The 143,698-nt window shown below is 50.8% G+C and overlaps 2 protein-coding genes and 1 pseudogene across 3 annotated transcripts; all 3 read right to left on the bottom strand.

Moving 5' to 3' along the window:
* Window positions 1-25,931: 25,931 nt before the first annotated feature.
* Window positions 25,932-26,324, bottom strand: LOC146782932 (large ribosomal subunit protein eL32 pseudogene; annotated as a pseudogene).
* A 2,279-nt stretch (window positions 26,325-28,603) lies between these two features.
* On the bottom strand, window positions 28,604-138,845 carry EPHB4 (EPH receptor B4). Of its 2 annotated transcripts, XM_085638733.1 has the most exons (16): window positions 138,123-138,845; window positions 80,926-80,993; window positions 79,387-80,068; window positions 69,707-69,862; window positions 67,703-68,032; window positions 64,786-64,910; window positions 59,973-60,135; window positions 53,720-53,819; window positions 51,100-51,164; window positions 49,863-49,976; window positions 49,025-49,272; window positions 47,310-47,525; window positions 46,471-46,620; window positions 46,177-46,370; window positions 34,194-34,349; window positions 28,604-32,109 (listed from the first exon to the last, which is right to left on the bottom strand). In XM_085638733.1, the coding sequence occupies exons 1-16, from the start codon at window positions 138,178-138,180 to the stop codon at window positions 32,004-32,006; spliced, it is 2,931 nt and encodes a 976-aa protein (XP_085494859.1). In that variant the 5' UTR covers window positions 138,181-138,845; the 3' UTR covers window positions 28,604-32,003. The 2 variants fall into 2 exon arrangements, with proteins under 2 accessions (XP_085494859.1, XP_085494860.1); XM_085638734.1 differs by lacking the exon at window positions 34,194-34,349 and having other exon boundaries at window positions 28,933-32,109.
* LOC146782931 (uncharacterized) lies at window positions 82,251-84,814 on the bottom strand. The gene is made up of 2 exons (XM_085638340.1): window positions 82,462-84,814; window positions 82,251-82,371 (listed from the first exon to the last, which is right to left on the bottom strand). Exon 1 carries the CDS (start codon window positions 84,714-84,716, stop codon window positions 82,575-82,577), a length of 2,142 nt encoding a protein of 713 aa, XP_085494466.1. The 5' UTR covers window positions 84,717-84,814; the 3' UTR covers window positions 82,251-82,371; window positions 82,462-82,574.
* Window positions 138,846-143,698: the final 4,853 nt, after the last annotated feature.

The following is a 143,698-nucleotide window of genomic DNA, read 5'->3' as shown; positions in this document are numbered from 1 at the left end:
ACCATTGCGAGTTGTTCTGTCGTGTCTGGTGGGTGGGCATGTTGTTGTGCATGTTGGTTATGTTTTTGTGACGTGTGCATTGCCAGAGTTGTGATTTGCATGGTTGTGGAGTTGAGGTGAGTGGGGTGTTCATTTGAAACTTGCCAAGTGTAGGAGAGTAGGATCTGCACTTATGTTACCCCCACTTTTTTTCTGATGTATACACTGGTTTCTGGCTATAGTCTGGCTGGTACCCTGCTAATCAGGGCCCCAGTCTCACTGATCTCTCTAAAACAACTTGGTGTGCGTATTAGATGCACTAGTGATTGGATACTGTGGTATCTTATGAGCCCCTAGTATATGGTACCTTAGGTACCTAGGGCATTGGTACTTCACAGGCCTACCAGGGGCTGCAGCATGTATTATGCCACCCCTGGAAAGCATTCACAATCTGACACCACAGGCCTGCTACTGCAGCCTGTGTGAGGTAGTGTTAGCACTCCTCACTGAGGTATAGGTTCCTATATCTCACCATACACACACATATAAACCTATCAGTCACCCCTCTTGCAGGCCCTAACAATCCTGAGGCCAGGGTGCTTGGTTTACTATGTGAGGGGGTGCTTCTGCATGAGCAGGACCCCTCTGCAGCTGGCAGAGTCTATTCTCTGCTGCTGTTTGTGGATGCGGTTAAACCATATACTCTTAAGTACATTATAACCTCGTGGTAAATGCTAACTTGCATCAAAACATGTCGTGTTTGGTGTCAAACAACTTGGAATCATACCCCCACACCAGTAACTGGTGTGGGAGTATGATCCCACCCTTCTAGAGGGGACGACATGTACCCACTGTACTAAACGGTAGAAATCTCATAGAGCCCTGGCATCACAAAATGGATGCCACCAGCACAGACACTGGGCTGCCCTCCTGCTGCTGACCGAAACTCACAGTGGAGGAAGCCCAACAAAAGGCATCCTGTCACAGGGAGGTGTTACCACCTCCCAGACAGGATTTAGTGTATTGGACCTGGGTGGGTGCACTCTTAGAGTGCTTTGAAGTCCTGCACTGGGGGAGCAGTAGGCTCCTCTGTGCATATGCCAGCTCAAACCGGTTCAGGGGCTACCTGCCCCTGCTCTGGCGCGAAACTGGACAAAGGGAAGTGGGTGTAACCACCCACTACCCTGACCCTCCTAGAGGAGTGGTCATAGAGCTAGTCCCTCCCCTATCTTCACTATAAGATACCAAGCATTGCCAATGCAATTCAGATTACCCTGGACGATGCTCTACAAAGAAGAATCCTGGCCCTTCGACGTTCCACTATCTCTGGAAGACTGAAGAATCTCCCTTGGAGTCAAGGAGTGACTCCCCTGCTTGGCAGGCACCAGTAACTTTACTCAACGGTTGCAAACTTCACCGCTCCCGCCGGAGTCCGAAGTCCCTGCGTCCCCTGAAGTGGATTTCCTGACCTCTCGGCGGCCATTTTGAGTCCCCAGCGAAGCTGTGGCATCTGGACCCCACGAGTGGCGAGGAACAGCAATACCAGGGAACCGTGCACTGATTTCGAGAGCAAACCCTAAACAACGTTCTACGAACTTGTGCTTTGGACCATCTGTAGTCCAAGTCCCTAGCAGGTCTGGTACCGAAAATCAGCGGCCTACCCCACCCCGAGCGACCGTGGGCTCCTGTGGAACTTTTCCTGCAAAGGCGTCTTTGCGGTTACTTGCCCGTTGGCTAGTGACTCACCCAAAGACTTTCTCATCGACTTCAAGGGCTCTCCTGGTTGCTCCGGGCCTGCCCTCACTTACCCTCGCTGGGTAAGTCCATCAGACCTTGCTGGTCTGCATCATCGTCTACACAAGACTTGCATTTGCCAAGGCTTGTTGGTGCCAATCCGGTTGCCGACACCTCCATCAGCTGCAGACGTCGTGGGACCCTCCAAATCCAGCTGCTGGTCCTCGTCGATCACTCCTGGACCTCATGAGCGAAGAGACAAAACTCCACCAACAGCCTGAATCGACGCAACATCGGTGGTCATCCATCTTGCTGGCCACCGGTCACTGGGAAGTGACCTTGAACACTGAATTTTCAGGTCTTCTTCAACTTCAATCCACCTTCGGATTCCAGCGGGTGCCTCTCCAGTCGTCACAAGCAGCAAGTCTTCAGTGATCTCCATTGAAAACAGCATGTCGACCCGACACCAAAAGACACCTATGCACCCGGCTTCCCTGGGTGAGGTAACTCGTGCACTCCGGTGTCCAAGTGTGTGTTGGCCCTCGAAATACTTACCCTGTAAGTGGCTTGCTTGTTGACTTCTCCGAAGTGCCCTAAAACTTTAAAATACAAACCGCGACTTGCCCCATTGAAACCAATAGGAAACCCGTGGCTGTGTTTAGACACTGCACGCATCTCCCGTAGGCCGATTACTTACCTGCTAACACTGCAGAAGTGAAGCCCCAGCGATTCCCAAGGCCCTAGGCCTTTTCATTTTGCAAGTCGAGTTTGTTAAACCATTTTCTTAGTATATGGTCTGGTACGCCCCTATGGCTCCAGCCATATTTGTGCTTAATTTATTGAGAAGTGTTGACATTTGAATGTGTATCTGGGTTCTAATCTCATAAAGAGATTAGTAGAGTGTATCTAGAAATAAATACATATATATTTGATATATATACCTGTGTGGTATCTTTTTCATTTGGTAATTCAAGAGATTATAAGGTAAAACAAGCTGCTTTACATTCCTCAGAGACTTAGCCTGAAGGCTGCTCTCCACAGCTACCACTAGGATAGCTTTCTTTAAAAGGTTGTCTTAAACCTATCTACCACAAGAGTCGAATTGGACTGGTGCAAGGTGGCCACTATAACTAGTGACCAGCATATGCCAGGCCAACTTCTCACACTAAGGGGCTGTGCAATTCCCTTGTTGCCATCCTGGGTACGCTGGTTGATGGTGGACGGTCGGAGGATGAAGGAATCATGCACACTGGCTGTGTATTTGAAGGCAACATTGTTGGAGGTTCCACGGTGTTCTGTTGTTGCCTTCACATTGGGGTGGGACGTGTGCTTTCGGTTGCGGTGATTGTGTGCTGTGTCACCAGGGGGCACAGGTGGGACATGTGTGCTGTGGATTGCCCCCAACTTGTGTGTGCATCCTGCTATGGCGTATGGTCCTTGCTTGGTCTCCAGCGTGACCTGCGCATTGTGTTGGACGTATGGGGACTGGGGTACCAGCGTGATGGTGATGTTCCGGACAGGTGTGATGGACTTGGATGTGGCTGGCTGTGAGACTCCTCCAACTCTGGTGGGTGTTGGTGGGGGGGTGCCAGGGGCCAAAAGGTGCAGCCAAGCCAGCAGCTTGGTGTGGGATGTTGGTTGTCCGCTGTGTTGGTGCCGTAGGCCTGTTGGGCGATGATGGTCGGGATGCGTGGGATGGTTGTCACTTTCAGCCTGTGGTGGACGGTGACATCGTCAGAGGTTGGGTCTGTGCGGCTGGTATGCTTCCTGGGGGTCCGCTGTCTTTGTCTGCTCTGCGTCTGTGGTGGTCTGGGGTGGGGGAGGGTGTTCCGGGTGTGGGCTGTGGTCCTGGGGTGGTGTCGGTGGGTGTTGTGGCCCTCTTGGGTGTCCCGGCCGCATGATGGGTGGCTCCATGGCATCTGTTGCCCTGGGCTGTGCTCCCTTTTGTTGTGCAGGCTGCCGTCCAACTTTACACCAGGTCAGAGCAGGTGTAGATTTTCCTGGTGCTAACGCACCTTATTGCCTGTTTTGTGTTTATATCGCAGTTCTGTCTGGTCGTTGAGAATGTTGAGATGTGGTGTTGTCGCGGCTTTTGGCACGGGAACGCCCACTCTGCATCTCATTAGCCATAGTTGTGGGGGGCCTCTCTGGCGATGTTTTTTGCGGCTGCTATCGCAGGTGAATGGGGAGATAGATTTATCGCAACTTTGGCTGCGATAAAATGCAGTTGACTCGGTGATAGTTCCTTGTGAATATGCCCCTTAGTATGGTACCATCAACAAATGATTTATATTGTAACTAAAATCTGTTATCACCCTTTATATGTTCTCCTTTTTTTTTACCCCAAAACCTGCCATTCACTACAATGCATTTCAATGCGGTGCTATCGTGTATATTGGTCCCATGTTGGCAGCCAGCACTTCCTGGTTGAAGTGTTGGCAGCCAATCAAATTTCAGTAGGATTTCAGTCGGATTTTGGGCTCCCAGATATCTATATTTTTAAACCTAATATCTCTGAAACGGCTGAAAGGATTTACGCCAAATTACAAAAAGCATGCGTTCTGCACCAAAATCTAGCTTTCTGCCAAATTTGGTGCAATTACATCCAGTGGTTCGGGTTGTAGTCATTTAAAAAATAAAATAAAAATCCACATATATACGTAACATGGGGACACTCGTTTTGGGACCCCCCTTTTGTCTCGGCCCCCGCTTGACAAATCGCGTTGAAACTTTGAAAACAGCAGCTGAACGAAACAATCATCTGCAATGCATTAGGTCCCGCATTTACACAGGTTTGAGCTATTGGCATTGTAAATGACCATGCCTTTTATTTATGATTTGGGTTTTAAAACATAAATAATAGGCATTGTCATTTACAATGCCGATAGCTTAAACTCTCACAAATGCGAGAACTATTGCATTGCAAATGCTTGAAGGCATCGCTGAGTTGCCCTCTTCTGACTCCCATGGCCCCTGAAGAGCTCCCTGTTTGCTACAAGTTAAATAAACAAGCCAGTGGTCACAACTGCGCACCAGAGACCCTCATGCCTTCCTGCAGTAAGAGAAACTCATTAAAGAAAATAGTGCTTACAGACTAAAGAAGACAAACCGTGTAACAACCGAAGTAAAAGGGCCAGTCCTCATGGGAGGTTACAAATGAAGACAAGGCGGTTCTAAGGAGGGCCAACAGGCCTAATGACGAATCGGAGGCCAGCATTTACAAAGGACGATGACGCAAGCCAATGACAAATATGAGTGGAGAGTGGGCAGGGCTTCAAGTACGTACTCCAATACAGCATGGCTCGCAGCGCATGCGCGCTGACTCTAGGCTCAACCTAAAAAGGAATGTTTTGTGAACATTTCGTGAAGATTCATCAAGAGGCGCTAATCTTATTGACAAAACAAAATACGCTTTTTCTATGGAAACTTTGGTCCTAACTATTTTTACCTACTTGCTATATATATACTAGCTTCATGTACTTGAAAGTCTGAGTTTGGACAATACTTATAGGAAATGTACATATATTATTCTATGCTTAACATGTTTATAAGTCACTGCATATATTTCATATACGTTATTTGATTAGATGCCGATGGGTCCCTGTTTTTATTCATCTATCTTAGTATATAAATATTCTCATAACTATTTTAAGGACAAGTGCTTCACTATTGAAATATTGAGAAAAGGCTAAAATTAAAAAATAAATGCAGTAATTAGCAGCTGCACTTGAAAGTCTGACTTTGTACAATACAACTTTAAATCTCAATTTATTACCTTCTTTATGCATGTATACCCTTTCTATGCAGTTATGTATCTATAAATGCATTACTTTACTCCTACTTCAGGAGAAGAAAAACAAGATAATTTTCTTTTTTAGAAAACCCTTGACTCTCTCGAATGCACTCCTCTGTCTCTCCCTATACCGCTCTCCGTATCCTCTACGTCCACTCTCCGACTCATCCCAAACCTCTTTCTACTACTATGATCTCCAAAATAACCCTTTCTAAACTCTTCCCCCATCCCTCCTTTGCTCCCCCAAAACCTTATTTTACTACTATGATCTCCCAAGCAACCCTTTCTAAATTCACCCCCATGTATCCCAAACCTTATTTTACTACTATGAGCGCCCTAATCCCTTTCTAGAGACGTTTCCCTCTTCCATCTCTCCTTTTATTCATCCCAAGCCACATCTAACTACTATTATCTCTCAAATAATAATTTCTAGACTCTTTCCTCTTCCTTCTCTCCATTATTTTATTAAAGGCAACTAACAGAGTCACATATCCACCACTCACATTAGCTCATATTTCCCTATACTAACCCACCACTAATCCTCTTTGGGTTCTGGAGCAGCGTGCTATTTGCCAAAAAGTGCTTTGATGCCTTACCAGGGGTCTTACTACTATAATCTCCCAAATAACATCTTCTAGACTCTTTCCTCTTTCCTCCTTCCATTATCCTTTTCAATCCAACCAACAGACTCACGTGTCCACCGTTGAAATTAACAAATGTCCCTATACTAACCCACCTCTAATCCTTTTTGGGTTCCGGGGTAGCGTGCTACTTCACGAAAAGCGCTTCGACACCTTCTCAGGCGTAGGAAGAGCTATTTAAATTCAATTAAAATAACAATATGGATGTGTTGCCCTGTCCTGCAGGGCCATTGTTTAATGCGGAGAAGCTGGCCACAGGGTGAAACCACAAGTAAAGGCCAAACATCAACAATACAGTGAGGCACCATAGTCACTAAGCACACCTTCTATGATATGTTGTATATATTGTATAGCTTTGCACAGTTCTACATCAATGGCATTCCTGTACTTCCAGGCAAAACTAAATTATGGAGTGATTGCGAATAACATTGTGAGTAGGATCTGATGAATGTGTATATTTCTCTTCCAAATGAAATAGATGTCATTTTTATAGCACTTGTCTCTTTTGTATAAATGTGTTTCATAATAGCTAGCTAATGTCAATGAATGTGTTGCATAATTTCCCTATAACTGCATAGTGTGCTACATAATTTCCTGTTTTTCATGATTTGGCTTTCCTTGCTGCATAATTTAGTCAACTTTGCTGCATAGTTTAGTCCTCGTTTCCTCATAATTCCACTGCCCTGGTGGTAGAAACCATCTTCGTTATAACTCAGGAACTGAGGTTTTGTGATCACCATTGGTTACATCCCAACAGCTTTGGTTTTGTAAGAGCATGTTACTGTGTCTGATGTTGTGCGCTTTCACGAGGTCTGTCTTCACTTCTTACCCAAATAATGGCAGGTTTGTGGCCTCCCTCGTGGCTCTGGGGAGCAGGTTTGGGGCGGGCCTTATTGGCTCTGGGGAGCAGGTTTGGGGGTCCGTCCTCGTGGCTCCGTGGAGCTGGTTTGGAGTCAGCCCTTGTGGCTCCGGGGAGCAGGTTTGGGGGCAGTCCTCGTGGCTCTGAGGAGCAGGTTTGAGGTCAGTCCTCGTGGCTCTAGGGAGAAGGTTTGGGGCAATCCACGCGGCTCTGGAAAGCAGGTTTGTGGGTCAGTCCTCGTGGCTCCGTGGAGCTGGATTGGGGTCTGTCCTTTTGGCTCTGGGAAGCAGGTTTGGGGTCAGTCCTCGTGGCTCCTTGGAGCTGGTTTGGAGTCAGTCCTCGTGGCTCTGGGGAGCAGGTTTGGGGCCGTCCTCGTGGCTCCGGGAAGCAGGTTTGGGGTCAGTCCTCGTGGCTCCGGGAAGCAGGTTTGGAGTCAGTCCTCGTGGCTCCTTGGAGCTGGTTTGGAGTCAGCCCTTGTGGCTCCGGGGAGCAGGTTTGGGGTCAGTACTCGTGGCTCCGGGAAGCAGGTGTGGGGTCAGTCCTCGTGGCTCCGGGAAGCAGGTTTGGGGTCAGTCCGCGTGGTTCTGTGGAGCTCGTTTGCTGCAATCCTCGTGGCTCCAGGAGCAGGTTTGGGACCGTGCTCGTGGCCCTGCGGAGCAGGTTTGGGGCTGTCCCCATGGCTCTGGGGAGCAGGTTTGGGGTCAGTCTTTGTTGATTCGGGGTGCAGGTTTGGGTCAGTCCTCGTGGCTCTGTGGAGCTGGTTTGTTTCAATCCTCGTGGCTCCCAGGAGCAGGATTGGGGCGGTCCTTGTGGCTCTGTGGAGCTGGATTTATGCAGCCCTCGTGGCTCTGGGGAGCAGGTTTGGGGCTGTCCTCGAGACTCCTGGAGCAGGTTTGGGGCCGTCCTCGTGGCTACGGGGAGCAGGTTTGGAGCCGTCCCCGTGGCGCCAGGGGGCAGGTTTGGAGCTGCCCTCATGGCTCAGGGGAGCAGGATTGGGGCCGTCCAAGTGGCTCCTGGGAGCAGGTTTGGGCAGTCGTGGCCGGCATGACTCATGGGTGGGGAGGTGGGGGGGCGGGAGGTCTCGCGGGGCGGATTAATTTTAAATATATTTTATTTAAAATGTAACTTACTTTCGCGCCCTGCTCTGGTACGGTCCCTTGTCCTCTCCTCCACACAGGAAGCAGCCAAGCTGGCAGCCTCCCTCCCCTCCCCTAAGCCAATCACAATGCTGCAATGGCAGCGTTGTGATTGGCTGGGACGCCAACCGCACAGGCGTCTATGGGGAGGCTGTTTTCTCCATGCAGGCTGCATGCAGCCTACATGGAGAAAACGGGGAGTATGCATGACTGGTTTGGTCGGCCCTGGGGCCGACCAAACTGTCATCGCCCACAAGAGTGGGCAAGCCACTCTTTCCCTGCCTGGAGCAGGACCACCCACTCCAAGCAAAACCCTTCTGGTTTCTTGCAGTGCGAGAAGCAGAAACATAAAATGGTATTCATAATACCTTTTTATGTTTCTGCTTCTTGCACTGCGAGAAAGCAGTGGGATGACACTCCTCCGCTCACATGGACGCGCCGCCCCTGGGTTTGGGGCTGTCCTCATGGCTCTTTGGAGCAGGCTTGGGGCAGTCCTCGTGAATCCAGGGAGCAGGTTTGGGGTTGTCCTTGTGGCTCCAAAGAGCAGGTTTGGGGCTCCATCCTCGTGGCTCTGGGAAGCAGGTCTGTGGCCGTCCCTGTGGCTCCGGGAGCACGTTTGGAGCCTCCCTTGTGGCTCAGGGGAGCAGGATTGGGGCTGTCCTCGTGATCCGTGGAGCAGGGTTGGGGCCGTCCTCCTGGCTCTGGGGAGCAGGTTTGGGGCAGTCCTCACGGGTCTGGGGAGCAGGTTTGGGGTCAGTCCTCGTGGCTCCAGGAGCAGCTTTGGGGCAGTCCTCATGGCTCCAGGAGCAGCTTTGGGGGTCAGTCCTCGTGGCTCCAGGAGCAGCTTTGGGGCAGTCCTCGTGGCTTCAGGAGCAGCTTTGGGGCAGTCCTCGTGGCTCCAGGAGCAGCTTTGGGGGTCAGTACTCGTGGCTCTAGGGAGCAGGTTTGGTGCAGTCCTCGTGGCTCCAGGAGCAGGTTTGATGCAGTCCTCGTGGCTCTGGGGAGCAGGTTTGGGGCAGTCCTCGAGACTCCTGGAGCAGGTTTGGGGCCGTCCTCGTGGCTCCGGGGAGCAGGTTTGGAGCCGTCCTCGTGGCTCCAGGGAGCAGGTTTGGGGACGTCCTTGTGAATCTGGGAAGCAGGTTTGGGGCCGTCCTCGAGACTCCTGGAGCAGGTTTGGGGCTGTCCTCATGGCTCTGGGGAGCAGGTTTGGGGCCATCCAAGTGGCTCCTGGGAGCAGGTTTCGGCAGTCGTGGCCGGCATGAATTGTGGGTGGGGAGGTGGGGGAGGGCGGGAGGTCTCGCGGGGCGGGTTAATTTTAAATATACATTTTTTTTAATGTAACTTACTTTTGCAGCCTTCTCTGGTATGGTCCTGTGTCCTCTCCTCCACACAGGAAGCAGCCAAGCAGGCAGCCTCCCTCCCCTCCCCTAAGCCAATCACAATGCTGCAATGGCAGCGTTGTGATTGGCTGGGACGCCGACTGCACAGGCGTCTATGGGTAGGCTGTTTTCTCCATGCAGGCTGCATGCAGCCTACATGGAGAAAACGGGGAGTGTGCATGACTGGTTTGGGGCCGACCAAACAGTCCTCGCCCACAAAAGTGGGCAAGCCACTCTTTCCCTGCCTGGTGCTGGACCGCTTACCCCAAACCAAACCCTTCTGCTTTCTTGCAGTGCGAGAAGCAGAAACATACAATGGTATTCATAACCATTTTATGTTTCTGCTTCTCGCACTGCGAGAAAGCAGTGGGATGACACTCCTCCGCTCACCTGGAGGTGCCGCCCCTGGGTTTGGGGCTGTCCTTATGGCTTTTTGGAGCAGGTTTGGGGCAGTCCTCGTGACTCCGGGGAGCAGGTTTGGGGTTGTCCTTGTGGCTCCAAAGAGCAGGTTTGGGGCTCCATCCTCGTGGCTCTGGGAAGCAGGTCTGTGGCCGTCCTTGTGGCTCCGGGAGCACGTTTGGAGCCTCCCTTGTGGCTCTGGGGAGCAGGTTTAGGGCTTTTCCTCGTGGCTCTGTTGAGCAGGTTTGGGGCTGTCCTCGTGGTCCGTGGAGCAGGTTTGGAGCCGTCCTCGTGGCTCCAGGAGCAGCTTTGGGGGTCAGTCCTCGTGGCTCAAGAGAGCAGGTTTGGTGCAGTCCTCGTGGCTCCAGGAGCAGGTTTGGGGGTCAGTCCTTGTGGCTCCGGGGAGCAGGTTTGGGCTCTGTCCTTGTGGCTCCGGGGAACAGGTCTGGGGTCAGTCCTTGTAGCTCCGGGGAGCAGGTTTGGGGCGGTCCTCTGGGCTCCAGGAGCAGGATTGGGGCGGTCCTCGTGGCTCCAGGAGCATGTTTGGGGCAGGCCTCGTGGTTTCGGGGAGCAGGTTTGGGGCCGTTCTCGTGGCTCTGGGGAGCAGGTTTGGAGTCAGTCCTCGTGGCTCTGTGGAGCTGGTTTGGGGTCAGTCCTCTTGGCTCCGGGGAGCAGGTTTGGTGCTGTCCTTGTGGCTCCAGGAGCAGCTTTGGGCCGGTCCTTGTGGCTCCAGGGAGCAGGTTTGGGGCAGTCCTCGTGGCTCAGCAGCTTTGGGGCAGTCCTCGTGGCTCCAGGAGCAGCTTTGGGGGTCCGTCCTCGTGGCTCTAGGGAGCAGGTTTGGTGCAGTCCTCGTGGCTCCAGGCGCAGGTTTGGGGGTCAGTCCTTGTGGCTCTGGGGAGCAGGTTTGGGGCTCCCTCCTTGTGGCTCTGGGGAACAGGCTTGGGGTCAGTCCTTGTAGCTCCGGGGAGCAGGTTTGGGGTGGTCCTCGTGGCTCCAGGAGCAGGTTTGGGGCAGTCCTCGTGGCTTTGGGGAGCAGGTTTGGGGTCTGTCCTTGTGGCTCTGGGGAGCAGGTTTAGGGCGGTCCTCTGGGCTCCAGGAGCAGGTTTGGGGCAGTCCTCGTGGCTTCGGGGAGCAGGTTTGGCCCGTCCTCGTGGCTCTGGGGAGCAGGTTCGGAGTCAGTCCTCGTGGCTCTGTGGAGCTGGTTTGGGGTCAGTCCTCTTGGCTCCGGGGAGCAGGTTTGGTGCTGTCATTGTGGCTCCGGGGAGCAGGTTTGTGGTCAGTCCTTGTGGTTCTGGGGAGCAGGTTTGGGGTCAGTCCTCGTGGCTCCATGAGCAGGTTTGGGACAGTCCTCGTGGCTCTGGGAAACAGGTTTGTGGCCAGTCCTCGTGGCTCAGGGGAGCAGGTTTGGGGCGGTCCTCGTGGCTCTGGGGAGAAGGTTTGGGGTCAGTCTTCGTGGCTCTGTGGAGCTGGTTTGGAACCGTCCTCATGGCTCTGGAGAGTAGGTTTGTGGCCGTAATCGTGGCTCTGGGGAGCAGGTTTGGGGCCGTCCTCATGGCTCTGGGGAGCAGGTTTGGGGCGGTCCTCGTGGCTCTGGGGAGTAGGTTTGGGGCAGTCCTCGAGACTCCTGGAGCAGGTTTGGGGCCGTCCTCGTGGCTCCGGGGAGCAGGTTTGGAGCCGTCCTCGTGGCTCCAGGGAGCAGATTTGGGGACGTCCTCGTGAATCTGGGAAGCAGGTTTGGGGCCGTCCTCGAGACTCCTGGAGCAGGTTTGGGGCTGTCCTCATGGCTCTGGGGAGCAGGTTTGGGGCCATCCAAGTGGCTCCTGGGAGCAGGTTTGGACAGTCGTGGCCGGCATGACTCGTGGGTGGGGAGGTGGGGGTGGGCGGGAGGTCTTGCGGGGCGGGTTAATTTTAAATATATTTTTTTTTTAATGTAACTTACTTTTGCAGCCTTCTCTGGTATGGTCCCATGTCCTCTCCTCCACACAGGAAGCAGCCAAGCAGGTAGCCTCCCTACCCTCCCCTAAGCCAATCACAACGCTGCAATGGCAGCGTTGTGATTGGCTGGGACGCTGACCGCACAGGCGTCTATGGGGAGGCTGTTTTCTCCATGCAGGCTGCATGCAGCCTACATGGAGAAAACGGGGAGTGTGCATGACTGGTTTAGTCGGTCCTGGGGCCGACCAAACCGTCCTCGCCCACATAAGTGGGCAAGCCACTCTTTCCCTGCCTGGAGCAGGACCACCCACCCCAAGCAAAACCCTTCTGCTTTCTTGCAGTGCGAGAAGCAGAAACATACAATGGTATTCATAACCATTTTATGTTTCTGCTTCTCGCACTGCGAGAAAGCAGTGGGATGACACTCCTCCGCTCACGTGGAGGCGCAGCCCCTGGGTTTGGGGCTGTCTTCGTGACTCTGAGGAGCAGGTTTGGGGCAGTCCTTGTGACTCCGAGGAGCAGGTTTGTTGTTGTCCTTGTGGCTCCAGAGAGCAGGTTTGGAGCTTCATCCTCGTGGCTCTGGGAAGCAGGTCTGTGGCCGTCCTTGTGGCTCGAGGAGCAAGTTTGGAGCTGTCCTCTTGGTCCGTGGAGCAGGTTTGGGGCTGTCCTCCTGGCTCTGGGGAGCAGCTTTAGGGTCAGTCCTTGTAGCTCCAGGGAGCAGGTTTGGGGTGGTCCTCGCGGCTCTGGGGAGCAGGTTTGCGGTCAGTCCTCGCAGCTCCAGGAGCAGCTTGGGGGCCGTCCTCGTGGCTCCAGGAGCAGGTTTGGGGCAGGGCTCGTGGCTTTAGGGAGCAGGTTTGGGGGTGTCCTCCTGGCTCTGGGGAGCGGGTTTGGGGCACCCCTCGTGGCTTATTGGGAGCCGCTTTGGGGAGCAGGTTTGGGGCCCTCCTCCTGTTCTGGGGATCAGGTTTGGGGCCGTCCTCGTGGCTCTGGGGGTGTCATTCCTTGACTGTCTGGTCCTCTGAGGCTCAGACCTGCCCCATTCCCTGATTCTCTCTCTGCCCCCTTCTCCTTTCTTGCTGCCCCATGGCTAGCTCCCTCCCGGGAGTGGGCAGGTTTGCCCGGCTCTGGTCCTTCTCCTGCTCTCTCCTTTCCTCCTCCTTCTCACTTTAAGGTTGCCCCTAAAGCTGGCTGCCCCCCGTGGTCTCTGAGAGGCTTGCCTGTCTCAGCACTGCTTTCATCTCCTCACACCCCCACCTTGGGGGAAGAGGGACCCTCACACACCGGCCTTCCCGGATTTAACCCTAATCCCCTCGCAGAGCCTTCGCCGTCCCCCCTTTTGTAGTACGCGCCGCTCTTTCAACATGAAACACCTCCTTGGGCGCCCCCAAAGGTATCCCTACAGGTACGAGAGAAGCTTCCCTTCTTCACAAGACTAAGGGATCAGCCTCCCCTCCCCCTCCCTTTGATGCTCCCAGCACGAGTGCTATAGTTACTTATGTTACACGTATTTATAGCACATTCTGCTCTTACTACGGCTTCTCGGCACCACGTTCAGCATAGCTGGGAAAGGAACTCGTATGAGCTCCTGCTCCCTAGTTGGCACAGAGTGGGAGCACGTGCTGTCTTCCACACAACAATCTGTGCTGTACACACCGTCCATCAGGAACACTGAGCTGAAGCGGAAACCCACTGACCTGCCAAGTGACTCCGTGTCATGTTTGATACCTCCAGCCGGCCCTGGCATTTTACCCAACAGAGCTGTGCATGCTGGGATTTTTACTCCTCTACCCAAGAGGTCGAAAGCAAAACTACATGTCCAGGAATGCAGAGGGCAGTGGCTGATGGACTACACTCGCTTGATGGGGTTTTTTAGGCATCAGTGGCGTAAACCTCCTCAAGACAGGTGTGCCTTGAGCAGGCACCTGCGGGTGTTCAGACTGGCACAGGCAGCAGCTGAACCTGACTGTGTCTTCCAGGTGAGCACTGCTTGAACAGGTGTGGATTGAGCAGGCACCTGCGGGTGTTCAGACTGGCATAGGCAGCAGCTGAACCTGACTGTGTCTTCCAGGTGAGCACCGCTTGAACAGGTGTGCCTTGAGCAGGCACCTGCGGGTGTTCAGACTGGCACAGGCAGAAGCAGACCCTGACTGTGTCCTCCAGGTGAGCACCGCTTGAACAGGTGTGCCTTGAGCAGGCACTTGCGGGTGTTCAGACTGGCACAGGCAGCAGCTGTTCCTGACTGTGTCCTCCAGGTGAGCACCGCTTGAACAGGTGTGCCTTGAGCAGGCACCTGCGGGTGTTCAGACTGGCACAGGCAGAAGCAGAACCTGACTGTGTCCTCCAGGTGAGCACCACTTGAACAGGTGTGCCTTGAGCAGGCACCTGCGGGTGTTCAGACTGGCACAGGCAGAAGCAGAACCTGACTGTGTCCTCCAGGTGAGCACCGCTTGAACAGGTGTGCCTTGAGCAGGCACCTGCGGGTGTTCAGACTGGCACAGGCAGAAGCAGAACCTGACTGTGTCCTCCAGGTGAGCACCGCTTGAACAGGTGTGCCTTGAGCAGGCACCTGCGGGTGTTCAGACTGGCACAGGCAGAAGCAGAACCTGACTGTGTCCTCCAGGTGAGCACCGCTTGAACAGGTGTGCATTGAGCAGGCACCTGCGGGTGTTCAGACTGGCACAGGCAGAAGCAGAACCTGACTGTGTCCTCCAGGTGAGCACCGCTTGAACAGGTGTGCCTTGAGCAGGCACCTGCGGGTGTTCAGAGTGGCACAGGCAGAAGCAGAACCTGACTGTGTCCTCCAGGTGAGCACCGCTTGAACAGGTGTGCCTTGAGCAGGCACCTGCGGGTGTTCAGACTGGCACAGGCAGCAGCTGTTCCTGACTGTGTCCTCCAGGTGAGCACCGCTTGAACAGGTGTGCCTTGAGCAGGCACCTGCGGGTGTTCAGACTGGCACAGGCAGAAGCAGACCCTGACTGTGTCCTCCAGGTGAGCACCGCTTGAACAGGTGTGCCTTGAGCCGGCACCTGTGGGTGTTCAGACTGGCACAGGCAGAAGCAGAACCTGACTGTGTCCTCCAGGTGAGCACCGCTTGAACAGGTGTGCCTTGAGCAGGCACCTGCGGGTGTTCAGACTGGCACAGGCAGAAGCAGAACCTGACTGTGTCCTCCAGGTGAGCACCGCTTGAACAGGTGTGCCTTGAGCAGGCACCTGCGGGTGTTCAGACTGGCACAGGCAGACGCAGAACCTGACTGTGTCCTCCAGGTGAGCACCGCTTGAACAGGTGTGCCTTGAGCAGGCACCTGCGGGTGTTCAGACTGGCACAGGCAGAAGCAGACCCTGACTGTGTCCTCCAGGTGAGCACCGCTTGAACAGGTGTGCCTTGAGCAGGCACCTGCGGGTGTTCAGACTGGCACAGGCAGAAGCAGAACCTGACTGTGTCCTCCAGGTGAGCACCGCTTGAACAGGTGTGCCTTGAGCAGGTACCTGCGGGTGTTCAGACTGGCACAGGCAGCAGCTGTTCCTGACTGTGTCCTCCAGGTGAGCACCGCTTGAACAGGTGTGCCTTGAGCAGGCACTTGCGGGTGTTCAGACTGGCACAGGCAGAAGCAGAACCTGACTGTGTCCTCCAGGTGAGCACCGCTTGAACAGGTGTGCCTTGAGCAGGCACCTGCGGCTGTTCAGACTGGCACAGGCAGAAGCAGACCCTGACTGTGTCCTCCAGGTGAGCACCGCTTGAACAGGTGTGCCTTGAGCAGGCACCTGCGGGTGTTCAGACTGGCACAGGCAGCAGCTGTTCCTGACTGTGTCCTCCAGGTGAGCACCGCTTGAACAGGTGTGCCTTGAGCAGGCACCTGCGGGTGTTCAGACTGGCACAGGCAGAAGCAGAACCTGACTGTGTCCTCCAGGTGAGCACCGCTTGAACAGGTGTGCCTTGAGCAGGCACCTGCGGGTGTTCAGACTGGCACAGGCAGAAGCAGAACCTGACTGTGTCCTCCAGGTGAGCACCGCTTGAACAGGTGTGCCTTGAGCAGGCACCTGCGGGTGTTCAGACTGGCACAGGCAGAAGCAGAACCTGACTGTGTCCTCCAGGTGAGCACCGCTTGAACAGGTGTGCCTTGAGCAGGCACCTGCGGGTGTTCAGACTGGCACAGGCAGAAGCAGAACCTGACTGTGTCCTCCAGGTGAGCACCGCTTGAACAGGTGTGCATTGAGCAGGCACCTGCGGGTGTTCAGACTGGCACAGGCAGAAGCAGACCCTGACTGTGTCCTCCAGGTGAGCACCGCTTGAACAGGTGTGCCTTGAGCAGGCACCTGCGGGTGTTCAGACTGGCACAGGCAGAAGCAGAACCTGACTGTGTCCTCCAGGTGAGCACCGCTTGAACAGGTGTGCCTTGAGCAGGCACCTGGGGGTGTTCAGACTGGCACAGGCAGAAGCAGACCCTGACTGTGTCCTCCAGGTGAGCACCGCTTGAACAGGTGTGCCTTGAGCAGGCACTTGTGGGTGTTCAGACTGGCACAGGCAGAAGCAGAACCTGACTGTGTCCTCCAGGTGAGCACCGCTTGAACAGGTGTGCCTTGAGCAGGCACCTGCGAGTGTTCAGACTGGCACAGGCAGCAGCAGTTCCTGACTGTGTCCTCCAGGTGAGCACCGCTTGAACAGGTGTGCCTTGAGCAGGCACCTGCGGGTGTTCAGACTGGCACAGGCAGAAGCAGAACCTGACTGTGTCCTCCAGGTGAGCACCGCTTGAACAGGTGTGCCTTGAGCAGGCACCTGTGGGTGTTCAGACTGGCACAGGCAGAAGCAGAACCTGATTGTGTCCTCCAGGTGAGCACCGCTTGAACAGGTGTGCCTTGAGCAGGCACCTGCGGGTGTTCAGACTGGCACAGGCAGAAGCAGAACCTGACTGTGTCCTCCAGGTGAGCACCGCTTGAACAGGTGTGCCTTGAGCAGGCCCCTACGGGTGTTCAGACTGGCACAGGCAGCAGCTGTTCCGGACTGTGTCCTCCAGGTGAGCACCGCTTGAACAGGTGTGCCTTGAGCAGGCACCTGCGGGTGTTCAGACTGGCACAGGCAGAAGCAGACCCTGACTGTGTCCTCCAGGTGAGCACCGCTTGAACAGGTGTGCCTTGAGCCGGCACCTGTGGGTGTTCAGACTGGCACAGGCAGAAGCAGAACCTGACTGTGTCCTCCAGGTGAGCACCGCTTGAACAGGTGTGCCTTGAGCAGGCACCTGCGGGTGTTCAGACTGGCACAGGCAGAAGCAGAACCTGACTGTGTCCTCCAGGTGAGCACCGCTTGAACAGGTGTGCCTTGAGCAGGCACCTGCGGGTGTTCAGACTGGCACAGGCAGAAGCAGAACCTGACTGTGTCCTCCAGGTGAGCACCGCTTGAACAGGTGTGCCTTGAGCAGGCACCTGCGGGTGTTCAGACTGGCACAGGCAGAAGCAGACCCTGACTGTGTCCTCCAGGTGAGCACCGCTTGAACAGGTGTGCCTTGAGCAGGCACCTGCGGGTGTTCAGACTGGCACAGGCAGAAGCAGAACCTGACTGTGTCCTCCAGGTGAGCACCGCTTGAACAGGTGTGCCTTGAGCAGGCACCTGCGGGTGTTCAGACTGGCACAGGCAGCAGCTGTTCCTGACTGTGTCCTCCAGGTGAGCACCGCTTGAACAGGTGTGCCTTGAGCAGGCACCTGCGGGTGTTCAGACTGGCACAGGCAGAAGCAAAACCTGACTGTGTCCTCCAGGTGAGCACCGCTTGAACAGGTGTGCCTTGAGCAGGCACCTGCGGGTGTTCAGACTGGCACAGGCAGAAGCAGAACCTGACTGTGTCCTCCAGGTGAGCACCGCTTGAACAGGTGTGCATTGAGCAGGCACCTGCGGGTGTTCAGACTGGCACAGGCAGAAGCAGACCCTGACTGTGTCCTCCAGGTGAGCACCGCTTGAACAGGTGTGCCTTGAGCAGGCACCTGCGGGTGTTCAGACTGGCACAGGCAGAAGCAGAACCTGACTGTGTCCTCCAGGTGAGCACCGCTTGAACAGGTGTGCCTTGAGCAGGCACCTGGGGGTGTTCAGACTGGCACAGGCAGAAGCAGACCCTGACTGAGTCCTCCAGGTGAGCACCGCTTGAACAGGTGTGCCTTGAGCAGGCACTTGTGGGTGTTCAGACTGGCACAGGCAGAAGCAGAACCTGACTGTGTCCTCCAGGTGAGCACCGCTTGAACAGGTGTGCCTTGAGCAGGCACCTGCGAGTGTTCAGACTGGCACAGGCAGCAGCAGTTCCTGACTGTGTCCTCCAGGTGAGCACCGCTTGAACAGGTGTGCCTTGAGCAGGCACCTGCGGGTGTTCAGACTGGCACAGGCAGAAGCAGAACCTGACTGTGTCCTCCAGGTGAGCACCGCTTGAACAGGTGTGCCTTGAGCAGGCACCTGTGGGTGTTCAGACTGGCACAGGCAGAAGCAGAACCTGACTGTGTCCTCCAGGTGAGCACCGCTTGAACAGGTGTGCCTTGAGCAGGCACCTGCGGGTGTTCAGAGTGGCACAGGCAGAAGCAGAACCTGACTGTGTCCTCCGGGTGAGCACCGCTTGAACAGGTGTGCCTTGAGCAGGCACCTGCGGGTGTTCAGACTGGCACAGGCAGCAGCTGTTCCTGACTGTGTCCTCCAGGTGAGCACCGCTTGAACAGGTGTGCCTTGAGCAGGCACCTGCGGGTGTTCAGACTGGCACAGGCAGAAGCAGACCCTGACTGTGTCCTCCAGGTGAGCACCGCTTGAACAGGTGTGCCTTGAGCCGGCACCTGTGGGTGTTCAGACTGGCACAGGCAGAAGCAGAACCTGACTGTGTCCTCCAGGTGAGCACCGCTTGAACAGGTGTGCCTTGAGCAGGCACCTGCGATGTTCAGACTGGCACAGGCAGAAGCACGACCTGACTGTGTCCTCCAGGTGAGCACCGCTTGAACAGGTGTGCCTTGAGCAGGCACCTGCGGGTGTTCAGACTGGCACAGGCAGACGCAGAACCTGACTGTGTCCTCCAGGTGAGCACCGCTTAAACAGGTGTGCCTTGAGCAGGCACCTGCGGGTGTTCAGACTGGCACAGGCAGAAGCAGACCCTGACTGTGTCCTCCAGGTGAGCACCGCTTGAACAGGTGTGCCTTGAGCAGGCACCTGCGGGTGTTCAGACTGGCACAGGCAGAAGCAGAACCTGACTGTGTCCTCCAGGTGAGCACCGCTTGAACAGGTGTGCCTTGAGCAGGTACCTGCGATTGTTCAGACTGGCACAGGCAGCAGCTGTTCCTGACTGTGTCCTCCAGGTGAGCACCGCTTGAACAGGTGTGCCTTGAGCAGGCACTTGCGGGTGTTCAGTCTGGCACAGGCAGAAGCAGAACCTGACTGTGTCCTCCAGGTGAGCACCGCTTGAACAGGTGTGCCTTGAGCAGGCACCTGCGGGTGTTCAGACTGGCACAGGCAGAAGCAGACCCTGACTGTGTCCTCCAGGTGAGCACCGCTTGAACAGGTGTGCCTTGAGCAGGCACCTGCGGGTGTTCAGACTGGCACAGGCAGCAGCTGTTCCTGACTGTGTCCTCCAGGTGAGCACCGCTTGAACAGGTGTGCCTTGAGCAGGCACCTGCGGGTGTTCAGACTGGCACAGGCAGAAGCAGAACCTGACTGTGTCCTCCAGGTGAGCACCGCTTGAACAGGTGTGCCTTGAGCAGGCACCTGCGGGTGTTCAGACTGGCACAGGCAGAAGCAGAACCTGACTGTGTCCTCCAGGTGAGCACCGCTTGAACAGGTGTGCCTTGAGCAGGCACCTGCGGGTGTTCAGACTGGCACAGGCAGAAGCAGAACCTGACTGTGTCCTCCAGGTGAGCACCGCTTGAACAGGTGTGCCTTGAGCAGGCACCTGCGGGTGTTCAGACTGGCACAGGCAGAAGCAGACCCTGACTGTGTCCTCCAGGTGAGCACCGCTTGAACAGGTGTGCATTGAGCAGGCACCTGCGGGTGTTCAGACTGGCACAGGCAGAAGCAGACCCTGACTGTGTCCTCCAGGTGAGCACCGCTTGAACAGGTGTGCCTTGAGCAGGCACCTGCGGGTGTTCAGACTGGCACAGGCAGAAGCAGAACCTGACTGTGTCCTCCAGGTGAGCACCGCTTGAACAGGTGTGCCTTGAGCAGGCACCTGCGGGTGTTCAGACTGGCACAGGCAGAAGCAGAACCTGACTGTGTCCTCCAGGTGAGCACCGCTTGAACAGGTGTGCCTTGAGCAGGTACCTGCGGGTGTTCAGACTGGCACAGGCAGCAGCTGTTCCTGACTGTGTCCTCCAGGTGAGCACCGCTTGAACAGGTGTGCCTTGAGCAGGCACTTGTGGGTGTTCAGACTGGCACAGGCAGAAGCAGAACCTGACTGTGTCCTCCAGGTGAGCACCGCTTGAACAGGTGTGCCTTGAGCAGGCACCTGCGGGTTTTCAGACTGGCACAGGCAGAAGCAGAACCTGACTGTGTCCTCCAGGTGAGCACCGCTTGAACAGGTGTGCCTTGAGCAGGCACCTGCGGGTGTTCAGACTGGCACAGGCAGAAGCAGACCCTGACTGTGTCCTCCAGGTGAGCACCGCTTGAACAGGTGTGCCTTGAGCAGGCACTTGCGGGTGTTCAGACTGGCACAGGCAGAAGCAGAACCTGACTGTGTCCTCCAGGTGAGCACCGCTTGAACAGGTGTGCCTTGAGCAGGCACCTGCGGGTGTTCAGACTGGCACAGGCAGAAGCAGAACCTGACTGTGTCCTCCAGGTGAGCACCGCTTGAACAGGTGTGCCTTGAGCAGGCACCTGCGGGTGTTCAGACTGGCACAGGCAGAAGCAGACCCTGACTGTGTCCTCCAGGTGAGCACCGCTTGAACAGGTGTGCCTTGAGCAGGCACTTGCGGGTGTTCAGACTGGCACAGACAGAAGCAGAACCTGACTGTGTCCTCCAGGTGAACACCGCTTGAACAGGTGTGCCTTAAGCAGTCACCTGCGGGTGTTCAGTCTGGCACAGACAGAAGCAGAACCTGACTGTGTTCTCCCGGTGAACACCGCTTGAACAGGTGTGCATTGAGCAGGCACCTGCGGGTGTTCAGACTGGCACAGGCAGAAGCAGACCCTGACTGTGTCCTCCAGGTGAGCACCGCTTGAACAGGTGTGCCTTGAGCAGGCACTTGTGGGTGTTCAGACTGGCACAGGCAGAAGCAGAACCTGACTGTGTCCTCCAGGTGAGCACCGCTTGAACAGGTGTGCCTTGAGCAGGCACCTGCGAGTGTTCAGACTGGCACAGGCAGCAGCAGTTCCTGACTGTGTCCTCCAGGTGAGCACCGCTTGAACAGGTGTGCCTTGAGCAGGCACCTGCGGGTGTTCAGACTGGCACAGGCAGAAGCAGAACCTGACTGTGTCCTCCAGGTGAGCACCGCTTGAACAGGTATGCCTTGAGCAGGCACCTGTGGGTGTTCAGACTGGCACAGGCAGAAGCAGAACCTGACTGTGTCCTCCAGGTGAGCACCGCTTGAACAGGTGTGCCTTGAGCAGGCACCTGCGGGTGTTCAGACTGGCACAGGCAGAAGCAGAACCTGACTGTGTCCTCCAGGTGAGCACCGCTTGAACAGGTGTGCCTTGAGCAGGCACCTGCGGGTGTTCAGACTGGCACAGGCAGCAGCTGTTCCTGACTGTGTCCTCCAGGTGAGCACCGCTTGAACAGGTGTGCCTTGAGCAGGCACCTGCGGGTGTTCAGACTGGCACAGGCAGAAGCAGACCCTGACTGTGTCCTCCAGGTGAGCACCGCTTGAACAGGTGTGCCTTGAGCCGGCACCTGTGGGTGTTCAGACTGGCACAGGCAGAAGCAGAACCGGACTGTGTCCTCCAGGTGAGCACCGCTTGAACAGGTGTGCCTTGAGCAGGCACCTGCGGGTGTTCAGACTGGCACAGGCAGAAGCAGAACCTGACTGTGTCCTCCAGGTGAGCACCGCTTGAACAGGTGTGCCTTGAGCAGGCACCTGCGGGTGTTCAGACTGGCACAGGCAGAAGCAGAACCTGACTGTGTCCTCCAGGTGAGCACCGCTTGAACAGGTGTGCCTTGAGCAGGCACCTGCGGGTGTTCAGACTGGCACAGGCAGAAGCAGACCCTGACTGTGTCCTCCAGGTGAGCACCGCTTGAACAGGTGTGCCTTGAGCAGGCACCTGCGGGTGTTCAGACTGGCACAGGCAGAAGCAGAACCTGACTGTGTCCTCCAGGTGAGCACCGCTTGAACAGGTGTGCCTTGAGCAGGTACCTGCGGGTGTTCAGACTGGCACAGGCAGCAGCTGTTCCTGACTGTGTCCTCCAGGTGAGCACCGCTTGAACAGGTGTGCCTTGAGCAGGCACTTGTGGGTGTTCAGACTGGCACAGGCAGAAGCAGAACCTGACTGTGTCCTCCAGTTGAGCACCGCTTGAACAGGTGTGCCTTGAGCAGGCACCTGCGGGTGTTCAGACTGGCACAGGCAGAAGCAGAACCTGACTGTGTCCTCCAGGTGAGCACCGCTTGAACAGGTGTGCCTTGAGCAGGCACCTGCGGGTGTTCAGACTGGCACAGGCAGAAGCAGAACCTGACTGTGTCCTCCAGGTGAGCACCGCTTGAACAGGTGTGCCTTGAGCAGGCACCTGCGGGTGTTCAGACTGGCACAGGCAGAAGCAGACCCTGACTGTGTCCTCCAGGTGAGCACCGCTTGAACAGGTGTGCCTTGAGCAGGCACCTGCGGGTGTTCAGACTGGCACAGGCAGAAGCAGAACCTGACTGTGTCCTCCAGGTGAGCACCGCTTGAACAGGTGTGCCTTGAGCAGGTACCTGCGGGTGTTCAGACTGGCACAGGCAGCAGCTGTTCCTGACTGTGTCCTCCAGGTGAGCACCGCTTGAACAGGTGTGCCTTGAGCAGGCACTTGTGGGTGTTCAGACTGGCACAGGCAGAAGCAGAACCTGACTGTGTCCTCCAGGTGAGCACCGCTTGAACAGGTGTGCCTTGAGCAGGCACCTGCGGGTGTTCAGACTGGCACAGGCAGAAGCAGAACCTGACTGTGTCCTCCAGGTGAGCACCGCTTGAACAGGTGTGCCTTGAGCAGGCACCTGCGGGTGTTCAGACTGGCACAGGCAGAAGCAGACCCTGACTGTGTCCTCCAGGTGAGCACCGCTTGAACAGGTGTGCCTTGAGCAGGCACTTGCGGGTGTTCAGACTGGCACAGGCAGAAGCAGAACCTGACTGTGTCCTCCAGGTGAGCACCGCTTGAACAGGTGTGCCTTGAGCAGGCACCTGCGGGTGTTCAGACTGGCACAGGCAGAAGCAGAACCTGACTGTGTCCTCCAGGTGAGCACCGCTTGAACAGGTGTGCCTTGAGCAGGCACCTGCGGGTGTTCAGACTGGCACAGGCAGAAGCAGACCCTGACTGTGTCCTCCAGGTGAGCACCGCTTGAACAGGTGTGCCTTGAGCAGGCACTTGCGGGTGTTCAGACTGGCACAGACCGAAGCAGAACCTGACTGTGTCCTCCAGGTGAACACCGCTTGAACAGGTGTGCCTTAAGCAGTCACCTGCGGGTGTTCAGTCTGGCACAGACAGAAGCAGAATCTGACTGTGTTCTCCCGGTGAACACCGCTTGAACAGGTGTGCCTTGAGCAGGCACCAGCAGGTGTCCAGACTGGCACAGGCAGCAGCAGAACCTGACTGTGTAATCCAGGTGAGCACCGCTTGAACAGTCAATGAGTGACCTCTGGTTGCAGGTCCAGACCCTGGGGTAGAGATGTACCCCAGGAGCTTTCAAGGACTGAGATCCAATCCTAGCGGAGAAGGTGGCCACACCTGCTTAGTGTCATTTGTTCTTTTGGCCAATGATCGCACTTATCAGCACGCTGTACACAAGAGGCAGCAACGTCGGGAGGACAGGGATGCACTGTAGGTGATCCGGTAAGGGGGATCCTTGACGAAGGTGTGACGACAGGACTCCCTCCCCCCCACCCCCCACGAGGCACACAAACTCAATATGTAGGAGAATTTCCTCCTAGCACGGAAGGACCCGGATTGGACCAAGTGGCAACCTGGCATTGTATGCGTGTATTCATTACACATGCAATATAGCAATATATAAAGACTGAGAAGCACTGTAGTGGCAAACAGGGTTCAACTCGGTCCCGAAGAAAGCCCAGGACCCCAAGGGGGCACTTGGGGCTGAAACATGTCAACCTAAATGATTAAAACTGGACAATCAGCACCATAACAGGGATGTACTGTCCTAGTTGTTCTGCTTTTAACCGTCCCTCCCCCACCAAGGAATAAAGTTTAGGAAGTTTTGAACTGGCAGGTGGTAGGGATTTTTATTGGACCCCTTTTCCCTTTTCTTGTTTTTCCCTTAGTTTCCTGCTAATGCTTGCACTACAGCCCTAATACGGGCTCGTTTGCTATTAGAGGATTCTTTGGATGGCTGTTGATGAAGCCTGACACCTGGGGGGGTGTGAGGTCATCCCGTTCATTTTTCCGCACAACTGCGTTGGTCCATAGCACTGGATGAACAGAGCGACTAGAGTTATTGCACATTCCTCGGTGAAGGAATAGCTGCACTGTGAGGTGCAAAAGCCTAAAGACTGGGCTTATGACATAGGGGCCCGTTTGTCTGTTTTTGCGATCCCACTCACCAGCGCCGCTCCTTATATCACCATTGCCATTCAATCAATCAATCAAGGATTTATAAAGCGCGACAAATCGCCCTTTAGGGTCTCAAGGCGCTGGGGTTGCCGCCAGCTTCGCTGTACTCTGTTCATTCGGGTCTTGAGTCCTTTCCTGAATTCCCAGAGCGACGAGGTGGTCATGAAGTGCAGGGGAAGTTTGTGGGGGCATGTCCAGGGAGGGCTCATCCTCCCTCCACCATCCCTGTCTTCTCGCTTCACTGCAGACCACACACCAACATTTTATAACATCCAATGGCATAAAGACACTTGAGGGCCTCCTGCAGGATGTCAGAGTGAATCTAGTGATCCTCCCACTTGCACCAACCTGCAGATCAGAGGACTCACTTTAAAGCAACTCCTGCACCCATGCCACCTCGCATCTTCTCTTGTCGTGGGTCTCTCACCTCTCTTGCACGGGGTAGCAAGCTTCGAGCACTTGAGGTTTGGGATTTTGACTGGCAATTGGTGTGAGTGTTTCAAGCTCAAACCTTTAAACAACAGCTCAAATATATATGTCAGCCTTGTGGTCAACTCGTAACAGCCACTGTAGGTATTTCAGGCTGGTGGTCTTTCAGTGACGGCCAGTGTAAGCGTTTCAGGCTTGTTGTCTTTGACTGGCAGCCAGTGTATGTCAGGCTCATGGTCTTCGACTGACAGCCATGAAAAGTATTTTAGGCCTGTGTATGTGCGTATGTATAAGGCATTTCTATAGTGCAAACCTAGCCGAAAGGCAGTGGAGGGCGGCACATGGTCAAAGACAAGCATAAAGTCAACAAGTAAGGGGGAGCTGCTATGTGGATGGTTAATGGGTTGTAATGTAGTGGTCTTTTAAGAGGTGTGTCTTCAACTCTCCCCTAAATGAGAGCAGTATTGGGGCCCTCCTGATGTACACAGGGATGTTGTTCCCAGAAAATGATTGCTGTCTCTCTTTTTTTTTTTGCTTTTACATTTTAGTCTGGAGTCTGATGGTGTCTCGGCTGCAGGTGGGCTGTGATCCACCAGAGATGGTGGGTGAGGTTTTCTGCAAGGTACGCAGGGGGGTTGGTCGTGATGGCTTTGTAAGTGATGCAGCTGGTTTTAAAGATGGCTCAAGCCAGCATGGAGTTCCATTAGGATGGGGGGGATGTGATCATATTTCTTTGAGCCCTGGATAAGACATGCTGCAGCCTGCCCTGTGGAGTACGGGGGGACATGGAGTGGGGCATTACCACCAACCAGATTGGAGAGTATGAGGAATTAAACAGCTGTTCTGAAGTATGTGGTCATTGACCTGCATCATGTGCAAGAATTCAGGCTCACAGATAACTATTATGAGAGTTTCAGATCTTTTTTGGTTATTTTACAATTTTTGACAGATACCAGCATCAGAGGAAGAGGAAACCAAACTCAGTCTGCTTGCGCCACAATCTGGTGTTTGGATTTGCGAGATTGATGGCCAGCTTGGCGGCCCTCGCTACAAAGGTCTTGTCTGTTTTCGACAAACCCTTTGGGCATCTACTTCACAAAATAACTTGTTACTCGTCAAGAGCACCTCTAGTTCCTTCTACTGTGTGCCAGAAACAGTGACCATATGCTTGAGGTCTGCACTGCTGCCATAACCAACATCAGACAGAAGGATCTGACCTCTAAACCTCCTTCATGCCCGCGTATCAAAACCTTGGTTTGTCGCTGTTACGCTTACTCCTCACGCAGTGATCAGACTGGTGACGAACTATCTTCTTGGTTCTTTTCTTTAAAATCTTCGGTTTGACAATGTGATTTTAGGGCAGCCATGATTACATCTTGAACTTGTCTGCTCCCTCTGTAGGGATACCAGAGGAAGAGCAGGGACTAGTTCCCTCTGAGAACAGTTCTGGATCTCCTTGACTCAGAATTTGTATGTAGGAATTTCAGGCTTTTAATGCTTCAGTTTCTGGGGGTTTGCCAGCAGCCAGTGAAGGGTTTTCAGGCGCTCAACCCCTGACTCTCCGCCATATATGCACTTCAGGCCCTGGGTCTTTGGCGTGCAGGTTATGTGTGAGGATCTCAAACGTTAAGCCTTCAAATGCATGTGGTGTAAGGATTGTCGATGCCGGTCAGTGTAGTGAGTGCAGGCTCATAGTTCTGACCAGAGGCCAGTGATGGGACCTTAGCATCTTGGTCTGTTATTGACCAACCAGAGGAAAGGACAGCAATATCCTGGGAACTAATACCAAGAAGGGAGTCATCGGCCTAAGACTCCGAGGCTTCAGCCGCCTGTCTTTACTCGTATTCTTCTCTCTTTGGTGTAGAGTTTGAGTGACAAACTCTGTACTTCTTAAGTTTACACAGCTACCTGTATGCAAGTCTCCCCCAATGTGGTCCAAAATGGTGGATGGATGGTTCAGCTAGTTTGAAGGCTACACTTGAAAACCCCAGGTGGATTTGGAGATGATAACCAATGAGGGGAGAGTGACACATGCATGGCTCCCTCCAACAAATCAGAAATCAACTTGTATGAAGGAGCAGCTGAAAGGTAATCTGTGGCAAAATAGGGGCAAGGAAGTTAAAGTATCGGCCAGGATTTGAAGCACTCCAGTCCCAGACGCGCCCCCTCTCTGCACATCTTCAGGAAGACCGTCAAGACCTGGCTCTTCGACTGACCGGAGCTGCTTACCCTCAGCCTCTCTCCCCCACCCCCCCAGTTCCTTGAGACCCTCATGGGTGAGTAGTGCGCTTAACAATTCCCTGCTTGATTGATTGATCTGTTGGGATAGGTGGCAGATGGGGATATGATGGACAAAACAATAAAGCTATACTGCACAAGACAGAAGAGACTGAAAGGTTGGCCATCTTCAGCACGTTCACTGGAGAATACGCTACAGGGAGTGAAACAAAATAAGACAATTCCAGGCCCAACCACTAGATGGCAGAATAATGTACAGCATGTGAATCCCAAAAAGATTCACGGCCCGCCAATTAGCAAGTCACAAATTGCGTCGCATTTGCGACACGCTAATTGGAATGCACAACAGTGTCTCAGACGCTGTTTGCGATTCCTAATAGGGTTGCAAATTGCATGCCTCATTACTATTAATGAAGCAGGCGCAATCTGCAACCCCTTTAGGAGTGGCTGGCCCTCCCAGGGATGGTGGCCTGCTGGGGTCAGCAGACCACCGTGTCTGTGACTGCTTTTTTAATAAAGCAGTTTTTTTTTTAATGTAGCCCGTATTCCTTAAAGGAAAAAGGGATGTATTTAAATAAGAAAAATGGTGGTCTCTGGAACCAACGCCTGCTCTTAAAAAATATTTTCCCACATACTCACAAAGAAACTGCGAGTGTTTTGAGGCTGTTGAAGGGACGCCCCTTCCTAATAGCGAGAGTCGCAAATGCACTTTTGCGAGTCAGTGACTCAAATAGCATTAGTACATGCTATTACCCTTTTTTGCGGCCGCAAACGGGAGGATCTCCCGTTTGCGGCCGCAAGAAAGGGTCGTACATCTGGCCCTTAGTGTCTAACTCTGCTCAGGGTGAAGCACTTTGAGTAAGACATTTTTTTGTTGTGTAACCCAACAGCAGAAAAAAGAATCTGAGGATCTACGTAGAAGTATTTTCGGGGCGTTCCTTTGACATCACACACGGAGGGACACAGCACCAAAAGGTCAAAAAATCGACGACACCCAAACCTCGCCCCTCCTCCCCCCCAAAAAAGCGTGAAGAGAGATTACAAAGATCAACTACTAGATAGTGGAATAGTGCATAGCATGTGGATCCAGAAAAGATTCACGCTGCAAAGCCTACTTCTTGAATTGTAAAATACTGAACATTTAACATGTCGCCGTAATAGCGAGTGTTACTACTGCACATGCCGATGGAACTCGTACCTTGGGAATTCAAGCAATCGCCAGCGGATCACACGCAGAGCCATACAGCAGGTTCACCACGCAATAAGAAACCGATACCCTCCAAAGGGAAAAGTCTCCTATAAATGGCACGCCTAATTCCAAGAAGCACTGGTTTTATTCAAGATCAACTCAACCATTATTAGTGTCTGACCATGAAATGAGTGAACGAAAAATCCAAAGACACAATCTTTATTTTATTAACAAATAATTTAATTAAAAAAGACATTTAAAAATATTACTAACGTTATGAACAATGTATATACAGAACCTTTTACAGGTTAGCTATTCTGGTAGCAGCCGCAGCATTTCATTGGCCGCAGGAAGTTTGTCAATGTAGAAGCTTTGGCGCTAAAGGGTGCATAAGTCCTTTGTAAGGCACGGCCGCCATGTGCAAAGGGAGTGGATTGGCCGATTGGGGCTTCCGGTGAGACATAATGGGTTTCTATTAAAATCAACATGAGATTCCTTCCTATGCCTATGTTGGTTTTTTTTTTTTGGGGGGGGGGGGGGGGGTCAGGGTGAGGATCCTTGCTCCGCCCCCTATACACAGTGGTAAAATTCTGCCAGTGCAGGACGCGTGGGCCCGACTGCCGAAACACGTACCTAGGCACGTGCCAGGAAATGAAGGTGTCTGATTGGCCATTGTCTAAAAGGGGCCTGATTGGTCGTTGTCTACAGATTGGAGGGTAAGGTGACAGGAAGGACGCCCTACGCGACTGTACTGCCACTCCACCCTTGACCTTTCACCTCAGCACATTTCTGGATGTCCCCCAAAATTACTTTCCTCGTCTTCCAAATGGATTGTGTCCTGACAATTAGGCGTTGTTTGTTCAGTGCAGTTACTAGGGCCTGGACTTCCGGTCCCTTTCCTGTTATTTCCTGCCAACCTCCTCCTCCCCGCCCCTTTAAACTGACCCACCTGGGCGTGGGGGAGAGTGGGAAGGAAGGGAGGGGGCCCTCCTGAGAGCAAGAAATGTCTCAAACAGGACAAAGCGCACATTCAACGGCTGTTTCTGTGTATGTGTGAATGGACAGGAGATGTGTGTGTTTGAGAAGGAGCATTTGTGTGAGTGTGTCCGTGTGCGAATGTGGGTTCAGTGTATGTATGGGCGACAGGCTATGACAGAGTGAGTATCTAACAGAAATTGTATGAGTTAAATTATACATGTGTTGTTAAAGTATACATGTGTAAATGACAGCACACGTATGAGCGGGAGTTTGTGTGTGCTTGAGATCGCCACATACATGTATGCAGGAAATGATGCATGGCCGGGTACGTGTATGTGCGGATAAAGTTTGCATGTTTAATATGTGTGTGTGTTTGTGTCCGAGTGGGTGGAGGGAGGGAAGATTTCCTAATTTTTGTAGGTGAAAAAGATCTTTTCTAAAAGATATCCTTCCTCGCTCAGTAAATGCGTTATAAGCCAATCAATATGTCCGCTAAAAGTGTCTGTACCACGAAAGGAATACACATAGCAATGGCGAGGAATTCACAGCTCAAATGAGGTGCAGCCAGACACAAGGAAACAACCAATCGCAAAGGATGCTACATTTCTGTAAGTGCCAATAAAATTACAAGGTGCAGTTGGAATTTACCAATGAAGTTCCAATGGCAACAAGTAAGTAAACAGAAATGACCAATCAAATGGCTGGACATAGGCACGTAGGCATGGAACTGGCAAATCAAATTGTTCTTACATCATACATAACCGGTAACATGCACATAAGTGTGATAATCACCAACAGGGAGGTTAGCAATGAAAACGTTTTGGTTGGTAAAAGGCAGGAGAGTTTGGAGTTGCCGATGATGGGCAACAAAGCACGAAATTCACTAGTCAGACAAGTAGAGGACAAGAACCCAGTTGGCCAAACAGGTTATTTTGAGGTAGTATAACTTTACCAGCCAATTAAAATATGCAGGTGTTAAGTTCACATCCACCAATCACTAGCAAGCAGGAAAATGTCTCACGTTTGCTGTACTGTTTTTATACCCACCCCCCACGCCCCTGTAGATGCCCAACCTCAGTTGAAGAACGATACTAAACATCCAAGAGGATTTTTTAGGTTTCTCTTCAATTGAAGATTGCCTTCTGAATTGTTCACGTTCCTGCAAGGCTGCGTGCAATTAATAAACATTAAAGGGTGGGCAATGATAAAATGGCAACCACTGGCAAAATGGCAGCCATTCGTTAAATGGAAGTAACTTGTAACTTAAAATGACAGTCGCTCACAAAATAGCACCAGAGACTTTGGAAGCACATCCTCAAAGGGGAAAAAAGACAATAAGGTGGTATCTAGGCGTTAATGGATTCCATGTGTGTGAGGGCATGCAGGCGGAGGTAAAGTTTTGCGTCTTAGAGATTTTTGATATCAGTGTGCATCATGGGGCTGAATGTGTACTGGATACAAGTCTGGCCAGCATTTTCACAATTTTGTCCCGGTAAAATGCACATTTTTTTTGGTGATAGACAGCAGCCTCAGCATAGGTCTAGGTGCCAAGATGGCCTTCATTCTACCATGAACGCTGGCCACTACCAGATGCAGACAGGAAACGCGTTGCCAAGAGCTTCAAAATACATTGTCCGTCTTATGTGGAGAAATCATGGGAACTAAGTCCTCACTCTACTTGCTGCTTCCGCCGTCAGTTCCGAATGTTGAAACAACAGCGGCATTGTCAGTGGGGTCGAGGCAAAAAAGATCTGCATGACCATCTCAGGCCCTCCCCTCTAAAAAGACTTAAGGTTTGCACATAATTTGGTTCATGGAGGGCAGAGATCCTTCAATATGAAGGTGCTCCTCCCACTGTTATGACGTAACCTTGGCGGCACTGTTGTGACATCACAGATGCTTCCTTAGACCGCGATGGCACAAGAAGCCAACTTTCTTTGTTTCTTTGGCATGCGGGATGAAGGCGAGGTCGCAGGAGTTCCCTCCTCGCCAGAGGCAGAACCTTCCGATGAGACTGCCCCATCGTAGGGTCACGAGGCTTTCCTAAGTGGCGCACTCAAACAGGAGGTGCTTTTTTCCTGTTTGCCTGCAGGAGGTGCAGTGCCATCCCTTCAAATCCAGTTGTGCACTCTTTCTTGGATTTCACTGGAGTACCGGGCTTCGCCAGGCATGGCTGCAGGTTGAGGTGAGCGTAAGCTTCAAGTTCAGCATGGGACATTTAGAACAAACTAGATACTCCAAGCAGGATGTCCTGGTGGTGGTGTGCCCAGGAACTCCCCAGAGGTTAACAAGTGCCTGAGGTGGGCGTTCCATTCCTTGGCGACGTTACTGCTGCCAATGTTGGTTCTGAGGAAGAGGTGGGGCCATAAAGTTATGCTAATTCCTTCCATTGTAAAGGAAGTTCCAAAGGCCCTTACTTTCCCTACATGCCACGTAGCTGCTTGCATGGCGTTGCCCAGTCTGGTGAGGTGCCCCGGTATCCATCCTCTATCCTGTTCAGCCCTCGAAACCCACTTCGCCCCCAGCAGCCGGGACTGTGGATGTTCTGCTTTTCAGAGCAGGGTCTGGTCCAAGGCACAGTCATGTGACTTCAAAACAGGTTTCTGCTTGCCCAGGGTCGGCGAGTCAGTATCGCACAGAGGTGGGTTTGGTTTGTGCCCTCATGTTCTGCACACTTGAAATAATCTTCTTCTGGTGGCCGGCCAACGTCACCCCAACTCGGAGCAAGTCCCTGCACAGGAGAGAGAGATAATGAGTTAGCTAATGCTTGGGCTACTTGGCCTTCAGCAACACACACTACAGTTCTCAGAATAGCCTGCCTGGGTTCAACCTGCCGCAAAACCTTTCCTTGTACACACCAGCCGGTATCTGCTTGTCTGCAGAGGTCCAGAGCCACCCTGTGTCACAGCACCATTTTCTCCACCTGCGACCATAAAACTTAAGATGGCACAACAGTGAACTCTCTGGTAGGGAAGCAGACTGCAGGGCTACTCTGTACCTCTGCTGCTTGCATACTTTAAGTGGCCACTAGGTGTCACTGCTGACCCATATATCCCGCACAAGAGCCTGAGCAAATGCCATAATGCACCTGGACACTGGGTCTCCATGGTGCATCTGTGTCCATACCCTCCCTACACAACCCCATTCACTAGCACCCACAAGCTGAGACTGTTTATATGGAGCAACGTAACACAACATTAGACCTAGGGTCTAATCTCTCCCCCTGCTCTGACCCTGACCCTCTGTGTGACCTACAATGTGTCGAAGTGCCCCCAGAACCTGACAGTACCCTCATCTGTGCCCATGACTCTCTCTCTGACCTCAGTAACAGAGACCCTGTGCCTCGGTTTAATCCCAGCTCTGCTACGCCCTCTATGTGACCTTCAGCAAGCCCCACTAGCATCCGGCGCTGAGTTGTGACAGCTGCACATGGTTTGAAGAGAGGATTCAGAAAGGACAACGGGAATGAAATCAGAAGAAAAAGAGAGAGGAGAGAGAAGCTGGCAAAAGGGAGAGGCGGAGAGTGTTTGACGCACAGACAGAAGGGCGAAGGGCTCCATAGAGTGCAAGGACACCACATGAGTGAGCGCAGCAACTGCACTGACCTGGGCAGGAGGTATAAGGGCGCACAATGGATGGTGGGGTGGGATGTGGTGAGGGCAGAACTGCTGAGGAGAGAGTGAAGGCAGAATATGAAAGAGGGGTCGAGCGACGAACAAGGACATGAAAAGACTGGGAAGAAGGGAACAGGGAAGCTAGTAGGGTAAGGGGGGAGTTAATGAGGTAGCAGGTCAAGAGACTAAAGAACAGAGGACAGACTGGAGGAGAGGAGAAGAAGAGAAGGAAGGGGAGAAGAGAAGAGGAAAGGACGAGGAAGAAGGAGAGAGGGGAGGGAGGGGTAGAGGAGAGGGGAGGGGAGGAGAGGAGAAGAAAGTAGAGGAGAGGAAAGGAAAGGAGAGGAGACTGACTGTAAACAAAGAGAAACGGAGAACGCGAGGGAAAGAACAAATAAGAGGTTAGATAGAGTATCAGATGGTGAGTAAGAAAGACAACAGATAGAGAAACAAAGGACTGAAATGGCCGCCCTCCACACTCTGAGCTGTGAATGCTAGAACATTTCAATTCTAGTTTGCCCTCCAATCAATGAAAATGCAACTAGGTGTTCACAGTCCCCGCTTCACACTTTTTTGTTGGTTTCATCAAGCATTTAAATGTTCTACAATTCAACTACTAGTGCACCGTTTAAAAAACACAAAGATTGTTTCCCCCAGCAGCTTTAGAGAAAAAAACACAGGCCAAGTGTGAGAAACATTGGAGAGTGAGGGATAGAGGCACGACAAGCAAGAAAAAACAACAGCGCTAAAGAGGGAGTAGGAACAATTAGAGAAGGATTACAGGGTAAGGACAGGAGGAATAGAAGAGAAGACAGAGAAAGGTGAAGTCTAAAGGACCAGTGAGAGGAAGACGGAGATTGAAAGATACAACCAAGTTGGAGGAACCAGAAAAGAGGAACAACTGAAATATACAAAAAGAGGATAGACAGAAGGAAACTCGGGCTACGAGAAGAAGGGCAGGAGAGAGACTAGAAACAATTCAAGGAAAGAGCAAGAACAGATACAACAGGTAGACGAGATTTTCAAAGTTCTCCGGACTCTACCGGCAGTTCTACGAGGGGCGGTGCCAGCTTGTGTCGGATACCTCCCTGCATCGCTAGTGTTTGTGACTGGGGAAGGCTTAGAGTTATGGATTGGGTTGTGGCAGCAAATCAGAGATGGAATGAGGTGCAGGGGCAATACGGCTGCCATAGTTACTCACTCAGTGGATATTTGGCTGACCAACTCGAAGGAGCTGAAGCCCGCGTTGGCAAAGTTTTCCTCGTACCGCCCCATCTTGATGGCCCGCAACCACTCGCCTACTGAGCCGAAGGTGGAATAGTGAGGGAGGCGCTGGTCCAGGAGGGGGTGGGAAGGTCTGCAGGGAAGGAGAGAGGGAGCCAAGAGTTACACACACAGACAGAGAAGGTGGAAGCTACACAATGGTGTCAGAAGTGGGATCAGTGGGGAAAACTTTAGAACAGCAAAAGTAGAAGACACCAAGAGAGATCTGAGGAAAAGAGAGAAGAATCAAAAATAGATTTAACTTGGGTGACGTCACACAGCCTTTCGGTGGCATAACAAAATAATAGCACAATTAATAACCGCTCGGATCACCCTTGGTTCCACCATGATACGCCAATGGTCCAAGTTGGGTCTTGTTTCTAATGCAACCAGTTTCACATTATTCCACGTGAAAATGTGATCAAATATGCCTTTCCGTGGTGTTTCACAAACTTTGAGGCCACTTTTGGTTGGAGACCTGAAGCACAAGGACATTAAAGGGTGTGCCCAAGGTTCCATTCAAACTCACTATGGGGCATATCATCAAGGGCCTTATCTCCGCTTTTTTGGCTTTAAAAGCCAAAAAAGCGGAGATAATGTTTTCGCCCTATTACCCGATTACCCGATGCCTCCCTTTGCATCTCTAATGAGATGCAAAGTGGGCGTCACTGGGCAGAACAACCTTGTGAATATCGCTGATGTGCACATCGCGATATTTACAAGGAGGCCCAGGCCTTTTTGCAGACGTTAGTTTTTGGCAAAAACCGCGGTTTGCAAAAATGCTGACTTACCTTTACTTTATATTGGAGGTGGATTATGCTGATACGACCACAGGGTCGTATCAGCAAGGTTATCGCCGTTTTCCATGGAACATCACTTGTTTTCCAGCGATGTTCCATGGAAAACAACACTATCGCAGGAATAATTATCGCCATTGCGCTATGCGTTGTTAATACAGCGCTAGCATGGCGATAATTATCTGCGATAGCCGGCGATAACAATTCTCGCGCACAGAACGGCCAGCGATTGATAATATGCCCCTATGTACAGCATACAAGGGCTGGGTGCTAGCCCCCGCTCTATGAGAAGGTTCTGGAGCCTTCAAGAGGGTTCCCCCGCTTTATTAGAAGGTTCTGGAGCCTTCGAGAGGGATCTATAACTACACCCTAGCTGTAGATTTGAAAAATAACAAAAGTGTACACTTTGTTGAAATTTGAGAAACAGCAGAAGGAGCACAGACTTTTTTAAAACAGGCACACGGTTCATAGCTGGCAGTATGAACCCTGTCTTGCCGCATCCCGCAGTCTGATGGTGGCACTTGGAAGAGAATCCCAACATGCTTCCACTGCATTCTTCCCACCGCACATGCACTATTACAGAAAAACAGCCATGAAAAACACACACACACATAAATCAGTAGCTCACAAAAAACATTTTTGAGTGACGAAGAAGAAGATCCTGACCCTTCAACCTGATGCAATAAACACTGACCGAAAGTTGGTGGCAACCACTATGGGCGGGTTACACGGGAGAAGGTAGCTCCGAGGGTCTTCAAACACGACGCAAAGAGAAATCGGAGCACTTGAAAGTTATAGCAGTAGGAAAATAAAATATTATAAAAATTGTGGTTTTGAATCTTTTTATAAAATGGCAGGTAAAGGAAAAAAAAAGACGGTGATAAAGGGCAGTGTGTATGGGGAGACCCTCGGATCGAGAGACAGTGATAGAAGGGTAGTGTGTATGAGGAGACCCTCGGAGCGAGAGACACAGTGATAGAAGGGTAGGGTGAAAGGGGAGATCCTTGGAGCGAGAGACAGTGATAGAAGGGTAGGGTGTAAGGCGAGACCCTTGGAGTGGGAGAGACGGTGATAAAGGGTAGTGCGTAAGGGGAGACCCTCGCAGCGGGAGGGATGGTGACAGAAGGCGAACAGAGTTTTTAATAAGCCCATGATGCAGGCTGAGCTCAGACAGCTGCATCCTATCAAAGGCTGCTCACAAACAGCCATGGCGAGGAATGTGTGAATCCCATGGGAGGGCAGGCGGTGGTAAGGGGCAGTGAGGGCAGACATGACACAGTGGCCTGGACCTCAGGTCTGCAACTAATCTCTTCTTTGCAGGCTCTGCTCCCTTCTGTGCCTGTGCCGTGCGGTAAGGGCAGCCAGAGGCACTGGGAAGGCCTGGCTGTCCTAACCTGCTCTTGGATACAAGGTTTAGATAAACCTATGGGCTCTGCTCCATCGTGCCACACACTGACATGCTCCCTACTCGCACGACCCAAAGGTCTGATGCCAGTACCCAACTTAGAACCTGGCTACAGAACCAAGCATGGGGTCTAACTCTAGCCTCAAGCATTAAGGTCTGACTCCAGCCTTGAGAACGAGACTCGGCTCCAGCCTCGAGTACAAGGATCGACTCCAGCCTTGAGTACAAGGATCGACTCCCGCCGAGAGTACAAAGATTGACTTCAGCCTCGAGTACAAGAATCGAATCCAGCCTCGAGTACAAAGATCGACTCCAGCCTCGAGTACAAGGATCGACTCCAGCCTGGAGTACAAAGATTGACTCCAGCCTCGAGTACAAGAATCGAATCCAGCCTCGAGTACAAGGATCGACTCCAGCCTCGAGTACAAGAATCGACTCCAGCCTCGAGTACAAGGATCGACTCCAGCCTCAAGTATGGGGATTGATTCCAGCCTCAAGTACGTGTATTTACTCTGCCTTGAGTACGAGGCTCGACACTAGCCTAGAGAACGAAACTCGACTCCAGCCTTGAGTACAAGAATTGACTCAGCCTTGAGTAGGAGGCTAAACTCCATCCTCAAGCATGAGGCTTGACTCCAGCGATGAGATCGAGGCTAAACTCCAGCCCCAAGCATGAGGCTCGACACCAGCCCTGAGCACAAGACTTAACACCAGCCTTGAGTACAAGGATCGACTCCAGCCTCGAGTACAAGGATCGACTCCAGCCTCGAGTACAAGGATCGACTCCAGCCTCGAGTACAAGGATCGACTCCAGTCTCGAGTACAAGGATTGACTCCAGCCTCGAGAACAAGGATTGACTCCGGCCTCGAGAACAAGGATCGACTCCAGCCTCGAGAACAAGGATCGACTCCAGCCTCGAGTACAAGGATCGACTCCAGCCTCGAGTACAAAGATCGACTCCAGCCTCGAGTACAAGGATCGACTCCAGCCTCGAGAACAAGGATCGACTCCAGCCTCGAGTACAAGGATCGACTCCAGCCTCGAGTACAAAGATGGACTCCAGCCTCGAGTACAAGAATCAAATCCAGCCTCGAGTACAAGGATCGACTCCAGCCTCAAGTACAAGGATCGACTCCAGCCTCGAGTACAAGGATCGACTCCAGCCTCGAGTACAAGGATCGACTCCAGCCTCGAGTACAAGGATCGACTTCAGCCTCGAGTACAAGGATCGACTCCAGCCACGAGTACGGGGATTGATTCCAGCCTCAAGTACGTGTATTTACTCTGCCTTGAGTACGAGGCTCTACACTAGCCTAGAGAACGAGACTCGACTCCAGCCTTGAGTACAAGAATTGACTCAGCCTTGAGTAGGAGGCTAAATTCCATCCTCAAGCATGAGGCTTGACTCCAGCTATGAGATCGAGGCTAAACTCCAGCCCCAAGCAAGAGGCTCGACACCAGCCCTGAGCACAAGACTTAATACCAGCCTTGAGTACAAGGATCGACTCCAGCCACGAGTACAAGGATCGACTCCAGCCTCGAGTACAAGGATCGACTCCAGCCTCGAGTACAAGGATCGACTCCAGCCTCGAGTACAAGGATCGACTCCAGCCTCGAGTACAAGGATCGACTCCAGCTTTGAGTACGGGGATTGATTCCAGCCTCAAGTACATGTATTTACTCTGCCTTGAGTACGAGGCTCGACACTAGCCTAGAGAACGAGACTCGACTCCAGCCTTGAGGAGAAGAATTGACTCAGCCTTGAGTAGGAGGCTAAACTCCATCCTCAAGCATGAGGCTTGACTCCAGCTATGAGATCGAGGCTAAACTCCAGCCCCAAGCATGAGGCTCGACACCAGCCCTGAGCACAAGACTTAACACCAGCCTTGAGTACAAGGATCGACTCCAGCCTCGAGAACAAGGATCGACTCCAGCCTCGAGTACAAAGATTGACTCCAGCCTCGAGTACAAAGATTGACTCCAGCCTCGAGAACAAGGATCAACTCCAGCCTCGAGTACAAGGATTGACTCCAGCCTCGAGTACAAAGATTGACTCCAGCCTCGAGTACAAAGATTGACTCCAGCCTCGAGAACAAGGATCGACTCCAGCCTCGAGTACAAGGATCGACTCCAGCCTGGAGTACAAAGATCGACTCCAGCCTAGAGTACAAGAATCAAATCCAGCCTCGAGTACAAGGATCGACTCCAGCCTCGAGTACAAGGATCGACTCCAGCCTCGAGTACAAGGATCGACTCCAGCCTCGAGTACAAGGATCGACTCCAGCCTCGAGTACAAGGATCGACTCCAGCCTCGAGTACAAGGATCGACTCCAGCCTCAAGTACAAGGATCGACTCCAGCCTCGAGTACGGGGATTGATTCCAGCCTCAAGTATGTGTATTTACTCTGCCTTGAGTACGAGGCTCGACACTAGCCTAGAGAAGGAGACTCAACTCCAGCCTTGAGTACAAGAATTGACTCAGCCTTGAGTAGGAGGCTAAACTCCATCCTCAAGCATGAGGCTTGACTCCAGCTATGAGCTCGAGGCTAAACTCCAGCCCCAAGCATGAGGCTCGACACCAGCCCTGAGCACAAGACTTAACACCAGCCTTGAGTACAAGGATCGACTCCAGCCTCAAGTACAAGGATCGACTCCAGCCTCGAGTACAAGGATCGACTCCAGCCTCGAGTACAAGGATCGACTCCAGCCTCGAGTACAAAGATTGACTCCAGCCTCGAGAACAAGGATCGACTCCAGCCTCGAGTACAAAGATTGACTCCAGCCTCGAGTACAAGGATCGACTCCAGCCTCGAGTACAAGGATCGACTCCAGCCTCGAGTACAAAGATTGACTCCAGCCTCGAGTACGTGGATTGACTCTGCCTTGAGTACGAGGCTCAACACTAACCTAGAGAACGAGCCTCGACTCCAGCCTTGAGTACAAGAATTGACTCAGCCTTGAGTAGGAGGCTAAACTCCATCCTCAAGTATGAGGTTTGACTCCAGCCATGAGGTCGAGGCCCAACTCCAGCCCCAAGCATGAGGCTCGACACCAGCCCTGAGCACAAGACTTAACACCAGCCTTGAGTACAAGGATCGACTCCAGCCATGAGTATGAGGATCAACTCCATCCTCGAGTACAAGGATCAACTCCAGCCCTGAGCTCGAAGCCCAACTCCAGCCCTGAGCTCGAAGCCCAACTCCAGTCCTGAACATGAGGCTCCACTCCAGCCTTGAGCATGAGGCTGGTTTCCAGACCCTAGAATGAAGCTCGACACCAGCCCTGAGCACGAGACTCAACACCAGCCTCAAGTACAAAGATCGACTCCAGCCTTGAGCATGAGGCTGGATTGCAGCCTCTAGCATGATGACCGACTGCAGCCTCTAGCATGATGACCGACTCCAGCTTCGAGCATGAGACTTGACTCCGGGGTGGAGCACAAGGCTCGACACCAGCCACAAGCACGATGCTCGACTCCAACCCCAAGCACAAGGCCTAACTCCAAACCACACACGAGGCCCACCTCCAGCTCCGACGACGAGGCCTCACTTCACTCCTGAACATTTAGAACAATTCCTGCCCACCCCTAAGGCCCAACTTCAGCTCTTTGCAAAAATCGCAACTCCATTCTGGAGCACGTTCTACTCCAGCCGGAGATAAGTTTCACAAGCGCCGCACAAAAACACAGAGACAACCCCTGCAGGAGGTAGCTTCCGCCTTCCTGATGTCTATATATATGTACAAGGATCGACTCCAGCCTCGAGGACAAGGATGGACTCCAGCCTCGAGTACAAAGATTGACTCCAGCCTCGAGTACAAAGATTGACTCCAGCCTCGAGAACAAGGATCGACTCCAGCCTCGAGAACAAGGATCGACTCCAGCCTCGAGTACAAAGATTGACTCCAGCCTCGAGTACAAAGATTGACTTCAGCCTCGAGAACAAGGATAGACTCCAGCCTCGAGTACAAGGATCGACTCCAGCCAGGAGTACAAAGATTGACTCCAGCCTAGAGTACAAGAATCGAATCCAGCCTCGAGTACAAGGATCGACTCCAGCCTGGAGTACAAAGATTGACTCCAGCCTCGAGTACAAGAATCAAATCCAGCCTCGAGTACAAGGATCGACTCCAGCCTCGAGTACAAGGATCGACTCCAGCCTCGAGTACAAGGATCGACTCCAGCCTCGAGTACAAGGATCGACTCCAGCCTCGAGTACAAGGATCGACTCCAGCCTCGAGTACGGGGATTGATTCCAGCCTCAAGTATGTGTATTTACTCTGCCTTGAGTACGAGGCTCGACACTAGCCTAGAGAACGAGACTCAACTCCAGCCTTGAGTACAAGAATTGACTCAGCCTTGAGTAGGAGCCTAAACTCCATCCTCAAGCATGAGGCTTGACTCCAGCTATGAGATCGAGGCTAAACTCCAGCCCCAAGCATGAGGCTCGACACCAGCCCTGAGCACAAGACTTAACACCAGCCTTGAGTACAAGGATCGACTCCAGCCTTGAGTACAAGGATCGACTCCAGCCTCGAGTACAAGGATCGACTCCAGCCTCGAGTACAAGGATCGACTCCAGCCTCGAGTACAAGGATCGACTCCAGCCTCGAGTACAAGGATCGACTCCAGCCTCGAGTACAAGGATCGACTCCAGCCTCGAGTACAAGGATCGACTCCAGCCTCGAGTACAAGGATCGACTCCAGCCTCGAGTACAAAGATTGACTTCAGCCTCGAGAACAAGGATCGACTCCAGCCTCGAGTACAAAGATTGACTCCAGCCTCGAGTACAAAGATTGACTCCAGCCTCGAGTACAAAGATTGACTCCAGCCTCGAGAACAAGGATCGACTCCAGCCGCGAGTACAAAGATTGACTCCAGCTTCGAGTACAAAGATTGACTCCAGCCTCGAGTACAAAGATTGACTCCAGCCTCGAGTACGTGGATTGACTCTGCCTTGAGTACGAGGCTCAACACTAACCTAGAGAACGAGCCGCGACTCCAGTCTTGAGTACAAGAATTGACTCAGCCTTGAGTAGGAGGCTAAACTCCTTCCTCAAGTATGAGGTTTGACTCCAGCCATGAGGTCGAGGCCCAACTCCAGCCCCAAGCAAGAGGCTCGACACCAGCCCTGAGCACAAGACTTAACACCAGCCTTGAGTACAAGGATCGACTCCAGCCATGAGTATGAGGATCAACTCCATCCTCGAGTACAAGGATCAACTCCAGCCCTGAGCTCGAAGCCCAACTCCAGCCCTGAGCTCGAAGCCCAACTCCAGTCCTGAACATGAGGCTCCACTCCAGCCTTGAGCATGAGGCTGGTTTCCAGACCCTAGAATGAGGCTCGACACCAGCCCTGAGCACGAGACTCAACACCAGCCTCAAGTACAAAGATCGACTCCAGCCTTGAGCATGAGGCTGGATTGCAGCCTCTAGCATGATGACCGACTCCAGCTTCGAGCATGAGACTTGACTCCGGGGTGGAGCACAAGGCTCGACACCAGCCACAAGCACGATGCTCGACTCCAACCCCAAGCACAAGGCCCAACTCCAAACCACACACGAGGCCCACCTCAAGCTCCGACGACGAGGCCTCACTTCACTCCTGAACATTTAGAACAATTCCTCCCTGCCCCTAAGGCCCAACTTCAGCTCTTTGCAAAAATCGCAACTCCATTCTGGAGCACGTTCTACTCCAGCACAAGCGCCGCACAAAAACACAGATGCAACCCCTGCAGGAGGTAGCTTCCGCCTTCCTGATGTCTATATAGAATGATTATCAGGCATAAGTCCGACGTGATGCCGGCACCAAATACAGGACCTGAAGAACGAGTAAGAGCGCCTCGAATGAACACAAGTAGCGTGCGGCGCTGTGTGCAGTGCAGTTGAGTGGTGATAATGCAACCATTGCCAGAGCATCCCAGGACAATGATCGGGGTTACTAGCCACAACTGATGAGGGCTCTGTGCCCACCGTGGCACGGGCTGCTCAGCTTTGGCAATGCCTTGGCATCACGGCGCGTGTTTCCCCACTGGGTGAGAAAAGCATGGTTGGACACCGATAGATTGCGAGGATTTCAGGCTCTGACCAGAAGCTCAAGGAGGGGTTAGACTGGCAAAGAGTCTTGTGAGCCAACATGCACGGGGTCTAACCTCAACGGAGCCGTGTGTGTGAGAGCGGGGCCCATCGCCACCTCCTGGGGACACAGTTCCCTCGCCTGCCTGAAAGGAAAGCTCTCATAAAGGGATAAAAGTGAGATATGTACATTCCCGCGTATTTCCTGCCACACTAAAGGGATTCGACACGCCATCACCGTCCCTTGGACACGGATATGCCTGACCGTGCTCATATGCCACCCTTCTCCCTCTCTGCTGGCACTGTGCCAGTGCCGCTCTCACGTCCACTGATCCGGCTCCAGACACCCAAGGACGTGGCTCTGACAGGCGCTTCCCCTCCGCCGCTGCAGCCTCCCTTCCTGTCCGCCATCTTCTTGAACTGCGACCTCCAGTCAAGGAGTCCGCCAGACTGGAGCCCCGTCCTGGGGGGCCGCTGGCCTGGAACAGGGAGCCCGCAAGAGGCTGTGAGCAGTGTGCCGACACCTGTGGGACCCCCAGACTGAAAGAGACGGGGAGCAGTGTGCCGAGACCTGTGGGGCCCTCAGACTGAAATATATGGGGAGCAGTGTGCTGAGACCTATGGGACCCCCAGACTGAAAGAGATGGGGAGCAGTGTGCCGAGACCTGTGGGACCCCCAGACTGAAAGAGATGGGGAGCAGTGTGCCGAGACCTATGGGACCCCCAGACTGAAAGAAATGGTGAGCAGTGTGCCGAGCCCTGTGGCACCCCGAGACTGAACGAGATGGGGAGCAGTGTGCCGAGCCCAGTGGGACCCCTAGACTGAAAGAGATGGAGAGCAGTGTGCTGAGCCCTGTAGCACCCCTAGACTGAAAGAGTTGGGGAGCAGTGTGCCGAGCCCTGTGGGACCCATAGACTAAAAGAGATGGGGAGCAATGTGCCGAGCCCTGTGGGACCCCCAGACTGAAAGAGATGGTGAGCAGTGTGCCGAGCCCTGTGGCACCCCGAGACTGAACGAGATGGGGAGCAGTGTGCCGAGCCCAGTGGGACCCCTAGACTGAAAGAGATGGAGAGCAGTGTGCTGAGCCCTGTAGCACCCCTAGACTGAAAGAGTTGGGGAGCAGTGTGCCGAGCCCTGTGGGACCCGTAGACTAAAAGAGATGGGGAGCAATGTGCCGAGCCCTGTGGGACCCCTGGACTGAAAAAGATGGGGAGCAGTGTCCGAGCCCCGTGGCACCCCTAGACTGAAAGAGATGGGGAGCAGTGAGCTGAGCCCCATGGGACCCCTAGACTGAAAGAGATGGGGAGCAGTGTGCCGAGCCCCATGGGACCCCTAGGCTGAAAGAGATGGGGATCAGTGTGCCGAGCCCCATGGGACCCCTAGACTGAAAGAGATGGGGATAAGTGTGCCGAGCCCTGTGGGACCCCTAGGCTGAAAGAGATGGTGAGCAGTGTGGCGAGCCCTGTGGCACCCCTAGATGGAAAGAGTTGGGGAGCAGTGTGCCGAGCCCTGTGGGACCCCTAGACGGAAAGAGTTGGGGAGCAGTGTGCCCAGCTCCATGGGACCCTTAGACGGAAAGAGTTGAGGAGCAGTGTGCCGAGCCCCATGGGACCCCTAGACTGAAAGAGAATGGGAGCAGTGTGCCGAACCCTGTGGGACACCTAGACTGAAAGAGATGGGGAGCAGTGTGGTGATTTTTTCCAGACAGTGCTGGCCTTGAAGAGGGGCCACCAGAGGCTTTGTGAGAAGTATGTTGCTTGTCAGTAGAGGGTTCACGGTGCCTCAGCCAAGGGCCTCTATGGGTGTGCCTGAATGAAAGGAAGCCCCCTTCTCGCCCAGGGCAGGGTCTGTGAGTACAGGAGTGTCCAGTGAGGCACCGTTCCTCAGCTAGGGTGGACAGTGTCCGACATAGACCAAGACACCTTCCAGCTCAGCCAGGTTGCTCTCAGAGCTGGCCGGGCCCAGTGCTGGATATGCATAAGACACTCCCTCTCCACAATCAGGGAGTGATTATTGCCCCCCTGAGGTACAACATTCATTCATTCTCCAAGGCACAAGACGCCCTGTTCTCAGTCTCAGCAATGTGTGTAAGGGCACATGAGTGCAGCACAACAGTGGGCCTGGAAGTACCGTCTCCGAGTGACTAGAGGCGTCCATTTTGAGTCTCATGTCTACGAGCAGGAGGACACTGTGGTAAGGCGAAATATGTTACTGAGAGATGATTATTTCAAACCCCAGAATACACTGGGGTTGTCATTGTAAGCACGACTTGGGAAAGGATGGGAGGGGCTACTGTTTTTAAGTGGGTGGTAGCCACTTCCAATGCGTCTTAAGTCTCTTTCAAAAGACATTTTTAATCCATTTTTCAAAATCTTACATTTTCATGTCAGTACCAATTTTTTTTTACAAAAAAAATATAAAATCAGTAATTAGGTAGAGCTGATCTTATTGCCCAATATTAAAACTCCTAGTTGGTATGGAGTTCACACACCTCGCATCTTCTACACATATTAGAATCTTGGGTCTGGGCAACAAACAGCCTTAATTCGCTAGCCCAAATCATTCACTCATTTAACATCGGGTGAGTGAGTGCATTATACCATATCCCTTTTACATGTTACTGGGAAAATTTGGCCGGTGGCCCTTTATTGAGCTGGGTCCTTCCAGTTCAACCTAGATCCAGCTAGCGTCTTTTAACATGTTTTATGTCATACATATGAATCTGTTGTACAAGAGGGCGCGTGACTGTCCACCAGGCCACGGTAATGGAGAACCAACTCATAAGACCTTTTCAAAAATATAAAACCACCATTACCAAGTTATTAAAAACTTAACCCAATGCTCATATGGGGCTGGGTTCCCAAAATTCAGGAGTAAGTCGCTCTTCAGTCAGGAGTAAGATGTAACTGATTACGAACAAACCTCTGTGAATTGTGGCCACAGGACTCCGTTTAACTCTCGCACGGACAACAGGGATTCAATCTGTTAGCCTAAATTTCCTCTTTAATCCAGAGAAACACAGGCACGTGTTCCCCAGAAGATGCCCCTTATTTTAGCAATGCTCTTCTATTTTATCCCTAAATTTAATCGAATGACTCCCACGCTACAGGTTCAATAAAGCTGCCAGGTCCTCTGTAGATGTCTTTATTCCTCTTGGTCTCAGGTTGTGGGGCAACCAGGGCATGTATTTGGTACACACAGTCTGCCCTATAAAAGCAGACCTCTAGGGTCCACCATTCTTACGATAAGATTGACCAGCAATCCAGCTGTTCTGCTATGTCGTGACACAGATGTGGACCACACTGCCTACATCACAGCAGTGGTCTCCAAATCGCATTAAACGTAAAGCAGCATACCACGCCCCTCCAATTTTCAATATACGTCACTATGCAACACTTCTTTCTACACAACAGCACTAAACCACAACCTGCTTACAATATACTTAACAACCGAAACATGTCTACATTTTCATGTGTACACAACCAGGGAGGCACCTACAGGTACTGGTGCTCAGAGATTGGTACTGACACATGCAGCTAGGAAGGTACCAGTACACACACAGTCTCGAACACAGAGGCAGAGAGGTGTACTGGCCGTGTAATGCGGAAAGTACCAGCTTTGTGGCAGTGTGCAAGCAGCTTACCCGGCATTGTCGCGGCCCACCACTTTCAGGCTGGCTGGGTTGCGGATTAGCTTGTCCAGAGCATTGACAATCTGGGCGAAGCGCGGCCGGGCATTGCGGTCCTTCTGCCAGCAGTCCAGCATGAGCTGGTGCAGCGAGGTGGGGCAGTCGGTGGGCGGGGGCAGTCGGTAATCCTGTTCAATGGCATTAATCACCTGCACCATGGGATAAGACCAAAAAAGATTTATCAACAAACAAGACCTGGTGGATGGAAACTATACTTAAGAGTATGAAGACAGCACATTGGACACCTACGTCTTGGTTTGACATGTCCCAGTAAGGCCTCTCGCCGAACGACATCACCTCCCACATGACGATGCCGTAGCTCCAGACATCACTAGCCGACGTGAACTTCCGGAATGCAATGGCTTCGGGCGCCGTCCACCGGATGGGAATTTTTCCACCCTGCACAAAGAAACAAAACGACAATTTGAAGGCACTGGAGGGTTTCCATGGCTGCACAATTTACTCAAACCTACCCATGTGCCACCAGCTCCTCACATTCTCCATCCCAGGCTCCTCAGTGTCCATGTTCCAAGCCTGCCTTGGTGTCCTAGATTCCTGACACTGCCCAATGCCCCCACACTGTCTATGTGTAAAGATCTTCACAATGCCTGCCAAATACCCCAAGCTTCTAAGGCTATCAGCTCCCATGAACCAAGCCACTTACATCATTGGTTTATGTCCCCAAGGGTCACAGACTCCTGAAGTTGTCAGTCCGAGCACCCTAAGCTATTGACACCGCAGGTCCATGTGCGCCAACATGACCCACGGTGTGTACTTGTGAATGTACATGACTTTGTAAACCATACGCTCCTCAAACATTTGTTCCACATTAGATCACGCTCGTCACTCTTGGGTCCGGTTGTACTAAGTACATCACATCAAGCTTCTCACACAGTCAATGCCCCCAAAGATACTTGCAGATGGATACAAGGTTCACAAGCATTTCCTTTCCATCCCAAAAAATCATTTATTCTTAAGGGAAGAGGCTAATAGAGCCTATATTGGCAGCCATTTCAGAAATCTTCCTTCCTAAGAGTGCCATTCCATTGTACCCCCACTCTATCGCATTCCTTGGGGCTCCAGCTTACCAAAGAGCTAGTGTATGTGGGATCGGAGGAGTTTTCTTCCAAGAATCGCGAAAGGCCGAAGTCGGACACCTTGCACACCAAGTTGCTGTTGACCAGGATGTTCCGGGCAGCCAGGTCACGGTGGACGTAACTCATGTCCGAGAGGTACTTCATGCCTGATGCAATGCCCCGAAGCATGCCCACCAGCTGGATGGGAGTGAACTGACCATCGTTCAACTGAATAAGAGTGAAACAGAACAATGGGCGTGATAAGAAATGAAAGCAACATTTATGGACCAGACATGGAGCACCACATACACCAATGAGTATTCCCGTAGTACTCTTTTACATACTCTTCCATGCCTTTGTCATTTGCCCCAAAGTATCTAAAATGTGAATTAAGTGGGGCTATTCACAGCCTATTCATTTACAATTAGTACAGACAGAAAGGATGGTGCCCATTTTGCACTTTCACTAAAAGGGAGTTGTAAGTTTCAATTCAGAAAAGCACATACGAGTAAGTAAAAGAGATCTCCTGCATTACTAATTCTTGTATTCATACATGCTTTCATTAATCGCCCCCATGTTCAGGGAGGTCCTTTATCAGCAGCTCCATGAATGGACCAGTCCCCTTGTCCTCTGAACCCAACCATGAGAAGCCTAGAGACTCCCCTGCCTAAAGATGCTAGTGACATGTTTACTCTTAACACAACATGTCCCTAGTAAGCAAGGAGTCACAGCTCAGGTCGCTCTGCACGATAGCCAGAACCTGTCTGCTGGATGAACAGACCAAGATAATGTAATGGGGCTAACTAGTTTTAGGGAAGGGGCAAGAAACTCCCTTAAGGTAACAGTGATAGTTTGGTACCTTGTGGAAAACTAAAAGTTGTGGAAAGTTTAAACCAATGTGAAGCCCAGTAGAAGAAAGACCCGGAAAGCACACCCTGACGAGACACTAGCGAGGAAAATAAAACTTCTGGCATGCTATTTCTCTCTCTCTCTCTACCCTAATTCCTATCCTTGCCCCTTCCATTCTCTCTCTTTCCCATACGAGGACAGTGGATGGGGGGCAGTCAAGCTACCGAAAATGTACTACAGCTAACGTTGTAGCACAATTTGATTCTTTGATGCTGTATAATTCTGGCGACCAAGCTAAAGACAGAAAGTGTGAGTTCCAATCTCAGCTTCCCCGTAGGAACATTGTGTGATTTTAGGAAAATCTCTTTATGTCCCCATACTTAAAAAAATGCCAGGAATAACTGCTAGGTATTTCCCATACGAGGACAGTGGATGGGGGGCAGTCAAGCTACCGAAAATGTACTACAGCTAACCCAGCCCGTTTGGGCTCCCCTGTAACAACAAAGCGTTGATGAGTACATGTTATATGTTATATGTCATATGTTGTAAAAAAACAATAAAAAGTATATTGAAATAAAAAAAAAAAAAGAAATTGTGCACCAGAGTCTGAATGTGGTCATTTCTTGCAGGGAATTTTTGGCGGCCTGTGCTCTGCTTTAAACGGGGGCAGAACTGCGCCATGTAGTAAAGAAAAGTACAACAGACCAGACGCAAGGCAACCACTCCCAAAACTCACCTGCCCCACTTTCTAGGCCTCGTGTCATCCAATGACTCGATGAACAGAATGGAGATTTAATGATATTCTCTTATCGTACCGGACTCCCACCCGACTGTCCCAGAGTCACAAAGCAGAACGATTGACATCTGTGGGTGCTTACCCTGAGGAACGAGTCGAGGGCCCCGTTCTCCATGAACTCCGTGATGATCATGACGGGACAGCTGTTGGTGATCACCCCCTCCAGGCGGATGATGTTCGGGTGGTCAAACTGCCCCATGATGCTGGCTTCGCTTAGGAACTCCCGTCGCTGCTTCTCTGTGTAGCCCCCCTTCAGGGTCTTGATGGCGACATAGTTCTCCTTCTTGCCTGGCACCTTCAGGCGCCCCCGACATACCTCACCAAACTCACCTAGATAAAGGGGCAAAGAGAAAAACACTGATGTTAAGGGCACTTTTTAACCTGACCCATTCCAAAATGGCTACCCCTATAATTATAATCCCTAGTCTGCAAAGTGCGCAATGCACACCACATGATATGGCGTTCATATCCGCTTTAAAAACATCCCTCACCTTGTCTGATAATCATCAATAGATAATCAATATTCAGACCACAATCCACAAATCAACAGCAACACTTCTTATAAAGTGGTTTATTGCTCACTGCCCCCCTTTGAAAAACATGAGCACAGGTATTCCACATGTGTGTCCTTAATCTGGCACAGAACTATATAGCGGGGGGATGACTGATGGAAGGAGAGGGTGAGAGAGGAAGCGTGGATGTATGGGGAGGGAGGCACAGGGGGTAATGGGGTGGATGACTTGCAGCACACTGTATGCGTGGTGTGGGATGAGAAGGTTGGCTCTGCACAAAGTAGTGGAGGAATAGGTGGCTAAAAGGTCGATAAAGCAGATTTGTGGCTTGACAGCAATAAGGAGCCCTCACACTGACCCTCATTGGGTTCCAAACTCCCTCCCCCCTCTTCCATGCCAGGTGCTCACCTGCACCAATCACCTCTTCGATCTTCACGTACGAGACGTCGATCTCCTTGGCGAACTCACGGACTGCCTCATTTGGGTCCTCATACGTGAAGGGATCAATGTAGACCTTGGTGCCTGAGGAGTGGGCAAAGGGCAAGAGCACATTTAGCTCAAAGGCTCAAATAATTTTGGGTCACTGTGTCTGGGCCACAAAGACAGTCTCTTCCAAGCTCAAGGCTACAACTGTGGGATAGAACGCCTTCTCATTAACTTTATGTCATATTAGTCCCAGCCCAGAGGCTTGTGTTTCATGGTCTAGTGGCTGCCCAGTTCTCAAGGGTGATCATGTTTCCATACGTCCTGCCTAACTAACTGGTTCCTGGCAGACAGCACGGATTCGAGGATAAAGCAGTCCGAGGGTCCCTATATCCCCTACCACGTACAGGAATCTAGTGCTCGAGGGAGAAGTTAACCATGCTTGTTGCCCAGTACACTGCTGAGTGAAGCTAGGAGTCCAGCCCTCTTTCCAGTAGAACACTATAGCACTTGCTGCTTCTCAGTCCCCTTTCCTACTCCTCATGGGCCATGGGGGTCTTTAGAGTGTCCCCGGGCCTGGTAGTCTCAGAGCAGGGGAAAAAATACAGAAAAGTATCAGCAGCGGGGTAAGAGTTCTTAAAGAGAGACTGAATACCTCACAGCTGTAGCAGAAGTACGGTGAGAGTCTGCACTCGAGTTCTCAGAGAGAAATGGAGGCCCTTTGACGCCCACCAGCAACAAAAGTCAAAAATAGCAGAAGGGCAAATGTTTTTTACAAGAATGCCACACCCAACCAGTACATGGCAGAATAATGCACAGTGTGTGAATCCAGAAAAGATTCACGCGTCAAAACTGAAAACACCACAGCAGATGCCAGCAGTAGAGTCAGAGTCCAAACTGTAGTTGGCAGAGAGAGACTGTTAACCCCACAACAGAGGGGAGTGGTATGTGAGAGTTGGGTCTCTAGGTCTTAGAAAGAGGCTGATAACACCATGGATATTGGCAGTGGTAGGGTGAGAGTTCTCAGAGACAAGCTGATAACACCACAATTGGTGTCACCGGTGGGACGCGTTATCCCCATATTTAGAATTCTCAAAGGGCAGAAAACCTCACACAGTCCATTCTCATTAGAGAATCCCACCACTCCAGGGGAGTGTATCTGACCTAGAGGTAGCTGTGGCAGGACCCCACTTGAGAGGAAGGCACCCCCCACTGCACTCACCGTGTCCGATGAGGTACTGGCTGTGCTTATCGCAGGTCTCGGGTTCTTTGGCATTTCCCTGTTTCCTGTAGAGAACAATAGGAGAGAAACATTTCAGAGGAGATGTCCCGAGAGAGGCCTGAGGTACCGGATGTCGCCCAACACATTCATCCTGAGCACTGTTTAAAAATAATCTCGCTGTCTCTCTCACACAGACACTTTTTAACAATGCTTTATGCACAAGTAAGCATTTTCAAAATAACTATTACTTCATGGCTTTCCCCCTTTTTTTCCCCATTTCTTTTTAATGGGTGCATTTAAAAATGTATTTATTTTCTATTCTCCATAGACCCATGTCATGAGTGCTGTGGCTTTTCTGGCTCATAAACCTACACAGTGAGTACACAAGTTTACGTGACCCAAAAAGTGGGAAGGATGCATTGCATCTTCAGCTTTTAGACTTTGGAAGTGTCTTGCTTTACATTCTCCATAGATTTACAAAGGGTGGGCCCTGACCCCCTCTCCCCATACACTTCCATACGGCACACACCAGTTTGTGTTCATCGTAGAGCACACATACTACCGAACAATCCACAAAGGTTTACATGGCACGCACACTAAATAGTCCCCATATACTTAGATGGAGCCCACACCAGATGGCATGCCAATATATTTACAGTTTATACTCAATTTATATTCAACAAAGACTTGCCTCGCGGTGCACACTAAACTATGTTCTCCAGAGACTAACAAGGAAAACACATTAATGTATATTCCCCATAGGCTTTCACTAAACACATACTAGTTTGAAGCTAAAACAGAGCAAAAGTTATTAACACGATGCATATAGAATTTAACCTAGCCTCTGACTCTTGTCATAAGTTAACTGAGTACTTTTTAGCCATTCATTCTTGTCTGCAAACATTAAATTCGGCCCAGACAGTGTTATTATTCCATACAGATGGACTTGGGGGACAGGCTTTTGTTTGCAGCAGGAAACAAACCCCACACATGTTTGACAGCAATTCAAATGGGGCAGAAAGAGGGATTCCTTCTGCCTTCTTCAAGTGCCTTCTAGTGAGACAAGTCCATCACAAGCAGTGATGTGTAATACTGTTCCGCGGGGCTGCTTCTTAATGGAAAGGGTTAAACAAAGTAAACCAGAAACTAAAAAAGTTTTCAAACCTAACTGCGATCAGTAAGAGAATATTTTTTCTTAAAGAAGAGTGTAATTGTAACCTTGTTTTGTATATGTGTAACACACATGATTTTATTCTAGGAGCTAGAAAGGCCAGTGCGAGACATGTTGTTCGTGTGCTTCAGCCCAAGGCAGATCAATCATTTTTGAGAATTCCGCAAAATGTGTTGCATAAACTTCATTTAAAAGTATAATCGGAATCTCCTTAGCACAAAAATTCTCTTTTTTTGTCACACCATGTAATGAACGTTGTAGCACAATTTGATTCTTTGAAGCTGTATTCTGGCGACCAAGCTAAAGACAGGAAATGTGAGTTCCAATCTCAGCTTCCCCGTAGGAACATTGTGTGATTTTAGGAAAATCTCTTTATGTCCCCATACTTAAAAACTACTTAAATTCCAGGAATAACTGCTAGGTATTACACAAAATATAAAATCCACCATACTCCCATTTGATTTTTAACTAGAAAAACTCGAAGCAGAAACAAACACGTCCGGGGTGTTCTGTGCCCTGGCTTGCTGAGCATTCTGTGGAAATATCCTAAAAATAGATGCTGCACTGTGCGGTTCTGGAAGGTCTTCCATAAAATATCCTCAGGGTGGGACGAGAAGGAAGAAAGGGGCACGTCTCGAGTTCAAGATGTGCCCAAAGTTGCTCTTACTGAGGTTTGCATCCTGTTCCTTCTAAACATGGTTTGAAACGACTCTGCAAGTGCTTTTTTACAGCTGAGGGTTTGGTTCAGGAAAGGCACTGTGAGTCCCAAAAATGGCACATCTGTGGCACCTGAAGCAAGGAGGTGAGTTAAATGGTTGTGAGAGACAAGGGTCTGTGGTAAATGCAAGAGTTGGGTGAAGATAGGTTGGATGGTAGGGGCAGCACTGGGGGGCACGTTACCCACACCCTTGATACGGGGAGTAGAAAGTATGGTTAGCGGCTGACATAACGTGTGGCACACTAGGCGTGGTCACACGAGGTGTGGTCACACGAGGCATAGCACACAACTTATCACACAAGGCATAGCACACGACGGGTCACACAAAGCTTGGTGCACCACGGGTCACACAAAGCGTGGTGCACCACGGGTCACACAAGGCGTGGTGCACCACGCGTCACACAAGGCGTGGTGCACCACGTGTCACACAAGGCGTGGTGCACCACGTGTCACACAAGGCGTGGTGCTCCACAGGTCACACAAGGCATGGTGCACCACAGGTCACACAAGGCGTGGTCCACCACGGGTCACACAAGGCATGGTCCACCACAAGTCACACAAGGCGTGGTGCACCACGGGTCACACAAGACAGGGTGCACCACGGGTCACAAAGGCGTGGCACACAACAGGTCGCACAAAGTGAGGCACACAACAGATCACACGCTGTGGCACACAATGGGTCACACAAGGCATGTGGCACAACGGATCACACGAGCCAGGTGCGTACTCACCTGATGCAGACCACAGCGATGATGATGACAGCGATGACCAGGACGACGCCCACTGCCGCCGAGCCAGCGATCAGTGCCAGCTGCTCTCCACGCACTTGTTCTATGAGGGATAACAAAGAGGGACGGTGAGAGGGAGCGGGAGAGGATATGGACGCACCCCTCAGACCACCCACTCACGTGACACCACCCAACAAAGAGGCTCACGCCAAGAATTATCAAGACCTGAATGATTTTAAGCATCAGGGGCCTCAATGGCAACTTCACACACCCCCTATTTTTTATTTTTTTGCAGATTTATATGGCGCGCACTCGACCCGAAAGTATCAGAGCACTTTACATGAGCACCAGTTGTGTTACAGACAGACGCATCCATTTGTAGGCACAGGGAGATTAAGTGATTTTCCCAGAATCACAGGTTGTTTGAGTCTCCTGCCAGACTTAAACCTGATTCCCCAGCTTCAAAGTCGCCCGCTCTAGCCGTTTAGCCACATTCCCCCCCTATGGCTGTGATGGTCTGTGGAGTGAATGTTGTGACCATAATCCCACTAAAGAATAAGATGTACTGGGACATGGCTTAGTGCAGGCCTGCCAGGAGCTAGAAGGCCTGTGGAGAGGAGATGACAGTACTTTGCTCAGTCCTCTCACAGGCTAATAGGGTCTGGGGAGGGGGGGTGGTCAAGTGCACCCTCCTTGCATGGACTTTAAGAGCCTGTGTTGACGAGGAGTGTGTGTTCTTCACTCACAGTACTGCAAAGGGCTAGTAAGGTCTGTTGAGAGGGTAGCATTGTTTTACGCTCTTAGTCCTATCATGGGCTAGTAAGGTCTGTTGAGAGGGTAGCATTGTTTTATGCTCTTAGTCCTTTCATTGGCTAGTAAGGTCTGTTCAGATAGTAGCATTGTTTTATGCTCTTAGTCCTATCATGGGCTAGTAAGGTCTGTTGAGAGGGTAGCATTGTTTTACGCTCTCAGTCCTATCATGGGCTAGTAAGGTGTGTTCAGATAGTAGCATTGTTTTATGCTCTAAGTCCTATCATGGGCTAGTAAGGTCTGTTGAGAGGGTAGCATTGTTTTACGCTCTTAGTCCTATCATGGGCTAGTAAGGTCTGTTCAGATAGTAGCATTGTTTTATGCTCTAAGTCCTATCATGGGCTAGTAAGGTCTGTTCAGATAGTAGCATTGTTTTATGCTCTAAGTCCTATCATGGGCTAGTAAGGTCTGTTGAGAGGGTAGCATTGTTTTACGCTCTTAGTCCTATCATGGGCTAGTAAGGTCTGTTCAGATGGTAGCATTGTTTTATGCTCTTAGTCCTGTCATGGGCTAGTAAGGTCTGTTCAGATAGTAGCATAGTTTTATGCTCTTAGTCCTATCATGGGCTAGTAAGGTCTGTAGCGAGCGTATCTTTGGTTTATGCTTTCAGTCCTCTCATGTAAAGAACGGTGAAGTGTTTCTCACTCGCAGACCTGCCAATGGCTAGTAGGGTCTGTGGAGAGAGTGGAGTGTTCTTTGCTCACAGCCCTGCCATGGTCAAATGTGGTTGGTGGAGGGGGAGGGTGTTCTGGCATGGGCTAGTAGGGTCTGTGACGAGAGTGAAGTGTTCTTTGCTCACAGCCCTGCCATGGCCAAATGTGGTTGGTGGAGAGGGAGGGGTGTTCTGGCATGGGCTGATTGGGTCTGTGGAGAAGCAATGAGAGCTCTTCACTCGGAGTCCTACCATGGGCTAGCAGGGTCTGTGGAGAGGGGTGGGGTATTCTTCGCTCACAGTCCTACCACGGGTCGATAAGGTCTGTTAGGGACGTAGAGGGCTATTGCAAGCCATTTGCTGGGTTGAAGCGGAGAGAGTCCCAGATAAATAATGGGACCATTTCCTGGTCACGTGGTGCGTGACGTGGAGACTCTGGGCGGGTGACGAGCAGAGGAAATCCTGCCATTCAACCGCTCTGAGAGCGCCGGGCCTGGACAGGTCTGATCCGGATCCTTGGAGAGCCCTTTGTCTCAGGACCGCGAAGGGCCCCAGCCTGGGGAGTCACAAGGGTGGGCATGGGCGCCTATGGGGGGCCACAAGGCCAGACTATGAGCCCTTGCACTAGGGGTTCACAATACCATGCACGGGCTCCCTGCTCTGGGGGTTCACAAAGAGGCCACGGACCCCAGCTATAGAGGGGCCCACAAGGCCGGGCTCTGGGGGTTCCCAGTACCATTCACGGGGCCCCTGGTCTGGGGGTTCACAAAGAGGCCCCGGACCCCAGCTATAGAGGGGGCCACAAGGCCAGGCTCTGAGGCTTGCCTTGTTCTGGGGTATCCCAATACCATGCATGGGCTCCCTGCTCTGGGGGTTCACAAAGAGGCCCCGGACCCCAGCTATAGAGGGGGCCACAAGGCTGGGCTTTGAGGCTTGCAAAGGGGGTCAGCGACGCCGAGCTTGCAGCTGGCCACTTGCTCTACGGATAACAAGGCCGGGCATTTGGTCCAGTTTTGGGGGTTCATAGGGCAGACTCTGGGTCTAGCACCACCGCAAAGGGGGTGGCGTCACAAGGATGTCAAAGGTGAAGTTCAAGATCTGCTGCATAAAACCAGGACCTGGAATGCAGTGAAGAGGTCAGAGGTTAACACTGCATACGAACCCCCCTCTCCCCTAACCCCAAGATCAGATTCACTTATCCCAGGCAATAACAGCTGTCTGGCCATTTCAGAAGGGAAGGTCAAGGGAAGTGGAGGGTAGGGGGAGGGGGCACAGGGATTGAGAGCATAACTCTGGCGCCCAGAGACAAGGCTGACCCCTGACCCCACTGACTGCTTCCTCTTTTGAGAGATTAATTCCGTCTTTGTGCAGAATCTTTTCATCTTTTGTGAGATGAACGCGTTATTGATAGAGACGCCGTTTATTCCACGGGGAGAGGTGGAATTTATTCATGGTGCCTGTTCAATCTATTGCTCCAGTCTACAACTGCCCCTCCTGCATCTGCCCATCACGTCCTGTCACTGCGTGCCCTTGTCCCCGCGCCTCCCTGTCCCCTCGCCTCCCTGATCTCCCTGTCTTCGCGCCTCCCTGTCCCGGTGCCTCCCTGTCCCCGTGCCTCCCTGTGCCTCCCTGTCCCTGCGCCTCCCTGTCGCCGTGCCTCCCTGTCCTCGAGCCTCCCTGTCGCCGCGCCTCCCTGTCGCCGAGCCTCCCTGTCCTCGAGCCTCCCTGTCCTCGAGCCTCCCTGTCCCCTCTCCTCCCTGTCCCCTCACCTCGGCTCCTGCCCCAGGCCTCCTGCCCCCACGCCTCCTGTCCCCTCACCTCCCTATTCCCTAACCTCCCTGTGTCCTAACCTCCCTGTGTCCTAACCTCCCTGTCCTCACGCCTCTGCTCTCCCTCGGCTTCCCGCCACCTCTACCCACTGATTCTCCACTCGATTCTGTGCTGCTGTCTCTGCCCCCACCATTTGCAGCCTGCCTCTCCGCCGGATCTCTGCCCAGTTGCCTAGGACCCCCAATCTCTACCCTGATATAGTCCTCCTGCCCCTGTCCTCTTCACCTCCCTCACCCCTGCCGCTGTCCCCATTATCTGCAGCCCTGCCTTTTCCTGCCTCTCCGCCGCATCTCTGCCCCCCCCCCCTCTGCCCTGGGACCTAGGACCTTCAGTCATCCTACCCCTGTCCTTTCCACTCTGCCTCACTCCTGTCCCTGCCCTCCACCATCTGCAGCCCTGCCTCTACACTGGATCTCTGCCCCTGTCTCTGCCCTAGGGCCTCACGAGGGACAGAGGCAGGAGTGAGGAGGGTGAAGAGGACAGGGGCAGCCCTGCCTCTACACTGGATCTCTGCCCCTGTCTCTGCCCTAGAGCCTCACGAGGGACAGAGGCAGGGGTGAGGAGGGTGAAGAGGACAGGGGCAGCCCTGTCTCTGCACTGGAGCTCTGCCCCTGTCTCTGCCCTAGAGCCTCACGAGGGACAGAGGCAGGAGTGAGGAGGGTGAAGAGGACAGGGGCAGCCCTGCCTCTACACTGGATCTCTGCCCCTGTCTCTGCCCTAGAGCCTCACGAAGGACAGAGGCAGGAGTGAGGAGGGTGAAGAGGACAGGGGCAGCCCTGCCTCTACACTGGATCTCTGCCCCTGTCTCTGCCCTAGAGCCTCACGAGGGACAGAGGCAGGAGTGAGGAGGGTGAAGAGGACAGGGGCAGCCCTGTCTCTGCACTGGAGCTCTGCCCCTGTCTCTGCCCTAGAGCCTCACGAGGGACAGAGGCAGGAGTGAGGGAGGTGAAGAGGACAGGGGCAGCCCTGCCTCTACACTGGAGCTCTGCCCCTGTCTCTGCCCTAGAGCCTCACGAGGGACAGAGGCAGGGGTGAGGAGGGTGAAGAGGACAGGGGGCAGCCCTGTCTCTGCACTGGAGCTCTGCCCCTGTCTCTGCCCTCTGCCCTAGAGCCTCACGAGGGACAGAGGCAGGAGTGAGGAGGGTGAAGAGGACAGGGGCAGCCCTGCCTCTACACTGGATCTCTGCCCCTGTCTCTGCCCTAGAGCCTCACGAGGGACAGAGGCAGGAGTGAGGGAGGTGAAGAGGACAGGGGCAGCCCTGTCTCTGCACTGGAGCTCTGCCCCTGTCTCTGCCCTAGGGCCTCACGAGGGACAGAGGCAGCAGTGAGGAAGGTGAAGAGGACAGGGGCAGCCCTGCCTCTGCACTGGAGCTCTGCCCCTGTCTCTGCCCTCTGCCCTAGAGCCTCACGAGGGACAGAGGCAGGGGTGAGGAGGGTAAAGAGGACAGGGGCAGCCCTGCCTCTACACGGGATCTCTGCCCCTGTCTCTGCCCTAGAGCCTCACGAGGGACTTTTGCAGGAGTGAGGAAGGTGAAGGGGACAGGGGCAGGAGGACTGTATCAGGGTAGAGCCTGGAGGTCCTGTATGCAAAATAGGAAACTGGAGGGAGTGTGAGCATTAATCAAACATTTCCTAGGGGTGCGTGGCATAGAAAAGGTTATGAACCCCTGCTCTATCCGTCCCCTGTGCATCGACCTGCTACCTATACACATGTGAACCCCTGCCCCTTCACCCACCACCTACCACCTACACCCTGCCTCTTCACCTACCACCGACCCCTCTGTAGACTCCAGCCCCTTCACTCACCACCCATCCCCCTGTGGACCCATACCCCTTCACTCACCACCTATCCCCCTGTGAGCCCCTGCCCCTTCACTCACCACCTATCCCCCTGTGGACCCATACTCCTCCACTCGCCACCTATCCCCCTGTGAGCCCCTGCCCCATCACTCACCACCTGTCCCCTGTAGACCCATACCCCTTCACTCACCACCTATCCCCCTGTGGACCCATACTCCTTCACTCACCACCTATCCCCCTGTGAGCCCCTGCCCCATCACTCACCACATGTCCCCTGTAGACCCCTCCACTCACCACCTGTCCCCTGTGGACCCCTGCCCCTTCACTCACCACCTATCCCCCTGTGAGCCCCTGCCCCATCACTCACCACCTGCCCCATCACTCACCACCGACCCCCCTGTGAGCCCCTGCCCCATCACTCACCACCTGCCCCTTCACTCATCACCTATCCCCCTGTGAGCCCCTGCCCCATCACTCACCACCTATCCCTGTGGACCCATGCCCCTTCACTCATCACCTATCCCCCTGTGAGCCCCTGCCCCATCACTCACCACCTGTCCCCTGTAGACCCATACCCCTTCACTCACCACCTATCCCCCTGTGAACCCCTGCCCCATCACTCATCACCTATCCCCCTGTGGACCCCTGCCCCTTCACTCACCACCTATCCCTGTGGACCCATGCCCCTTCACTCATCACCTATCCCCCTGTGAACCCCTGCCCCATCACTCACCACCTGTCCCCTGTGGACCCATACCCCTTCACTCACCACCTATCCCCCTGTGGACCCATACCCCTTCACTCACCACCTATCCCCCTGTGAGCCCCTGCCCCATCACTCATCACCTATCCCCCTGTGGACCCATACCCCTTCACTCACCACCTATCCCCCTGTGGACCCCTGCCCCTTCACTCACCACCTATCCCTGTGGACCCATGCCCCTTCACTCATCACCTATCCCCCTGTGAACCCCTGCCCCATCACTCACCACCTGTCCCCTGTGGACCCATACCCCTTCACTCACCACCTATCTCCCTGTGAGCCCCTGCCCCATCACTCATCACCTATCCCCCTGTGGACCCATACCCCTTCACTCAATACCTATCCCCGTGAGCCCCTGCCCCATCACTCACCACCTGTCCCCTGTAGACCCCTCCACTCACCATTGGCCTGGGTCTGGAAGTCCATGATGGTGCTGAAGTCCCCATACCCGGCTTCGGTCCGCGCCCGCACCTGCACCACGTACATGGTGTCCTTCTTCAGGTTCTCCAGTTGTACCCGGTTACTGGGGGTCTTCAGAAACATTGTGGTACCGCCGACAGCACCCTGCAGGATGGAGAAGGGAAGGCTGCTGTGAGCACTTGGGTGCAGCTCTGGCACTGGGCACAGGCTAGGCCTAGAAGCCTGAAACACATTGGGTTGGCAGGGTGCAGGGAATGTGCTGACAGCATGCAAGATGCGAGCCTGGACACCTGCAGGGGGGAGTCTGGAAAGATGCACAACTTGTAGGTCTGAATTAAAAGCCATGACTCTGTCATGCTGCAGGGCACGGGGCAAGCAGCTAGTGGGCAGCGCTACTGCACGCTGCAAGTCAGCACGGCATGGCACTAGCAACTTACACAATGTGGGCCTAGTACCTTACAATGCATAGATAGTCTGCCATCATGGATATGGCACTCTGCATTACCAGGCCTGGCACTCAGCACACCGTGCATCTCACACACGACAAGGCATAGGTCTGGTAATCTGCATAGCACATATGTGGTAGCCCACAAAACCTAGGATTGGTATCCTGCAAGGCATCAACCTATCATCACCAACAAACAATTACTCTAAGGGCAAGAAACAGAAATAAGAATGTCACATTACAGTTTTGCTCGTAAACCCTTGATATGGCCACCTGATCAGCAGATATTTCAAGATTATGATATATTAAAATCAGGACCCGGCAAACAACATATTTTTAAAGAAAATATGTAAAGGTATTTGCTTTTCTACAAAAACGAGGACTTTAAAAAATATTTTAGAATACATTTAAAAAGAATAATCTCTTATTATGTGTGTATAAATCCAGCCCATCTTTTTTCTTATTTCATTAAAACTGATCCTATTCAGAGCAAGCATACAAGAGTTTCATGCACTCAGTCACAAGCCCTCATCACGATCCTGAATACGTCTACTTATGTGTAGACAATGTCATTACATGAATTCCAGCAGCAGGGTTGTGCTGTTGCTACAACATCCGATCATATTATATGTTTATGAACGGGTACTCCAAAAATCATGTTGGCAATTACTGCCTGTTTCGGCACGCTCACGAACAGTAGAAAGGAGCTTTCATCAGGACAAACATGTTCTACCAAAAAGTATTGAAGAATCTGTATTAATTAAAAATCATTAGGTCCCTTGGTGATGCACTATAGTTCAAGTCAACCTTTAGGCCTTGAAGTGGAGCCAGTGTGTGATAATCAAACATTTTATTTCCGTTTGGTGTTCCCAGTTTGAATATATAATTACTGAGATTTTTGTTTTGTTTATACCTCTGTGAGATTTGCTTTTTTATGCTTCAAGAGGAATTTGACTTTCTTTCTTCTTAAATGTCTCTGCTGGTGTCATTTGTGTGATGAGAAAACGAAAGTAACACCAGTGTGTGATTCTATGGAAACAATCTGGCAGCCTACAACTTACGGTTCTGGAACCTGCAAGGCGGCGTTGGAGTAGCCAACAGTTTTTAATAGGGTCGTCAGTAAGGCACAGCTCAACCAGCATGTGAGATGGAGCTATTCATGTGAGGCTGGGGAAGACAGACAGCTTTCTTCCCCCTTTGACCCCAGCAATTCAGGCTTGGGGTCACAATTCGAGATGGGGGTGTGCCATTAAAGGAGAATAGTGTTCAAATCAATCCAATCCTAAAACCCCTGAATGTATTCAATTTACCAACCTCAGAAGCATGAAAGGCTGAGTAAGCCTTGTTGGATTATAGTTTGTAACCTACAGCTCTCAGCATGCTTCAGCAGCAAACATTCAGCTCGCTTTGCTATTATTGATGTGTTAGTCTTTTACCTATTAGAAGTTCTTCTGTTGGGCATAAGCTCACCATCCTGTGTTTGAAGAAGGAAAGTACAGCTTGATTTTCCAAATCAGAATTGGGTGGAGGCAAAGGGCGAGAACCGGATCTCCGATGTGCGCCATCTTGGACAGCGCCATTTTTGGGACCTGAAATGGTCAGGCAAGTGGTTCTCCTCTCTTTAAAGGTCCAAAACGTTATGCCACCTCAATGCATCAGGAAATGGGTGGGTACTGCCATCAAAACAAATTGCAGCCCTCCACTCTTTGGATGCAGAAGTCCAACCAAGCGCCTTATCGCCTCGAAGCGCCTGCTGTACGACTGTGCCAGCCCCAGCATCACCGCACTTTCACAGGCACTGCCTGTCCCACCTGTGACCTATATCCTACATCCCTCTTCTTTTTTTGCTTTGTCTGATATTTAGCAACCGTACCCTGTTTCCAATGTTTCCTTCCTTCAGTTTGGCCAAAAAACACACCCTGGGAAGACATACCCTCCAAGAGAGACGCATTAAAAAAACATACCTCTCCTAAAATAAAATAGCAATAATAATGGAAAGAACAAAGGCTGTGTTGACAAAAGCAGGATCTTGCTGGAGCAGGAAGTGATGTCGGAGAGGTTTGGTCACCGATGCCAGCTTTTATGAAGGAAACTTTTATGCAGCCAGGGAGGCTGGGGGTGTAAGAGGGAGGGGGTTTCCAGGCATGGCACAAAAGAGGCCTTTCATGGTATGGCGAACGGACAACTCGAGGAGCCAAGCAGGGCCTGGATGGGCATGGCTGGGCCAGGCAGCAGCACAGACCTGCCCTTTTATTTCTAAAGGCACATGCCATGCGCTCCTCTGCTCCAGGCCTTGCCACTTCTCCACATTCTGAGACTGCAGGGACCCCTCTTGCAGCCCCCCAGTGAGATTCACAGATACTGCATTGAGCTGTGGGGTGGCTTGTCCTTGGAGACCAACACACGCACACGCACACACACGCACACACACACATACTGCATTACACTGGATGCTAGGAATGGTTTTAGTGACAAGGAGCTCCCTGCCTCTGAGGTGTGCACACACTGCATTACTCTCAGGTGCTGGGGAGGGTCTATTAGTGACAGAGAAGCCCCCTTCCTCTGAGGTGTGCACACTCTGCATTACTCTCAAGTGCTGAGGATGATATGTTAGTGACAGAGAAGCCCCCTGCCTCTGTGGTGTGCACACACTGCATTACTCTCAGGTGCGGGAGAGGGTTTGTTAGTGACAGAGAAACTCCCTGCATCTGAGGTGTGCACACACTGCGTTACTCTCAGGTGCTGTGGAGGGTGCGTTAGTGACAGAGAAGCCCCCTTCCTCTGAGGTGTGCACACACTGCATTACTCTCAGGTGCTGGGGATGATATGTTAGTGACAGAGAAGCCCCCTTCCTCTGAGGTGTGCACACTCTGCATTACTCTCAGGTGCTGGGGAGTGTGTGTTAGTGACAGGGAAGCCCCCTTCCTCTGAGGTGTGCACACTCTGCATTACTCTCAGGTGCTGGGGAGTGTGTGTTAGTGACAGGGAAGCCCCCTTCCTCTGAGGTGTGCACACACTGCATTACTCTCAGGTGCTGGGGAGTGTGTGTTAGTGACAGGGAAGCCCCCTTCCTCTGAGGTGTGCACACACTGCATTGCTGACAGGTGCTGGGGAGGGTGTGTTAGTGACAGAGAAGCCCCCTTCCTCTGAAGTGTGCACACACTGCATTACTGACAGGTGCTGGGGAGGGTTTGTTAGTGACAGAGAAGCCCCCTTCCTCTGAGGTGTGCACACTCTGCATTACTCGCAGGTGCCGGGGAGGGTTTGTTAGTGACAGAGAAGCCCCCTTCCTCCGAGGTGTGCACACACTGCGTTACTCGCAGGTGCTGGGGAGGGTGTGTTAGTGACAGAGAAGCCCCCTTCCTCTGAGGTGTGCACACACTGTATTACTCTCAGGTGCTGGGGATGATATGTTAGTGACAGAGAAGCTCCCTTCCTCTGAGGTGTGCACACACTGCATTACTCTCAGGTGCGGGAGAGGGTTTGTTAGTGACAGAGAAGCCCCCTTCCTCTGAGGTGTGCACACACTGCATTACTCTCAGGTGCTGGGGATGATATGTTAGTGACAGAGAAGCTCCCTTCCTCTGAGGTGTGCACACACTGCATTACTCTCAGGTGCTGGGGAGGGTGTATTAGTGACAGAGAAGCCCCCTTCCTCTGAGGTGTGCACACACTGCATTACTCTCAGGTGCTGGGGAGGGTGTGTTAGTGACAGAGAAGCCCCCTTCCTCTGAGGTGTGCACACACTGCATTACTCTCAGGTGCTGGGGATGATATGTTAGTGACAGAGAAGCTCCCTTCCTCTGAGGTGTGCACACACTGCATTACTCTCAGGTGCGGGAGAGGGTTTGTTAGTGACAGAGAAGCCCCCTTCCTCTGAGGTGTGCACACACTGCATTACTCTCAGGTGCTGGGGATGATATGTTAGTGACAGAGAAGCCCCCTTCCTCTGAGGTGTGCACACACTGCATTACTCTCAGGTGCTGAGGATGATATGGTAGTGACTGAGAAGCCCCCTTCCTCTGAGGTGTGCACACACTGCATTACTCTCAGGTGCTGGAGAGGGTGTGTTAGTGACAGAGAAGCCCCCTTCCTCTGAGGTGTGCATACACTGCATTACTCTCATGTGCTGGGGAGGGTTTGTTAGTGACAGAGAAGCCCCCTTCCTCTGAGTTGTGCATACACTGCATTACTGACAGGTGCTGGGGAGGGTGTGTTAGTGACAGAGAAGCCCCCTGCCTCTGAGTTATGCACACACTGCATTACTCTCAGGTGCTTCAGAGGGTTTGTTAGTGACAGAGAAGCACCCCCCATCTGAAGTGGGCATAAAGACAGCCGTGTGTACATACCTTTTCGTAATATTTGACCTCGTAGTCCAGCACATTGCCGCTCGGTGGCTGGATGACGGGCCAGGTAAGAGCGATGCTGCTGTCTGTCGCCATGGTCTTCTGGATGCCAGACACCGGCAGGGGCACTGCAAGGTAGGGGAGAGCGTTAAGAGCTGTGTGGAGGGCAGTACCATACATACTGTGATCAGTGTGTCCCATCGTACTGAGGTGCTGGCTAAAGGCTGTGAAAACACTCGGAGGGTAACTGTTCCTAAGAAAGTGTGCATCAGGATGGATAATAGATAGGTGGGTCTTCCTTAAAAGATCTCCACCAAAGAGCCCGCTCGTGGGGCCTGTGGGGTATTGCAGCGCTAACCCCACGAGGAGCTAAGCCCGATAATGAAGCATGACACCCTCACGGGTGTGTGAGGGCACTACTTTCTAATACGGGAGATCCATCCTCCTTGCTGTTATCCATCCTGCGGCACTCTTTCTTTGGAACTGTTACCCTCCGGGTGTTTTCATATTTGGTCATGGGAGCAAGGGTACCGGACCTTTTATTAGCTCCCTGTCCCCCTCTCTTGCGATTGATATTGGCTAAAGCTTGGACATTCTTCATGGTCCTGAGATTTGGACATGGTAGTGAGTCCTGAGAACTGGGCACAGGGCGGGTTTGAGGGCATGGGGTTGGTGCTTGGTGCAGTGTCCTGTGAGTCAAGCACGGTGAATGTTCCTAGAAGTAAGGCACACTGAATTGTCCATGAGGCCAGGAAAGGTGCATGGTCCTAGATGTCAGGCTGGGAGCAGAATGCAGGAATATAGACACGTGTCTGGAGGTCAGGCATGGTCCTGGAGGTAGCCATGGTGCATGATGAGGGAGGTCTGGCACGGCGCAGAATTTCATAGGTCTGGTATGGTGCAGGATACTGGAAGGTAGGCATGGGCCTAGGGGTCTGGCATAGTGCATGGTCCTGGAGGTCAGGCATGTTGCTGAATGCTGGGGGATAGGCATGGGCCTAGAGGTCAGGTGTGCTGCATGGTCAGGCATGGGGAATGGACCTGAAAGTAAGACATGGTGAATGTTCCTAGAGGACAGGCATGGTGCATGGTCCTGGCTGAAAGATAGACATGGGCCTGGAGGAGTTGCATGGTCAGGCATGGTGCAGACTACTAGAAGTTGGCATAGCTCTGGAGGTCAGGTATGGCACATTGTCTTGGAGGTCAGGCATGGTGCAGGATGCTGGAGGTCTAGCACCGAACAGGATGTCATAGGTCTGGCATGGTGCATGGTCAGGCATAGTGAATGGTCCTGGAGGTCAGGTATGGTGCATGGTCCTGGAGGTCAGGCATGGTGCATGGTCCTGAAGGTCAGGCATGTTGTAGATTGCTGAAATATAGGCATGGGTCTGGAGGAGCTGCATGGTCAGGCATGGTGCAGATTGCTGGAAGGTGGCATGAACCTGGAGGTCAGCCATTACACATTGTCTTTGAGGTCAGGCCTGGTACTAGATGCTGGAAGTCTGGCACCGAACAGGATGTCATAGGTCTGGTATGGTGCATGGTCAGGCATGGGTCTGTAGGTCAGGCATGGTGCAGATGGCTGAAAGATAGGCATGGGTCTAGTGCTGCTGTATGGTGCATGGTCAGGCATGGTGCAGACTACTGGAAGGTGGCATGGACCTGGAGGTGAGGCAGGTTGCATGTTTTTGGAGGTCAGGCATGGTGCAGGATGAGGAAGGTCGAGCACCAAACAAGATGTCATGGGTCTTGAATGGTGCATGGCAGGCATGGGCCTGTAGGTCAGGCATGATGCATGTTCAGGGATAGGGAATGGTCCTGGAGGTCAGGCCTGGTCCTAAAGGTCAGACATGTTGCAGATGGCTGAAAGATAGGCATGGGCCTAGAGGAGTTGCATGGTGCAAGGTCAGGCATGGTGCAGATTGCTGGAAAGTGGCATGGACGTGGAGGTCAGGACTGGTGCATGGTCTTGGAGGTCAGGCATGGTACAAGATGCTCGAGGTCGGGCACCAAGGAGAATGTCTTAGGCCTGGCATGGTACATGGTACATGGTCAGGCACGGTACAGAATGCTGGAAGGTAGGCATGGGCCTGTAGGTCAGCCATGATGCATGGTCAGGCATAGTGAATGGTCCTGGAGGTCAGGTGCGATGCATGGGCCTGGAAGTCAAGCATGGTGCTGGGTTATGGGCCTTGGGTTGAGGTCACATATGGTGCTGGCTCCTGGGGGTTTTAAACATGGGCAGGGTTGAGGGTTACGGAGGGCACTCACTCCCTCAGCTCCCTTAGGGCCCTTAGTCCCAATGGGCCCTCAGTCCTACATCTCCCAGCAGGCCCTCACTGTTATGTTATGTTATGTTATTTGTATTTGTTGAGCGCGCAGCTACTCCGAAGAGTATCCCGGCGCTGTGTGCTGCTGGGGAACCCATCCTGGCTTTCCCTGTGAGATGGTCCCTACTGGGCATCTCCAAGGTGAAGACAAGCATCCCCGGCGCTGATGGGGCCGTAAGTGGAGATTAAGCAAGCTATTGCCCAGAGTTGCTGAGTGGGATCCATGGTTAGAGTGGGCACTGAGGCGAGAATTATCGTGTCCGCTGACCTTGGCCCAAGACCCTGCCGTGTCGGGAATCGAACCCTGGTCCCGGGCCGACTTCTGCTTCCGGGTCTGCCGCCTCTAACCAGTGAGCCATACCACTCCACTCCTCACTCCCACACCTTCTATCGGTTCCTTGCTGTCTTAGCTCCCAGAGGACCCTGGCGGTCTTAGCTCATGGAGGGACCTCACTTCCTCAGCTACCATAGGGCCTTCAATCCCACAGGGCCTTCCTTTTTATTCCCACAGCTCCTTTCAGTCTCACAGTCCTAGTGGTCCGTAACTTTGAAAACTCTAGAAGGGCCCTCCCGGCTCTAGGCTCTCTTACCGTCCTTGTTGGTGGTGATGTTGACAGACTCGGAATGGGGCGTGGTAGAACTCTCGCCTGATACCCCGTTCAGGGCCTGGATCTCGAAGGTGTAGGTGACATACTGCTGCAGGCCATGAATGAGGAGCCGACGCTCGGTCAGCCCCTCAGGCCGAGCACCGTAGGTGACTTGACTGCAGGCACGGCAGAGCTGCCGCTCTGGACACTCCTGGCAAAGCACGGTATAGGTGACATCGTTGCGCCCACCATTCTCCAGTGGCTCACTCCACTCCAACATGGCCGACGTGCCATTAATTTTGGCCACAATGCTCCGTGGTGCCGAAGGCGTACCTGTGTGAGCAGCGAGAAGACAAGATAGCTGCAAGATCAGAGCAAGCCCAGGACTACAAGTACCAGAGTGCACTGCGGCAAACTCAGACCCACAAGAAGCATGCAATGCCTCCAGTATTCAACACAACTCCCATCTCATAGCTCGGAGATATTTGGGCAGGTCCAGCAGGCCCGGATCCATGACAGAAGTTCAGAATATCTACGTCACATACACTAAGGTGCAAAGAAGCTAAATAGATGCTATTTACAGCGAGTAGTTAATCTCAAGATCTGGCACAGATCCAGCCAATCGGGTGCCCACACTGTAAACACTTGTATTTTGCTCATCGCATGTTAGGTAACTCACCCAATGAGAGTGGAGGACAGAAGGGGAGTGGGTGGGGGGTTTATCAGTTAATGAAAAAATAACTTGCAGGTCTGAAGTTATTTTGAAGAGCAGCTGTCGTGCAATTAATAAGACAGTTCGAGCTATGGATGGCGTTTAAACTTTTTATACTGAGACCCTCCCATGTGAAATCTGTTCTGATGTCCTACCTAGGGCTAAAGCTGGTAATGGTTTTATGATCAACATGTAAAATGCCTGCTATTCTCCTTCGACCCAGAGCACCGACCCTGGATGCCCCCCCCCCCACCCCCCCCCCACCCCCCCCCCCCCCGCATGCCACGAAGGAACAGCTGGAGGCGGACCCTCAGCTGGAAGGTGACTGCTCTACGACTATCATTGCAGGAGTATGACTGCCTGTGTGATTGCTCTCTGCCTGACCGTGTGTCACTGCCTGTGACTGTTGCTCTGATTGCCTGTGTGTGTTTTCTGTCTGCCTGTGTGTGACTGCACGTGGCTTCCTGCGTTCTGTGACTCCTCTCTAAATGCCTTTGTGAAACTGCTCTCTGATTTCCCTGAACGTGACTGCCTTCTGACTGTCTGTATGTGGCTTCTCCTTGACTGCCAATGTGCAGCTGCTCTGAATACCTGTGCATACATGTGACTGCTCTGAATACCTGTGTGTCACCTACTATATTCCTGTGTATGGCTGTTCTCTGACTACTCATGGTCTCTGTGTGACTCCTAACTGTGCGTGTGACTGCCTACATGTGACTGCCCTGTGTGTGACGACTCTCTGCCTGTGTGTAATTGCTCTCTGACTGACTGCCTGTCTGCCACTGGTCCCTGACTGCCTAAATGCAACTGCTCTGAGTGCCTATGTGGGACTGCTATTGTCCTGCGTTTTTACTGCTTTCTAGCCACGAATAACAGTTTTCTCATGGTCTAGGGGCCACTGGTCTCTGAGAGAGAGAGCGAGTGAGTGCGTGAGACTGCTTTCTGACTGCCTGTATGTGATTTGTTTCCTGTCTGCCAGTGTGCAGCTGCTCTGAACGCCTGTATGAAACTGTTTTCTGACTACTACCTGCATGTAACTGCTCTAAATACGTGACTACTATCTGCCTGTGTGTGACTGCTCTGAATGCGTGACTATTATCTGCCTGTGTGTGACTGCTCTCTGGTCTCCCGCGGTCTCTGCGGGACTGCTCTCTGTCACTAGGGACTGCCCCTTCCTTACAACAAGGCCTGGGTTCAGCACAGGTCTTCGGTGACAGATGCCCAGATAGGGGTGTCCGAGGGTCGCCCCTTCCTCCCCGCACCCCTGCCTGTCCGTTCCCTCCGGGTGTACTCACTGGTGCACTGCCTGTGCGGAGGGTCACTCCTGGCGCGGTAGTAGCCGGTGCGGCAGGAGCAGAGGGCGGCACCCTGGTTCACAGACTGGCTGTTCAGGGGACAGGCCTGGCACAGGCCCTCGCCCTGGTTGGCTTTGAAGGATCCCGGTGGACAGGCTGCAAAGACAGAGAAAAGGAGGTGTAAAGACAACGCATGCCGACAATCACCGCTCCAACCAGACATACCCCTGCAACAGCCGCACAGACAAGCCCCACAGGTGCGTCGCTCCACTGCACAAGAATGGCAAAGATTGGGGTGAAAAATGGCACAAAAATATGACTTATTTGGCGCAAGATTGTCACTCATTTGGATCTCACTCATTGTTGCCAGGAATGTCACTCATTTGGGACGGGAATGTCACTCATTTGGAGTCTGTGACTTATATAGCTTACATTAACCCAGCCCAGCATACACCTGGAGCACGAGGCATTGGTGTCTGCACCCCCTTGCCACCCTAAAAGTCATAGGCCACAAAGCCAAGCTGGAAACGTCCCTCAACATGTTCCCCTTTCGCTGTTGGTGTCCAAACTAACCGTGTGCTGGACGGGCGATTATGCGTCGGTGCAAACATGATGATGACGCCTCTGGACTGACGAATGCCCAACTGGTTGTACAAACTCTGCCAAAGCCAATTGGTCTCGCTTTGCAAGTGTGCAATACGTTTTTGGTTTTTTTTGGAAGGGGGGAGTGGAAATTTGAATATGAAAAAAATAATGGAGAGGCCTAGCAGCCCTGGTACTGAAGTGCACTTCTTTTCAGTTGGTTTTGCACAAACGATCACACAAAATGCTGTTGTTCACAGTGCAAGGCAAGGATGAAGTGAACTGACCCATCGTCCCATGGTGTAAGCTGTGGTTGGCAGACGCACAATGTGAATGACACTTGAATAGAGCAATGAAGAGGGCTGATGGAAAAACTCTGGTTGTATGCATCCATGTATGTATCATTATGAACCTTTTTTACAACACAAGGGTCTGGCATGACAGCCAAAGCGGTTTATAGGCCAAACCTAAAAATCAACTACATTGACACAGAACAGTAAGAAATCTCGGATCTGAAGGGAAAATAACAACAAAAACTGTTCAAACAACGCCTAAAATATTAGTCATGAAAGTATATCTAATGTACTCATGAAAAAAAAGGTTTTGCTAAATCAAAAAAAAATGTAGTGTGGAAGTCTGTCTTCTTTGTCTACTACAACCCTTCTGATAAAATACTCACAGGACATTGGCCGTCCAGACAATGGCATTCCAAGTGTTTTGCCTTCAGGGCAGAAGCCCCTGACATGGATAACTTTCAACTTCCTTTGACCCATGCTTTGTTTTAAAATATTTGAAGAATTTTGAACTTCACCCCCAAAATATTCCACAACAGGAGATAATAAAATATATGCTTCCTGTGAGAAGCATAAATGCAAGGAGGGACGCAGGTAAGTAAGGGTGAACTCCAAAGGGGACAACAGAAGTGTAAGGCTATGGGTTTATATGAGCATGAAAATAGTCAATAAATAAATGTGATGATTGTCACAAGGATTTGCATAGCACAGTGTTGACTTTCACATACATGGCCCTGCAGCGACGTCTGAGTTCAGACCCTTCTCGCCCTGGCCACAGAGCAGAACAGTCTGTTTTCTGTGTTTATGGAGATGGCTTTTGAGCTGCTTTTGTGGCTGTGTTTAGCTGTGTGCGTGTTTGATGATTTGCATTCCGAGTGTGTCACTGTATGCCCCCCCCCTCTTACGGGGGGTGGGTAGATGGGGCACCCTACGTCCCTCTGCTGGGCTATAGGACACAGTGTGAGGTTAGAAGGCCCTCCAGGCTAGAACATATTTTCATTCCATGTCCTGAATCTTTAGCTCCCAGTAAATTGCGTGTGTGACCTCTGCTCCCAAGAGCATGATTCGAACAACTGACGTTGCAATTAATTTTACTTCGGTTTAGATCGTGTAAGTATTCATAGTGGCCCGTGTATACATGCCGAGAAATTACTGTATATGTAGAATATGTTGTCTTATGCTATGCATTTCTGTATATATAATGTCATTTAATAAGATCAGTATGTTCATGGGGACTGTAAAGTTCAATAAACTTTTTATAAACTTGAAACTTTAAGGATACCGCGGAAAGGGGGGCGTGTGAATTGGGGGGTAAGGAGTTCGCCCACAAAAATAAAAAAGACACGGGAGTAAAGACAAAAGACAGAGGCAACAGGAACAGGAGAAAGCGAGATTTCTGAAGACATCTTAAAAAGGGGATAGTACCTCCCTTCTAAAAATATATTTAAATGCAAAACACATTTCATTAATTCATGAAAAAGTTAATTCGAAAGAACGGTTTAGTGAAGGGGAAGAACGTAATTGGAAAAATGTCAACAGATGTTGGTCAGGCCTGACATTTGTCAGAAATCTTCCGGAGCTATCGAGCGCCTGTCTCTGCTCCCCCAACTGCCCCCTCTAAGCGCCCGCTAATTAGAGTCACTTTGAGACGCACAACCTTTGCCCCTTTAACCACTGTTATAATCCACCCTCCCCCAAGCATGCAGTGAGGCCTCCAGAGGGGGGAGGGTTTCCCACTCGGTGTCACTCCTCTTCCCAGCTCCTTCCCTACCTCTCCTCCCCCCTCTTTGCTCTCTTCCTTTTTTGTTTCCGCCCTCCCTCTTTCTTCGAGCCACCCTCCTGCTTTGCTTTCTCTTCCTTTCTCCCCAACACCCCTGCTGTCAGCATCTTCCGCCTTCCCCCTCTCACTTCCGTTTTGCTCTCTTCACTCATCTCTCTCCCTTTCTCTTCTCCACCCTTTCCCGCTCTGGCGCGCGCTCTTCTCCCGTGCCTCGGGCTTCCTTTATTCCCTCGTGCACCTGCCCTCTCACCTTTGCCTCTCCCTCTTCTACCCTCCTTCCACTCATCCCTTCCCCATCTAGTTCCCACCACTGCTCCTCTGTTTAACTCCCTTCGGTACTCTCCCCCCTCACCCACTGCTTCCTTTCCTGCTGCTCCATGACCTCCCCCCTCTCCACTCACCTCTGCCGCCCCACCCTCCACCTAGTCCTTCCTCTCTTTCCTAGCCCCCTTAAGGATCACCGCGGGCTGGCCGCGTGCCGCTGTGGGTGTCTGCTGACAGTGCACGGGGGCAGGCTCTGCGACGGGGCGACCCTTCAAGGCTAGGGCTGATGGGGTCAGAGGGGGTTTGAGTGTACCAGCCTTCGGAATCTCCCCTTTTCAATGTAGGGCCTGTGCAGGGCAGTACCGCAGACATGGGGGGGGGGGGGGGGTGAGCTGTATGAACCCCCTCTTCCCCCGCCCGACAGCAGCTGCTGCCTCTCTTTAGAAACGGAGGGGGGTCTGAGGGGCACAAGGCTGCTCTGGCCTGGACAACCCTATTGTCAGCTCAGAGGCAGCGCTGCGGGGACAATGTTTGGGGGGGGGGGGGGGGGCATCAGTGTTACCTCATTCAACTCACAGTGAGTCAGAAAAATCTCCCATCACACAAGCAACAAGTGTCGCAAATGAGCCACGCCCACTCAGCAGGAGCGTGGTAGAGGTGTATGCAGTGTGTGGCTGGTGTTACATTTAGGAGCGCACAGTCACGCATGCATTACTAAAGCTTGAGGTGGCAGTCACTGCCATTTACACTTTCCCACGAGTGTTCACTACATTTACACGGACGTGCAGTTTTACTGATAAAACTCTACAGCGCAATAATTGTGTGAAAATCGGGTCTCAGCAAATATTCGGCATTTGCGCGCGGACAAGCGTCTTGATCTGTTCCGATCCTATTAGAATCTTTGGTCTATCGCTCTTCTGATTGGCAAAAACAAGTGTTTCATTTGAACTTTATTAAGTGCTTATCTATTTTAAAATGTTTGCTCAGTTCATTTAAATGTATTTACATTTTGTGTGTTAGAAAACAGGGCAACGTACAGCCTTTCCTTTCACACCAGCGAGATTGTCACATAGTTCACTTTACAAAATCCTCTCACTTTGCAGTGAAAGAAAAGTAAACACCAATCTTATTTTTTCAAGAAAAATAAGCAGCAATTTGTCAGAAGAGACAGCCTGACACCCGACCTATGTGAGGAGATAAAACATGGAACTGAAAGTCACCCTTAATGCTCATTCACCTTCGGAACTCCAGCACGGTTAATTAGGGGGTGCTGCTGCACCCCTTCTTCCAGCGCACATGTCACAGAGGACAATAATGGCACACGAACAGGCATGGCTGCCGGGGTGCAGGGGACATGTTACAGTGGAAGACCACGGCAGAGCCTCTAGGTAATGTATAGATGATAAGACAAGAACGGCACATGAGGTTATGGTTTGTACCAGGTATATTAAAAACAAACAAATGGAGGAGTAAAGTCGGAAGACCAATCAACAGTCTCCAAAGTGCTGGGAAAATAAGCAGGGCGCGAAGAGTTCTCTCTTTTGTTGAAGACCCCTCACTCACCAACCTAGTTGGTGACATGCTTCATCATCGGGGTCCCACCCGGATAGCCGGGTGCCATCCGGGTGTGCTTCGACACCTGAATTACAGTGGAGCAGGTAGTTTTTTTGTGCAAGTGAGTGAACAGTGTGTTAAAAATGGGCCAGATATACTCACTAGGAAATTTTATTCTGGAGCAACTGGTCAACCTTAAAAACGTTGGTGGGATACCTTACTTGGTTAAATTGACTAATGGTATCTAAAAGTGAAATGTGATGATAAAAAGGTCTACATGTTTCAACCTATATGTTAGTATAATCAGGTTTTCGTCAGGACCAAATGACGTGACCCGAGTGGTATACAAACGCTAAGGTGTACCCTACCCTTGATCACTTAAACCTAACCGTCTACTCACAGTCAGGTGTCCTGTCATCCCATTCGCAGACAGGTGAAATTAAGCGGCGCGTAATAGCGTGCCTCATGGGACTCCAGGCCGTGGCGCTGGCTCTGAAACACAAAATAGTGGAGCCAGTCACCGGCAGTACGCCTACCCTACGCGACCCGTGTGTACTCCCCGAGGGCTCCAGGTATAAACATTGAGTGAGGGGACGACAGCTCCACAGAAACACCAGGCATAATGTTAACCAACAGAGACCCCCCCACACACACTTGACTCCAACCCCCTTGGGAGCCACTGGTGTTCCCCAACACCATGGATGACCAGCCATGACATAGCAGTACGCTACCACTCTACTGTGATCACATGTGGACAATGTGGCGGTGTGGCTCTCCCACCCCAGGAAGACTGCGAGTGTGTCTGTGACACTCACTGACTATCCGCAAGATGGGACTTCAGGCTCGCGGCTCTGTTCGTGTTTAGTGGTTCAGTGTTAGCACTCCATCTCTCTCCAGCTCAGCAGCCAGGAGCTGCGCTTCTCCATCCCTGGTGCTCTGGATCCACCAGATCTCTTCAGCTCAGCAGCCAGGAGCTGCGCTTCTCCATCCCTGGTGCTCTGGATCCACCAGATCTCTTCAGCTTAGCAGCCACGAGCGGAGCTTCTCCATCCCTGGTGCTCTGGATCCACCAGATCTCTTCAGCTCAGCAGCCACGAGCGGAGCTTCTCCATTCACAGAAGCTCTGGATCCACCAGATCTCCTCAGCTCAGCAGCCAGGAGCTGCGCTTCTCCATTCCCTGGTGCTCTGGATCCACCAGATCTCTTCAGCTTAGCAGCCACGAGTGGAGCTTCTCCATTCCCTGGTGCTCTGGATCCACCAGATCTCCTCAGCTCAGCAGCCAGGAGCTGCGCTTCTCCATTCCCTGGTTCTCTGGATCCACCAGATCTCCTCAGCTCAGCAGCCAGGAGCTGCGCTTCTCCATTCCCTGGTGCTCTGGATCCACCAGATCTCTTCAGCTTAGCAGCCAGGAGCTGCGCTTCTCCATTCCCAGGAGCTCTGGATCAACCAGATCTCCTCAGCTCAGCAGCCAGGAGCTGCGCTTCTCCATTCCCTGGAGGCCCAGCTCTTATCTCTCTCTTCAGCTTCGCGGCCCGGTGCCCTGGAATGGCGGCGTGAAGGGCCCTGTGAGTGATGCTGTGGTGAGCACGTGGCTGCAGCTTCAATGGGAAGCCGACGAATGTTGCCGGTACCAGGAGATGTACTCATTCCTTTTGGCCCGAGTCGAAGCGAGCTCCCGGCTACAGCGAGAGCCGCCTTGAGTGGGGCGAGATGTATTTTAGGAAGGCGCGTCGGCAGAGCTCTGAACGCACCAGTGAGTGCACAAGAAGAGAGTGAGACTTTTACCCAACTGAGCGACACATTTCCCAGAGCAGACGCGGTGGAAAACCTGCATTTTTGGCCATGGTTGCTTACTTGGGACTTGATTGGGGCTTTTGTCGAGGAAGATTCCTTGTGATTTGGCATAAAAGCTATGACGTCACTTTCCACAGATGTGATGCCATCCTCCTGTTTATTGGCAGATGTGACGTATTTTCATGCTAGCAGGATAACTATGTCATTTTTCCATCAGATGGCACCTCTGATGTCATTTCTCTAACCCCGGATAGAGATCATGTCACTGCCTCATAGCGGGATAGCTGTGATGTCATTTCTCTATCGGAAGATGCTATTCCTCTGTTTCATGAACATGATGTCTCTTCAGGAAGACAGGACAGCTGTGATGTTATTTCTCTTAGAGAACAGAGGTGACGCCGTGTCTCTATCCCTGGACAATTGTGACGTCAATGTTTCATGGCAGGACAGCTGTGACGTCACTCCTCTATGAGAGGTTAGCTGGGACGCCACGTCTCTATCGCATGCCAGATGTGATGTCATTGCCAGGTGACAGTACAGGTGTGATGTCATTTCCTGGCGGCAGGATAGTTTGATGTTGTGTTCTTGTGGCAGGAGCAGGTTTGGTGTCACGTTTAGTGTCGATTAACGGGGCCCTTCCCAGGTGTGTGAATCGATGTCAGCACTTCAGGGACGCCCGGCTCGGGTGAAAGGAGGGAGAGGGCGTGGCTCCCTGGCAGCTGCTCGGCTGGGAGGGGGATGCACGGAAGAGGGAGGCGGGCTCGATCCAAGCACACTTCTGTCTCTGTGTGTAATCCCTCTCCCGCCGTGCGTACAACACTCCTTCTGTCTCGTTCTCCCCCCCCCCCCCTTACAAGCGCCTTGAAGTTAAAGCCTGGTACCACGTGGCGCTATCCAAAGCTCTCCCTCCTTCACTCAGTACACCCCCCAGCCCGTCTAACCTGCCCCCCTCTCGCTGTCTCTTTCAGTCTCTCTCCCGTCTTGTTTCATACAGCTTTTTCCCGTAGGTCTCCATGCCCACCTCACTCTCTATTCCCTCCTCTCCTTTCTCTATACATCGCCCTCCGCCTCACCCCTCCCCCTCTCCGCCCATTGTTCGAGCCAGTGCATTTCCCACCCTTCCCAGGGCGTTTCTGAGATTTAATTTTAGCTCCACTCCCTGCCCCGCCCCCTCGTTTCCCTCAGCCCGGAAGAAGAACCGTTTCCTTGGAGCTGGGAAAATCTGCAGATTAATGGGCGGTTTCTGAATTCTGTCTCACCTGCAACGCGCCCCTCCCCCACTTCTAAGGGAATACCGCCCTGGAAGACAAGAAAGCGCCAAGGGGCCCTTCCCTTCTCCGCCACCTCCCAAAAACACAGAGATGAAATAGAAGTCAAAATGCAAGTTCCAACAGAACTGCATAGAACTGGTAAGCTTCGTAAACAGCCTGGGTCCGGCGAGCTTCGCTCACACAGGGGAGCGGAGACACATAGGACAGTCTGAACACAGCAATCTTCCCTAACACAGAGGAGCCGAGACACATAGGACAGCCTGGGCCCAGCAAGCTTCTCTCACATAGAGGAGCCGAGACACAGAGGGCAGCCTGGGCCCAGCAAGCTTCCCTCACACAGAGGAGCCTGGTCACACAGGACGGCCTGGGCCCAGCAGGCTTACCTCACACAGGAGCCAGGGCACACATGATAGCCTGGGGCCAGCAAGCTTCAATCGTACAGAGGAGTCGGGGCACACTGGACAGCCTGGGCCCAGCAAGCTTCCCTCACACAGAGGAGCCGGAGCACACAAGAGTAGCTGGGACACACACGATAGCCTGGGGCCAGCAAGCTTCAATCATACAGAGGAGTCGGAGTACACTGGACAGCCTGGGCCCAGCAAGCTTCGCTCACACAGATATGTCGGGGCACTCAAGACAGCCTGGGCCCAGGAAGCTTCAATCATACAGAGGAGCCAGGGCACACAGGACAGACCGGGCCCAGCAAGCTTCTCTCACGAAAGAGCCGGGGAACACAGAACACCCTCGGCCCAGCAAGCTTCTCTCATACAGTAGCTGGGGCACACAAAACAGCCTCGGCCCAGGAAGCGTCCCTCACACAGAACAGGCAGGAAACAAGAAGCTTTAGTCACATGAAACACACACAGAACAGTCTAGCACTGCAAGATTACTTCAAACAAAATAGTCTGTCCACAGCAAGCTTCCATCACACAGCAAGCTTCAATCACACAGAAGAATTTCGAAACAGCAAGCTTTGTTCACACAAAAGAGCATGCACAGAGCAAGCTTCACTTATACAATAGTAGGCAACAGAAAATAAAGTAAAAGGTATGCTTTAATCATAGATGAGTTTGGGAAGCAAATCTCTCATTTGAAACAAAATACAGGGCAAATGTCCGCACACAACATAGTAATCTTAACGCAACTTTCCCCTTTTGCAGAATGACTTGGACAGGAAAATGATGCCCTAACAGCTAGAGTGCCAGAACGTTAAAAAAAGAAAACACACAAGACAAAGTGGGCAGAGCAGGCGTCAAGGAAATAAAACAGGTCAGCCGTGCAAGACTCCTTCTTACATACAGCATAACTGCACGGCATGCTCAGAGCAGCTCCTTTAGGGCAAGTCTCCGAACCCATCTAGAAGCAGACAGAGCGAGCTTCCCTCACATAGAACATCATGACCAGGGCAAGCTGACAATACAGCCAGGGCAAGTCACATATTGGACAGGGCAAGTTTCCTTAGCCAGACAACTGCAAGGGAGGACAGACTTCCTTTACAGAAAACAGCATGGGTAAGAAAAGCTTCCCTCATACAAACAGGACAAGTAAAGCAAGGGCCACGTCACTGAACACTTTCTTCAAGGCCAAGATTAGATATTAGACAACAGACCCATCCCTCAGGTTAGACTGATTTACGCTGTTCTAGTGTACGACAGAACAACACATACTTTTCGTAGCAGAAAGACCTGGCAGTCTATGGTTGTAAACAGCATACCTATCCCTCAGGTTACAGAATTTGGACTGCTACAGCATCAGGCCCAAGACAGCATAGCTACCCCTCAAGTTACACAGACTTTGGCCCACCACTGGAAGAGCATATAGGATTAGATCTCGGACAGCAGATCTATCACTCAGGTTACACCGATTTTGGACCACTTCTGCAAGAGCGTATAGGAATAGATCTCAGACAGCAGAGCTATCCCTCAGCTTCCACTTTACAGGCTTAGACATCAGAGCTCTAATACAGATGTAGTCTGTAGGCCGAGTCATAGGAGATATTCGTCAGGTTACACAAATCTTTTTGACTGAGCCTTTGCACAATAGTAGCTTTCGGTTTCATCTGAGGGCAGATTTTTACTGGCGCTACATTTAACCCCTCAACTTTATCCATCCCCAAGACCCAAAAGCACTCTCTGTCCTACCTTTGCACTTGGTGTTCTCCTCAGCAGCCTCGAAGCCAGGTGCGCAGGTGCAGTCAGTCATGGGCGGCTCGGCCCACTGCCCATCCTCTCGGCAGTACATGCCAACAGGCATGGTGGAGAGCTTGACGGTGTTGACTATGCAGCGGCCAGTCACTTGCTCCACCAGCCCACGCGGCACTGTTTCCTCGAAGAAGGTGAAGTTGACTGTGATGGCCGGACACTTCTTGTAGAAGACGCGGACAGACAGCAGTGCCATGCAGGATCCCTGGTCCTGGAAGGCCAGGTAGAGGCCTCCCTTCGACAATGGTCCCACCCGCAGCGTCTTGATGTTCACCTTGCCTGAGGCCTCCATGCCGGCGCGCTTGCGGGTCAAGAAGTCGGCAGCCACCGTATCCACCTTGACGTAAGGGTTCTCCATCCAACCAGGGAAGGTGGGCGTGGCCAAATCAGAGTCGGCTTCATAGTGGAAAAGGTTGAAGGTCTCCTTGCATGAGCGTGTCACCTTAGGGATGGACGAGCACTCCAGCATGGTGAACTTGACCTCAACGTAAAGCTGCGTTGCACCGCGCCGGGGTATATAGGTGGTGCGCAGCCAGTTGTTCTGGTTCTGCTTCTGCACGTTGCAGATCTCATAGGTCCGCACACTGGCCGCTTCCTCGTCCCGACCGCTCATCTCCTCCCACTGCGGACCAAGAAGGAGAAAGGTGGTTAGGAACCCATGTGTATCATGAACACTGGTGGACGGTGGACACTTTCTTGGCAGATCTACCTTCACTGCGTCTACCCTTGAATCTTTGCAAACTAAGGCGGCGTGTTTTCCTAAAGACCAGTCTATGATGAATGTACTGTCTGGGAAAACATTTACTAATCTCCTCTGGGTCTAGTTGACATTATTAACACCCAAGAAGAACCTTCAACCCATGCAACTAGCAGAAACCCAAGGGAGGCTTCCAACAACTGTGGGGGACATAATTATGGGGCTGCACGTCCATGAGGCAGAGCGGGAAAGCAGTATAAGCCCGCTTCGTGCACTTGACGCATGAAGTATGATATGTTCTATACATGCCCAATCTTCATGCTTTTTACTCCATGTCTTGGCGTTATTTAACGTAGACTAACCTCTGTACCTACCCATAGCTTGTTAAAGACAAGAGGACAAACCTCATATAGGGCAACACCAAAAAACAATATGGAGGACATCAGGGTGCCAGGCTGCTATTATATTGAACTAGAGGTGGGTGTAGGCTGCTACCCCACGGGTGGCATTTTTAAAAATCGTCTCTTACCTCGAACAGGACACTGAGATCTTTCTAACCAATGCAGTACGTACGCTACACTCTAATTCCGGACCCAGCAAGTGTCTTCCCCATGCTTCAGACTTCAATGGCTTTCTTTCTTCTCCAGACAAAAGACAGATCTCTCCTATTGGCCTCAAACAATGGGCTTGCCTGTTACTGACTCCAGACTGACGCCCCTACGTGCTAGTCCTCAAACCATCAGCTTACTAAAGTTCAGCACTTCGTGCCCAACAACACTCACCCCGTCCACTTTGGGGTACGTCTCCCACTTCAGGTCAGCTGTTGCCAGCTTGGTGTTCATGAGAGTCTCTGGAAGGAAAGAAGAGGAAAGGTCAGAGGTCAAAGTTTACAAGCAATGTCACTGTAGTCACAGACTGCTCTTTGTACAATACAGTTCCCATTCCTGCACAGGACGCTTTTTCTAAACCCCTCCCCTTCCCATGTATGTCCAGATCTGAATAATAAATCAGTGCAGATTCAGGTCAAAAACATCCCCAAAATGGCCAGCCAGATAGTTGCTAATACAGCTGGCTCCTTGCAAACAAAGATGGCTGACAAGATTGTGTTCTACTAAGATGGCTGCCAAGACATTTGCCAAGAGTGGTGGTCATTAAACTCTTCAAACAAATACGGTTGAAAAGACCAACACAACCAACAGTGGCAACCCAAAAACACCAGCCCACACAGGTGACAGTTAACATAGTCAGCATTATAGCAGTGAACAACACGCCTGGATAAAATGAACGACACCAAGACTCTTGCCAACAGAGATAAAAGTCAAGCTCCTCAACAGTAAAGACCGTCAATAAAATTCTTGCCAACTACGATGGGCAGAAAAATACTTGAAAAAAGCAAATAGCCATCAAGACCATCAGGAGTAAAGATTGACACCATCAAGTTCATCAGCAATAAAGATGCCACTATCAAAACCATCAGACGCAAAGATGGCACCATCAAGTGCATCAGCAGTTAAGATGGCCGTCATCAAAACCATCAGACGCAAAGATGGCCACCATCAAGTGTATCAGCAGTAAAGATGGCCGCCATCAAGTGTATCAGCAGTAAAGATGGCCGCCATCAAGCCCATCAGACGTAAAGATGGCCACCATCAAGTGTATCAGCAGTAAAGATGGCCGCCATCAAGCCCATCAGACGTAAAGATGGCCGCCAAGTTCCTCACTAACCAAGATAGATGCCAGGAATTTAAAATTCATAGACAATACACACTTTGTCTTCCTAGAAACAGAGAACCTGTTGGAACCCTACGCCCCCAGAAACTGGCTTTAGCCTATGGAACGAAAAGTTTCTTACCTGTCGGTGTAGTTTTGCAGCTTGAAGATCTTTCTGGATTCACTATGCTGTGCATTATTCCGCGATCTTGTGGTTGGGTCCGGATTCGTAGTCTTTTCTTTGTTTTTTTTTTTTTTTTTTTGTAGCCCAGGTGGGCGGCGACGACCACCATTTGGTGCACCTTTCGTGACGTCGTCGTGCTTCCTGCGGAAGTCCCACCTTTGGGGCGCCATCTTCGGGTTCTTTTTTCCCTTTTTTTTTTTTTTTTTTTTTTTTCTACCCTAGGCGATTGCTTAATCCTTTTGTCCATTTTCTGAACGTTTCCATTTCTTTGATCTTTTCCATTTCACCCCCTCTTCCTCCAGCCTCATCTTCCTGGCGGAGGTGGGTGGGTTCGCTAGTGAATCCAGAAAGATCTTCAAGCTGCAAAACTACACCGACAGGTAAGAAACTATTCGTTTTGCAGCGTGAATCTTTCTGGATTCACTATGCTGTGCATCGATTTTGTAGCGGTTTTCCTAGTTCTGTGGCGGCTGGGTGGTAGATGAGCGTTGGTCGTTGAAAATGTGCTGAAGCACCTTCTGTCCGACCTGTGCTTCCTTATTCATCTGAATGTCCACGCAGTAGTGTTTCGTGAACGTGTGCACAGATGCCCAAGTTGCCGCGAGACACGTCCTGGATGGGCGTGTTCGCCAGGAAGGCAACGGTGGCCCCCTTCTTCCTTGTGGAGTGAGCCTGCGGCCCCTCCGCTAGCTCCTGTCCAGCCTGTTTGTGACAGAATTGAATAGTGAGGGCAATCCACCTAGCGATGGTGCCCTTAGTCACTGGTCTACCCATGAAGCTAGTAGCAAAGGACACAAACAGCTGCTTCGACTTCCTGAGTTCCTTGGTTCTTTCAATGTAGTGCATCACCGCTCTTCTGGCATCGAGGGTGTGCAGTGCCTTTTCTGCGTTTGTAGTCGGGTTTTGGAAGAAACTTGGTATCTGGATACTCTGATTCATGTGGAACGCCGACACTACCTTGGGCATGAAGTGTGGGTCCGTCCTCAGGACTACCCTGTCTTTGTGAATTTGAATGTAGGGTTCCTGTAGCGTTAGTGCCTGAAGCTCGCTCACCCTGCGTAGTGAGGTTATGGCCACTAGAAAGGCAGTTTTCATCGTCAACATTTGCAGAGTGGCCTTGTGAATGGGTTCAAACGGCACCTTCATGAGCTCCGTCACAACCACGTTTAAATTCCATGCCGGCGGCGGCAACCTTTTCGGGGGGGCCATTCTTTTGGCTCCCTCCATGAATCTCTTCACCACCTGCGAGGTGAAGAAACTTGTACCCTTCTCACCTCTGGTGTAGGCAACGATCGCTGCTAGGTGTACCCTTAGGGAGCTCGAGCAGAGGTTACTCTTTAGAAGGTGTGTGAGGTACCGCAGCACAGTTGAGTCTCTTGTCATTCTGTTTTGCAGGCCTTTTTTCCTGCACCACACCGTGAATCTTTTCCATTTTGCGCTGTAGCATTTTCTTGTAGTTGGTTTCCTTGCCTCCCGTATCACTCGCATAGTGCTCTGAGGCAACCTTAGGTGTGCGAACTCTAGGTCTTCAGGAGCCATGCTGCCAGGTTGAGGGTCTCTGGCTCTGGGTGCAGGACCTCCCCGTTTTGCATTGAGAGCAGGTCTTTTCTCCTCTCGAACCTGTATGGATTGCCTTGCGCCATTTCTTGAATTTGTGAGAACCATGTCTGCCTCGCCCACTGCGGAGCCACTAGGATTAGAGTCATGTTGCTGGTCCTGCACTTGTTGAGCACTGTGTGCAACAGGGGTATCGGTGGAAAGGCGTAGGCAAATGTCCTCGACCAGCTTATCCATAGGGCATTCCCCTGGGATTGCTGATCTGGTTCCCTGGACGCGAAGCTTTGGCATTTTGCATTTTGGCGTGTTGCAAATAGGTCTATTGTGGGAGTTCCCCATCTCCGGAAAAGCTTCTTCGTTTCCTGGCCATTGAGCTCCCACTCGTGAGATGCAGAGGTCTGCCTGCTTAGCCAGTCTGCCTCCACATTGTCCTTCCCCGGTAGGTGAATTGCCAGTAGATCTATCCTGAGAGGTATGGCCCATCTCCAAATCTCCTGAGCCAGAGAGGAGAGAGGGAACGACTGTGTCCCCCCCCTGTTTGTTGATGTAGAACATTGCCGTGGTGTTGTCTGTTTGAACCAACACCCTCTGGTTGAACAGGTGCCTCTGGAATGCCTTCAGGGCTAGTAGGATTGTCTTCAACTCGAGGTAATTGATATGGCGAACCGCATCTGCTGGAGCCCACAGACCCCTCACTCTGAGGTTGTCCATGTGTGCCCCCCATCCCTTTTGCGATGCGTCCGTGGTAATGGTCATTGTTGGGTTTGGTGGTGTCAGGCTTCTCCCTGCTGTCATGTTGTCTCTGTTCCACCAAGTTATCTCCTCCTGCACTGCGTGCGTAACAACCACTAGATCCTCCCAACTTCCGTTTGCTTGTGACCATTGCTGTTGTAGCCATTCCTGGAATGGTCTCATGTGCAAGCGTACATTCGGCACTAGCTGGATACACGACGCCATCATCCCCATCAATTTGCTCACCGCCCTCACTGTCAGAGCTCGCCCCTTCTGGTAGAGCCGCGTCTCCTTCAGTAGGGCATCTGTCCTCCTGTCGCTGGGCACCACGGTGCCGCTCAGAGAGTTGATTTTTGCCCCCAGGAAAATCTTCACCTGCTCCGGTTCCATCGACGACTTCCCCCAGTGGATTGAGAACCCCAGGTTCGTGAGAGTGTCTGTTACGCGTTTTGCGTGCGTTGCGCACTTTTCGCGCGAGTTTGCCTTGACCAGCCAGTCGTCTAAGTAGGGGTAGACGTGTATCCCCTGCTTTCGTAGGTGGGCCGCGACCGCCGACAGGCATTTTGTAAAAACCCTTGGTGCTGATTTTAATCCGAATGCCAGGGTTGTGAACTGGTAGTGTTCCTGGTCGATGTTGAACCTTAGAAGTCCCTTGTGTCTTCTGTTTACTGGGATGTGCAGGTAGGCATCTTTGAGGTCCACGGTGACCATGAAGTCTCCGTGTCTTATTTGGGGCAGCACCTCCTGCAGCGAAGTCATCTTGAACCTTTGCGTTCTGACGAACTTGTTTAGGTATCGCAGGTCTAGGATGGGTCTGAGGCTCCCGTCTACCTTCGGGACCACGAAGTAGTTTGAGTAGACCCCCTTGTTGCGTTCTCTGAATGGCACTGGCTCTATGGCTCCTTTTTGTAGAAGCTTCCGTGTTTCTTCTCTGAGTAGGGTCAGTTCTTGGCCCGATCTTTGCCTTCCCCTTGGCTTCCTGTTTGGCGGTTTCCTTTCCAAATCTACGCAGTACCCGTACTGCATGATGTTCAGTATCCACTTGTCTGTGGTTATACGCTGCCACTCGTGAAGGTAGAGTCTCAACCTTCCGCCTACTGGTGTTGTATGCTCGTAGGCTTCTAATCCTCCTCTCCCCCTCGATGTTACTGTTTCGCGCCTCACCCTTGGGGGCATGTCGAGGGTAGGCGTCCTCCTGCGTGCAGAGTCACTTTGATGAGGGCTGCTCCCCCCCTCTCCTTCTCTGGCCACGTCCGTTCCCTCTCCCGCGAAAGGACTGGCCCCGGGGCTGGTACTGCCAGTTTTGCTTCTGCTGACCCTGTCCGTGACCTCACCCTGCTGACCCTGCTGGAACGTCTGGTGCGACGGGCCCTGTTGGTTTCCTCCCCTACCGTAGGGTCTCCTTGAGGGGTTGCCTCGCCTCATTCCCCTCTGCTGTAGGGCCCCCATGGACCTCGCCGTTTCGTTATCCCTTTTTAGCTGGGTGAGCTTCTCGTCAACTGTTGCTCCGAATAGTGTCTCTCCGTTGAAGGGGGTGCTAAGGATGTTGTTCTGCACCTCCGGTTTGAATCCCGAGATTCTTAACCATGCATGCCTTCTCTCGGTGACCCCTATGGCCATGAGTCTTGCTGAAGTCTCTGCTCCGTCCAACGCTGTCTTTATGCAGGAGTTGGCGATGTTTTTGCCTTCATCAACTAGGTGTGAGGCTCTCTGGCGGTATTCTTCGGGGAGATGCTTTACTAGCTCTCCCATCTCGTCCCAGTGCTGGTACTGGTGTCTATTGAGGAGAGCATTGGAATTCGCCATGCGCCAGTGCATAGCGGCGTTCCTCTCGACCTTTCTTCCTGTGAGGTCTATCCTCCTGCTCTCTTTATCTGGTGGTGGGCCCGAGGTTGCTGGTACGTTGGCCCTTCTCCTGGCCGTGGACGCTATGATGGAGTCTGCGGTCACGCTACCTTTGATGTAAGGGGGGTCGAGGGAAGAGTGCTTATACTTCTTCTCAGTCCTGGGAGTGATCGACCGGCAGGTCGCTGGTTCCTTGAAGGCGTCTCTCCCCTGATTCATCACGCTTTGAAGCATGGGGAGGAACTGGCTCCTCGTCTGGATGGGGAGCAGGGTCTCGACGAGAAAATCGGCTTTCGGCTTCTCTTCGTCGAGTTTGACGCCGAAGGCTGTCGCTGCGCTCCTGACCACCATATTGTACACCCCGATGTCGTCGGGTGGCGAAGGCCTCGAAGGGTACGTGTCCACGGACTCCTCCGGGTTCTCGGTGTCGAGATCCTGCCATTCAATCTCGTGGCTGGTCGATGGTGCCGAGCCGTAGACCGACTGTTGGTCTTCTTCCTCGGCTTCCTCTTCATAATACGTCTCGTCTTCCTCTTCGAGATCCCTCATCAGTCCCTCGGTGTCGAATTCTTCCTCGACCTCGACGACGTCCGCCGATGAAATCGTTGGAATCTTGAATTCCTTCATCTTGGCGTCAAACTCCTTCTTCCTTTGAAGGATGTTCTCCATTTCGGCCTCGAGCCGCCTTTTCTTCTTCTCCATCTCGGAGATGCTTTCGGCGTCGACCGCGGATCTTTTCGTCGAAACTTGCGTCGACGTCGACCGTTCTTTCAGTGTCGATCGGGCCGCTCCCTGGGTTGTCTTCGACGACCCTTGCCTTTCGGCGTCTTTCGGCACCAGGGAGTCCTTCTCTAAGGATCCGCTCGGCCTCTTGTCCATGGTTCCCCCTTTGGTCGTCGAAATTTTCGGCGCCGGGGCTCCCTTCGTGGACTTAGACTCAGATTTTTTCGAGTCACCCTCGTGTTTTCGAGGTACTTTCTGTTTTTCGCTCGACGATTCTCTTACCTCGTCTTCTTTTTTCTTGTCGGTCTCTACCACCGTGAAGTTTTCGGCTGTCCCGGCGACGTTGTCCTCGTCGTCCGAGGAGAGGCCCAGATCGTAGAGCGACGGGGCCTTACCCTTGCCATCCATGCTGGCGTTGGCTCTTCTCTGCCGATTTCTCACCCTGAGCGTCTTCGGCGCGAAGGCTGAGCAGGCGTTGCAGTCCTTACTCTGGTGTTCGACCGGTAGGCAGAGGTTGCAGACTGGATGCTGGTCCTTCTGCGCGAATTTGTGGTGGCAGTTTGGGCAGAACTTGAATGGCGTCTTGTCCATTGCGCTCAGGGCCTCTGAGTGCGCATTCTCCCAGGTCGTCGAAGAAAAAGGGCGCTGAACCTCCTTTCTTCGCGCTGCTGATGAAATAACCTCCTTTCCTGTGAAACTCCGATGTATTTTTCGACGAAACTCGCTTTTCTTTCTTCTTTCTTCGGTTGTAACTCTGGAGCTTCTCGATGACGATCCAGACCCAACGGCGGAAAAAAGAATCTGAAGATGGCGCCCCAAAGGTGGGACTTCCGCAGGAAGCACGACGACGTCACGGAAGGTGCACCAAATGGTGGTCGTCGCCGCCCACCTGGGCTACAAAAAAAAAAAAAAAAAAACAAAGAAAAGACTACGAATCCGGACCCAACCACAAGATCGCGGAATAATGCACAGCATAGTGAATCCAGAAAGATTCAGGCTGCAAAACTGGTGTATTGTTCCATAGTTGACCTGGGAGATAATGAGAGATAAGAGACTGATCAATCATCAAAAGCAGTCATTGGATGAGGCACTGGGTCAGGGACTGGAGAACCAAAGTCTTGCTGCTGCTGGGCACATGGAAAGAGAACTATTGATGGACGGAATGCAGAACAAATCAAAACATTCACCCCCAGACAAGAGATCTGGGCACATGGAAAGCACTGACCATCGACAACTGTCCCGAGAGCCGGGGAAAACCCTTCAAGAAGGTTCTAATCCACAAACGGGTAAGTCTATCTGCTCCAATGATATGGGCTGACCCTGCCCCAGTCCCACCTGCGTTCAGAAGCCACTGCCTACAAGTCACCTGATTTCCATCCATGCCAGTCCATCAACAGCGGCATCCACCTTAACACCCAGGCACTTTACACTAACAAAGTTTGCATGAACATTTGCATGTGTTCTCTTTGCTTCGAACGCAGACCTGTGCACACACACCTGCCCAGAGGGGTTCACAGACAGGACATGAAAAGAAGATTCCTCTGTTTGCCGCAAACTTTGTATACCCTGTTTCTTAGCAGCCATGGGGAAAGCACACCAGCCATCGGAACACATGTACACAACCCAACAACACACTCCAAGCATGAGTGAGATGGCAAGCCCCAGGATGGATGAAACGACCAGGCTGACCTGTGCAAAATGGAAGTTAGTGGGATGTATCATCGCCTCTCGAGCAAGTTCTGAGATCTGCGAAGACAGAAAGACTGAAATCCCTTTTAAAGAGTCCCAGGCTTGTTAAACAAGATATGTCACTGGAGACAGGCACTTTTCCAGAGGGAAAAAAACAACATAATCTTCATGAGCTCTGGGTTTATTTTATGGAGGTTCAAGATGTTCCACTAAGTGTCCAATAGCGATTTTCTGAATATTTACATCTGAACAGCCCAGGAAACCAAGGAACCGGCTTTAAGACACTTTAACAGCAGACAGAAGCAACAGAGGGTGGCACAGGGGTTTAGAAGGGCAGTACATCAGATCAAAGGGATAATATTCAGGGATGACACAAAAAGCTCCTTTTAAAAAGGTGTCGTCCCTGCTGGGCCACAGGAAGCATAGCAATTGTAGGACAAAGGAGGGCGCCAGGCAGCCATTTTGAAACAGGATTCCAAGGCTCCAATGAGGGCTCGACCACCGGAAAACATGGCGGCAAATTTACATTTGTCTACACCTGTGAAGCCCTTCAAGCGCAACGGCCAGCATGTCAGAGACCCTGTACCAAGGCGCTTTAGCACCAGGGGGCTTCTATCTAGGCGCCACAGTTCCAGAAGGACTTCCTCTTCGTTAAACTCAACGCTGCAAGAGCTGGGCACTGAACAAGAAAAGAAAAGTAATTTTGAGTCCCAGGACTCAGTACCATTACAGTTACAGTGAGTAACCGGAACACATCTTGTTCACAGCACTTAGAAAAGGCAGTAGTGCGGTGTGAAGCGATATGAACAAGTTAGTACTAAACATTTAAAAAGCGACGGGCATGACTGGTACTAGCTTGTTTCATCTTCTGAAGAAAACAGCCAACCACGAAAGACATTCTGAATTGTGGCTTTGATGATATTTTGACACGGGGGGGGGGGGGGGGGTTAACTTTGTTGGCAACGGATGTGCCAGGGGGCAGCATGGGCAATTGCATACCTTCCCCATTGGATATCGAAAATGGTTCATGTGCCCGGCATGGTCTGTGCCTGTGGGCGCAGGGGTGCTGAGGCCTGGCGTGCGGGCTCCCGAGGGGGGGCCGAGCACAGGGACCTGCCGTGGAGCGAACCCCAGCGCCGGGACTCAAAGTTTCAGCCAAATCGGCAGAAAACAGACTGCAGACTTTTAACCCGGGGCGCAGGGGGCGGTGAGGTTGGCAGCTGGAAGGTTTCAGGAACGGAAGGCAAATTGGTCCCCACCGCAGAATGTGCGAAGGGCGGTGCCAGGGGGCACAGCCTTTTCACATTACAGTAATGAGCACGTTTCAGAGGACGAGGGAACAATGACACAGCCTGGGTAGCCGCCTGGGCGACTTTACTAGTCAAACAGTAACCGCGGAGCCGGCGGGGCATTCCGCGGAGCTGGTGGGGCATTCCGCGGAGCCGGTGGCCCGGGTGTTCCGCGGACCCGGCGGGGCATTCCGCGGAGCCGGTGGGGCATATGTCAGAGCCAGAGGGGCGTTCCGCGGAGGGGTCCGGTACGTTCCACTACCACACCAAGGGCAGTGACCTCATGCCCATCACCACCTGGGGCTGAAAACCCCCAGCACCTCCTTGCGAGTCACGTGGCCTGTTAGTTATATTGTTATCGTGTCCTGTTTTCCGGATTGTTTCCTTGGTCTTCATACCAAAATTCGATCCAATGATAAAGAGAGAAAAAAGTCCTTTAGCTATAATTGTTATAAATTGTATACTTTTATTTGGTGATTTGCAGGATTTTCTGCTTGACTTTGGCTCAGTACTTTTTGTCAGCCAACAGGTGTTCACCCCTGACCTTGCCTGAGCGGCCGGGCCCTTCTCAAGGTTCTACTCACCCCTTGGGCGTTAGATCAATGAATAGCGCCCTCTACAGTTTGATTCTGCCATACTTCCGTGTTGGGAGACCGCTCCCTGAGGTAACTCCGGTCCTAAGTTCCCTGTGCCCGGGTCCAAGACCAGTCTTGGAACCGGGCAGGAGGAACTTACAGCCTTTAAAAAGAATACAAAATGTTTGGGATCCCTCTGAACTCCGAGTGTCCGAATGAAACCCTGCTGCTTCGAGAACAAAGTCTGTGGTGGACACAAGATTTCGCTCCAGCGCTGAAACAAGCATTGCCAAAGCCAACCTGTCTTGATTTGCCAATGTTGAGCAAGCACGCGGACAGCTCTGCTACCGCTAAGCTAGCCATTTTAAAAGTATGGGAAGCAATTAAAACTTTGCTTGAACAATTACTTTAAAAATAAATCTGCATGCCATGCAGCAGAATGTGAGCCATGTTACAAGTGAGGAAAAATCATATTTAACCTGAAAACTCTCCGGCCGTTGAATTACACAATAAAAGTGGGATTGGACTTGCTATAAATCCCCAATGTTACTACAGTTTTTTTTTTAACTTTTTAAATAACTTGCACTGCCACAGATTATGTTCCAACATCTCAACTCCACCCGCACCACAATTGCACATATAATCCTTAGCTGTCCACCCCCCTTTGACACTTTTGAGGTCTACAATTCATAGGATCAGTTTTCATAAAACTTTCCTGTGAACAGAATACTTTAGGGGTAGTAAAAACATAGGATTTTGAAAGGCACATTTTTGCAAAGGACGCACTCTGTGCCTTTGCAAGGCTTGCCATCCGTGCAAGATAGCGTCACCTGCAGATGACATTTTTGCATAAAAAGGTTTTTCAGTGATTTTTTCTCCCTACAAAATCAAAACCTTTTTACAGTAAATGCAGTCACTGTGATTTTAAAACACATATATATAAATAAAACTTTCCAGATGTTGGCAAGAGCCAACCATTCCCATTCCGTACAACAACAGTTCTAGTTATGTATTTGAATTTTTGGTGTGCCTTCCTGACTGAACGGGTGGATTGTGGTAATACATACGCAAATTACTAATTTTTCATAGTTATAAATTGGCTTAAAGCTTTGCATACCTTTCTTAATGTAGTTTTGTGTATTTGATATACAATATTCCCATTTTCAATGATCTCATATATCTAAGATCTCTATAGAATTTCCACTCAGACCCTTACATATCAGAAAGTATATTACATTACATTCCATCATTATATTACACTTATAACAATTTTAACTAAAGAATCTCTTGTGCTCATGGACGTGCCACTACCTTGCGCTCTTATACCTGAACCAATGAGAGATAGGTATAGAAACTAGAGGTGGACAAATAAAAATGTTCCACTTCACAAAGTTATGAAAGATGGGCGCTCGGCTCACGGCACAGCTTTCAGCACAAAAAAATGTTTTTCAAGTAGACATTCTCACATAAAACCTTTTACGCCCGAGATGTTTCGTACAATAAACAACTCTTGCTGTGTTCTTTACTCACAAAACCTGGTTTGGGCAATGTTTGTACCGTCTTTAATGCAGCATTAAGGGGCCACATACATAGCAAACATTGTAATTGTAATTGTATAGCACTTACTAGCCCTGACGAGGCGTCAAAGCGCTTTTAGGTGAGTATCACGCTACTTCAGAACCCAAAGAGGATTAGTGGTGGGTTAGTATAGGGAAATATGTTAATTTGAGCGGTGAACATGTTGTGCCATACAATACATCCACAAGATGCTTTGTTGAGATCAGGCCATAAGTGCCTCCCTTCAGAAAGGGCATCAGAGGGAGCCCTCAACCCCCAAAGAGAAGCTCCAATCTCTGTGCCCAGCACTACTCTGCCACGAGGCAGACATCTCACCGCAATGCGAGCCCCACAGCACAAAATGGCGGCAAGATGGCTCATGGGACACGGTGTGAACAAGGACGCACCCGAGAGGGCACGGAAAATGCTGGCCAGCCTCGGTGCCCGAGACGGCCGTGCTTCAGGGCACAAGTTGTTTGCTGTCTGTGTGGCACAGATGCGTCGTGCACGATTGGTTCACAAGCCCAGGTGACTGCACCAGTGTAACCCAACCATCGCAGGTGAGGTTTTCTCTCAAACCACAGGCCCGCAGAAGGTCTCTGCCAGCTTCCTCAAATGTCACCATCAAGTGGTTTCACCTGGGCATCCTTTGTGAGGGAGAAAAGGGCGCTCCGGACGAGCCACTGCGGATTATGCATCTTAATGACTGTATCGTAATTATCGGGTCACGATCCTCGGGCGGTTAAGAAGCCGACAGGTGGTCAGGGGTTTGTTTTATGCCTCCAGAGTTCCTCTGATGGCCGACCAGTCTTTGACCCCCTCTCTACCCGCAGGTGGCCCCCTGACTATTGGTTGGGACACAGAGTCTGAAACCAGAAATGCCGAGTTCCAAACCCAGCAGGGCAATTTCTAAACCGTGATCCTGGGCACATCACCCCTTTGCCCTGTGCGTCAGATGCCTCCTAATAGGTCAACAATGGGGTAACCTAGCAACTGGTAAAGTGTGTATTATGGGATAGCCTCACCCCCATTCACAGTGCAGCTGGTTTACGCAAGCTTGGCAATTCATGTATCTGGTTAACTCCGCAGTTCCCACGCTCACTTGCTTTTTCGGGGGGGCCGGGGAATCCGTCAAAGAGACACGAGCTCCCCAAAGCCATTGCCAAGGCCGTGTCAGGGAGGCATTAGTCAGTTGGAACAGGAAGTGGCTGGAGGGACACAGAGGAGCCCTTTGTGCTCGTGCGCTTTGGAAGCCAGAAGGCCTGGGGTCTCCCCGGTGGGAGCACGGCCCGCCTGCTGCCACCCCAGCCCTTCTCTCCCGAGGACGGCCTGGCCGTGCCCAGCTTCTTGGGGCTGTGCCCTTTCCAGGGGTATGCGGTGATTCCCAACGCCTTGTGTGACGAACAGAGCGCGCTGTCACACCTGTAACTGTGGCCACCTTTATGTGCGGCAGAGACCGCCCCACCCGTGCCGTCGCCAGCACGTGGCTGCTTGTATGCAAGCATCAAGAGCTGATGTGGGAACAGGCGTGGTCATGCATGCATGCAGATAGCTGCCATCTTCGGAATGCCCCCATCATACAGTTTAAAACACTCTGCATGACGTGTAGGTAAAGCCCAGAGCTGACGAAAGCTGCCCATGGTGATGCATGCTGCTACTGAACATAAGATAAACTCTAGAGGCCACACACGCACAGCAGCAAGGAGGCCGCCTATGTGAATGGGCATCATGCCACTGACCATAACATAAACTCTGGAGGCCACTCACACACAGCAGCCAAGAGGCCACCTATGTAAATCGGCATCATACAACCAGCCGTGGTATGTGCTCTGGTGGGTCATACAGGAGCAGCAGAGAGGAACCCACGGCAATGGGCATCATACAACCAGCCGTGGTATGTGCTCTGGTGGGTCATACAGGAGCAGCAGAGTGAAACCCACGGGAATGGGCATCATACAACCAGGGCTCGAGTCGGGGTACCACGCGGGTGGACGGCGTCCCCCCACTTATTTTACCAGGTTTTTCCGGGTGGACGCCGTCCCCCCTGCCCAAAAGCTGGACAGCATTGTGTGAGCAGAGAGCCCGGGTGGGAGGGAAGTTTCCCGTAAATTACCAAAGATATGCTAATATTTGTAATTGGAGACTTTAAGAGGCACCGGTGGTGTGTGCAGGCTGGAGTGATTGGGAGGCGGAGCGAGCAGGCGTTGGCGGTTAACGCTTGGAATGTGTGTCCTTCTGTATCTTGTGCACTTTTGAGCACTTCGTTGTGCAACTGGGGCACCCCCTCGGGGGAGTGGGGGGGAGGGGGGGTTGCAAAGGACATCGAGGAACAGACCAGGGGTAGCAGTGCTGTGAAATGCCCCGTCATCTAAAGGCATATGAATACTCATGAGATTCCTGTTGTGACGTCACTTCCGGTGACAGCGTCCCCCCACTTCTTTTCATGAGATTCCTGTTGTGACGTCACTTCCGGTGACAGCGTCCCCCCACTTCTTTTTTTAGGACTTGTGCCCTGCATACAACCAGCCGTGGTATGTGCTCTGATGGGTCATACAGGAGCAGCAGAGAGGAATCCACGGCAATGGGCATCATACAACCAGCCGTGGTATGTGCTCTGGTGGGTCATGCAGGAGCAGCAGAGAGGAATCCACGGCAATGGGCATCATACAACCAGCCGTGGTATGTGCTCTGATGGGTCATACAGGAGCAGCAGAGAGGAATCCACGGCAATGGGCATCATACAACCAGCCGTGGTATGTGCTCTGGTGGGTCATACAGGAGCAGCAGAGAGGAACCCACGGCAATGGGCATCATACAACCAGCAGTGGTATGTGCTCTGGTGGGTCATACAGGAGCAGCAGAGAGGAATCCACGGCAATGGGCATCATACAACCAGCCGTGGTATGTGCTCTGGTGGGTCATACAGGAGCAGCAGAAAGGAACCCACGGGAATGGGCATCATAAAACCAGCCGTGGTATGTGCTCTGGTGGGTCATACAGGAGCAGCAGAGAGGAATCCACGGCAATGGGCATCATACAACCAGCCGTGGTATGTGCTCTGGTGGGTCATACAGGAGCAGCAGAAAGGAACCCACGGGAATGGGCATCATACAACCAGCCGTGGTATGTGCTCTGGTGGGTCATACAGGAGCAGCAGAAAGGAACCCACGGGAATGGGCATCATACAACCAGCCGTGGTATGTGCTCTGGTGGGTCATACAGGAGCAGCAGAGAGGAATCCACGGCAATGGGCATCATACAACCAGCCGTGGTATGTGCTCTGGTGGGTCATACAGGAGCAGCAGAGAGGAACCCACGGCAATGGGCATCATACAACCAGCCGTGGTATGTGCTCTGGTGGGTCATACAGGAGCAGCAGAAAGGAACCCACGGGAATGGGCATCATACAACCAGCCGTGGTATGTGCTCTGGTGGGTCATACAGGAGCAGCAGAGAGGAACCCACGGCAATGGGCATCATACAACCAGGTGCATGACTAGCGTTGGCAGCTGGATGTGCAGAACAAGTGCCTCAAACACTGACAAAACTGAGGTACTCATCTTGGAACGACTCCTTGCGGCAAACCCAACTTGGACCCTCACCCACGCCCAGGCACGGAACCTAGGCATCACACTCCACAGCAAGCTGACGAAGAGGAAGCAGATAAACACCTTCTTGTTTCCTCATCCTCCGCATGTTGAAGAAAATATTCAAATGGCTCCCAACCAACACCAGACGCACCGTCACCCAGGCACTCATTACCAGCCACTGGACTATGGCAACGCCCGCTACGTGGGGCTCACTGCACAACTTCCAAACAAACTCCAGACCATTCAGAATGCAGCAGCAAAGCTCATTCTCGACCTCCCAAGGCAAACCCACATCACCCCCCCCTCAAAGCACTACACTGGCTCCCCATCAACAAACGGTGCCCATTCAAACTACTGACCCACGCCTACAAGGCCCTCCACAACAAGGGGCCATCCTACCTCAACCACTGACTTGACTTTCACCAGCCTGTCGGACGGCTGCGCTCTGCGTCTCTCTCCCTGGCTCACACACCACGCATCCACAGAAGCAGACACGGCCGCCGCGCTTTCACCCACTGAGCTGCAAAGTCCTGGAACAACCTCCCACTCCAGCTCCGGACAGCTTCGACCCTGCAGGAGTTTAGGAAGGGTCTGAAGACGTGGTTGTTGGACAGACAGCTCTCAGCAGCAACTCTCACCCCCCCCAAGCGCCTCGATACCCTCACGGGTGATAAGCAGTGCTCTATAAATCTTGATGTGGTCATGCAGGCTCAGCAGAAAAGAACCCACAGGAATGGGCATCATGGAACCAGCCGTGGCATGTGCTCTTGTGGGTCTCACATGAGTGGCAGAGAAGAAACCCTTTGAATGGGAGATACTGGGTCTGGAAGAAGTCTCGTTATCTAAACTTGTAGAGAGACTTTGCTGGATGAGGAGCACGGCCGTGGTCCATCAAGGGTGCCAAGGGAGAAACTGGAACAAATGCTCCAACCCCAGGCACCTTCCAGGCCCAAAGAAGAACTTCACTTCAGGAAGGGGTCTATTACCCCCTCCGCGCTTCACCTGGACATCGGGGAAAAGGACTCAGAAGGAACCATCTACAGGCGGCAGGGCCACAAGACACAAACCAAGGGGCCTGATTTGCCTCCCCAAAGGCCAACTTTTAAACCATAGTCCGCACATGCAGAAGGAACCACCAGCAGGGAGCAATCACATGACCCCCAGAAAATATTTGTGGAAGACAGGAAGATCCCGATTCAGCTAATTTGACGGTCTCTGTGCTCTAGGAGAAATCTCTCTGGGGCCGCTCCCTCACCATGACTCTAAGACCGTGTAGAGCGCCAGTAGTGAGTGCACAGGGTCCAGAAGGAGCCCAGAGATAGAGAGGCTAAGGTGGACTCTCAGGGTCAATGGTGGGGCAGTGGGATTGTGGTGGTGGGTGCCGGGAACTTGTAGTAGGCCCTGGAGCTCGTGATAGGTGCCAAGAGCTAGTGGTGGGTTCTGAAGGATTGTGGTGGGTGCTGGGGCCATGTGGTCATTTCTGGGGGTGAGTGATGGGTGCTGAGAGCTTGTGATGGGTTCTGGAGGCCTGTGGTGTGTGCTGAAGGCTTGTGGTGGGTGCCGGGGGTCTATGGTGGCTGCTGGGGGCCTATGGTGCGTGCTGTGGTCTTGTGGTGGTTGCTGCGGGCCTGTGGTGTGTGCTGTGGTCTTGTGGTGGGTTTTGGGGCTTGCGGCAGGCGATGACGAACCTGGTAAGTGCTGACATCCAAGGTATTTGTTGAGGATCTGTAGTGCACCCTTCAGCTTTTAAGTGCTTGCATAGAGTATCTCCCTCCTCCTCCTGATGTGCTGAAGGCTGGTGCGGCTGCCTGTTCCAACACAAAGCCAGCTGTGCTTGCATCGCACCCCCAGCAGCTCTCCCGCCCCATTTCGCCAAGATCACCGGCACCACCTCAGTCTAGCCTTCTACCCCCTGCTTCAGTTTCGGCTCTCGCTTCACCCGTCCCAAGTCGGTCCTCTTCCGTAAAGTGATATCCGCCTCAGAGCCCGAGCGACGCAAAAAACAAAAAAATGGCGCTGCGCCAACCTCAGGTATCCAAAGAACAGAGGACTCATTGATCGAAAGGGCAAAAAAACAGAAAGACAAGCCAGCCGCAATTGCTTCGTATAAACGAATCCTATATTGTATTTTTGGAAAACAGCACCAATTAAGAAACATAATGTGGCACGCATCGAAATTTAACCCAGGTAAATAAGGTGAAAAAGAGGCCAAAACCCCTTCCAGCAGGGATAGCAGGTCCCGTCATCAAAATAAACATGTTTACTTGCTGTACCTATTGATTCATTTATGTAGCGGAGCATACTAGAAAAAAGCTTGGAAGCCCCTTTGCACTTTCTAAAGAAATAAGAGCATTTGTTACAAGGAGCCCATGAGTATACGGTAGGAGATGCATTACAAAAGAGAATCACAAGGGGAAAAAATGCAAACAAAGACAAACAAATGGGGAAAATACAAATTCAGGGAGGGGGGGCAGATGGAAGTTGGCACAGGGGAGCTAAAACGAGAACATGTCATGTTTTTACACTTTTGTCCAGTGGGCTTGTGTGAAGCCAAGAAAAGAGCGGCAAGAAAGAATATACCTGACGTCTTCGGTAATGTTCGGGGGTCAATGGTGGAGGGGGAGGGGAGCAGCAGAAACAAGGTAGGGTGGCAGAGACAGTAGAAGTCAGAGGTCAGTGAACGGGCTGACAGACACAGATGACGGTCTATACCTTTGTGAAGTCAATGACCGACTGTGACCCTGGAGTCAGCTGCAGGTGAGAAGTAAAATGGTGGATTGACAGATTTATGTGCCGATTAGGGTGGCGTGCACAGGTGGAAACATGTCAGTCAACCAATCATTAGAATTGTGTTTGTATAGAAAACCCTCAAGAGTATCCGGACCCGAGGCCCGACGGCCCAGTCAGAGCCAGGTCCAGAGTCTCTTCCTGGTTTCCGCCAGGGAGGGTAATGTACGGAAGTGGAGGCGGAAGCCGTTCCAGGGTTTGGCGGTAAGATAGGAGAAGGAGCGGCCTCCACTGTAGCTCAGGTGGATGCGTGGTGTCTACGCGAGAGAGTTAGGGTCTTGTCTCTGTCAGGTTAGAGGAAGTTCAGGGGGTGGTTGATGTATGCCGGTACTTGGTCATGGAATGTGTCAGCAACTTGAATTGACATCTTCTCTGGATGGTGACCCAGTGGAGGTTCCTGAGTTGGGGGGTGATGGGGGTCAGTTTGGGCAGGTTGAGGATGAGTCTGGCCGCTGCGTTCTGTATCGTCTGTAATCTCTGGAGGAGTTGGGTGGTGGTTCTGTATACAGCACGTTTCCATAGTCCAGACATGTTAACATGACATGTAGCACATATAGATGGATACCTGTGTGTACCACATCCTGGCAAGCAGGCAGAGAGGTAAAACATCCTGTAAGAAATCTGCTTAATGTGGACAAAGGGGTCCTTTACGTTTCTGAAGGGAAACAGGAGGGTGCACAGGGGAAGGCAGATTGCGTCAGAAAGTTAGGACCACTTAAGGTGGACCTGGAAGAGGCGAAGGAGCAGCTTTTTTCGGAAAGTACGAAAATAGAATTGGTCTGGAAGGAAGGTGGAGGCAAGTTCCAGATCTAAGGAGAGAGCATGAGAATGACCTATCCCGAGAGCGCAGTTTCTTGAAGGTTGGTGTCTCCAAAAGGCTGGGAAGAGGCTCACCTTTGTCTTTCGCCCAGAGCATCACTAGAGTTCGAGGGGAGAGAGGGCGAAGAATAACATTAGAAGGTGAAGTTCCACCGGAAGGTCACTAAATGCACAGAACAGCCTCCAGCAGACGGGACAGCAGACAGAGTTAATGAATGCATGAGGATCAACGACAGAGACAACGGACTAGAGAGGTTAACAAGGGTAAATATGAAGGCTGGAGGCTAGCTGGGACTAGCGCTACTCCTGAGAAAACAAGGAGCCGTGGGCCAGCGAAAAAAGTACCTCTGTGTCCTCGCCCCCTTATTCTGTGCACATAGGTCACGTGCAGACTTTGTGCCTGGGCCCGATTATGCCAAGTCCCTCTGTGTCAGCCTTGCTGCAGGCGGGTCGCAAAATACCACTAAATGCATCAGCACCACGAGCCACCTGGAGCAAACGGTTGGCGAACACGTATTGATCAAAAGAGGCCAAAAGAAGCAGATATTGGAAGCTTTGCTGCCCAAACAATGTTGGCCGAAGAAAGATGCACCTTTGCCCGTTTCTTTCGATTACTGTCGTTGACAAATAAAGTTATTTTCAAATCTTCCCACCTAAACCCTAGCCTAAAGATCTCAGCCTAAACCAATGACATCAGCGCTTTTTGTTTGTGCGCCATCTTGAAGAAAGGGGTGTGGAGTAATGGGGTTTTCAGAATAACCAACAAAGATGCCAATAACATCACTGAAGTTTATCACAGTGACCATAACAATGAAAAACAAAGATGCAGGGGGAAAGCAGGGTTAAAGCTAGCGAGCGTGGGAGGTAAGGGATTTCAGGGTTGAGGAAGAATTCTTCGGAGTGTGCTAAAGCATCCTTATTTCCTGTGTAGTTTGGTAAGTGCAGTCCTATGTACCCCGTTATCAGACCACAAGTACCAGCATGCAAAGCGAAACTTGATAGGCGGGGTGGGCTGACCCGGGTACTTATTTGTTTAAGTTGCAATATGTACTTTGTAATAGCAAAGTTCAGGACACTTTCCCAGTCACCACAGCCGTGACACTGCTAACGAGGGGCTGATTTCCCCATGCACCCCCAGGAGTTACCCCCGTCAGCTCAGTGTAAACTTTCACCGACCCTGGGCCGCCTGATAAGGGTCGTTCAATATTTGCAGTGAAACCGCTTGATTTCGGCCTTCGGACAGGCAGACCTGGGGCGCGGCCATGGCCCCAGATCCGAAGGCACATTCACCCTACACCTGCCACAGCATTCAAGGTCTGCAGGCGGAGGCGGGCACTGACCTCGGTGCCAAGGGACCGCTGACGGGTACACTCCGCGGGGCACAAACTATGGAAAACAGCCCCGCTCTCTCGAAAACAGGCTTAATTGAATCTTGTGAGGAGACGCGTCAATAAGCCGGTCTCAGCGAGGACTTCAAAGCGAGCTCTGGTGCGTTTCATCTTCTAAAAATACAAAGGCATCGAGCGCCCGAATTAGGAAAAGCCAATGTCCCTCACTCGAACATTCCAGGCCTGCAAGAGTGGAACATTCACTGCCTGCCACACTGCACCACCAGAAAAGAAAACCTCTGCCTGCAACACTGCACCACCAGAATATCCCTGCCTGCAACACCGCAGCACCAGGACACCTCTGCCTGCAACACCGCAGCACCAGAACACCCCTGTCTGCAACACTGCAACACCAGAACACCCCTGCCTGCAACACTGCAGCACCAGAACACCCCTGCCTACAACACTGCAACACCAGAACATCACTGCCTGCCACAATGCACCGCCAGAACACCTCTGCCTGCAACATTGCACCGCCAGAACATCCCTGCCTGCAACACCGCAGCACCAGAACACCCCTGCCTGCAACACTGCACCACCAGAATACCCCTGCCTGCCACACTGCACCGCCAGAACATCCCTGCCTGCAACACTGCAGCACCAGAACACCCCTGCCTACAACACTGCAACACCAGAACATCACTGCCTGCCACAATGCACCGCCAGAACACCTCTGCCTGCAACATTGCACCGCCAGAACATCCCTGCCTGCAACACCGCAGCACCAGAACACCCCTGCCTGCAACACTGCACCACCAGAATACCCCTGCCTGCCACACTGCACCGCCAGAACATCCCTGCCTGCAACACCGCAGCACCAGAACACCCCTGCCTGCAACACCGCAGCACCAGAACACCCCTGCCTGCAACACTGCAACCCCAGAACACCCCTGCCTGCAACACTTTAAAAATCATGGCAGCCCAACTGCTACCGACCCTGTCCTACGGTCTGGAAACCTGGCATGACCAAGAAAGTAACATCGTAAATAAATTACAAACCAAGGTTTATAAAACGGTATTCAATCTCTTTAAAGGTTCCTCGCCAGCACAAATTCGTTTGGAATTCGGACTACAGAACCAAGTATTCCAAAGGAAGGCAACCATGGTAAAGCTATGCTGGAAACTCAGAGCAGCAGAATTGGGAACTTTGAACAACTTATGCTGGTTGGAAATAAAACAACAACTAGAGCAAAGAATCCCAAACTCGTGGGGGGCCAACTGAGGATAGCCCTGGAAGAATTAGAGCTCTATGGGCTTTGGAATAGCAAGTTGGAAAAGGCCACATTTAAAAAAGCTTGCAATAACAAAGCAAAAGCATTATCCTTCGGGGAGGATAAGAGGGGATTATTAAGACGCCGCCACGCATGGGTCATAATAAATTCTTATACACGGCTAAAACCACAACCCTACCTAGCAGCTCACTTCCGATTGTCCTTAAAAAGGAGGTTTATGGCATACAGATTTGGAGATCACTGTTCATTAGACTTGGCGCCCTCCTGGAAAAATAAGGATCAAACAAAGGCATGTCGTTTATGCGGTTATCATATTGAATCTCTGAGCCATTTACTGTGTGTCTGTGAAACAGTAAAATCAGAAAGAAGGAAGATGCTGAGAACAGTTTTTAATGATTTAAATATCCGCACCTGCAGACAGGCGGCGACAAGTTGGATGGGTGCCGCATCAAACATTTTAATATGCAGGGGGATAAAATTTATGATAGCGGTAGAAAGCTTACTTACAAACGTGGGCAAAGACTGAAGGCTTGGCGCCACTAAGGAACTGAGTAGAATTTTAAGAACTGAAAATGTTTTTTAATATGAAATGTGTTTGATATGCTTTATGGTTTGTGAAAACCAAATAAAGTTACTTTTTGACTTGACTTGACTTGACCATTACCTCACTCCAGCACTGCGCCAACAGTGGAAAGTTCCAAGTGAAACATTATACATGTGCCATCCCTTCCTCCCCAACACTGAGCACCATTTCACATGTAACCTTCACATCAACTTCCTAGCACTTGCCGACCGAGAAACATTACATGTGTAACATACACCATCTCGCTCTAACACTGACACAACAAGAGAACATTTCCCATTGTCTATTTATGCCTCACTGTAAGAAAGCACTACCATGAGTACACTCCCTCCGTAACACTCACTGTCTCGCCCCTAACACTGCACCAACAGGGAATAATTCCCCCTGTGCCACAACTGTCTCACACCAACACTGTGTCAAGAATGCAACATGCACTCTGTAACACTCACTGTCTCGCCCTAGCACTGCACCAACAGGGAATCATTCCCGCTGTGCCACAACTGTCTCACACCAACACTGTCTCAAGAATGCAACATGCACTCCGTAACACTCACTGTCTCGCCCTAACACTGCACCAACAGGGAATCATTCCCACTGTGCCACAACTGTCTCACACCAACACTGTGTCAAGAATGCAACATGCACTCCGTAACACTCACTGTCTCGCCCTAACACTGCACCAACAGGGAATCATTCCCGCTGTGCCACAACTGTCTCACACCAACACTGTGTCAAGAATGCAACATGCACTCCGTAACACTCACTGTCTCGCCCTAACACTGCACCAACAGGGAATCATTCCCGCTGTGCCACAACTGTCTCACACCAACACTGTCTCAAGAATGCAACATGCACTCCGTAACACTCACTGTCTCGCCCTAACACTGCACCAACAGGGAATCATTCCCGCTGTGCCACAACTGTCTCACACCAACACTGTCTCAAGAATGCAACATGCACTCCGTAACACTCACTGTCTCGCCCTAACACTGCACCAACAGGGAATCATTATCTATATGCCAAAACTGTCTCACACCAACACTGTGTCAAGAATGCAACATGCACTCTGTAACACTCACTGTCTCGCCCTAGCACTGCACCAACAGGGAATCATTCCCGCTGTGCCACAACTGTCTCACACCAACACGGTGTCAAGAATGCAACATGCACTCTGTAACATTCTCTGTGTCACCTTAACACAGCATCAACAGAGAAGCATTCCCTCTGAGCCACAACTGTCTCACACCAACACTGTGTCAAGAATGCAACATGCACTCTGTAACACTCACTGTCTCGCCCTAGCAGTGCACCAACAGGGAAACATTCCATCTGAGCCACAACTGTCTCACACCAACACTGTGTCAAGAATGCAACATGCACTCTGTAACACTCACTGTCTCGCCCTAACACTGCACCAACAGGGAAACATTCCCTCTGAGCCACAACTGTCTCACACCAACACTGTGTCAAGAATGCAACATGCACTCTGTAACACTCACTGTCTCGCCCTAACACTGCACCAACAGGGAAACATTCCCTCTGAGCCACAACTGTCTCACACCAACACTGTGTCAAGAATGCAACATGCACTCTGTAACACTCACTGTCTCGCCCTAGCACTGCGCCAACAGGGAAACATTCCCTCTGTGCCACAACTGTCTCACACCAACACTGTGTCAAGAATGCAACATGCACTCTGTAACACTCACTGTCTCGCCCTAACACTGCACCCACAGGGAAACATTCCCTCTGTGCCACAACTGTCTCACACCAACACTGTGTCAAGAATGCACATGTACTCTGTAGCATTCCCTGTCTTTCCTTAACAGTACACCAACAGGGAAACATTCCCTTTGTGCCACAACAGTCTAACGCAACACTGTCAAGATTGCAACATGTACTCTGTAACATTCACCGTGTCACCTTAACACTGCTCCAAGAGGGAACATTCCCTAACATTCCAAACTGGTAGTAATATGCACCATTTACAAGAAGAAAATTAGTAGAATCAATGAAACATTGAAACAGCACATAATAAAAAAATATATACTTAACTGTTCATTCCACTTTTATCCAACTCAGAGGTCCTACCCTGGTTTAACATATTTATTGAAAGTTAACACACATGGCTTTATGATTAAGACTTCCAGTTTTCTGTTTTTACTGATCTTTACAGATACATACAGACAGAAAACAATCTGTTTTCTGTCTCTATATATTTTTGAAAGCAAAAAAAAGCACACAAAATTGTGCTTCTTGTGACACTCATTTTTGTCCTTGCTAAGCAGATAGGCACCATGTGGATTTTAAAACAGGATGCTATTCCTTCAAATGCAGGCATATGTTAACATATATTTGTGTATAATGCTAATATTTACCCGTCGGTGTAGTGTTTTGTTACATCTGGCTGCTTAATTGGCTGAAATGCGAGAGGCATCAAAGTATTAGTGCATGTTTATCTGCTAAATAAAGGTGGAAATATACCATTTTACGACTCCATTTATTCTCAAAACATGAAATAAATATGGGTAAATACTAATAAAATGGGCAAAAAATAAATATGGATAAAGACAGACAGAAATGGTGAAGAATTAATACCATAAAACCGGAAGCGCTAATTATGATTAGGGCTCACGGTTTTAAGGTATTCATTTTTTTGCCGATTCCATCTGTATTTATCCATATTTATTTTTTGCTAATTTTATTTGTATTTATCCATATTTATTTTGGGTGTCGTGGAAAAATTAAGCTGAAATTAGTATATTTCCACATTTATTTAACCGATAAATATGCGCTTATGCTTGAATGTCTGCCAGGTTTCAGTGCTGTGAACACCCGCAGGAGATAAATCAGTGCATTATATGAAAATATGCAAATTTCAGTATCAACCTTGTGCATATCTGCTGCTGTTAAAGCCTCTTTACAAAAATTCCTCTCTTTTAACCCCCTTATCTATCAATCCACACATCTATTGGCCTTGCAGTCATGGCAAACGGTGTTTAGAATTACTCAAAAAGCACCCCAATTTCCATTTTTATCCACATTTAAAAATAAATACAGACAAAAAAATAAATGTTTTCTGTCTGTATTTATCTGTAAAAATCAGTAAAAACGGAAAACAGGGAGCCTTAATTATGATACAGACTACTAAAGTGGTTCTTATATTACTGAATCCAAGAAGTTGAAAGGCAGAGTAGGCCCTGCTTCGATCCACACTTGTGACCCACAAGTTGCACACAGCTCGCTGTAGAAGTGAATTAACTTTCTGAGCATACCGGCTTGTGGTCACCAACAGGCCAGCGACAATTGAAAATGTCCAGAGGCTCATGAAGCAGTGGGAAACTTATAACAAGTCTGAAGCTGTTGCAGTGTGATTCTCTGGCGGATGAGTGAAAAGGACTTGTTGTTGCCTTTGGCATTGTTCCTGGTCGTCATCAGGCCACTCTTAGACTGCTGTGTCTCCTGTTGTGTTACTGCCTTGGCCAGAACACACTAGGGCTTTTGTTTAAGTGTGAATCATAATAACACTGATTGTTTTCACTTACATAGCACACAAAACAAACTGAATAATGTCTGGGCAATTTTGTAATTATCTTATTATTCAGCTCAATGGTACTTGTTTAATTGTCCGTGAAAAGACTAAAATCTGGCTCTTGGTCACAAGTGACACAGAGCTCACAAGTGCCCCAGGTCCATGCTGAAGTAACTCATCCAGTCCAGGTGTTTACTTTGCATATTCTGACTTATGAACTGTTTCATCCCAACATGAGGACTACATCTCAAAGAGTACAAACCATAAGCCTGGATGGGGTGAGTTACTTGCATGTAGCCCTGGAAAAGCCGAGAAGTCTGCAGAGGTGCCTGGCAGAGCTCAATCTTTAATGTAAGCGGTATTGTATAGCACTTCTCCCATTGGTGTTGCAGCAGTGGTTTACTATGTAAAATAGCACTGGTGAATGAGCATATATGCCAACACTGCCAGTTCATGTGGAAAAAACTAGATTTGTTTAAAAACCAAAAATAGGTTTTAGCATAGCCCCTCCTAAGAAACATTAACAAAGCTAATAGATCTGGTCTTGGCAAGCCTGTATTTTTTTTTTACATTTCTGCAGAAATATGCAGTTGGCATAAAAAGTCAGAGTGGTAAAATATAAAAGTGCAGCTGTCTAAAAGTGGTGCGAAAGTGTGTGTAAAAAAGTAAAGATTGGTCCTTGGCACTCAAGCGGACTCATTAAAGTCAATGTGTAAATGTGCAAAAGGAAATTTCCGTCAAACACAGTGAGGTGAGCTGACACACTGCTCCATGCCATGGTGGGCAGAAGTGAAATGAGTTACAGACCAATGAATGAAGAGAGTTGACCAAGATTCCCTACATTTATACATATTTTTAAATGTTTCTTTTTATGTTATAGGAAAACATGAAGACAGACCTACAAATTACTTGCCTCAAAGTAAGTGAAAGGGAAAATGTAATTTTCCCTGTTATTTTCTAAATCAGTTACCATATGTTGACAAGCAGGAGGAAAATGGTGCTCACAGTTGAGGTGTGTTGGCTGGACTGAGTATGGGTATAAGTAGTGAAGAAACATGAAGTACTGCAGGTAATGAGCGAGGAGCACTGGTGAACTTGAGTGTACGTGTTTGTTATGAAGAAAAGCAGTACTGTAAGAATGGATCAGTACTGCTAAAGGTCAAAGTGTACTAAAAAAGTATCAGAACTGTGGTGCTGCGTGTAATGGGGGCGAGGTGAGAGAGCATGGGAGAAGGGTCAAAGGATTGGCAAAAAAAAATGGTGACTTTTTCAGTCTTTCACTTTTAGGTCACTACATATAGAAAGCCTCAGAACTGAATCCTGGTTGGTGCAGTGGAGAATAGTGATTTGTGAATGCTTAGTGCTATGAGGTCCCAGTCTGTGACACAAAGCACCGTGAATATCTGTCATTAATTTAAACTTTCATTACACACGGTATAAGCTACCACAAAATGCGCAAAAAGGTTTAAGATAAAGTGCTTCCAAAATATAGATTTTAGTAATACCCCGATTGTACTTGGTGCAATTATTTTTTTTTAACTGTCCTTTAAAAGAACCCCAGTGGACAGTTTATCTGGTAACTCCATTGCAATATCTCTCAAAAAGAATAAATCTGTGTCATCAAGAAGCTTCAAGTGACTCCATCATTTAAAGTCAATTCTGGTTTCCAATAGTACTGCCACCTGAATGGTCTTTTACCGGTAGCACCAACATTTTTATGTCCTGCTGGTATAAAAATAAGCAAAATCAACCAAAATCTGGTGTCTTTAGCTTTATCTGCACTAACGTAAACAGCAAATATAAATAGAATATACTTTTTAATGTGTTCTAAAGCTGCATTAACGATCTCAAACTAATAAAGTAAATTTAGACCGAAAAGGCATGTTACAAATGAAATCATTTGATTTTATTCGTAGTCCAATTTAGTATCATGTCCAGGTCTTTGCACACTCTTAAAACTGCAATAAGTGGCCGGTATTTTTCTTTTGGAAAGGCGGCAACTCTAGTGTCCAAGCACCCTTTACATTTACAGATTAACCAGTTGCGCACATTTACATTTCTTTCAGGCAAGAAGGTACCCTGGCAAGAAGGCTTGTTTAGCTGTCTGCCCCACCCTTGGTTTCACAGCACAGGGGACTCCTTGTATACACTTTAGCTGAAGCATTTCAACTGTCGGAATCAAAATTTCCCGGGGCGGTTGTCTTTTCAAAAAGTAAGGGGAACTGCTTCTCTTAAATTAAAAAAAAAAGTATAGGCCCTCGTGCCCCCTCAGAGCCTGCCCACTACAACCACTGGGTACTATAAATGACGACTGAGAAGAGTTAGAAACAAGCGTAGGGCACTATGGGTGCCACCTTTCCTAGAGAAAAACAGAGGCCATCTGTGCATGTTGTAAGTTTCTGTAAAGGCCTGGCAGTGATTGTTAAATAGAAGGTTATATGAAATAGACTGTATTCATAGTAACTAGCCTTTTCATCTTTGTGCATTTTAATCACCAGTTAGGGGTCATATGCTCAGATCAAATTTTCAAGTGTTTTCATCCTTGATGTACTGTTTAAAGGATGTACCAATAATTGGAGAAAAAAAACAGCCTTAAGTGATGTTCCTAATGTTTATACCTGCAAGATAATAAATTACCGGTTATGCAAGTATAAAACCGGCCAGGAGGCCACCCTAATGCCCACTTCCCCGGCAGATAACCAGCACCCAACCATTAAAACAGAGCAACACAGGGCATGGACCAACCCGGTGCCTGTACACTCGCTTCCGGTCACCCTAGCGCGTACTGCGTCAGCGTAGTGACGTCACGCCGCCATGAACGACGAGGTCATCAGACGGCGACACTCTGCCTGGCCGCGGTATATTACGTATCTCTTGAGTCCTCACTCCTCGACCCTCACTCCTGGTGTTGCAGGCTTGTTTGTGCCTGGGGGCCACAACACGAGGTCACTCCTTCCAAACCGGAGTGCTTTTTGTCCTCGGGAAGCAAGTAGGAAAAGGGCGACTCATGTTCATGTACCGTGATTGGATATTTGCAGGGTCAGCAAGGAGCCGAGCGAGAAGCTCGTAGTAGGTGTCCGGTGATAGTGGCTGGTAATGTTTCGTGTTATTTTTATTAGTAGTCTTTTCTATTGGGTAGGTATTTTCAGCTATTGGGTACCTGTACATCTTTATTTTGTCTTGACATATTTTTTCGGAGTTAACACAACTCAGATACCTTGGAAGCAAGTTCTTTCTGTGACACGTTTAACGATGTAAACAGATCCAAGTACCTACCACGCGCATCCCCGAGGGCCAGGCCTTCGCTGTGACCCGACCTGATAAGTTTCCATACTGTGTTTCGCACAGTCTCCCAGGGGCCAAATGTTATTTCTCTCTGACCCCACAAATTAACCTAACCCTAACTGTTTACCCGAGTCACAAACAGGTTGGTTGGATGTGGGAGGGGCTGGGCCTCGAATCGGCCTGAACATATCCAGTTGAGACCCTGCAGTCAGTGGTGAAAACCCTCACGCCCACTCAAAGGGTTTGCAGTCTACTATACGAACCCATAACTCCCAGTAAACACGTGCTGATTAAATCCTCCAACCCAGTCTCAGTCAATCCTCACCACCACAGACTCTGATCCTCACCGTGATGGAACACACACCATGCTGATCTAAAGTGTTCCAGTTCAGGCTGGGCTTCCACGCACAACTCGTATTTCAAAGTTAGGTTCAACTGAGGTAAAAACAACTGCAACCCCAAGCTATATTCAGTTTTTTTTCATTCTCGTTTTTTCTAATGGAGGCCAAGGCCGAACATTTGAAAAAAAAGGGGGGGGGGGAAGCCAACCCTGCCCCCTCCCCAATTTTGGGGGGAGGGCTTCACGCCAGTCATTTTGTTTTGGGCTGTTTTTGTTTATAGCCCAAACGGAGCCCAATTATACAGACCCCCCAGGATATAGCGGCATGGATTAGCAAATTTAGCGGCACAAATATGGAAATTTAGCGGCACAAATAGGGAAATTTAGCGGCAATTTTGCGGCATTTTAGTTTGCAGTTTTTCCTACAACAAACACGGATATCTTCGTTTTTTAAAGTATTTAACAAGCTAAAGCTATGTATATTTGGTGTATTTACAATGTAGACACTTTGTTTGGCTTAAAGGCTACATATATGTGTTTAAAAACAAAATTATGCCCCTGAGGCCCCGCCGCGTGCCCCGTGTGCGGCGGGCCCAAAAAGAATGCCACCTGGGCCCGCCGCACACCTGGCATGTTGCGGGCCCAACATTTGTTTAAAAAAATATATATGCTCCTCAGGGCCCGCCACATGCCCCGTGTGCGGCGGGCCCAAAAAGAATGCCCCCCCTGGGCCCGCCGCACACCGGTCACGCGGCGGGTCCACAACCATTTTAAGAAAAAAAAAATGCCAATAGGGGCCTGCCGCGCGCCCAGTGTGCGGCGGGCCCCAAAACATTATGCCTCTGTGCCCACAGCACACTGGGCCCGCGGCGGGCCCACAACCCAAAAAAAAAAATGCCAGGAAGGGCCCGTCGCGTGACCAGTGCGCGGCGGGCCCCAAAAACATTATGCCCTCTGGGCCACCTGCTCGCTGAACAGGCGGCAGGGCCCCCACAACACAGCATCCTTACCTGGGCTGACGGTGAGGTGAGCAGCAGCTGCAGTCCTTATGACGGGAACAGCACAGCAGGGCCAGCAGGGCAGGTGAGGAATGTAAATATACACCCCCTCGCCTGCTCTGCTGTGAGGACCCTCCTTCTATTGGTTGGACCCGTGGCGAGAGCCCCCCCGCCAATAGAAGGGGGTCTGGAGATATCAGGGGGGTCAGGGTAATCTCGGGGGAGAGTGAGATATCGCGAATTGGATTTGGAGGGCACTTTTGTAAAAATCGCGCATTTTTTTTACAAAAGTGCCGATTTCGCGGGCACTTTGGTAAAAATCGCGGCATTTTTGCAAAAGTGCCGATTTCGCGGATTGCCGCGAAATCGCGATATCCTGGAGGGTCTGATTATAGGTCCTTTGGGCTCCTGCTCCCGGCCACCATTTTAGGTTTGGTAACCTGGTGGCTGGGACAGGTGAGCAGGGGTTTTGGCTTTGTATTGTTGCTTGGAACCGGTGCGGGGGTCATTGGAAGTTTGCCAGGGTTGGCAGAGTTTTTTTGGTCATTGATGATGTTGGGTTATCGTCAGGGTAAGGGTAGGCAGGTTAATTTTGAGTTCGGTTAGACATGTTGGGTGATTTACAGTTGTAAAGAGGCAGGCAGGGGGGGGTTGTTTAAGGGATGTGTTGAACTAATGGGGTTATAGTTTATTGCAATACTTTGTATTGTTTTGTAATATTGTAATGGATGGGTGGGGGCCGGTTCAAGGAAATCTTGGGGGTGGGGTCAGGTATGTGGTTGTATTAGTGAGGTTTTTAGTTTTGTAAGACGGTTGCCAGGGGTTTTATTGTTAAGTGCACCTGTTTCAATAAAGCGGCCTTTTACACACGTTCTACGGGTTTGTTCCCTGCTTCCCCCCCCCCTTGCAAACATAGGCTGCGAGCACATCGTGTGCGCTTTAATGTTGCACTTCGTTTTAAATCATTGACATACGTTTTTTGGCACTTTGGCTACAGCTAGTATAAAGAGACTCACCATCCTAAGTGTGCCAGTTACCGCAAACTCTCAATGAAATTAACCACACGAGACGCAACACTAAGCCAACGTGCTCCATCAAAAGCTGTCAACGTATGTGCTCTGATCCGCTCACAGCATTACTAAAGGGACACCACGCGAGCCAGATGTAAACAAACATGAATCACCTCCTACTAAAAATAAAAACCTCTGGTCGCTGACAACTGGTGAATTATTAACTAGCATCAAGTAAGTTTCATTTTAAAACGTTTAGGAGCAGCCCAAATCCCAATACACACAGATATCAACAGCTTCCAGTGCGGCTAATGGATAGTCCACAAAGGGTCCAGGCCTGCTGGGGAAAATGGGTATAGGGTGAGCAAGAGAAGCGCCCCCCTCCCCGCATCACCGCGAGTGGCCTTAGCCCATGTGATACTGATGTGTGTGGTGTGGTTGAGGCCTCTCACATTAAATATACTTTTAATTTGTTACAGAGAAGAATCTTGCGTGAGCCTCGTGTTAATTTAATTTGTAAAACATTGTGATTAAAAAGTTTTTTTTAGAATAAAGAAGACACTTCTAAGTCAATTAAACGTTACGTGAAAGGATTAGGCAGGAAATGAGAGACTCCCTTTCTGAGTTTAGAGGAGCAAGCAAACCCGGTAACAGCACAGTCCTGGCAAACACATCCCCTGCACCACTCCAATGCATTAAAGTGAAAGGACTCGGCACAAAATGAGATTCGAACCTGTGCATGAATGAACACGAAAACCGAATAATTAAAAGCTGTCATTATTGCATAAGAGTCCAACAAGGTGAAAAAAACAATGATGAACTTTGAAAGCTTGGGATAAAAATGTCAGTAAAATGGGACTGCAGATGCTTGTTCTCCGTAGAGTTCGACCTCTTGTTTGGCCTACAACTCGCTTCCTGACCTTCAACCATCTGCCTTACTTTCAACCCATTCAACTGTCTTTCTGACCATCAAACCGTTGACCGACCTACAACAATCTGCCTAACTTCCAACCACTTGCCTGGTACACAACTGTCTACCTGACCTTCAGGGAGTTGCCTGGCCTCCAACCATCTGCCTGACCTCCAACTACTTGCCTGGTATTTACCTGTCTGCCTGACCTTCAGATGCTTACGTAACTGGTTTTCCTAATATGTTTCCAGGTTCACTCAGTTAACATTGTACTGGTCCGTGCGGAATACATTTCCTGAATAATATATATGAAAAAGCCCACAACAATTGTGATGATGAGTCTAAAATGCATGCAGACACAAAGTGCTCATTCTGGACGTGAATTATATTGTCAGATTTACACCCGTAGTGACATCCCAGAAATAATGTATAGAAAATATGTAGAGATAAATAATGTGGAGAAAGTGCGAGCTAAACCAAGCCACAAATTCAGATCCTCTATAGTACACACGACGACCGAGGCACAGTGCAACAAGAAAACCAATATCTGCCCCAGGCAAATCTCCCCTTTGGAGATCAATGGATGTGGTCCGCACCACTCACTGTGTTCCAAAACATTTCTCTAAAATCCAGAAACAAAACGAAGATCTCTTATGCCCTCTATTCACAGGCCATCAATCACAAGCCAAACCAAAACATATTTAAGGAGCAACAGAAAATAACCACTGACAATACCAATAGGTGGTTTTTATGTTTATAATGAAAAGCTGTGGTCTGTTGAGCATTATTTATTTCACAAAAATAGCGATTTACATAGCGTTAGCATTGGCCATGAGGAGCAGTGGAGGGCTTTACAGAACATTAAGAGTAGAACTTAAAATGTCTGAAGCAGTGGTCAGGCAGAGGTTCAGTGTACCCTGGAGAGGTGTTTTTCAGGCATCTTAAGGCAGGCATATAGATTGGGTAAGTAAAAGCTGAATGTCTTCTGCAGTACTGTTTCAGAATTTGGGTGGCGTTAAAGAAATGGCTTATTGTGGAATTTTGGTATCGTGTAAGGGTGTGTCCAGTGGAGGCTTGCTTCTTATTTGTGTTTCACAAGTGAGAATTAACTTCTCATGAAGATAGATTGGTTGCTGCAGAATAAAAACCTTACGCTGGATGTATGTTTTTTTCCAGGTGGCGCAGGCCTTAGTAGGCCATATTGGAGATAGTTCGGTAAACAAGTGATTTCGTTGAGCCTCTATCTTTTCATGAGAAGTCAGTCTGTCGAGTTAAGGACAGTTCTTGTGGCTGATTGGAGAAGATCCATGGATGGCACATTTACTCCCTCTAATGTGCTTGACCATTGGGCTGAAGTCCTCTGGAAGTACTATTAGTTTCTTAGTTTTTGTCAGAGGTGGAGATGATAAAAAGCGGATTGAGAGTTTATTGATATGTTGATGAAGCGGGAGATGGAAGTTGGTCCTAAAGCTAAGAGATCTGCTGAGGAAATGGCACGTGCAATGCCCAGTGGAAAAAGTTGCTTTACCAAGGACAAACAGGAACCAGAGTACAGTAGGAGAACTTAGCTTTAGGAGGATTTACCTTGAGGGGAAAGGAAGTCAGCCAATGTGTAAGGGAGGCCAGGAAGAATTACAGTTAACTGACGTTCTACATAGACACCATTTTATGACAGTGTAGAGTGTCACAAACACTCTGGTTATTCCCAGGTAGAAGAGCTCTCGGCGGCTGCATGTAGAGAAACTAGATGAATCCCTACAGGTGGGAAGGTGAAGGATTTGAGCAGAATGTCAAACCGAGCTCCAGGAAAACCAGATCTGTGTCAGAGTTTCAGAATATCCATGCAACATAAAACTATTTTAAATGTAGGTCATTTACACAGTTAAGCTGAAAAGTGGATATAGATTGTACCCTGGACATGCTAATCAAGAGGGCTAAATCTTGAAACTTGTTGATGTGGCAATAAGGAAAGAGTACCGCCAATCCAGAACCACTCCTCAGATGACCACACAAGTGGAAATAATGTTCATCAGGCAATCACAATCCACTGTTTCGAAAGAATTTGATTAAGATTATGGTTCTGTAAACTAGTAGTTTCGCAAGAGGCATTGTGACTCTAATGACTGGTTTTAACACTCAGGGTGCTTATGTTCTGAGAGGATAGAGAGAGTTGGAGACTAAGTAAATGGAGCTGTCAGTGTTGCAACAGGCAGAACACAGGGAGATTACAGGGGAGAGCCAGTCTTTCTTTGCTGATATCTGTTAGCTAAATAATGCAATTCATACAACTTTTCTTGTTTTGTTTTCAATAACTGTACACATATAACCTGTTTTACAAACTTTAATATATGCACTCTAGAAACTCACTAATTATAGACGTGGGTGCTTTCTACACTGTGTTATTTCTCTTTCAAAGTCTGTATGGTAAACTAAACACTTTCCTGCTATGGTTACATATAGATATATACAACTATACACCATGCTGTCTGAAAACAAATTGAAAATAAACTGGAATTCCTACAGGCCTCTTCGTGTGTTATGATACCAGAAGCAGGTCTAAGACATTGGAAAGTGGCAGAAATTTTTGGATGAGACCCACAAATGCCACTGGACTCTACTGGTGTCCTCTGCTGGCAGACGGAGAGTGGTCTTACGTTGTATTGTGCCTGCTCTTTTCTCTTGCACTCAAAGGGGTTACAACTGAGATTACTGAGCTAGGAAAGCAGACTGACTCCAAGCACAGAAAGATGGCAGGGTTATGGAAGACGAAGGGCTTTCCCCCTAGTCCCACGCAAACACACAGCACAACCAGGAATCTTCCACTGGGCATACAAAGGGGGCAGAGTGGGTCTGCAGCCACTCCGTCAGTTTCCACAGTCCTTCAGCCTCTGCCTTCGACGTGTGAGTGTGAGACCCACAGACAGAAAGAGCTCCTTTGATCACCAGTCAAGGGCATATTTAAAGCAGTGGATTTTGGAATTGAAACTAAACATTAAGTTGGTATCCGTATCTTGAATTGCGGGTAACGGTATCTGGTGGCTACAATCGAAACAGCATTATGTGCACCGACCAAGAGAGCACGCACTAGCAGCAAAAAAATCCAACGTGATCTGCTGGAGCCCAGTAGATCCTTTCACCTTTTAGAAATAAATCTGAATTTCGAAAAGCTCCAGCCTTCCCATCAAAGTTTTGATTTTTGAATATTGTTTTGTTTTCTTTGAGAATTAAATGAAGTATTTCATAATTTGTGTATTTGTTTGATGCATATCGGTTTGTATTGTTGTTTATTGTCTTGGGGTCCAAATCGCCGAAGTTGCCTAGGCGGGGTGCCACAGCTTGCAGTAGTGATTGCGTGTAAGTACAAAGAAGTCAAAAGAACCGCTGTTTTAGGCCTTACATTGCTTACGTTTGCTCTGTAGTCACTCAGTCCCGTTTTGGGCCGAGACGGGTAGAGACGATCCAGTGATGTGAATCTGCGGCCCCCGGGGGCACAGACAAGGAGAGACAAAGAGAGTGGAGGCTGGGGGAGGAGTCACACATGGGGCAAGCAGCTACTGGGGAAGAGATGAGAGCTTGGCGGAGAAAATTGAGTTTACTTTGTGGTTTTTGTATTGCTCAAAACATGCCAGAGGAAGTCTTCAGAGAGGCGGTGACACCCAGGAGGCGGGAAAAGAAAGGCGAAAGTGGAGTGAAAGCAAGATAGGGGAAGAGCGAAGGTGTCCGAGAGAGGCGGAGGAGCACAGGGCGGGACTACCTGAGGGTAGAAAGGGCGGTGTGCTGAGCTAAGCAAACATGAATGAGCAGGAGAAGCGGCTTCTGCCCTGGGCAGAGGGTGGCGGTGGTGCAGAGAAGGGGCAGCGAAGTAAAGGGGGCAGTGGAGGGAGAGGGAAGGGGGTAAACAGAGGCAGGAAAAGGACTAGGACCCAAGGAGCAGGAAGAGGGCGAAAGCAGGAGATGAGCTAAAGGGGTTAGGGAGGGAAAGTGACAGGAAAGGGGACACGGAAAAGGAGGGAGAGGGCGAAGGAAAGAACAGATGAACGAAGGAGGGGGACATAGGATGGGGCAGTACGGGGGAGAGGAGAGAAGGGAACATTGAGTAGGGAGAGAGGGAATGGGTCAGGGTGGAAGAAGTGGCAGGGAAGGGGGCGGGGGCGGGGGGAGCGAGAGAGGAAGACGCTGCCAAGTCTTGAGCAGATGAAAGGCGAGGCGCGGGAGGGGCCGGATTAGCCCAAAGCCGGGGCTGCATTAGGGCCCAGTGATCTCTGATAGACAGATAGCAGGGGTGATTTGTACGGGGCCGCGGCGCTAAAGGGCACTTTCTCCTGGGATTAGACGCGGGCAGGAAGGGGGTTAAGGGGAGGGGGCGACTGCCCGGCTGCAGTGCATTGGAAATCAGCAGATTAAAAAGAATTGCCCGATGTACGGCACTAAATGTCTCGAATTCCCACAGATAGCCCCGTGCTGCTAGTGCAGGATCAGAAACCAGCCACAGGCCCTCAGCCATCAACACAGACCCTTGACCAACACCACAGGCCTTAGCCACCGACACAGGCCATCAGCCACCGACACAGGCCCTAAGCTACTGACACAGGCCCTCAACCAGCCCCGCAGACCTCAGCCACCGACACAGGCCCTCGAACAGCACCGCAGACCTCAGCCACCAACACAGGCCCTCGACCAGCACCACAGACCTCAGCCACCACCAACACAGGCCCTCGACCAGCGCTGCAGACCTCAGCCACCAACACAGGCCCTCGACCAGCCCCACAGACCTCAGCCACCAACACAGGCCCCTCGACCAGCACCGCAGACCTCAGCCACCAACACTGGCCCTCCGCCAGCACCACAGACCTCAGCCTCCAACACAGGCCCTTGACCAGCACCACAGACCTCAGCCACCAACACAGGCCCTCGACCAGCCCCACAGACCTCAGCCACCAACACAGGCCCCTCGACCAGCACCGCAGACCTCAGCCACCAACACAGGTCCTCGACCAGCATCGCAGACCTCAGCCACCGACACAGACCCTTGACCAGCACCACAGACCTCAGCCACCAACACAGTCCCTCGACCAGCACCGCAGACCTCAGCCACCAACACAGGCCCTCGACCAGCACTGCAGACCTCAGCCACCAACACAGGCCCTCGACCAGCCCCAAAGACCTCAGCCACCAACACAGGCCCGTCGACCAGCACCGCAGACCTCAGCCACCAACACAGGCCCTCCGCCAGCACCACAGACCTCAGCCTCCAACACAGGCCCTTGACCAGCACCACAGACCTCAGCCACCAACACAGTCCCTCGACCAGCACCGCACCGCAGACCTCAGCCACCAACACAGGCCCTCGACCAGCACCGCAGACCTTAGTCACCAACACAGGGCCTCGACCAGCACCGCAGACCTCAGCCACAGCCACGGGCCCTCAAACAGCACCACAGACCTCAGCCACCAACACAGGCCCTGGACCAGCACCGCAGACCTCAGCCACAGCCACGGACCCTCAACCAGCGCTGCAGACCTCAGCCACCGACACAGGCCCTCAGCCACCACCAAAACCTCTTAGTCTGTGTCGAAGTCCCTCAGCCACCAACACAGGCCCTCGACCAGCACCACAGACCTCAGCCACCAACACAGTCCCTCGACCAGCACCACTCCGCAGACCTCAGCCACCAACACCGGCCCTTGACCATCACAGCAGACCTTAGCCACCAACACAGGCCCTCAACCAGCACCGCAGACCTCAGCCACGGACCCTCAACCAGCACTGCAGACCTCAGCCACCGACACAGGCCCTCAGCCACCACCAAAACCTCTTAGTCTGTGTCGAAGTCCCTCAGCCACCAACACAGGCCCTCGACCAGCACCACAGACCTCAGCCACCAACACAGTCCCTCGACCAGCACCACTCCGCAGACCTCAGCCACCAACACCGGCCCTTGACCATCACAGCAGACCTTAGCCACCAACACAGGCCCTCAACCAGCACCGCAGACCTCAGCCACGGACCCTCAACCAGCACTGCAGACCTCAGCCACCGACACAGGCCCTCAGCCACCACCAAAACCTCTTAGTCTGTGTCAAAGTCCCTCAGCCACCAACACAGGCCCTCGACCAGCACCGCAGACCGTAGCCACCCACACAGACCCTCAGCCACCGACAAAGGCCCTCAGCCACCAATGCAAGCCCACGACCAGCAGCACGGACTCTCGACCAGCACCACAGACCTTATCCATCCACACAGGCCCTCAGCCACCGACACAGGCACTCAGCCACCAACACAGGCCTTCGACCAGCACCGCAGACCGTAGCCACCCACACAGACCCTCAGCCACCAATGCAAGCCCACGACCAGCAGCACGGACTCTCGACCAGCACCACAGACCTCAGCCACCAACACAGGCCCTCGACCAGCACTGCAGACCTCAGCTACCAACAAAGGCTCTCAGCATCTGTCATGGACCCTCAGCCTTGGTCACAGACTCTCAGCCACCACTATAGGCTGTCAGACCCGCCATAGAACTTCCCATTCCACCACTAGCAACCGGCTCCCATCAGCACCCACAGGACCTTTAGCCACACCCTAAGGCCTTTGACATTCACCTCTGGCCCTCAACCATACTACATGCTCATAACTACCATGACAAGCCTTCAGCACCTGGCAAAGCCTCCTCTTACCACCACAGCCCCCAGCATCTACAACAGGCCCTCATTCACCACCGTACTCTCACCACCAGCCAAGGACTATCATCCGCTCCCACAGGCCCTCAGCTCCTGCCGCAAGGCCCCGGTCACTACTTCTGTCTCTCTGCACTGCCAGATGTGTAGCCACCACCACCGACCTTCAGCATCTGCTACTGGCCCTCAACCACGACTGTAGATTAACAGCAACCATCACACTCCCTGGGCACCTGCAACAAGCCCACAGCTACAACCGTGTACCGTATCTGTGGTCACTGGCCTCTATCTGCACAAGATGTTTCACCCTAAGCGCCAACCAACAGCACAGCCCTCAACCACAGACCCCAGCCACCACCAAAGAGCCTCACTAACCGCTTTGGAGTCTCCCCAACCAACAGAGGCATTAAACCACCACCACAGATCCTCGTCCACCAATCCAGCCTTTTCAGTCACCACCACAAACCCTCATCTGACATTACATGTCACTAGCAAAGGGTACGCGAGACGATGATGGGCAGCACGAAGGACTCAAAAAGGAAACTCTAGCCAAGAGCATTGTGTTAATTTTTAATCAGTAAAGATAACCAGTGCTGCCTGGTCTGTGACGGAGGCTGCAACACGCACACCTGCCAGCCTTTCACATAACTGAAATCGACAAAGTCCATGTCTGTATCCTTGTTAACAAAGAATGAAATATTTAACAACACCTTCAGAGTATTGTAAACAATGAATAGGAAGTACCCAAAATAGTTTAAGGACATGGCCAAATATATGCCCAGGACTTTATATTAAAAGAAGTTATTGCATGCACATACCATCAAAGTAAATGGCTTAAAAAAAGATATGTGTTCACTGTGGACACATGGTGCTAAAAGTGAATACATTCTGGACCTAAACTGTGATCACTCATGAATTTTAGAGAAAACGATGAAATAACCTCAAAATGATTCAATAGGAAGACCACTTAAATGGTAACATTCATAGAGCTATAGTGCTTTTGGTGATACATATCGCAAATGTCTTCAATGCCATGTTGCTTTCAACGCGTTTCAACCATAAACAAATGAGCAAGTCATCATCGGGACAAGAAGGGGATATTTCTGAACATAGGGAAACCGAAATTCCTGTTACTTTGAAAGCAGTAGCAATGACAGTTAATTTACTGAGAATGGTCGATTGTCATTGATTTATGAAGTACGCAAAACAATGGATAAGGGGAATTTATCTTGTGGGTCCAGCCTAAACTGGTAATCAGCGTAGGTGAGTCAGTAGTAAGTGTGGCATGGGCGGGCACCCAGCTATAGTAGGTGAGCAGGAGAGAGCAGCTCTCCGTCTGGTGTGTTGTAGGAAATTAAAAATGGATTCCAAGGAGAGCCACGGTTCCAAAAGGCAAAGGATACCTCCAAAAGAGGCGGGCAGCCGTCCAGACTCCGTGGGAGCCTTTCAGAGGCACAAAGTCTCCAGATATCCCCATAGACCAGTCCGTCACTGTAATGAGAAGCCCTCAGTGCCTTGAAGATGTTCTTCTCATGGCAAGGCACTCCTCGTTGCATTATAAAACTCCAGCACGTCCAGAGCGGTCCTACAGCTGCACCAGTCCCCAAAAATAAAATTGTTGGTCTTGTGGGACTGGGAAACAGAAAGATGGCCGCCGCTCTCACGCTTCAGGCAGAGAGCAGGAACACAAACCACCCCTGCCTGCTTCCATGTCAACTTGGGGTGCCCCAAGCCCCTCCCACGCTTGCATATTGTAGGAGGATTTAGAACATGCTCCCGCGTGCCAGGGTCCCGTTCACAGGGCTCCAAAGTGACGCAAACATGTGCAGAGTTGGGCGTGGATTACTTATCACAACATGGGGGGTGATGCCAGGCGAAAGGGAAACTGGGGCACCAGTTAGAGACTCCAGTGGGCCAGGAAACGGGCAGGCACGGGGAGCCGCCGATGCTTATTTACTGCCAAGAAGTTGCCCATGGCCCACAAGGCCTCCTGTGTAATAGACTGGACAACTAGAGAAAATGTGCAGATAACAACCTCTATGGTTTTGTGGAATATAAGCCATATATTTTTCATTCCATTAAGTGTAAGCAAATGATTCGTATTTTTATTCATATTTTAAACTTCACCACCCTCTAAAAAAAAAATCTGATTGGGTGGTTAAACTTCAATAAGTTGTTTTAGGGGACAGGAGGCGGCCAGGCGCTTTGTACTGATGCCCGGAGATGCAGAGGGGGCCTCGGAGCGACTCCACGGCAGATGGAGAGAGAGAGAGAGAGAGACATCAAAGGAGGCGAGCGCATCGATCAGCCAACGCACAGGCGATCGGATTGGTAATCGATCGATTGTTCAAGCCTGCGGACGGCGTGGCGTGCAGGAGGCAGAGGCGTCCGGCCAGCAAAACAGGGTGAGATAACAGGAGAGCGACCCCCACAGCTCCGGCTATAGCCACTGTGAGATGACATCTATTATACTAGGGGGGGGGGCATCTCTCACAGCTCCGGCTATGCCAGCGTGAGATGACATCTATTAGACTGGGGGGGGGGGGGCATCTCTCACAGCTCCGGCTATGCCAGCGTGAGATGACATCTATTAGACTGGGGGGGGGGGGGGATCTCTCACAGCTCCAGCTATGCCAGCGTGAGATGACATCTATTATACTAGGGGGACATCTCTCACCGCTCCAGCTATGCCAGCGTGAGATGACATCTATTATACTAGGGGGACATCTCTCACCGCTCCAGCTATGCCAGCGTGAGATGGCATCTATTATACTAGGGGGGCATCTCTCACAGTTCCAGCTATACCAGCGTGAGATGACATCTATTAGACTGGGGGGGGGGGGGGGATCTCTCACAGCTCCAGCTATACCAGCGTGAGATGGCATCTATTATACTAGGGGGGCATCTCTCACAGTTCCAGCTATACCAGCGTGAGATGACATCTATTAGACTGGGGGGGGGGGGGGGATCTCTCACAGCTCCAGCTATACCAGCGTGAGATGACATCTATTAGACTAGGGGGACATCTCTCACAGCTCCAGCTATACCAGCGTGAGATGACATCTATTATACTAGGAGAGCATCTCTCACAGCTCCAGCTATGCCAGCGTGAGATGACATCTATTATACTAGGAGAGCATCTCTCACAGCTCCAGCTATGCAAGCGTGAGATGACATCTATTATACTAGGGGGACATCTCTCACCGCTCCAGCTATACCAGCGTGAGATGACATATATTATACTGGGGGGGCATCTCTCACCGCTCCAGCTATACCAGCGTGAGATGACATCTATTATACTAGGGGGCATCTCTCACAGCTCCAGCTATACCCAGCGTGAGATGATATCTATTATACTAGGGGGGCATCTCTCACAGCTCCAGCTATACCCAAAGTGAGATGAAATCTCCTGCACCAGAGGAGAGGTCACTCACAGCTCTGACTATACCCAGTGTGAGATGACATCTATTATACGAGGGGGACAGCTCCGGCTATAACCAGTGAGAGATGTGACATCTCTTGTACCAGAGGAGATGTCACTCACAGCTCCGGCTAAATCCAGTGTGAGACGACATCTCTTGTAACAGAGGAGATGTCACTCACGGGTCCGGCTATAATAAGGGTGGTAAAGCATCTCTCATACTGGCGGAGACATTACTCACAGCTGCTCCGGTGAGATGCATCTCATGCCGTGGGAGACATTACTCACAGCGCCAGTTATAGGACGGGTGAGATGTACTTTACCTAGAATGCCGCTCTGAGCTCCAGTGAGTCATCATCTCGTACAGTAGGGGACACAACATCAATAGGTCCCGTTACATCCAGCAGAAAGACTCTCTTAAAACAGGAGACATCACTCATAGCGCCTGTAATACCCAGAGTGAAATGCTCTCTCTGGTACTAGGGAAGACATCAACTCCCAGAATCCTGCTGCCTCAGTCCACTCTTGTTGACTGCATCCTTGCCTTTGACCCTATATAGTATTGCATCCTTGACTTTGACCTTATGTAGTGCTGCATCCTTGCCTTTGACCCTATATAGTGCTCCATCCTTGCCTTTGACCCTATATAGTACTGCATCCTTGCCTTTGACCTTATATAGTGCTCCATCCTTTCCTTTGACCCTATATAGTACTGCATCCTTGCCTTTGACCCTATATAGAGCTGCATCCTTGCCTTTGACCCTATATGGTGCTGCATCCTTGCCTTTGACCCTATATGGTGCTGCATCCTTGCCTTTGACCCTATATAGTGCTGCATCTATGCCTTTGACCCTATATAGTGCTGCATCCTTGCCTTTGACCCTATGTAGTGCTCCATCCTTGCCTTTGACCCTATGTAGTGCTGCATCCTTGCCTTTGACCCTATGTAGTGCTGCATCCCTGCCTTTGTCCCTATATAGTGCTGCATCCTTGCCTTTGACCCTATGTAGTGCTGCATCCTTGCCTTTGACCCTCTATAGTACTGCATCCTTGCCTTTGACCCTCTATAGTACTGCATCCTTGCCTTTGACCCTATGTAGTGCTGCATCCTTGCCTTTGACCCTATATAGTGCTGCATCCTTGCCTTTGACCCTGCATAGTGCTCTGATGCCTTCTGGTTACGTTTGTGCTCTGCACATACCGCATACATACACAGAAACATCACCCATAGCGCTTGGCATAATCAGTGTGAGATGCCATTGCTTATACCCAGGCCTATTGCAATCATGCAGCAACTGAAGCTCAAATTATGTGGCAAGGTTCAACTAAATTTTGCAATAAGTAAAGGAGAAATTATGCAACACAGTGTGTGCATTATTATCTCGGTATGTTGACAATTTAACACACAATATGACACAAAACTGAAGCCGTCCCATGAAAAGTACATACCGTCCAAAATAAAGAACACTGCACATCTTTAGCAGGTCCAGTGCAAGACGTTACTCACCAGCAGGTCATAGTGCTGCGCTGTGTGGAATCCTGGGGGTCGCCATTTTGTTAGCGCGGCCTTTGCTTCCTACCAGAGTGTAACGGAGAGGATGTGGCATAACGGCTAGAGCGGCCAACCTCGAAGCTGGAGAACTGGGTTCGAGTGTCAGCAGGGACGCTCGACATCCTGTGATTCTGGGCAAATCACTTGATCTCCCTGTGCCTAACATAAATAAATGTGTACGTCTGTAACTGGTGCGCGTGTAAAGCGCTCTGATACCTTTGGGTCTAGTTCGTGCTATATTAAACTAAAAAGAAATGTAAAAACTCCCCGCTGTGCTTTAGCATGAAAGCGAGCCCACTTCCTGGAATAAAAGGTGTGGCTCGTTCATTATAATTTTCAAACTTATGTTCAGTTTTGTATTTGCCCCTTGTCCACACCACAGAACTCCTGGAAATACTTGTTACAATTATCAAAGAGTCCTGCAGAAAGGGACCTTGTTTTTAATATCTGTCTCATTAAGAGGCGCTCTCGGAATGTACTACAGGGGCCCTGTGTGGAGGAGTGTGGCTCAATGGTTAGAGCGGCAGACCCTGAAGCAGAGTTCTGGCCAGGGACCAGGGTTCGATTCCCACCTCGGCGGGGCTCGGGCTCAATTTCCTCGGACCTGTCTATTCTCGCCTCGGTGCCTATTCTAATCACGGGCCCCACGCTGCAACTCAGGGCAATAGCTTGCTTAGCCTCCACACCGGCCCCAACAGCGCTAAGGATGCCTGGCTTCACCCTGGGGGTGCCCAGGAGTGGACACTTCACAGGGAAAGCCAGGAGGGGTTCCACAGCGGTATGAGTATCAGCGCCAGGAAACCGTAAAGGTGACACCGCAAGGTGGCCGTCTGGTGACAGTGCGCTCTATAAGTACCTTGACATTTACATTTACATTACATTTACATTTGGAAAGAGTGGCTCCCAGTTTGCAATTCTCCTGAACAATGAGAGCCTATGTGTTAATTTATTTAATTTGTAAAGTGCAAACTGTCACCAAAAACAGCCATCTTGGAGACTGTGAGGGCGCTAACAGCGGCATCAGTTTGGGAAAAGTCAGGTCTTTAAAGCTTTTCCCAAAGCTCAAATAACTTCTGCTGTGAGAACAAAGTCTCCAATGTAAAGCTACGTTTATGTGAAAAGTGAAGCCCATCTTTTCTTGACAAAGAATAAATCAATATTTCCAGCAGGAATATAAACCCTTGGTTGGATTCCAAGCCCACCCCTTGGAGACTTGACAGTAACAGGACTTCACTGTCCCTCTTGTGTCAGCTGCGGCCTTGCAACCCCTGAACAGCGGTCCTGATAACCTTTGGTCTGTTTGAGCTAAAAACATTTTCCCTAAAAAATTTGTATTATGCAATTATGCATTTTGTCTCTGTGGCAAGCGAGGCAAATTCAAGTTTTTGAAGATTCATCGTTTTTCCAGTGAGTCATTTTTAGGTCGAGCATTGGCAGCCGATATGCTGTTCTGCGAGCATGCTGCAGTGTAATATGGACTTGAAGCCCCGCCCACTCTGTCCATATTTGTCATTGGCTTGTGTCATTGTCCTTCCTAAATGCTGACTTCTGATTCGTTCATAGGCTTGTTAGTTCCTTCTTAGTACCGCCTTGTCTTCATTTGTAACCTCCCATGAGGACTGGCCCTTTTACTTTGATTGTTACACGGTTTGTCTTATTCAGTCTGTGAGCACTTTTTTCTTTAATGAGTTTTTCCTACTGAAGACATGCTTTACTGCAACATTCAGCGCGTCATGTGCGCTTTCATTTTCCAAGCAGCCCGGGACAATGGCGGTCGCTTCTTTGATATGCAATAGATCTTGCATTTACAAAAGTTATTGGCATTGTAAATTACAATGCCTTTTATTTATGTGTTAATTATCAAAGCTGAAAAATAAAAGGCATTGTCCTTTACAATGCCAATAGCTTAAACTCTAGCAAATGTGAGACCTATTGCATTGCAAATGCTTGTTTATTATTCCTCACCTGACATCACCCAGGGTGAAATAACATCTCCCACCTTTTAGATTATATACATGGCAAATGAAATTACTCAATTCTGCGCCCGTGGCATTTTCCACATATGGATTTGCCACAACATCTGATGCTTAATTTGCAGATTTTACCCGCAATAAAAAAACATTTCCAGCTCAAAAGGAACAAAGGTGACTAAAAATACAATGACGCGTGTTTCTACGCAGTGGAAGGCCCTTCACAAAAGCTGACTCAATTCTCTACTGTTGCATTTGAGTAGGGCCACTGGAATTAAGTGTTGTGTGGCGTTCTTCGCAAAATGATAGATCTGCAGCATTTGCCACATAATCCATTGCCTGCTGCATAATCTGCATAATGTTTCTAGCTCAAAGAGTTAAAAGTTACTAAAAACGGAGTGACACATGGCTGCATACTGGGCGGCCCTTTTCGAAGCTTGCCTGGCCACCTTTCTGTTGATTATTGCTAAATGGTGTTATAATGGTATCAATGAGGTGCAACCAAGGCCCAGACAGAGTCAACTATTGTAAAAAAAAATTGCAAAATAATGAAGTAATATTATCACAAAATGTACAGCATTATGGCACCTAATTTGCCTTTCCATTCCACATAATTTACTCAACCCGTCCGCACATTTTGACCCTCTCCTGCCGCATAATTCCAATGGCCGTGACTATGAGCAGAGCACAGGAATTTTGCAATTCAAGGACTGCAGCAGTTTCTGCATAATTTTTTGTTACATTTGCCACATAATTCATCATCGGTTGCATAATCTGAACATTTTAACAAAAAAGTTCTTTCTGGACTATAAACGGGTCAGAGTTACTAAAAACGTGGCAACCGTTGACTGGTCACCTTTCCGTTGCTTATTGCTGATTTTGGGTGTTAAACTTGTGCTAATGAGGTGAAACATTTCCCCAGACAGTGCTTATGTGTAAAAAATAAAATAAGGAAGCAAAGCTATCACACGTGTGCCCCATAACTTACCTTTTCTTACCACATAATGTAGTCAACCCCTACCACATACTTTTGTGCTCACTAGCTACATCATTCCCGTGGCCCTGACTTTGAGACATCAGTGACAGCCGGGTGTGTCAGTATATTTAACACCACAGAAGACAGCCACCCCTCACAGGTCCTGTCAGCATATAACCAGTGTGGCATGGCATCTGTGAGACGTCACCCATAGCTCCTAACATGACCAATGCGAGACTTCATCCCTTATACCATGAGACACGAGTGACAGCCCTGGTGTACCTAGTGTGACATACAGATAATACCGCCTCTTACACCTCAGCAGAGACCCCTCAAGCCCTGTCAGCGTATAACCGTGTGCAGTGACACCTCGTTGCCAGCACTGCAGCTGTCTCTTGCTGTCGTGTGGTGGGGGAGGGGAGGGGAGAGACAACCTCTCGTCACTGGTGACCCCTTCTTGTAAGTGACGCCGGCCCTTTGCAGCTACTCATACCCTGGACTTCAAGTGACCTCTCTGTGAGGCCCTCCTGACGCCAACATGTCTGCCCATCCCGCGGCCAAGAGACATGCGAGAGTATTGTAGGGGCACCTGAGGGGGTCTCCGGGGACCCTTTATTTCTCGGTATGGGGCCGGACTTGACTCTGATAGTGGGGCAAAACGTGAGCGAATGCGCCATTGTTTGAGTCTTTTAAGTGTGAGGCCTTCCCTGATTTTCTGGATGTGAAGTTGTGGTGGGGCGTCTTGGGGGGCGGGGGTGGCCGTCGCCCATCTCGGAGTGTTGGCAGAGTCCTGACTGCCTCTAGGTGCAAGGTTCAAGGTTCAAGGCAGGTGAGGGGGATACAATTCCTGAGTGCACCAGGCCTGCGCTCGATTCCATGTGTACCCTCAAAATACAGCCCCTCTGCCCCCCCCGCCCCTCTAGTGAGCCTCACATTCAACACCCCTACGTCTCCCCCTCCCTCGTCCGCAGCACCCCAACACAAGCCTGGCAGGCCCTTCAAAGGCTCCGGAGCGGCCAGCGGCCCATGGGGGCCCAGGCGCCATGTGCTGGAACAGCTGCTCCGAGGCGGCCGGGCAGACGCAGGCCGAGGAATGCGCCCCAAACAAAGGGAGGAGAGAGGGGGGAACAACACACACGGCCCCTTCCCCTCCCAATCCGAGCTGCAGTGCACCCCTGTCCAGGGAGGCCTCGACGCCCTTCATTGGAAACTCAAACCAGCCCCCCCCCCCCCCCCCCCCCCCCCAAACAGAACAGGCCGCAACAAAATACAGCCCGAAAACTCAAAGCGAATATCACACGCTCCGGCGGGCCGCAATGCCCGTTAAAGCCCGACCCGGGACTAATTATCCAGAGCCTGTTTAGCCTGGCTTGTAGGGGTGGGGGCGTCTCTCCCCCTTTTTTGAATTAAAAAAAAGTAACGTTCCCAGCGGATTAAGGGAAATCCGATTAAGGCGTGATGAGATTTTAGGAAATGGTTACCCTAGTTATAAACCGTTAGGAATGTAAAACGCGATTTGAGTGGTCGCCCATCGGTCGTCCAAAATTACACAGCCCCATAAAATTAACGAAGAGTCTCCTTGACACTTTAAAGCTGAGTAAACTAAATTTTAATTCGTGTCTGTCCATAAATGACGACATCCTTAGCCGCGGTCTCCCGATTTTATCACTGTTTCTGGATATTCTCAAACATATGAATTTAGCCTTCAAGTTATTCGCAAGTTTTTATATGTACTATATTATGAATTTTAGCTCTAATTCTGTCCGCTTTTATAATGGGAAGAGCAACCCGTTTTTATACTCGCTTTATTGTTTCAGGGCACTATAGATAGGAAATGTAGTTGTACGATGTACCGACGCCAGAGGGATGGACGCTTGCTGCGACTCGAACCCGCGCCCCGGAGACGCACCGCATGCGCCAGTGGCAATCGTTTAACTCACTGCATGTTTACCGTACTTACCTTGGTAGCAGGGCGGCTTTTTTCTGTATTTTGAGTCCAGTTAATGTTAGAAAGCTTTGCAGGTTCTTTTATTTGGGGGCTAAGGCAGCGCTATCCTCCAAGACGCGGCCTCGGAGCGCTTTGAAGGAGAGAAGAAACGACAGTTGGGTCCCAGTGCTAAAAGCGAGGGCGGCAGCGCTCGTCAATCTGCAGCGATGCATGTGTAGGAGGAAGTCTGCCAACAAACGTGAACCCCTGAAGGAGAAAGGCCAAAGTCCGGGTGAGGCGGGCATCCGGGTCTCAGACACCTGCCCGGAGGGCTGCAGGAGACAACTGGCCAGGGTGCCAACTGTGGGCGATCTCCCAAAAGCCGAGGTGAAAAGAGGCGTTTTTACGGATTTTCTGAAGTTTTAGGTAGTCATTTTCAAGTCTTAGGGTGAAAAACAGCGCGTCTTGGATGTGGAAGGGCCGACCCCCTGCTGTAGGGTCAGTTGACAGGATGCCCGCCCTGGTGTGTCTGACACCCCCTGCTAAGAGTGTATGCGAGGAATAGTACTGGGAAGTAGAGTGCTGCGCGGCTTTCTAGTGCCTAGTGAACCAAGCAGCTTTCAGGGCGCTATTTCCTTTCCTGGAAATGTAAAGTACGCCTGAGCTGAACAATAAATGAATTACTTGTTACCAAAGACTACAAGGGTGAGGACATTCAGGTCTTCGGGTCACATCGGACGGATACAGACCCATATGTTTCCAACCGATGGAGACCTTTACAACTTTTAGAAGCTAAGGATGCACCCCTGGTCTGCATGGAATGGTACAGTCCTGAAAAACATGAATCCATAAAACACAACAAGCTGTCCTTTTAGTGACCGACGGAAGTAGTACCCGCTTGCGGTGCAGAATGGCACAGTCCTGAAAAAATCAATAAAACACAAACAACTGGCTCTTATTGGCTCTGAAAGACTGACAGACACTAAAATGGAGGCGCGTTTGTACTTATGAAGGAATGTAGGCCTGAAAGTCGCCCTCCTAACCCAGACCAGCTTAAAAAACCCATAACGTCACTTCCTGGGATTTATCGACCAACAGGGCTTGAAAGGGAGCCCTTACCAGCCGATAGAGACAAACAGGTGCTCCCCGGCCCCTTGCCCGCACATACGGACCAAATGTCTTCTGTTTCCACAGACACTGGCATGTAGGCCCCTGTCTTTGGTGGGTGAGAGGCCAACATTTTATTACGGGGACCACCAAAAGCTGCCACCCCGGCCCTTCGAGACTTTATATATGTTTATTTATTTAATGCATACGTGTATTTGGAGAGTGAAGTGTCACCCCCAGCCGGTTCATAAGTGAAAGAGAGCGCCGTGTGGTCCTCCTGGTCAGAGACACCCGTGCCTCCACCGGATCCCCAGACACCCCAGATCCACTGACGCCTGCAGCGGGCACTAATATTTAAACACGTTTTTTTGCCCCCCCCCCCCCCTACACACATTCTGCACATTTCTCGACATTCCCTGCTCTCAGGAGGTGCTTCCCCAACGCCGCGGCCTCCTCTTTCCTAAAAAGACCCGTATTCCAACCGGGGCCAAGGCGGGGATACAAAAATGTCACAGTTTGTGATTTCTAAAAGTGAGCTTTGCGCCCCCGCCCCCCAAGAGGGAGGGGGGGGGGGGCTGGACGCTGCCCCCTCCGCCAGGGTCTTTATTTAATCCCTTTTCAATGAGTTTTCGTGTTCCCTTTTCTTTCACTCGGTCTTTCTCATCAGCCCCAAAAAGCTGCAAAGGGGAACAGAAGGCGGCCAGGGGGTCTGACAGCAGTGGGCGAGGGAGGCAGAAAGCCCCCAGATTAAGGGAGGGGTCGATTGATTGCGGGGGCACAGATAATAGGAAGGGAGGGGCCTCGTTCTCGGACACAGGCATCATCTACCTTTTTCATCTTTTAAAAAGAGGCAAATTAGACTCAATTTGTGCCGGTGTTAGCCTGGGGGCCTGGGATTCGGTGCCGGAGGGGAGGTAGACACAATGTGTGCTGGTGTTAGCTCGGTGGGTTGGGGTTCGGTGCCGGACAGCAATGCAGCTGTGCATTAGAGGCTGAAATTCAGAATGTTTTTCTTCTAAACACAGTGAAAGGAGTGAGTGTGTCAGCCAGAAAGAAACCCCGTTTTTCTACACGGCCCCCTAAATCACTTTTCAGAATATGATGATTTTACAGAAAGATAAGATTAGAGGGCAGAATATCTCCTGTCTCCCCAACTCACTGCTTCGCCTTACCCCTCACATAGTCTCCCAATTCACCCCCTTACACAGGACAGATGTGGGTTTGAGCAGATGACCCCTTTCCTACTGGCGGGACTATGTGTAGTTAACAGTTGTTTATTCTGTTCCAGTTGCTGGCTATAGATGGGTGTTTTCCACTTTAGGCTCTGCTATAGTTGGAATTTGTTCCACTTGAGCGAGTTGGATTTTGTTCCACTGGCAGGCTGTAGTTGAGTTTTGGTCTACTACAGACCATAGTTTCGTTTTGTTCCTGGAATATTGTATTCTATTCCAGTTAAAGCTGTAGTAGGGTGTTGTTCTTTTGAGAAAATAATTGGATTTCATTTAATTGACACTTTAATTGTATTTTGTTTACTTGAGGCCGAAGGTGGATTTTGTTCCACTTGAGGCTATAGTCAAGTTCTGTTTCACTTGAAACCACAGTTGAGTTTTGTTTCACTTGAGCGATATCAATTGAGTCTACAGTTGGGGTTTGTTCCAGTTGAGGCTATAGTTGGGGTTTGTTCCACTTGAGCAATATAGTTGGGATATGCTCCAGTTCAGGTTTGAGTTGGGTTTTATTCCAGTTGATGTCATAGGTGGACTTTGTTCCAGTTGAGATTATAGTTCTACTTTGGCGCAATTGAGGTTATAGTTGGATTTTTTTCCTGGTGAGGTTATAGTTGGGTTTTGTTCCAGTTGGGGTTCATGTTGGGTTTTGTTCCAGTTGAGGTTATAGTTGGATTTTTTTCCTGGTGAGGTTATAGTTGGGTTTTGTTCCGGTTGGGGTTATGGTTGGGTTTTGTTCCAGTTGGGGTTCATGTTGGATTTGGTTCCAGTTGAGGTTATAGTTGGGTTTTGTTCCGGTTGGGGTTATAGTTGGACTTTGTTCCAGTTGAGATTATAGTTCTACTTTGGCACAATTGAGGTTATAGTTGGATTTTTTTCCTGGTGAGGTTATAGTTGGGTTTTGTTCCAGTTGGGGTTATGGTTGGGGTTTGTTCCAGTTGGGGTTCATGTTGGATTTTGTTCCAGTTGAGGTTATAGTTGGGTTTTGTTCCGGTTGGGGTTATGGTTGGGTTTTGTTCCAGTTGGGGTTCATGTTGGATTTGGTTCCAGTTGAGGTTATAGTTGGGTTTTGTTCCGGTTGGGGTTATAGTTGGACTTTGTTCCAGTTGAGATTATAGTTCTACTTTGGCACAATTGAGGGTATAGTTGGATTTTTTTCCTGGTGAGGTTATAGTTGGGTTTTGTTCCAGTTGGGGTTATGGTTGGGTTTTGTTCCAGTTGGGGTTCATGTTGGATTTTGTTCCAGTTGAGGTTATAGTTGGGTTTTGTTCCGGTTGGGGTTATAGTTGGGTTTTGTTCCAGTTGGATTTTGTTCCAGTTGAGGATATAGTGAAATATTGTTCTAGTTGAGGTTATAGTCGAATGTTGTTCCAGTGGAGGCTTTAGTTGGGGTTTGGTCCACGTGAACGATATAGTTGGGATTTGCTCCAGTTGAGGTTATAGTTCTACTTTGGCCCAGTTGAGTTTGTAGTTGGGTTTTGTTCCAGTTGAGGTTATAGTTGGGTTTTGTTCCAGTTGGGGTTATAGTTGGGTTTTGTTCCAGTTGGATATTGTTCCAGTTGAGGATATAGTCGAATGTTGTTCCAGTGGAGGCTATAGTTGGGGTTTGGTCCACGTGAACAATATAGTTGGGATTTGCTCCAGTTGATGTTATAGTTCTACTTTGGCCCAGTTGAGTTTGTAGTTGGGTTTTGTTACAGTTGAGGTTCGAGTTAAGTTTTGTTCCATTTGAGGTTTTGGTTGGATTTTGGTCGAGTTGAGACTACCATTGGGGTTTTCTTTTGGTCCACTTGGGGCTATTGCTAATTATTGCCCCAATTTAGGCTAAAGTTGGGGTCTTTCCAGTGGGGGGTAAAGTCTGCGTCCTCCCCACGGGTGAATTATCGTTCAAACTTTTCGAATGTGGAGGCAATCCTTAGAAGTGCCAAGCTGGGGGCCTGTGACTGGGTACCATTGCAATAGGGAGGGCTACAGATGGGCGCGGGTGCTGTTCCTTTCCCCGGAGGGCGGGTGTGGATAGATCTATCATTCCTCCTCATGGTACGTTCCAACTGGGGGTTCTGCTTGTACCTCGCTTGAGCGTTGGAGGTGCAGGCTGGCTTTGATCTAGTTGGTGGTTTCTAGTTGGTCTCAGTCCAGCGAGAGGTCTTTACCTATTTGTGGGTGCAGCTGAGGGGCCCTATAGTGACGCTTCCTTTCCAAATGGAGTGGCTTATGTTGCACGCTGACCCTACAAGTGGGGTTGTACAGAGTTGTTCCAGTGTGGGGGGCTAGTAGGCCGTTCCCGTTTCGGGTGCAACAGATGCCCTTATTTCCAGATTGGTTCAGTGGGACTCCTTTGGGCTTCATTCAGTTAGAGGGGCATTAAGGGGGTCTCCTTCCTCACTCGGAGCTGCAGTTGTGCCCCTCAACCGAGAGGCCTCCCAATGGGTTCTGTCCGAGGGAGGGGGCCAGGGATGGGCCGAGTTCCAAATGATTGACTCAAACTTGGGGGCGGGAGAGAGCTGCTCTTTCGATTGGGGTCATGGGACCAGTGTTGAAGCCTCGGAGGCTACATTTTGGCTACTGAGTTGGGGAGAACCGTGTTTGAGTCGTGCTTGCGAGGGGGCATCCGAGCTAGGAGTTATTCCCCCTCCTCCCTCAAAAGCACCCCTCAAGTCCCGCAGACCCTCCGAGTTCAAAGCCACGGGCACCTGTGCCCTATTAAAAGAGGGAGATAGGAAGTGGCAGCAGGTAATGCCACAGAAAGACCCCCTTTATGACCACCCCGGGCATCCCCCCTGGCAAGGTTGGAGACACTGGCCCATTAGCTCTAAGCCTTCGAAAGGGCTCGTCTGTCCGTCGAGTTATTGTTTGGAATTCTGCTCTTTCGATGTTGTTTTAATGGTGGGTTTTACTGCGTGATGATTGGTTCTTCAAAGCACGGTGTTTGTTTACAATGTAAACATGTGTGGTCCATTCTGTAGACAGATCTGCCTTCTTCCCTTGCAGACTTATATGGGGCGCGCTCTGAGCTCTGCCTCCCCCCCTCCCCAATAGACCTACATTCTGTCCCTCACCCCCCTAGACTTACCCCTGTCACCCACACCCACCAGTTACACCAAGAGCCCTTTGACTTCTGTCCCTCAGCACCCCTGATTTACCCCTGCCCCCCACCAGACTTACACCGAGAGCCCTCTTTCCCTCAGGCCCTCTGACTAACTCCTGCCCCATACCTACACCAAGAGCCCTCCTGCTTCTGCCCCCCTTCCCAGACATACACTAAGGGCCCTCTGGCTTCTGCCTCCCCCCTCAGACTTACACCAACAGCCCTCTGGCTTCCAGACTTACTCCTGCCCCCATATCTACACCAAGAGCCCTCTTGCTTCTGCCCGCAGACTTACATAAAGAAGCCCCCTGGCTTCTGTCCTTCAGCCCTCCTAACTTACTCCATCTCACATAACTGCAACAAGAGCCCTCTGGCTATGTTTTTCAGCCCTCCTGACTTACTCCTGTCCCCCATACCTACACCAAGAGCCCCCTGCCCCCCCCCCAGACTTACACTGAGTGGCCCCTGGCTTCTGTCCCCCTCATAGACTTACACGGGTACCTCTGTGGCTTTTGTCCCTCCCACCCAGACTTACATCAAGAGCCCACTGCTTCTGTCCCTCTGTCCTCCAGACTTACTCCTGCCCCCCCAATACCTACACCAAGAGCACCCTGGCTTCTGTCCCTCAGCCCTCCTGAATTACCCCTGACCCCCCATACCTGCACCAACAGCCCTCTGGCTTCTGGCCCTCAGCCCTCCCTCCTGACTTACTCCTGCCTCCCAGACGTACACATAAAGCCCCCTAGCCACTGCCCCCCAGATGAACACCCAGAGCCCTCTGGCTCTGTTCCCCTCATAGGATTCCAGGGGCGGGCTGTGGCTTCTGTTCCTCTGCCCCTAGACTTACACCGAGAGCTCCTGGTTATTGTTCCTTCACAGACGTCACCCATAGGCTTGCACACAGAATATTCTGGTTCCAAGTCTCCCTAGAGCAGATGATCCTGGTTCCTAGTCTCCATAGACTTACATGGAGAAGGTCTTGATTCCTAGTCTCCATAGACTTACATGGGGAGTGTTCCGGCTCCTACTCTCTATAGACTTACATGAAAAGGGTCCTGGTTCCTGATCTCCATAGTATTACATGGGGTATGCTCTGGTTCCAGATCTCCATGGACTTATAAGGGGAACGTCCTGGTTTCTGATCTCCATAGACTTTCATAGAGAGGGTCCTGGTTCCTGGTCTATATAGACTTACACTGGGAGTATTCTGGTTCCATTGAGATGGTACTGGATTCCGTAGACGTACATGGAGAGAGCCCTGGTTTCTAGTCTCCATAGATGTCCAAGCAGAGTGCTCTGGTTCCTAGTCTCCTAGACTTACATGGAGAGGACCCTGGATACTTGTCTCCATCGACTTGCATGTAGAGTGTTCTGGTTCCTGGTCCCCATAGACTTACATGGAAAGGGTCCTGATTCCTAGTGGACCCTACACTTGCATGACAAGTGTTGAGGTTTCTGATCTCCATAGACCTACATAGGAAGGGTCCTGGTTCCCTGCTTCCATAGACTTGCATGACAAGTGTTGAGGTTTCTGATCTCCATAGACTTGCATGACAAGTGTTGAGGTTTCTGGTCTCCATAGACTTGCATGACAAGTATTGAGGTTTCTGGTCTCCATAGACTTGCACGGGGAGTATACTGACTTATAAACCCCCGAGATCTGCCTCTGGGAGCTTTAAACTATGTACCCAGCGATTCACACTGAACACGCCATGGCTTGTATCGCTCAAGACGTGCACAGTTGATGCAACAGGCCCCAACAGCCCCCCTGACAAGTCACCCTCCCTCAAACCTAGCTGCATCTCTTCGTATGTTAATTTTCTAGCAATATAAAACATTGTCATCTTAATAATAAAACTACATGATGCACAACCTCATGCCAAAAAACAAGCACAGGCAATAAATCTAACTTTAATGGGACAATTCACGTAAAACACAGGCATGCCCAAATGCTGTTTGAACGAGTTTCATTTACAAACATTCTTCCTTACATTAAAGCTTGTCCTTTTGGAGTTACAAATGCTGGGGGAAGCAGTAAAAACGGCTGTCCACAATATAGAATGCATATAGGAGACAAGAATAGAATGTGACAAAGGGCGCGAACATTGAGTTTGTTTGAGGTGTAAAATAGTACCTTGTGCAATGTAAAGGGAACACTTTCTAAAAGGTGGAATGATACAGCAAGTAGCCGGTGTCATGAGGTGGGAGAGGTACACTTTTTATATCTGTATGTAAAGAAAGTGTAACAAAACGTGAAATACAGCAGCCGTCAAGCCAGACCTAAAAACTTACAGGAGCGAGGATTAAATACACAGACACCTTGTGGTGCCCATGCGTTCTGTGGCCCCTCTGGCCTGTGACTGCTTCTCTTCGCATCTTGTCTGATACGTAGGCCTCGTTTAAAGCTGGGAAATGTGCCCACCTTTTTTGTTTGTTTGTTTGTTAAAATAATAGCCTGAAAGTTACATGACACTGCGGCACTCGGCATGGAATAAACTATAGGCGAGACGTGACTTTTGGACGGAAAATCACATTTTTAACAGGACAGCGGGCTCGGGAAGAAGCGAGCCGCTCGGCTGCACCCCGCAATTAATACGGATTCCAAATCGGAGCGGGGGCGGTGGGGGGCGGGCTTCAAAGAGGGCAGTTTTCCGCGCAGGTCACCCGTGAACCATGCATGGCCTGGACCGGAGGGCGTGGGCACGACCTGCTCATGCAGGGCGCCCGCGTCTCACCCGCGGCCAGGTTCTTAACTCGCACTCCCAGGCCAATGTTGAACCATCCCTTGAGAGCGGTTCTTTTATTTGCAGGCGGTCAATAGAATACCTTTAGAATTCCGCTCACTTCTAAAAGTAACTTACCCCACTTCTTATAGTAGCAATACATATTTTAAGCAGCCCTACAGAATTATATAAATCACTGTTTTAAATGTTACAAAAATGTACATTCACTCAAAAACCTTTCTCCATCCGTCTGGGCTGCGCATTCCACTATGAACAAAAAAAAACCCTGGTCGTGATGAGTTAGTCGCGCGGGGATTTGGGGAAATATAAATTGTGACTTCCCTACAGAGGCGGGGGAGGGGGGATGTATAACTGAAGGAAAGGCCCGGGTGCAGCCATGCTGAGCGAGCCGGGGTAACGATGGGGCATGGCGGGCGCGTGTCACGCCCGACAGGGTCTGTGCACTGTCCCCCATTAGCAGGGGTGCGGGCCAAAAACATTTACTTCGCGGCTGGCGAAACTCCCAAGCGCCTCCTTATCGATCATAGATAAGTAAACGCAAAAGAGTTTTTTTCTTCAAATGTTAAGCTCTGCGCGCGCTCCCGTAGGTTGGAGGGCAGCACAACACACGAAAGGTGATCAGGAATCTAGCGCACACCACACACTGACATTTCTTGGCGCTGCTTCTCACAGAACTTCGAAGTACGAATTTCAAACTATCATTTTCATCTTTGAACTGAGGGGTGAGGGTGGAATGCGAGGCTGACGTGTCTGGGTTTGCACCGGGTCGCGCACAGATGTCAGGAGCAGGTTCCTTAACCCACTTATCTACCTCACTGGAACCCTATTGACAAAGGGAAGCGCCCCGTCATTCCAAATCAGTCCCCAAAAGGCCCAAGTTTTTGTTTTTCTGAAACGTTTGGCAAACATTTGGCGAAGAGAGGCACAAACAACATCAGACACAGGGGGCACGTACCTTCCAGAGCCAGACAGAGGGGCAGGAACACAGCGAACAGCTGAAGAAAGCGCTCCATCGCGACCAGAAATCCGAATATCCGAAATTATAACAAGTTGTAAATATCGCTGTCACCGACGTACCCCCAGGATCGGAGGCGGGCGCGCTGCTTCAGGGCAGGGTGTCCACTCTCTGCACCGGAGCACGGCGGGGGGCTGCACACAGTGCCTTAAGCGGATCTCCCCGCGCTGGTCCGCAGCCGCCGAGCTGGGTCCATCCCAGAAACCGGGCAACATGTGGGTTCGAGCCCAGAAAACACTCCAGACCCGAAAAAACACCAACAACCAGAAACTGATCCGGAATCCACCCAAAAATGAAGGCACCGAGCCGGTGACTCGAGGCCGGGGTAAGAGCGGGTATTCGGACACCGAAGGGTCCTCCTGGCGGACGGCGCTCCGGACGCAGGAAAAGTTCGGATTCCTTGTTCGCGGACCCGGTCCCGTCTGCCGTTGGGTGCCCGGCGGCAGGAAAGTCTGGTTCCCTCTGATACGCGGACCCGGGTGAAAGGCTTCCTACGATGGGGTGATTTTTATGACTTCCTCTGGTTCTCGGACCTGGTCCGGGTGTAGTTCGGTTCCGGCTGCGAGAGGAGCCACCGATCCGGCTGCATAAACTTTCTAAATACTTTTTGGAGATCGGTGTAGCCGGAGACGTTCCTCGTCCAAAGGAGAGAAAGTGCACAGTGGGCGCAGGCTTCCCAGCCCGATGGGGAGGTCCTGGGAGCTGGGGGCGGGGCCCACGTGGGAGGGAGGGTCTGCCGAACCCGCCCCTCTGTAGACAGCGCGAGGCTCTCTCTGAGTGGCACGTTCCGTGCGGGAGAGCGCTGTGAGACTGGCAGGTTCCCCTCTCAGATAGCTCAGAGTGTTAAAGAGCCTGCTGAAGAAGTGGTTGTGAGACTAGGCAGCTCACAGGTTCATGTTCCAGATAGCTCAGGGTGTTTAAGCGCCTGCTGCAGACCTCTCTGGGATGGGGTCTGCAGATTAAAGTTATTAGCCACACTCACAGGCCGATAGTTTAGGGGTTGAAGGCGTCTGCTGAAGATGTCCTAGTGAAGTCTGTCCCAGATTGATAGCTCAGGCTGTCTAGGCGCCTGTGGAGAGATGTCTGTGACGTCTAAAGGTCACATGTGCATTCCCTTAGGCAGATCAACGTGTTAAGGCGCCTGCTGTAAAGACTTCTCTGAAGTGTGCAAGGCACATGTCCCAGTCCCAGATGGATCGATAGCTCAGAGTGTTAGGGCCCCTCTCGAAGATGTCTGCGAGGTCCGATAGTCACATGTTCCAGTCCAAGATGCACAGTTACAGGGTGTCTCGCTACACGGGGGAGGGGTACAGGTTCAATGCTGCAGTCCAGATATATAGGTGCAGGGTGTCTCGCTGAAGAGACCGCCTCCTCCTGGGGGCCTGCAGGTTCTATGCTGCAGTCCAAGATGCACAGCTACAGGGTTCTCGTTGAAGAGACTCCCCCCCCCTCCCCCCCATCCCCCGGGGCCCTACAGGTTCCATGATGCAGTCCCAGATACAAAGTTCGGCGTGTCTCGTTGAAGAGACCCCACTGAGGCCTGCATGCTTGCCGCTACAGTCCAAGATACATAGCTCAGGGTGTTAATGCACCTGCCGAAGAGATCGCAGTGAGATTGCAGGTTCCTGCACAGAGACCCACCCATGTGAGTTCTGCAGTGGTAGGTTCAAGTAAAGGTGCTCAGACGATCCATGCGCATCCTGCAGACATGTATTTGTGTGCGGCCTCCAGGCCGGCTGCCTTGACTCTGCAGCATAGATCTATGTGCAGGGCCGGCTCTAGGGCGGTGCGACCGGTGCCACCGCACCGGGTGCTGACTCTGCAGCATAGATCTATGTGAACCCGCAGTTCGCATTCTCGTACAGAGAGCTCAGGCAGTCAATGCACCCGTTGTGGAGATATGCGCACAAACTTCAGCAGTAGCACACGGAGTCGACTTCCGGCTACTTAATACATTACAGTGGGGTTACATTTCAGGGGGGTCATTACGTTCGTACAGGGACGTATGAGAAGTCTACAGCTCCCATGCTGTAATTTTAAGGCTTTCCGCGCCTCCCACGACCTCCAGGCCGGGCAACGACAGGACCCAACCTCAGTAAGATAGCTGAGGGGGGTAGTGTGCCTGCCGCTGAGATCTGCGAAAAGCCTGTTTATCACTAGCTGCAATATGAGATAAAGAGTTCAGGGGCTTGTTACATCTCCTGTGAACTGCAGGACATGGGGTCCAACCTCCGTAAAACAGCTGCGGGGGTTAACACACCTGCTGCAGAGGTGTCTATGTGAAGCCTGCAGCTGATAAGTCCTGTTCGTAAGATAACTGGGGGTCCCAGTTAGAGAGGTTCACCTGCTGCAGAAGTCCGCGCGTTACGGGTTCCACGCAGGATAGCCTAGCTTGTTCATGCACCTACACAACGATTTGAGTGTAACTGGTTGGTTGTAAAATAGCTTAATGGAAAGGTATGTAACCTTTGGGTCAGAAGTTCCAGTCCTACTAAGACAACCCAACGGGTCACGCGAACTGCAGCAGAGATCCGTGTTAATCTGTCGGTCACGGGTTCTGGGTCTGGCGAAATAGGTGTGAGGGTTTCAACAATATATATATATATATATATATATATATATATATATATATATATATATATATATTTCACATACATGTTTTATTTGTAATTACTAAACGCGTCACTTGTTCAGAACAACTTGACAAAGTACCTCGACAATATAATGTAAATTTTGTTGATTTCGGCGGAAAAGTTGCGCGTTGTCACCCCCGTGTGGTTGTTAAGTTGCTTTCTGCCGAATCCTACAGGAGTGGGGCGAAAGTGGCCTGCGGCAGTATTTCTACCCTGGGGAAGAGGGGGGCAAAACGTGTACAGAACCTTTAACAAAATGAAACTTTTCCTAATGTAAAATTAAATTAATTAATAATAATAACACAAATCTTTACTTAATTGCGTGCATTTGATTGAAAGTGTGCATTGCTACTTAAAAGTAGGTATATTGGTTTTAAGAGTTGGCATAATTATCGAAGAAGCGGGAAGAATTTTATAGACGGTCTGCAAATAAAAGAATAGTTTTAACAAACGACGCGGTATTATTTTTTTAGAAACACGCAAGTCTTTAAAACTGCAAAATTATTTTAGAAGCGCGCAGATATTTAAATGTCTTCGTACTTTTTCATTGCAGTAGTATTTTAAAAGTATAAAATTCTTTAAATAGATCAGTAGCATTAGTTAAAACACGGAGCAACATTCTGTACATGTGGGCTGAATTATATTAATAACCGTGTAGAATTATTGTTATGGCTTACTATAAAATGATCTTGCGTTTATACTGGCAACAACTGTATGATTCATTTGTGTGTAATCGTACCTGAATAGAAGGATTTTAACAAAAAGCCCGCATGGAACTCTTTAACGGAGCGAGGGAACCCCCTGATCGCCCCAGGTCCTCTGGTTGAAGGGGGCGTGCATGTAAAGCGCCTGCCTGTATTCCATGCACCGCGTGCAGCGCCTCGCGGCTGCGGGAGGTTTTCCCGTCGGAGCGCTGCACGTCTCTCGTGTTAACACTGTAGAATGTTTTCTCCGGCAGTAGTGCGGCCGCGACAGTAAGCGCCCTCACTTCTACTCTTCAGAGGTAATTGGCGTATTTAGAAACCCTCTCTCTAATCCAGGCCTGAGATCCGAGCGCCACCTGTGGTTCTTTTTAGCTGAAATGAGAAATACCGGAGGCGGAATAGCTAAAGTGGCTTAGCCAAGATCACACACTGCAAGGGATTGAGCTGGGGCTCGAAGCCTGGAGTTCCTGGCCAGATCATCTCCAGGGATTGTAAGAGTGTGACCAGGTCATCTTGTTACATCAACTTCTTACTTTAGGCCACTTTCAACAAACAGGTCATCTTCCGAGCTCATGAAAATCAAGGCCAGCCTATGACGCCATCAGACAGCGAAGGAAACACAATTAGACGCTGGACAGAGCGCTGAAACTTATCAGACACTCACCCCCAGTCATAGATCTGGGTTGAATCCATCATCGTTCTTTAGCTCACTTCACCGCCCCAGGTCAGAGTACGCCAAATGCAAATCAGTCTTGAGTCGACCCTGTTCCTGGTGGGCACAGTCCAGCCCGAAATGCCAAGTCAGGTCTTCTTTGGCCCAGAAACAAGCATCCTGGGACCGGTTTCAGGGTATGCCCAGACCAGGGTCCCTTGCTCAGTTTGCCACTGGATTCAAGCTAGCCTGGCTGATGAGTGGTGTTACCCCAAAACCAGTCCCATGCTTGTTTCCGGTCCAGGGAAGACATGGCTTTGCAGTTTGGCATAACTAAACTTGAGGGGGCCCCCTCCGGACTCAGTCAGGAGCTCTCCTGTCAGAGTATTGTGCTGAGGGAGCCCACTGGAGCTTGGGGGCCACCCTGCACCGCAGGGGATGCTGAGGCCTGTTACGCCAATGGGCTGTTCCCATGAGGCACAGGGTCAAGACTGATTTGCATATGGCTGGGTCATTTCATTTCATTAGTCTTTATTTCGATATTTCATCATAAAGGACATGACAATAACAAAAGAACAGATAAAATGACAATCAGGCATGATTAAAAATTTCATACAATATAAACCAATTTGTTCATAGAACATATTTCCAGACAATAAAACCCAACATTTAAAAAAAAAAAAGCAAATATAAAAATAAGAATTATTAAAATAATTCTCAGTAAATAAAAACCACACAAGTATTGTCTATTTCAATGACATCAAATGTCAATAAGAAAACAAGAAAACATCTCTATTAGCAGCAATCCGGAAGACCCCAGACTAAGTTATTGTTGATGGAATGTTCCCAGCCCTAATGATCCACATCCAACCGAGAAATTTAGCAACCGCTACAACCAGAGGTTCCTGAGTGTTAGTTCTCAGAATTCTCAATGCTTCAGAACAGACTCGTGTACCTAGATTCCGGCAAATGGGTACCAGCCACTTGTTACGTGGAGCAATATAGGCTGGACATACAAAAAATATATGGGCGGTAGATTCTTTATGGCCCATACACCATTTACAGACGTCATCCTGCATGCCGTTCCAAGATTTAGTAAAGGTTTTAATTGGAAGGCTACCAACCCTGAATTGGTGGTATAATTTGCGATCACAAGACCTAGTAATAATATCCCAATAGTCCTCCATAAGGGGGACGATCTTGTGTTCAGAAAATAAACCAGTCAAGGGAGGTGGCCACAGTCTTTGTTATATATTTGTGACACACTAATGCCCAGTATGTTTCTTTAAAAACCCTTTTTGAGGGAAATTGGCTATTAGCGGGATCAGACCACAATTTGCTCATCCCCATATCCACCAGGGACGTTCTGATTTCCTTAAACCATGGGATGTTTCCTGAACCTGCAATTAATCTAACATCCAGGATTGCCCTGGCAAATAAATCAAGTTCTGTAGTAATCCATATCCGCCGCCAAATGGCTGGGTCTGAACTGGGGTGCAAAGTGAGCTAAAGAACGATGGATTAACC

Source organism: Triturus cristatus, chromosome 12, assembly GCF_964204655.1.
Source record: "Triturus cristatus chromosome 12, aTriCri1.1, whole genome shotgun sequence".
In the NCBI taxonomy this organism is placed as follows: Eukaryota; Metazoa; Chordata; class Amphibia; order Caudata; family Salamandridae; genus Triturus; species Triturus cristatus.
This window is presented reverse-complemented; position numbering and strand designations above follow the sequence as displayed.

Coding starts and splice junctions, on each gene's coding strand:
- EPHB4 (XM_085638733.1), bottom strand. CDS start 138,180: ATGGAGCGCTTTCTTCAGCTGTTCGCTGTGTTCCTGCCCCTCTGTCTG. Junction 49,977..51,099: donor CCAGTACCTCATCGGACACG/GTGAGTGCAGTG, acceptor CCCACTCCTCAG/GCACCAAGGTCTACATTGAT. Junction 46,371..46,470: donor GGGACATGTCAAACCAAGAC/GTAGGTGTCCAA, acceptor CCCATGGTGCAG/GTGATTAATGCCATTGAACA.
- LOC146782931 (XM_085638340.1), bottom strand. CDS start 84,716: ATGGAACCGGAGCAGGTGAAGATTTTCCTGGGGGCAAAAATCAACTCT.